The sequence below is a fragment of the Nicotiana tomentosiformis genome, chromosome 2, assembly GCF_000390325.3.
Source record: "Nicotiana tomentosiformis chromosome 2, ASM39032v3, whole genome shotgun sequence".
Lineage (NCBI taxonomy): Eukaryota > Viridiplantae > Streptophyta > Magnoliopsida > Solanales > Solanaceae > Nicotiana > Nicotiana tomentosiformis.
The window spans coordinates 118,248,349-118,358,544 of NC_090813.1; the positions used below are offsets into that span (position 1 = coordinate 118,248,349).

Consider the following 110,196-nt stretch of genomic DNA (forward strand, 5'->3'; position numbering starts at 1 on the left):
GGGGGCTACGTAGGCACGAGGTGATGAGAGTCCGTGTTTAGCTACTAATTATGCTATGTCCGGGTAGTTTAGGACTCAAATCATGAATTTCTTGTAATAATTGCATCCTTTATTTTATTAAAGTACTGGAATTATATTGGAAATTGTTAGAAGAAATAGTAAAAAACCGAAATTTCACATACTTGAATTTTAGTGCAAATTACTTGACTGTTAATGGAAATTGTATATCCTTATGTGTTAGCCTTATAAATACTTCTCATTCCGAAGGTTCATAAGAAAATGTCCCCCTTTCGTTTAGAGCGGGCCGAATGCCTCGGAAGTATAGATGCATCTATAGATCGTGCCGCACGTTCCTCGGCTGTGTACATGATACTCTGGATTGGGCCGTACGACCTCGGCAGAAATTGTGCTTAATAATAATAACTACACGATACCTTGGTATTCTATTGCAGCTTGTGAAGATAATTGATTAATTGGAAATTATTGTATTTGAAAGAACTATTTATTCCCGCTTGTTAAGAAAAATTATTGTTATTCACATAAACCATGTCTAGTTAAATATTTCCATTTTAATATTATTGACCCATAGTGAGTATCAAAGTCGACCTCTCGTCACTACTTCTTCGAGATTAGACTTGATACTTTCTGAGTACACATTGTTTACGTACTCATACTACACTTGCTGCACAGTTTTGTGCAGGTACATGTATGTCTAGTGATCTTTTGGGCACAGATGCGCATCTATCTCGGGGACTTACGGTGAGCTGCATTCCATGCTACGAATCCGTAGCTACAGAGTCTTCATCAAAGTTATTTATATACTCCTGTCTAATTTGTATTCCAGACAGATGTTGCATTTATCATATTTTTCCTAGTTGACTCTCATGCACTTGTGACACTGGGTTTTGGAGGTTCCTACTGGATGTTTGGTACGGTAGTTCACATAACCATCATTGTTTCACTCTGTAAATCCTATTTTATACTTATTAGATAATGGAAATTTTGATTTCAAAGGTAATAAAGATGGGTAATTGAATTAGTAAATTACCGTTGGCTTGCCTGACGGCGACGTTAGGCGCCATCATGATCTATAGTGGATTTTGGGTCGTGACAACATGGTATCATACTCTGAGTCAGTAGAGTTGGCCTCTTACCAATTGTGGTTCAGTGGTATGAAACTTGGGAATTGTCTAGAGGGACAAATGCACCTCCAGCGGTATGGGAAGAGTTCTCAGGGGTTTTCTTACGTCATTACTTGCCGGCAGAGATTTGTCAAGAAAGGGTAGACATGTTCTTGGCTCTTAAACAAGGGAATATGAGTGTGCGGGAGTATAGTCTCGAGTTTGATTCCTTGGCGAGGTATGCTCCCTCGATTGTGGCTGAGATGAGTTACCTAGTGCATCAGTTTGTGGTAGGACTTGGGCCGCACCTGATTAATGAGTGTTCCACGGCCGCTATGCTCGATAGTATGGATATTTCCCGCATCTAAGCTTATACTCAGAATTTGGTTGATCAGAAACGGCAGCAATACGAGGATCGTGATGAGGGTCAGTGTAAGAGGGCTAGGTCTGCTAGACAACTTGAGATTTTCGGTGCGATCCTATGCCACCATATTCTGTTGATAGTGTCCGACAATTGCAGAGGCCGCATTATGAGGGATCTATTTAATCTGAATCAGGTCAGGGCTCGATAAATTTAGGTTTTCATAATCGGAGGGATTCAGCACAGATGAGGGCGTCTCCTCTATGGCGCGGTCAATGCGGTAGAGCTCATTCTGGATAATGTCGTCATGGATCTAATGTTGGCGTGCCTATGAGCTGAGTAGTCCAGACGAGGCAGTCTCACTCACTTTGCCTCAGTTTTCAGAGATGTTCTTACGTGAGTATGTTCCTCAGAGGCTCAGGGATGCTTGGCGTGCAGAGTTTGAGTAGTTGCATCAGGGTGCTATGACTGTGTCAGAGTATGCAGTCTATTTCAGTGAGTTAGCTCACCATGCGCCAGCTCTGGTTGCTATAGTCAGAGAGAGGGTTTGTCGCTTCATTGAGAGACTTCACCCCAGTATTCGGACCAGTATGGCCAGGGAGTTGGAGATGGACATCACTTATCAGCAGGCAGTGAGCATTGCCGGGAGGGTGGAGGGCATGTTTGCCCGGGACAGATTGGAGAGAGAGGCCAATAGGTCTCGAGAGACTGGTCATTATTCAGGAGCTCGTGCACTAGCAGCACGCTATGGTAGGGGTTTTGTGAGTCGCCCTGTTCATTCAGCTCTTCCAACAGCTAGCGGTGTTCCAGCTCCTCCTAGACCTCAGGAGCCCTATTATGCACTGCCAGTATCGAGTATGCCTCCTACTCAAGGTGCTATTACCGGCCAGTCCAGTAGGCCAGGTCCGATTCAGTCTCAGCCGCCGCATCCTCCGAGAGGTTGTTTTGAGTGTGGTGACACTCGTCACCTGGTTAGATATTGCCCCAGAGCTAGGAGGGGTGCACCTCCACAGACTTATCAGCCTCCACGTGCTCCACCGGGTCCTCCGACCATTCTTTCAGCACTAGCTGCTACCCCACCTCCTCAGCCAGTTTGAGGTGGAGGTCGGGGAGGTCGGGGAGGTTGAGGTCGCCCTAGAGGGGGAGGCCAGGCCAGGTACTATGCCCTTCCAGCCCATTCAAAGGCCGTTTCTTCAGATTCAGTCATCACAGGTATCGTCCATGTCTGTCATAGGGATGCATTAGTATTATTTGACCTAGGCTCTACGTATTCATATATGTCTTCTTATTTTGCTCCACATTTGGGGATATCTCGGGATTCTTTGAGTTACCCTGTTTATGCATCTACTATTGTGGGAGATTATCTCATTGTGGATCGCGTATATCGGTCGTGTTTGATTGCTCTTAGTGGTTTTGAGACCAAAGACGATTTGTTATTACTCAGTATGGTAGATTTTGATGTTATCTTGGGCATTGACTAGTTGTCGCCTCATTATGCTATTCTTGATTGTCACGCTAAGACCGTGACGCTGGCTATGCCAGGTTTGCCGAGATTAGAGTGGAGAGGTACCTTAGAGTATACTCCCCGCAGGGTCATTTCATTTCTTAAGGCTCAACGAATGGTTGAGAAGGGGTGTGATGCGTATTTGTCCTATATGAGAGATGTCAATATTAATACCCCTATAGCCGAGTCGGTTCCAGTAGTGAGGAACTTCCCAGATGAGTTTCCAGTTGATCTTCTAGGCATGCTGCCCGATAGAGATATTGATTTTGGCATTGATTTGTTGTCGGGCACTCAGCCCATCTCTATTCCTCCATACCATATAGCTCCTCCTGAGTTGAAGGAGTAGTTGCAGGAGTTTCTTGATAAGGGTTTCATTAGGCCCAGTGTATCACCTTGGGGTGCTCCGATCTTATTTGTGAAGAAGAATGATAGTTCTATGCGTATGTGTATTGATTAACGGTAGCTGAACAAGGTTACAGTGAAGAACAAGTATCCCTTGCCTCACATTGATGATTTATTTGATCAGTTACAGGGTGCCAGGGTGTTTTCCAAGATTGACTTGCGTTCTGGCTATCATCAGTTGAAGATTCGGGAGCCGGATATCCCAAAGACTGCTTTCAGGACCAGATATGGTCACTATGAGTTTCTTGTCATGTCATTTGGGCTGACCAATGCCCCAGCAGCCTTTATGCATTTGAAGTACAGTGTATTCCGGCCTTATCTTGATTCCTTCGTCATTGTGTTTATTGACAACATCCTGGTATATTCCCGGTCTCGGGAAGATCATGAGCAACACTTGAGGACTGTGCTTCAGAATTTGAGGGAGAAGAGGTTGTATGCAAAATTTTCTAAGTGTGAATTTTGGCTTGATTCAGTGGCATTATTGGGCCACATAGTGTCTTGTGATAGGATCAAGGTAGATCCGAAGAAGGTAGAGGCAGTGTAGAGTTGGCCTAGACCGTTATCAGCTACGGATATCCGCAGTTTCCTTGGTTTGGCGGGGTATTACCGTCGCTTTATGGAGGGATTTTCATCCATTGCAACACCTATGACCAGGCTGACCCAGAAGGGTGCTCCGTTCAGGTGGACCGAGGAGTGTGAGCAGAGCTTTCAGAAGCTCAAGACAGCTTTGACTACAACCCCAATATTAGTATTGCCTACAGGTTTAGGGTCCTACACTGTCTATTGTGATGCCTCGAGGATTGGCCTTGGAGCGGTATTGATGCAGGATGGTAGGGTGATTGCCTACGCGTCTAGACAGTTGAAGGTGCATGAGAAGAATTATCCAGTTCATGATCTCGAGTTAGCAGCTATTGTTCACGCCCTGAAGATTTGGCGTCATTATTTGTACGGTGTTCCCTATGAGATTTACACTGACCACCGGAGTTTGTAGTTCTTGTCCAGGAAGAAGGACCTTAATTTACGTCAGCGGAGGTGGTTGGAGCTACTTGCTGCTCCCCTCAGCTGGAAAGCGGTGAAAGAAACCCCACTCGTCTCCACAATTCCCATAGTGTGGAGAAAACGATAACACTCCTTAAGAAAACCCAGAGCATCATCTGAAGCTAGTCTACTGAAAGTAGGTGGGTGGTACTTCTTGTACCTCTCAAGTCTGAGCTGCTCTACCTCAGAAGCAGCTACCCTATTCTCACGTTCAACCGGAGCCACTAGGGGCATAGGAATATACTCTGGGCCTGATCAACCTGGACCCTCTGCTCAGGAGTGCGGGTTGCAGGAGTCTGTGCCCCTCCCCCGGCCTGAGAAGTAGCGGGAGCTATCGGAAATAGTCCAGCCTGAGCCAGAGTGCTGAACATGCTCAAGAACTGAGCTAAAGTCTTTTGGAGGGCTGGAGTAGCAATAGGGATCTCCGATGCTGGCCCTCCAACCGGAGCTATTGGGGCTCCTCTGACGCAGCTCTCGCAGGTGCTCGGGCTGCACCGCGTGGTTGTCCTCTACCCCGACCCCGGCCTCTGGTAGCTCTGGCAGGGATCTCGGGTGCCTGATCGTCGGTCCTCCCAGTACAGGTCCTCACCATCTGTGAGAAAGAATAGAATAGAATCTTAGAATTTCTGGTGTCAATAACTCGCACGACAAGGAAATCAAGAAATATGATTGTTCTTAACAATTACATAGCCTCCCGAAGATAAGTACGGACGACTCCACATCGATCCGCGAGACTCTAATAAACCGGCTTGTGACTCGCGACTCCTATGAACCTAGTGCTCTGATACCAAATTGTCACGACCCCAAATTATCCCTCTGTAAGGTGTCGTGATGGCACCTAGTCTTTACGACTAGGTAAGCCTAATATTGCAAAAAATATAAAGAAATACAGCATTTTAAAGATAAACAACATATTATAAATAGCCAAGAGTAGTACCACTCGGCATATACAAAATAATTTTCCAAGACCCGGAATATCACTAAGTCACAAGCTGCTATAATCCATGTAGCTCTATACAAAAGTCTGAGGATAATAAAGAAAGTATCTAGGTGAGGGAGCAGAAGGGGACTCTGAAGATCTGCGGACACAAGCAGAAGTTCCTTGAAGTCTCCTAGAATCAGCAGCACGTACTAACCCCGAGGCTGATAGCTCGCACCTGGATCTGCACATGAAAACATGTGTAGGGAAGGGCATGAGTACACCACAATGGTATTCAGTAAGTGTCAAGCCTAACCTCGGTCGAGTAGTGACAAGGTCAGGTCAAGGCCCTACCGGAGTAAATATAATAAATTAAACAGTAAAAGATATAAGTGAAATTTATGGTAACATAGTTAAATAAATTCTCAAAAATTTAACAGTTAAGGGAGCCCTCGGCTCAAAACAAGGTAAACACAGTGGGAAAATCACTCGGGATACCGTCTCGTAGTTTCAAATGAATATGCAGTATAGGGGGATCTCCCGGAATACGTCTGTAGTCCCAAAGTAAATATGCAGTACAGGGGGATCTCTCGAAATACGTCCGTAGTCCCAAAATAAATATACAGTACAGGGGGATCTCCCGGAATACGTCCGTATTCCCAAAGTAAATATGCAGTATTGGGGGATCTCCCGGAATACGTCCGTAGTCCTAAAGTAAATATGCAGTACAGGGGGATCACCTGGAATACGTCTGTAGTCCCAAAGTAAATATGCAACGCAAGATGAAATGATAGGTATGACATCGAGTTATATAGTTTATACTGGACACAGATAAGGCAAATGAGGACTAAGCTAAACATGACGCACAGAATGTCAATTAGGCAGTTAAAACACGTAAACATGCTTTTCTAGTCTAAACTACATAATTAAACATATTAGTACAACTTAATAAGAGAAACAATTTATGATTTAAAAAGGTTAAACAAGATTTTTGCAATAATAGCCCGTGTACGTACTCGTCACCTCACGTACATGACGCCCAGCACCAAATAATATCAAGATATCCTAAGGGGGAGTCCACAACACAAGGTTAGGCAAGCCACTTACCTCGAACCAAGCTCAATCAATCGGTCACAATGCCTTTCCCACGAATATCCGGCTCTGAATGGCCCAAATCTAGCCAAAAGCAATTACATATCATAATACAACCATAATAGACTCAACTAATTAATGAAATCAACATTTTAACAAAAATTCTGAAATTAACGCAAAAATCGCTTATGAGGGCCCACATCTCGGAATCGGGTAAAAGTCGCAAAATTTGAACACCCATTCACTCACGAGTTTACTCTTACCAAAATTGCTCAAATCCGATACCAAAAACTTGATCAACACCCCAAAATTCGGCCTAAGAATATATTTTTTAATTTTTCACCCCAAATCTGAAATTTAACGATGAATTCAAGCATAGATTAGTGGAATATAACCATAAAGGAGTTAAGAAATGTTACCCAATCGATATCACTGAACATCCCTCAATCCCTCGTCCAAAATCCGAGCTCCCAACTTATGTTTTTGATAAAAATGGCATAACCTCCTTTTTTGGAACTTTAATACTGCCCAGACGCGTCCTTCTTCGCGAACGCGGCCACACCCTCGCGTTCGCGAAGTACAATTTACTTCGTCCCAAAAATCCTCCCTCGCGAACGTAATGCACATGTCGTGAATGTGAAGACCACTCAGCTTGACCCTTCGGGAACGCGGGATCTCCATCGCGAACGTGAAGCACGAAATCTCTCATGCCTCTAGTTCTTCTTCGCGAACGTGAGGACTCCCTCGCGAACGCGATGAAGAAAAAGCCTGCAACGGAACACCAGAAATCTGCTACTTCTCTAAGTCCAAAGATGACTCGTTGAGCATCCGAAACACACCCGAGGCCCCCAGGACCTCGACCAAACATACCAACCAATCCTAAAATACCATACGAACTTAGTCGAGCTCTCAAATCGCATCAAACAACACTAAAATCACGAATCACCCTCCAATTCAAACTTATAGAACTTGCAACTTCAAAATTCTACAACCGATGCTGAAACCTATCAAATCACGTCCGATTGACCTCAAATTTTTTCACAAGTCATAATCAACATTACGGACCTACTCCAACTTTCAGAATCGGAAAACGACCCTGATATCAAAAATTCCACTACCGGCCCAAAATTCCAAAATTTCGACTTTCGCCATTTCAAGCCTAAATGAGCTACGAACCTCCAAAACACAATCCGGACACGCTCCTAAATCCAAAATCACCAAACAGAGCTAATGGAATGGAAGGAATTCCATTTCAGAGTCGTCTTCACACAGCTTCAACTACGGTCCAAATCCTAAGGCTTAAGCTCTCATTTAGGGACTAAGAGTCCCAAAACACTCTAAAACTCAAAACCAATCATCCCGACAAGTCACAATAGCAGAAAAAGATTTGGGAAAAGAAGTTAATAGGGGATCGGGGCTATTACTCTCAAAACGACCGGCCAGGTCGTTACAGGAATACAAATCATCTTCAAATCATGTGTTGCTAAATTGTCCAAAAGTTCAACCCTTTCTTAAGTAAGTGTTGACGTAATATTAATTTACATGGACTACTATTTAATTCAGTTTATGCAACTAACAAACTTTTCAATATATCGCTTAGTGACTTCGTGAATCAATTTGGCCATGATGCTGTATATTCTACATTTGAGGCATGGTTTAAAGAGTGTGTAAGTGAATCTTACATACTTTCTCACATGTTAATATACATACTTGGTCACTTATGAATATATTTGCTCACTTGTGATTTATTTAACACTACATGTAGGTGTTAATCAATTTTTGAAAGATATATCTTGGGGACCTGCACCTACGGTTACAACTATGTCTAAGTATTTTGTGAATGGTTACAAATTTCACACCGCGAAATGCTCCAAGTATAAAAAATGCAATAACAGTGGGGGGTGTCAAAAGTGATGAAGGCAACCAGGATGAGGAAAATAATTTTTATGGTCTGATCATAGAGATTCTAGAATTATCATATTCAGGTTGGCCAAATAAGAAGATCATACTTTTTTGATGCATGTGGTTTGACCCAACACGTAGAAGAAGTACAAATATATACTCACAGTACAACATAATTGAGGTTAATAAAAAGAGGGAGTATGATCGCTATGACCTTTTTTATAATTGTAGTAAAAGTTAGGCAAGTGTATTATGCTCCATATCCATTGAGAAGGGATAACGATGATTGGTTGATTGTAATCAAAACTAAGCTTGTTGGTAAGGGTGGAAGTTGAGAATGTTCTAGATGTTGCTTACCAAAATGATACCTCAAGTGTTAACCAAATGGTGGATGATCAGTTAGAAAATGACTTGGATCATCATCAACGCATATTATAAGAAGTTGATATAGAGGAAATAACAATCATAGAAAATGAGGACAAAGAATCAGCTAATGAAAATAAAATAAGTGAAGAAGAAGAATTTTCGGACGAGGAAGGATACTTCGAAGATGACTAGCATGTTAGTTTTTTCAAGAGCTCTCAACTTATATAGATTTATATTCTCAATACTAACATTTTCTTTTATTTATGCAGATGACTAGTAGGGGTCGAGGTAGGTCTAGGAAGGATAAGAGGCCTATTGATCATGAGGATGGTGCTACACCCTCGCTTCCTTCCACTCCACACTTGCATCCCTTTATTGTTGATGGCTAGCAGGCTGATGGCCGGCAGTAATCTTCTAGGCATACATCTTTTCCACCACATCCATCTACTCATCATAATACCTATCATTCGCCCTCCCAGCAATATTCTTACCATTCTCTACCACAGGGTTATACCAAGCTTCCCCCACATGATCCTACATATAGTTATATGGGTCCATCGAGTCAGCAGTCACAGGGCCATGTGGTGATATGCCCATCATCTACTCCATTCGCTTCACCACCAGTTGGATCGCATCCATCTAGATTTCAGCCACCCAGATCACAGTAGGGGTCTAGATCGCATCCATCTTCATCAGCGATGTAATGACCCGGCCGGTCATTTTGGGAGTTATAGCCTCGTTTCCCCCCATTTCTTCTTCTTTATGTGTTATTCAGTTGTATTATGTTATACCGGGTTAGTTGGTTATCCGGAGTGGTTTTGGAGTGAAATGAGATACTTAGTCTCCTATTTAGAAGTTAAAGTTGGAAAAAGTCAATCGGATGTTGACCTATGTGTAAACGAGCTCGAATTTGAATTTTTATGGTTCCCTTAGCTCTGTTAGGTGATTTTGGACTTAGGAGTGCGTCCGGAATGTGATTTTAAGGTCCGTAGTAGAATTAGGCTTGAATTGGCAAAAGTTAGAAATTTGGTGATTTCGGTCGGCAGTGGAAAATTTGATATCAGGGTTGGAATGGATTTCCAGAAGTTGGAGTAGGTTCGTGGTGTCATTTTTGATGTGTGTGTAAAATTTGAGGTCATTCGGACGTGGTTTGGTAAGTTTAGGCGTTGTTTGTGGAATTCGGAAGATTTGAAGTTCTTAGGCTTGAATCCGAGGGTAATTTGGTGTTTTGATGTTGTTTTGAGTGATTCGAAGGTTCGACTAAGTTTGTATGTTGATTTATGACTTGTTGGTATTTTTGGTTGAGGTCCCGAGGGCCTCAGGTGTGTTTCGGATGGTCGACAGATTGGTTTATGGTGTTTGAGAGCTGTGGGTGTGAATTTTGCTGGTGTTTCCGCACCTGCGGAAGGGGAGTCATGGGTGCGAGGTCGTAGGTGCGCGTGAGAGTTCGCAGGTACGGATGGTGTTGAGGTAGGCTGGGTCCGCAGGTGCGTAGGTGAGGTCGCAGATGCAGAGTGGTAGAGCGCAGAGGCGGAGAGGAGGATTTTGGCAGGCATCGCAGAAGCGGAGCGAGATGCACAGGTGCGCTTCCGCAGGCGCACGATTTGGGCCGCAGATGCGGAACCTGGGCTCTTAAGTGAGTTCTGCACCTGCGAAGAAGGGGCCGCAGGTGCGATAGTGCTGGGCAGAAAACCTCCAGCTCGTGGTTTTGTCTTTCATCTTCAATTTTTGGACTTAAGAAACTCGAGAGAGAGGCGATTTTTCAAAGGTTTTCAAGGAGCAACGTTGGGGCAAGTGATCCTAACCCATAATGGTATATATTTCGTGAATCTATGGCTTTGTTCATCATTAATTAGTAGGATTTTGAAGTGAAAATAGGGGGTTAGGGCTTGGGATTTTGGAGAGTTTGATTTAAGGATTTGAGGGACCAAATGAGGTCGGATTTTGATGAATTTTGTATGTATGAACTCGTGAGTTAATGGGCTTTCTAGTTTTGTAAATTTTTTTGAATTTCGAGAAGTGGGCCCGGGGGCTGGGTTTGAGCCGATTTCGGGTTTTTGGTCTAAATTGGTAGTTTTTCTTGTGGAATTCATTCCTTTAGCATAAATTGATGGTATTGTACTGATTGTGAATAGATTATGAGCATTTGAAGGCCGAATCGAGGGGCAAGAGCATCGCGGAGTAGGGATTTGATCGGCTTGAGGTAAGTAACGATTGTAAATCTAGTTCTGAGGGTATGAAACCCCGAATTTTGTATCATTCTACTATTTTGAGGTGACGCACATGCTAGGTGACGGGTATGTGGGCGTGCACCATTGGGGATTGTGACTTGGTTCGTTCCGTAGCAACTGTAAAGTTGCATATTTTGTTGAAACTATATGATACTTATGAGTTTTAGAAATGAGTTTCTATAAATTGGGCTGAATGCCATGTTTGGGCCTTGTGCCAGTGCTGTTTGGACCCTTAGGGTCCTTTTCTTACTATCCTCTCACTGTTTTCGATTGAAAATCTATACTCAGTCATGGTTATACATGTTTACTGCATAACTCAATTTTTATTACTCTGTTTTGATGCATATAAATGTTGGTTTGGGATGAATACCTTGTTTAACTGAGAGCCTGAGTGGCTTAAGAGGTTTATGACTAAGTGAGGACGAGGGCCTAATTTGTGAGGATATTTATGGGATCAGGCTGCACGCCGCAGCATGTTTGATATAGGCCGAGGGCCTGATTGATTTATGCCATGATTTGGCTTGATATAGTGCTTGGGCTGAAGGAGCCCCTCCGGAGTCTGTACACACCCCCAGTGAGCGCAGGTACCTACTGAGTGCTGAGTGACTGGAAGGCATGAGTGATTATGAGGTATGCCCGAGAGGCATGAGCGATTGTGAGGTATGCCCGAGAGGCATGAGTGACTGTGAGGTTTGCCCGAGGGGCTGTATATGAATGATGTTTTGCCCGAGGGGCTGATTATGATTTCGTCATTTTGCTCACCTTTGCATTGATCCTCTGTTTGAAACTGTTAAAAAATATCTTTAAATGATTTTTATTGGAACTCGGTTTAAACTAGATGATTTGATTCAAACACTGATTTTTAAAGCATGTTGTATTTTATCGAGATTTCATGATATGAACTTTATATGATTTATTGCTTGTCACTACTGCTCAGTCTTTATTTACTGTTATTACTTACTGAGTTGGCGTACTCACGTTACTCCCTGCACCTTGTGTGCAGATCCAGGTGTAACTGGACACGGTAGCGGCTGTTAACTATTCCGGTTGCAGGTTTTCTCAGGGATAGCAAGGTAGCTGCCTGGCGATCGCAGCACAACTCATCTCCCTCTTATCTTTCTTTAGTTGTATTTAGCTATTTTCCAGACTATGTTAGTCTCGATATTGGCAGACGAATTGTAGTAGATGCTCATGACTAGTGACCCCCGATGTTGGGCTTTTCTTTTCCGCACATTTATTTTGATTTGAACTCCTTTACGAAGGTTTTTATGTTAAATAGCCTTGAAATTTTTATTTGAAATGAAAATATAGGTTTGTTTGGAAATGAGAAGGCTTTCCTAGTTCCATGATAGGCGCCATCACGACAGGGTTAGTTTGGGTCGTGACAAGCGACCCCGTCTCCCTCTCCACTGAGTTCGTCTCCTAGAATTTCTAGACTTCTCCTTCGGGATAGTAGTGCTGAGCCAGATGCCTCCCCTTCTACGCACACTTTAGATTCATCGGAGGATGATGATCCAGAGGAAGTGTGATATGATCGTTATCATATGATGATCATCAAGCCTGAGGGCGATTGGTAAGATTTATTTATTACTTCTTTGTTTTTGCTAAATTATAATAGCTAGTCTTGTTTATTTAATGTAATTTCTATGTTTTAGGTTCATACCTAGTCATCAGACTACAAAGATAAACACTGAAGTTCTTGGCTGGTTGTATGATGCACCCTATGCGGCTTGGAGTGAATTTCCACCAGAGCTCGTGGAGAAAATTTTCAACCAATTTAAGGTTTTAATACAATTCTTATCTATTTAAGCATTATATTAACAATAATTTTATTTAAAGTTACACACTTCATTTGTAGACTAAGTGTGCCTGGGAGGACCGGCATAACAGTGCCATTCTTGCAAATTTTGAAGTCAAATGTCATAAGAGACTATTTGATTCCTTCTGTTCTGCTCGGAAGAAGAGCAAGAAGCCTTGATGAGTTCTACCGCATATATGGGAGGATCTGCTGAGGCAGTGGACTACAGAGAAATTCGAGAAGATGAGTGAACAGGGAAAGAAGGTCCGAGCATCTGAGAAGGGTGGATCCTTGCACTATGTGGGTGCAAGGAGCATGGGGCCTGCGAGGAGACTATTGGTAATTCTTTAAAATATTTAATTTTATTTTTATTGAACTATATTTATATATTTAATTTAGTTAATATGTTTTATTATATTCATAGGAAACAAATATGGGAGGAAGATGATTCATGATGAATTCTTCATGGAGACTCACATCCGGAAGAAGAAGGCACCGACAGATCCAACTAGATAGGTGGAGGACCGGGCAGAGACTACATATGTAAGTTTCATAACTACTATAACTTGAAATTAATTTTTATAATATTATATAGTTAATAATTTCTATCTTCTAAATAAAAGGTCGCTACAAGACTAATGTGGAGGAATACACTCAGAGCTTACCACCGAATGAGCAAGGCGGGTGACCACCTCTTTCAGACGAAGAAGCGCAGAAGATATAGTTGGATATTGTCGGTGGTCCTAAAAAGAGGATAGCACACGACCTTCCAGAGAGATCATTTCGACGCTACAGGGCTGGATTGCAAGGTATAGGGACTTCCGCCCTGGGCGAGGCAATTGATAGGTCGACTCTCTCGTCTTTGGAGAAGAAGATCGCAAAGCTGACAGCAGAGCATGAAAAGACAAAGGCTAAAGAACAAAAGAGATATAAACAATTTGATACCCTTCAAGTTTAGCTAGAAAAGATGGACCAACAATTTAATGTCCTTCAAGGTTAGTTGGCCAATATTCTTGCTAGTGGTGCTTTCCCCATTCCCCGGTCTCGTGAGCCCTACCCAGATGTGTCTCCTTCTCTTCGTGATCTTTCGAACCATGCCGACGATGAAGGTTCTAGTAGTGGAGATGGAGACGATGTACTACAAAATATGTATTGATAAACAAAGTCTTGAACTTGTGAATATTTGTCACACCTCATTTTTTTCCCCCACAAAAGATATGTATGGATTGTTGTGGGTTAAAGAGTTTTTCCAATTAAAGTGATAAATTTGAGTATGGATTATTTTATTTACAAAGCCGCCACTTAGAATTGATTTTTTGGATGTTCCAAGTCACCTTTTATTTGAATCCCTATTCAAAGGAATATTTGATTCTTTTATTATTGGTCTGCGAAAATAAAGTCCGGGTAAGGAATTCTATTGACCGGAGAGAAGATGTAAGGCATTCCCCAAGTCTCGTGGTTCCAACACGGTCGCTTTATAGACTACAACTTGGCTTGAATTAATTTTGGATAAACTGTGATTTATTGGTTTTTATATTTTATCTATCCGCTTTTAATTATTAAAATATGAAATTATCTTTGAAACGGATCACGTGTGTGAATCCGTTTTGTTTATTATGCCAAAGTCTTGTCACGCATACGTGTACACAATTAATAGCATTTTATTATTAAGATTGTTTTGGCCAAAGTTAACACATACTTCGGTTTTATTTTTGGGCATCACAATTATGCCACGCGAACGTATACATAATCGCGATAAACTAATTAAAGGCGTGCCTAAAGCACTCTATCGGTGTTCATTATTCTTCCTATATTTTTTAGATTATTGTAAGGTCATGAATTATGGAATTAGTTGTGGAAGAAGTGTATGATTTTAGATGTTTGAATAAATAAACCATCATATACCAATAGACTACAATCCAATAATTGAAACCCAAACTTATTAGGGTCCAAATCTTTCCAACTTTAAAGCAAGTTTGAATACCATATTTTCATAAATATGATTAAGTATAAAGCATTTAAGGACTAATTTATATTATTATTTATAAAGTTTAAAGGCAAATAAATAAAATCACATGAAATAAGATTAAAATAATAAAGGAAAGAATAAACCTTTAATGCAAAATTTTCAATAAATGAGTTTCCAAGAACATGTACAGTAACTCACACGAACGTCGAATAAGCATAAGTGAAGAAGAACATCAAAGCTAGTGAACGGAGCTCCAACAGAATCCTCGACCTCGACTATTGACTTCATTTTTTGACGTGTAAAAAGGGATATTATGAAGTATTTTTGTTGGATTTTGGTTGATGAATAACTAGATTTTTCGAAAGAAGAGACGAAGAAAGAATGACACGAGCAGAAATTCCCTTAGCATAGAAGAAGAAAAATAAAATTCTCTCAATTCTCTCCTCTCTTTTTTCTTCTTCTTTCTCTTCACATTTCTCTTCTATTTATAGAAAAATATTTCGAAATTTTTTCAGATTTTATTTCATTTTTTTATTATTTTATTTTTTTTTTTAATTAAAAGAATTCCCACTTCCCATTTTACTTTTTCTTTTTTTAAATAAATTCCCCACTTTCCGTTACTTTTATTTTTTAATTTCCCCTTTTTTTACGTTTTTTATTTATTTTTCACTTATTTTACTTTTCTTTTTTTTTTATTTCCACTTATTTTACTTTTCTTTTTTTAATTTTCAGTTATTTTACTTTTCTTTTTTTAAATTTTCACTTTCTTTTACTTTTCTTTTTTAATTCCAACTTTCTTTTTCTTTTTATTTTTAAAATTTCCACATTCTTTTACTTTTATTTTTTAAATTTTCCACTTTCTTTTACTTTTTTATTAAACAATTTCCACATACTTTTACTTTTACTTTTTATTCCATACTTTTATTTTTCCTATTATTTTATTCCAATCCAAAAATTTTAAAAAATATATTTAATTTTTTCGGTTTTTTATTTTATTTTATTTTAAAATAAAGATAAAAAATAAAAATAATACTAATACTAATAGTAATAATTTGACCTTTTAAATTATTTTTAATTCTTACCCTATATAAAAAAAAATGTAACAAAGCTAAAAAATATATATATTAGATTTCTAAAAAATATTTACATAGTAGAGGTGGTAAAAATTCAAATATAGTCAAAAATTAGGTGCTCATAGTTGCCCCTCTTTGCTTGAAAACATGAAGCGTTTTCAGGCAAAGACTAGGTGAGCCATGTGACTATTTTTTTACCAAACTGTTATTGAAAAGGAAAAGAAATAAAAGATAGGGTGCAACCGAGTCCTGATTTTGGACAGCCTACATATCCCAGGTTATAGGGAAATCAGGTCACGTGTAGTTCAAGGAGAATGGTGGAATGATGAGTTGAGGAGTCGAGTGAGGTTCTGTCGAGGCTCCGGTTCACGGTCCTGCTATTATAAAAAAAAGAAACTAAACAAGCCTATCAGCTATGAGTTACAAGATTCCTATCTATGAGTCTTCTGAAACTTGATCTTGAGTCTTGACTGGTTCTTCATGCAGACTCTAATCTAAACATTAATGCTCGCTAACTATAGGTGCTAGTTCATTGTTTTATAGCTCATTCTAATCAAAACAGGACTCCAATGCTTGTGGCTCCGATCATGTCTTGAGCATTTCACATCTTTTCAACTGCTTTTGCATTTTGGATTCACCTATTTTTTCTTTTATTTTATTCTGAATTGAGACTTGTTCTTTTGGTCATCTCGAACCCTGTGCCTCGAGGTAAAACCTACTCAGATACCAAAACAAATAAACGAACGAAATTTTTCTATCCCAGTTTGCACTAGGAAAATTTCGTGAGTTATTGCAACAAAATTCTAAACTACTTCTTTATTGAAAGCAATAAAAGGTCGGGAATGGTGTACCCCGAAAAAAACAGAGACTATGGAATGGAGACCCTATGTCTAAAATGAAAGAAACTAGGGAGTAGAGATCCTATATTGGAAAAGCAACTAGGGATTGGTGTACCCTGATACTGGTAAGGAAATGTAACCAGGGGTTGGTACCCTATATTATGGAAAAAGAATGTAATCAGAGGTTGGTACCCTGTATTACTGAAAAGAATGTAATCAAGGGATGGCGTACTGTATTACTGAAAGGAAATGTAATCAGGGGATGGCACCCTGTATTACGGAAAAGAAATGCAACCAGGGGTTGGTACCCTGTATTATTGAAATGAAAATGAATCCCCTGGGCGAAAAGGTTCTACCTGGGTTAAATTGCGAAAAGTGAGCCTGGGCGAAGAGTCCTTCTACCCGGAATATGAGCTGGATCCCCCTAGGTGAAAAGTTTCTACCTGGGTTAAGCTACGTAAAATAACCTGTGTGAAGAGTACTTCTACCTGAAACTATGAGCTGGATCCCCCTAGGCGAAAAGGTTCTACCTGGGTTAAGCTACGTAAAATAACCTGAACGAATAGTACTTCTACCCGGAACTATGAGCTGGATCCCCCTAGGAAAAAAGGTTCTACCTGGGTTAAGCTACGTAAAACATCCTGGGCGAAGAGTACTTCTACCCGGAACTATGAGCTGGATCCCCCTAGGAGAAAATGTTCTACCTGAGTTAAGCTATGTAAAACAAGCCTGGACGAAGAGTACTTTTACCTGGAAATATGAGTTGGATCCCCCTAAGGGAAAAGCTTCTACTTGGGTTAAACTACGAAAAATAACCTGAGCAAAGAGTACTTCTACCCGGAACTATGAGCTAGATCCTCCTAGGCGAAAAGGTTCTACCTGGGTTAAGCTACGTAAAACAACCTGGGCGAAGAGTACTTCTACCCGGAACTATGAGCTGGATCCCTCTAGGCGAAAAGGTTCTACCTGGGTTAAGCTACGAAAAACAGCCTGGGCTAAGAGTACTTCTACCTGGAACTATGAGTTGGATCCCCCTAGGCAAAAAAGTTCTATCCAGGTTAAGCTACGAAAATCATCTTGGGCAAAGAGTACTTTTACCCGGAACTATGAGCTGGATCCCCCTAGGCGAAAAGGTTCTACCTGAGTTAAGCTATGTAAACCAACTTGAGCGAAGAGTACTTCTACCCAAAACTATGAGTTGGATCCCCTTAGGCGAAAAGGTTCTACCTGGGTTAAACTACGAAAATGAGAGATATGAGCAGTAGTGATGCATGCTAAAAATAAAGGAAAGTGAAGATTTTGAGGAAACTTACCTTTGGTGACATTCGTCCTTTAAGAATCGCCATTCTGCACTGCTTTGTTCCTACTGCAAACAAAAAACAATCATGAGTGTTCAAAGTGGTGGTCACTTTGTGGCCTTGATGCCCTTAACGAGGTCGGGTGCCTTTTCAAAGTATCTGTTCGCTTCAAACGAGAGCCATGTAATTGGTCTTACCATCCTTTCTTTGCCTTTATTTTGACACGAAGTTATACCGAAAGGGATTCAAAGAAAAATAACAATGGAATGGAGAATGAGTTTAAACAAGAGGTGTCATTTTCGAGGAACAGAAATTAAAGAAGGACTTATCTAGGAGTACATGCGGACTTCAATGAACATGACATGTCTTTTGGACTGGATGCTTGATCTGTGTTAGCAATTCATCACAACTTTTCCCTCGAAACCGAGAAACCTTGCCCAGGACTGTGTCGATGCCAATGGATGTGAAGATCCTTTTTTCGATCAGTAGTGCTTTTTGCGAGTTTTCACCAACTGACCTCCCCCATTTCTCTTCTCACCATCGCCTTATAGTGCCCTATGCAGGTTTTCACTAACAAGACTTTCTCATTTTTATTTTCTCTGCTCGCCATCGCCGTACGGTGCCCGTGAGGGTTTTCACCAATAAAATTGTCTTATTTTATTTCTCTCATTTGGTTGTATCAGATCAAAGTAACCATATCCTCCAATTCTTGAATATTCTCATTGATTGATCGGAAGGACATGAAAAGGATTTGGGTAAAAAGGATTTGGATTAAATTATAACTTTGGAACCTTTCAGGCGAAACCATCGCCGAACCAATTGTAACATCTGCCCCAGTTTCAATTTTTTTTTTTTTAGGAATGTGGATTTTTATGTTGGTGTGACTGAACCCTAGAGAGAGGCTATCTACGTATCCTTTCGAAATCAAGTCGAACGTAGTTCAAGGTACCCTTTTTTATTTTTTTTTATTTTTCTTTTTCTTCTGTTTTGTTTTCTTTTCTCTTTCTTTTTCCTCTTCTTTTTTTCATTTTTCATTTTCTTTTTGTCTTTTGTTTTTGTTTTTTTTTTCTCTTTTTTTTCCTTTTTCAATAACACTTTCAGGTTCCAAAGAGGGTGATCAAAGAAAAGTAACCGGCTCAAAAGGTTTGCAAAGGGTTGATAGTATTTGGGTAGCGAGAATGAAAGTCTTCTTCATCCCAACCGGAGAAAATAAATGCTATATAGAGGATCCAGCATAGTACATTTTGACTGCACCCGCGTTGACAGTTGTTTCAGGGACATTTCCTTCGATGCTTCCCGGTACAACACTCCCTTTTGGCAGTACTCTCGCTATAATGTATGGACCTTTCCAATTTGGAGCCAATTTTCCTTTAGTTGTTCCGATTCTTTGTTTTATTTCCTTAAACTTATCTTCATTGCATTTTGATTCCTGATTCATTATTTCGAAGTTTGATAGCATTTTAGGATCTAGGCATGAAGTTCGCAAGCATGTCATATTATTAAAATCAGCATTAACAGAACTGAAAAGAGAAAAAGGAAGGTGACAAGATTAACAAAAAAGACATTCATGTACAATGAAATATTAATTTCATTTGATTTGATTTTTTTAAAATTTTTAAAGATAGAAGGGTTTACATCAGAAAGTAAGACAATAAAAGTAAAATGTCCGTATTATACCCTGAAATAATCCAGACGCAGAAAAGATAGTAAGACTGGCTACCGAGACTCCCATCTGACAGAGAACTTTTCAGGTTTGGCGCCCATTTTCAAGTTTCTCTTCTGCCGCAGCAATGGCTACTATTGCTTTCAGTGCTGGATCAAATTCCTCATCTTCACTGATTATTCCGACTACTGGCCCATTGGTGTGAGTAGGAAGAGAATTGTTCATCATATTAGGGGCTTCTTCATCCCTAAGCACTAGTGCCTTGACCTCGATGAGGTCTTCCACTGCTCTCTTAAGAGTCCAACAATCTTCTGTATCATGTCCCACTGCTCCAGAGTGGTATTCACATCTAATATTAGCCCTGTGCGAGAGGGACTCAGGGTTTGGCCGGTTTGGGGTTACTGGTTATAGTAGACCTAGCCTGGCTAGCTCTTGGAACAAGCTCGAGTATGATTCACCAACAGGGATGAACTGATTCCTTCTAAGGAGACTCTTTTCTTTCCTTTTTTGAATTTTTTTTTTTTTTGATTTTTTTTTCCATATCTTGGTTTCTTTTTCTTTCTCTTTTTGTTATTTTTCGCTCTTTGTTTTTCTCTGTTACTTTTTTCATTCTTTTTCACTCAAATAATTTTATTTTTTTTCTGTTTATTTGTTTACTCAATTTGTTTATGGCTATGATCGAATCCGATGGGGATTGCCAACGTATCTCACATCCAGTGAGAAGCAGACACACGTAGTTCAAAAGAAGATCAAGAATAGTAAATAAACTAACTCTTTTTTTTTACTCATATACAAAACAAATCACGAAAGCTTCTAACAAATAAAATATTTTTGAATTTTGAATTTTGATTTTTCTTTTTGTAGGGAAATTTTTGAAAGGAAAACTTCTTTAAGAATAAAAAAAATATTTTTGGATTTTAATTTTTTTTTAATATATATTTTTTTATGTTTTTGTTTTTTTGTAATTTTCGAAAGAAAGAAAAAAAAAATTTGGATTTTGATTTTTTTTTTCTTGCGAATTTTTTAAAAGAAAGACTTCTAAAGAAGAAAAAAATATATATTTTTGGATTTTGATTTGGTTTTCTTTTCCGAATGAAAGACTAAAAAGAAAGAAAATATTTTGATTTTTTTTTATTTGGGATATTCTAATGAAAGATTTCTAAAGAAGGAATTAAATGAAAATAGTTTTGGATTTTTAAAAATTGGGGCCGGAACCGATGAGGTTTGCCTACGTATCTCACATCCGGTGAGAATTAGACCCGCGTAGTTCGGTCAATATTTCAAGAATGGGATGACACTTTTATTTTTGGAAAAAATTCAATCTTATTTTGTAATAATCGTTGTGGGGTAAATTTTTGACAGGGTTTTGGATTTTCAAACACCGAGATTTTTTTAAAAACCGGGTAAATTTTCTCTCTCTTATTTTCTTCCTTCTGGTTTTCTCTCAATTCTTATTTTTATGTTTTAGAAGCCGGTCAACATGCACTAACCGAATCAAACATAATATACATATAACACATAAGATGCATCAGGATGGTCTTGTAATTATCGGGTACATCTGTCCTAGACGGACCCAACCCCTGTGTTGAGTCCCCAAAGTCAAATGCATGTGATACAAACAACGTTCCTACTAGGGATCCGGCATAAGGCTATGTTATTCTAGGTTTAAAATCTTGGAGGAGTGTTTTAGACCTCGCTTACCCAAGCGGACTGCTCGAGCCGGGGTGGGGGCAACATACCGGGAGCACGAAAGTCTACCCGACCTAGTTACTGATCCAGCCTCGTTTTATTTGGTATGACCTCTAACAGAAAAGTAGGTCACGCGTACGTGTGCACCATAAATTTCAAAAAACTCAGAAAGGAGGCGTAAGAAGGCAGTTTATATAGTTCAAATAAAAAACCGGGGCGTGTCATCCAAATCATCGGTCCGGTACTAGATGTAGCCTTTCCCCCGGGCAAGATGCCGAATATTTATAACGCTCTGGTAGTTCAAGATCGAGATAGTGTTGGTCAACCAATCAATGTGGCTTGTGAGGTACAGCAATTATTAGGAAATAATCGAGTTAGGGCTGTAGCTATGAGTGCCAGTATCCACAACTCCTTTACGGGCTCCGTAGCAAGAAATGATGTATTCTGTTAAAGAGAGTCCTTCGCGTAAATTGCTTTGAATAGGTAAATCAATCATTTGTCCTTGAGGATCTGACATTAATCCTCTCATACCTACTAATTGATGTACCTGAGATGCATTTCCTCTAGCTCCCGAGAAAGACATTATATGAACTGGATTAAAAGGGTCAGTCATCCTAAAATTAGGATTCATTTCTTGTCGTAAATATTCACTTGTAGCATAACAGCCTCGGTTAATCCTGTCTTTCTTTGATAAGAATCAATACGATCTTTATAAGGCTCCTCCTCCGAATGAAATTCAATGGGATCCAGAGAGACCATGTCTTCATCCATAGGATCCCAAGTACCCGGATCGATCAAAAGTTCAATTCTATCTGAACTACTCATTTTCAAATGATATCCACATTGTTCACAAATATTCATTTTTGATTTAAAAAATTTCTTATAATTTAATCCATAACAATTTTCGCATTGAACCCACAAATGCCTGTATTTTTGAGTTACCTCGAGATCATTAGAACTTTCTCTTATAGTTAAATCACTGCCCTTCGTGCGAGTTCGTCTACTGGAACCCTCGTTTTCACTACTATTTCGACTAAAACCAGTTGTTGCTGATACCTTCTTCTCGGTTCCTTCTTCCATAACCAGAGCTCGGAGAAGGAAGAGATAAGAGGGCCCTATGGAGAATGTGGTCAGAAATCCATAATAGAGTCCGACCACAACGACCGAATTGATTATCTTCATGCATAAGGATACTAGATTACCTAGTAGAAAAGATTGAAAAATCATCACAAACCTCCCTTATTTCTTTTCTATTGCAATTTCTGGATATGAGAAAGAAAAGACAAAGAAATGAGAGAATATCGGATTCTATTTCTTTGGATCTGAGCTGAATCTTGTCTATTTCAACCCCCCTAGATTCGGATTCGACTTTTGAGCCTTTCAACAATTAACCAATTTAACCTTTCGAATATGTATTACGTATTCAAATTCGGTTGAACGAGAGGAGGAAAAAAAGAGGAGATGGAATCCAATTCTTTTAGATACTTTATCTAAGAAACTCTACCCATCTAGAACATAGATGGGGTATATCTCGCCAAACTGGATAAAGCTATTATTCAAATCTAGACTCTAAAAGAATATGTATGTTGATTCATATCAATTAATTAGAAATTAATTCGAGGGAAGAGAGACCCATACAAATTAATCATGTGCCAGGAACCAGATTTGAACTGGTGACACGAGGATTTTCAGTCCTCTGCTCTACCAACTGAGCTATCCCGGCTATTCCCAATGTAGTATCCTCATTTTATTAGAGAACTGGGGTCTATGTCAATTAAAAGGACAAAAGTAGATTAAAAATTTTATCAAAGCCGGGGAATTTCGTCGATTTTCAAAAAGATGACTTTGTAAGTTTCAGTATGAGTAATGATATTGATAGGGAATCATTCAACTAGGGATTCCTTGCTCAAAGATGTTCATTTCTATGTGTATCATATATATCACAAGACTTGTGATAAGAGAAAGCCATTTACGCTCAAATCCATTTCTAAAAGAATAGAGTGAATGAGAAAGATAAGGAATTTGGAACCGCTAAGGAAAGGGGGTCGGATAAACAGTTGGGGAGTGAAATAGTCTTTTTGGGGATAGAGGGACTTGAACCCTCACGATTTTTAAAGTCGACGGATTTTCCTCTTACTATAAATAATCGCGATAAACTAATTAAACGCGAGCCTAAAGCACTCTATCGGTGTTCATTATTCTTCCTATATTTTTTAGATTATTGTAAGGTCATGAATTATGGAATTACTTGTGGAAGAAGTATATGATTTTAGATATTTGAATAAATAAACCATCATATACCAATAGCTTACAATCCAACAATTGAAACCCAAACTTATTAGGGTCCAAATCTTCCCAACTTTAAAGCAAGTTTGAATACCATATTTCTAGAAACATGATTAAGTATAAAGCATTTAAGGACTAATTTACATTATTATTTATAAAGTTTAAAGGCAAATAAATAAAATGACATGAAATAAGATTAAAAGAATAAAGGAAAGAATAAACCTTTAATTCAAAATTTTCAATTAAATGAGTTTCCAAGAACATGTACAGTAACTCAGACGAACGTCGAACAAGCATAAGTGAAGAAGAACATCAAAGCTAGTAAACGGAGCTCCAATGGAATCCTCGACCTCGACTATTGACTTCACTTTTTGGCGTGTAAAAAGGGATGTTATGAAGTATTTTTGTTGGATTTTGGTTGATGAATAGCTAGATTTTTCGAAAGAAGAGACGAAGAAAGAATGACACGAGTAGAAATTCTCTTAGCATAGTAGAAGAAAAATAAAATTCTCTCAATTCTCTCCTCTCTCTTTTTTCTTCTTCTTTCTCTTCACATTTCTCTTCTATTAATAGAAAAAATTTCGGAATTTTTCAGATTTTGTTTTATTTTTTTATTGTTTTATTATTTTTTAATTAAAACAATTCCCACTTCCCTTTTTTTTTCCACTTTCCTTTACTTTTATTTTTTAATTTCCCACTTTTTTTACTTTTCTTTTTTTTATTTTTCACTTATTTTACTTTTCTTTTTTTCTATTTCCACTTAATTTACTTTTCTTTATTTAATTTCCACTTACTTTACTTTTCTTTTTTAATTCCAACTTTCTTTTTCTTTTTCTTTTTCTTTTCATTTTTAAAATTTCTCCATTCTTTTACTTTTATTTTTTTAATTTTTCACTTTCTTTTACTTTTTGTTAAATAATTTTCACCTACTTTTACTTTTACTTTTTTATTACATACTTTTAATTTTTTTATTATTTTATTCCCATTCAAAAATTTAAAAACAATATTTAATTTTTTCGGTTTTTATTTTATTTTATTTTATTTTAAAAGAAAGATAAAAAATAAAAATAGTACTAATACTAATAGTAATAATTTGACCTTTTAAATTATTTTTAATTCTTACCCTATATAAAAAAAATGTAACAAAGCTAAAAAAATATATATTAGATTTCTAAAAGTATTTACATAGTAGAAGGTGATAAAAATTGAAATATAGTTAAAAATTAGGTGCTCACAATATTTAGTTGGAATAGTTTTGAATGATGATTGTGTTGTTGATATTATTTTGTTATTGAACATTTGTATTGTTGTTGTTGTGGTTGGCGTTGTTGTTATTAGCATTGTTGTTGTGGTGGGCGTTGGTTAATTATTATTTTTGTTGGTTAATTGAGGTTGAATGACAGCAATATAATGTTGCCATTATAGGATGGTTATTGGATGTAATTGTCAGGTGGTGTAGCTTAAAAGCAGCCATATTCTGCCAGTTTTTACCCAGAAAACCGATCGACTTCCGACCGATTTCGGTCGAAATTCTCATATTAAAACCCAGAAATTCATAATTTTCGACCGACTTCGGTCGGTAATTTCAATGTGCAATCTGCAAAAATTTAAAATTACCGACCGAAGTTGGTCGAAAATAACCTCTCTTTTTTTAATGATTCCAAACCAATTCGGTCGGTCTGTTTAAATTTAAAAAGAAATGCAAAATTATCAAATAATTATATTTCCGACCGAAATCGATCGCTATTTTGAAAAATAATTAAAAAATAATTTACATTTTACCGACCGATTTCGGTCGGTATATTTATTTTTCCAACAAAAAATGTCAGATAAAGTGATCAAACTTTGGTTGAATTAACCGACCGACATCGATCGAAAATTGCAATCGTCTTCGGTCGTCATACCTTAGCGATCACTATTTTTTCGACGAATCGGTCAAAAATCGGTCTATTTTTTTGGATAATTTTTGGCAGTTTTCTCGTAGTGGTAAGCCTAGTTTCAATGAAAATTTAACTTCCTTATTACCTGGAAGTTGGACCCATTTCCCCATCCAGAAATCTTCATCATCCATTCGACTAAATATATACCAATAGTCATTAAATTGATATGAACTATTAAAAAATAAGTAGTGATTTTCTTAAAATATCGTCCTATTATGAATTGATATTGCACTGAAGTAGTTAGGAAGTTAGTTAGTTAGTTTGCTCTATGACATTTGTAACTTAAAGGATCTAGTATGTTAATTAGTTAAGCATTCATTAGTCATGTTAGTTAGTCCATTGATCACTTGATCACATATATATTACTGTTAATGAATAAAGCAAGCAATTATCATTTCCTAAAATCTCCCATTAGCTCATTCTCTCTGATGTTGAACCAGCTTCATAGAAGAAGCTTCGAGTTCCTCATTCCTTTTATGGATCACATATTATGTAGATTTTAGCATGGTATCAGAGCCACCGATGCTTGTCAATTACTGAGGTTGATAATCTCTATCTAGTGATCTATTTTTTTTTATTTCGATTAGTTCACAGTTTTTCTCAATTCAAATTCCTGCTCATCAATGGCGGAATCAACAATTCCTTACACTTATCCTCTATACCTTGGGCCATCAGATACTCCTAGTGTTGTTCTGATTCTTGTGAAACTTATAGGATCTAAAAATTATGTATTATGGAGCAGAACGATAAAAATTGCCCTTCTAGGAAAGAGGAAGTCAGGTTTTGTGACTGGTACTTGTACGAAGGAGTCATTTACGACTAAATTGTATGAACGGTGGAAAACTTGTAATGCCATTGTTCTATCATGGGTCATGAATACAGTTTCCACTGAACTTCTGAGTGGAATTGCATATGCATCGAATGCTCATCTTGTATGGGAAGACCTGAGGGAGAGGTTCGATAAGGTAAATCGAATGTGCATTTTTCAGTTACATAGAGCCATTGCCAATCGTTCACAAGGCACTGATTCTGTCTCAAGCCATTTCACTAAGTTGAAGAGTCTATGGAATGGGTATGATGCCTTGGTACTAATTCCAAACTCAAGGGAATATGTGGAACATCTTCAACAGCAGAGACTTCTCTAGTTTCTCAGTGGCTTGAATGACTCTTATGATCAAGTTAGGCGCCAAATTCTGTTGAAAACTAATGTACCTCCCCTAAATTAAGCATATGCCATGGTGATAGAAGATGAGTCACAACACTCTCCTGGTCTGGGCTCAGTAAATGAGAAGAGTGATGAAATGGCTATGCAAGTAGGTAGAGGCCAAGGATACAAAGACAATAAGTCTTTCCTGCAATGTGAACATTGTGGTTTAAAAGATCACACTAAGGAGAACTGTTATGAAATTGTTGGCTATCCTGAAGACTTCAAGGCAAGAAGGAAATCTGGTAATACTGGAGGTCAATATGGTCATAGTAATGGGGGTCAGTTTGGCTTTGGACGTGGCTCTCATCAACCTTTCACTACTGCCAACAATGTACTTGAAAACACAAATTCTTACTCTCAAGGATCATCATCAAGTGGTGATGCACTGGGAGGAATAACTGGGAAGGCACCATACTTCACTAGGAACAGTATAAACAAATTCTTGATTTGATGAACAAGGATACATCCTCTGATTGTCAAGTCAACATGGAAGGTATAGCTACTTATCTCATATCCAAATTTTATACAGATGAGTGGATTGTAGACTCTGATGCTTCTCATCACATAGCATCTTCCAATGATCTGTTGATAAACGACCATAAAGCTACTATGACTTGTAGAGATATGGTTCACTTATCTAATGGAAATAGAATTCCTATTACACACACTGCTTGGGCTTCTATATTTGGAAATGAGGCCATACATGATGTCATGTTTGTTCCTGAGTTCAAGTTTAACCTCCTATCAGTCTCCAAATTAACCAAGGAACTTTGTAGCTCAGTTAACTTCTATCCTGACTTTGTGTTATTTCAGGACCTTTACAGTGGCAGGGTGAAGGGAATTGGTAGAGAAACAAGTGGCTTGTACATTTTCAAAGAAATCAATGTCATAAATAAGACACAACACCAACACACATATGGCATAATTGTTGCAATTGTAAAAGAGGATTGCAGGTTATTGCATCAAAGACTTGCGCATCCATCTCTTTCAGCTATGAAGAATATTACCTTGTTAGGCAAGAATATAAATAGTGAGTCATTGAATAATTGTCCACTAGCTAAGCAAACTAGATTTATGTTTTCTAGTAGTGTGTCCATAGCCGATGCTCCTTTTACTCTTGTTCACATGGATCTTTGGGGGATTTATAAAACTCCTACTTTTGACAAGAAATATTATTTCCTAACTATCGTGGATGACTTTAGTAGATATGTCTAGATTTATCTGTTGCAGCTTAAGTCTGAAACTATAGTTGCCATCAAGAATTTTTTACTGATGGTCAGAAATCAGTTTGGTAAAATGGTAAAGATCTTGAGATCAAACAATGGCATAGAGTTTTTTAACTCTCAATGCAAAGATCTCATACAAAGTTTAGGAATACTGCATTAAAACAGTTGTGTCCATACTCCACAACAAAATATTGTTGTGAAGAGGAAGCACAGATACATTTTGGATGTGGCAAGAGCCATTAAGTTTCAGTCCAAAATGCCTATCATATACTAGGAAATGTGTGTTACAACTGTTGTGTATCTGATAAATAGATTGCCTTCTGCATCACTCCAAGGGAAGAGTCCTTATGAGACAATATATGCCAAGCTACCATCATTTGCTCATTTAAGAATCATAGGGTGCTTGTGTTATGCCACGGTTATTCTAAAAGGGGATAAATTTGGAGAAAGAGCAAAGTCAGCATTGCTCATGGGGTACTCAGAGAGACAAAAAGGATACATCTTGATAGAACTATTACAAAACAGTTCTTTGTTAGCAAAGATGTAGTGTTTAGAGAGTCAAAGTTTCCTTTTGCTCAAACTACTATTGACTCTGATTTAGATGCTCAAAATTTCCTGCAGCAACCTGATAATGGTACTCCTATATCTGAGACCAATCATGTTAATGAGGAACAAACTCAACATGTAGATGCACATGGAGTAGCCACACAAGAGGAAAATGAGAGAAACTCTACTACTGATGCATATGCTAAATATGATCCTTCACCTCAAACATCTGATCCAACATCTAAGAACATGTAGGCAGAAGGATCTCAGCTTCCTGTCAGGCTAGCCCAATTTTCTAATTTGGTAGAACCACAAACCTTAGGCAGGCTGTGAAGGATGCCAGATGGATAGAAGCTATGAAGCAAAAGATCAAAGCACTAGAAGACAAGAGAATTTGGGAAGTACCTAACTGTGATAGCCCTCTCGATACCTTATTGGAAAGCACACTGTAGGATCCAAATAGGTGTATAAAATTAAATATAAAGCCAATGGTGAGATTGAAAGGTTCGAGGCTAAACTAGTTGCAAAGGAATATAGTCAACAAGAAGGACTTGATTACCATGATACTTTTACACAAGTGTTGAAAATGGTAACAGTCAGATTAGTGATAGCCTTAGTAGTCTCCAAAGGATGAAGTTTATATAAAATGGATGTTTATAATACTTTTTTGCAAGGAGATCTATGTGAAGAAGTGTATGTAGAAATGCCTGAAGGTTAAAGAAGACATAGGAAGCAGAAAATCTGCAAACTGCTCAAGTCCTTATATAGACTCAAGCAAGCCTCAAGACAGTAGAACATCAAGTTATCTGATGCTTTAACTAGGGTAGGATTTGTGCAGAGTAACCATGATTACTTCTTGTTTACATTGAGAAAGGAAGAAGGCCTGGTTATTATCTTGGTGTATGTTGATGATTTTCATAACAGGAAGCAATGAAACACTGATAGATGAGGCAAAACATGTTTTGCATCAGAAATTCAAGCTAAAGGACCTAGGTGAACTCAAGTATTTCCTAGACATTGAAGTCTTGAGATCCAGTACAGGAGTGATTCTAAATCAAAGGAAATATGTTCTATAACTCATTTCTGATACGGAACTCAGTGGAGCCAAGACAGTTGTTACTCCTTTAGTAACAAATTTAAAACTCACCATAACACAGTTTGATGATTCAACTGGAGTTAAGGATGATGCAATTCTACGTGATGATGGTCTACACCAAAGATTGATTGGCCAGCTGATGTGTGTCATTACTACTAGACCAGATATTAGCTATGCCATCCAAACATTAAGCCAATTTATGCAGTAACCTATAAAGTCTCATTGGGAGGATGCATTGAGGGTAGCCAGGTATCTGAAAGGCTCTCCTGGCCAAGGTATATGGTTGAGGTCAGAAGTCACTATTGAAGAATTAACTTGTTGGTGTGATTCAGACTGGGCAGCCTGCCCTTACACAAGGATATATGTCACATGTTATGTGATCAAGTTTGGTGAATCTTTGATCTCATGGAAATAAAAAAAAAAACAGCAGACAATGTCTAGAAGTTCAGCAGAGGCTGAGTACAGAAGCATGGACTCAGTTGTTGTAGAGGTCACTTGGCTACTAGGATTATTCAAGGAATTGGGAGTTTCTATTAAGGTTCCTGTTACAATTCTGAGTGACAGCAAGTCTGATATGCAGATTGCAGCTAATCCTATCTTTCATGAACGCACTAAACATATCGAGATAGATTATCATTTCATTAGACACAAGATCAAGGATGGAATGGTGAGAACAATATATGTAAACACAAAAGACCAGCTGGCAGATATACTTACCAAAGGACTGAGTCAAGCACAACACATTCATCTCTTAGGCAAGCTTGGTGTGCTTAACATTCTATACCCTGCAGCTTGAGGGGGAGTATTATGAATTGATATTGCAGTAAGGTAGTTAGGAAGTTAGTTTGCTCCATGACAGTTGTAACTTAAAGGAGCTAATCTGTTAGTTAAGCCTTCATTAGTCATGTTAGTTAGTTCATTGATCACTTGATCATGTGTATATAAATACTTGTATTGTTAATGAAGAAAGCAAGCAGTTATCATTTCCTAAAATCTCCCATTAGATTCTCTCTGCTGCTGAACCAGCTTCATAGAAGAAGCTTCGAGTTCCTCATTCCTTTCATGGATCACATATTATGTAGATTTTAGCACGCCCTGCCTTGAATTTGCGACCAAGAGATTAGTGGTCAAATTTGTTATTATTGAACATTTATACTTCGCTGATATGATCATTTCAAAGCATTGAAACCCATTCCAGTTCATGTGCTGAGAACGTACGCTCATAAATGCAAATTGAATTCATTGCTTGTCCCCCCAAGTGTGAAAGAACCAATAGAGTTTGATTTTATTTCTTTTCAACTTACAATAACTACATTATGACTCGTAGTGAACTTCAGTTCGTTGAGGATTTTACCAAGATAAAGTATGTTGATCATGTCGCCTATAACGTCCAGCCTTAGTTGGGCCTTTTCTGGGAAAGAGTAGTAAATATTATGATTAGATATAGTTAACCATAATTTTGAGTAGAGTTCACACATAAGCATTTAACGCGGTGTTTAAATTTGATGCGCTGACAGAATAATAAATGTTTACACCAATCAAATTACTTATAAGGTAATTACCGAAAAATTTATATGATGATTATTAATACTAATAATTTGTAACATGATAAAATTGGTAACTAACCTGTTATCCAGATTAAATTACAATGATAATGTAAAAATCTTTACATTGTCAGTACTGTAAGAAAAATGAGTAGATAATATTGACTAAGAACAAGAATGAAAGAAGAACAACTTATCAAAAATACCGTGTCGTGGCAAGCCACTACTTTGAAAGCAATTTCGGCCCGACTGGGTGCAAATCTTTAAGACCGGTCGCTCCCCAAGGTTCCACAGCACCTCCAAATACGTGCACTCGTGGATGAAAGTTTAGAATTTGCACAAAACAGTTGCCTAGAAAGAAGAGAAGATGAAGGTATTTTCTGTGTTGGATAATTCACAAAGAAGACTGCCCTTTTATAGGCAAAGCTGTTGGACAGTTACAGATGAAGGAATTAATTTGTAGCTATTACAGAAATTAAAAATATTGTAGGAAGAAAGTAATGATTAGCAAGATGAATTCTTGGTTAAGAATTGAGTTGGTTATGATGGCTAATCCACAACCTATTTATAGGTAATTAGGGAGGTTGCATGTATGACAAGTGTGGAGACTCTTTTAACACTTATCCGAATATATTAGTCCACTTGGCTTCAATATTAATAAGTGTACCTAGTCTTCCATGCATGAAGACACATGGTAGATTTGCATAGCCACTTGTCAAAGCCCTTCAACACTTGGCTTTAAGGTTTCATGCAAGAAGTCACTTGGAAATTGATAGGACACTTGTAAAATAAAAAGACTCATGGCTATTGGTGGTAAATAAATTTTCAAAAAGAAATCTTTGACTTTGCATTATAAATAATACCAACAATCCCCCACTAATGCAAAGACAAAAATAGAACAATTCTGGGCAAAAGAAGGAACATGTACTTAAGTATCAATATCTTTCGATTTGAATTGACACGTAGTAAAATGAGGCAACAATACAAAGTGAAGTACTATTGAACTGAATGGATATTAGTTGAGAACCCCACAACACATACTATATCCTTAATTTTATGCAAACTCCGCGATACTAACAAAGTGCTTTTATGGTCATGCACATATCTTGGGTCTTATGAGTGCTCTAGAAAGACATCCCAAGTCTTTCATAAAAGGCGACCGCACCTCTACACTCACGTAGGTGATTCTATCAAGTCTATATACACATAGACTACCTTAAGGCTATGGAATTATTAAGAGCAAAATAAGCTCAACCTTATAAAGCGCTACCACACGCTATAGGGATAGGAAATGTAGTGCATATTGAGGTCTCATATGGCTTCGTTTGACCACAAACGGGTATCCACTATACTTTCTCAATCCATGGGCTTTAGCCCCATCCCCCTCGACGTTTCAAGGATAACTCTCCTTGCCAAACCCTTGGTTAAAGGATCCGCCAAATTTCTTTGGGATCTTACATATTCCAAGGAAATAACACCATATTTTAACAACTGTTTTACCGCACCATGCCTAATGCGGATATGTCTCATTTTTCCATTATACACACTATTTTTGAAAATTCCAATTGCCGCCTGTGAGTCACAATGTAGAGAAACTGGTGAAGCTTGTCTTCCCCACAAAAGCACGTCTGCCAACAAGTTTCTCAACCACTCGGCTTCTTGCCCTGCCAACTCAAGAGCAATAAATTCGGACTCCATAGTAGATCGTGCTATACAACTCTGTTTTGAAGACTTCCATGAAACAGCACCTGCACCCAAAGTAAACACATAGCCACTAGTGGAGCTAACTTCATCATTGTCAGTAACCCAGTTTGCATCACAAAATCCTTCTAAAATAGCAGAAAATTTATTAAAATGCAAACACCAATCCATAGTACCTCTAAAATACTTTAGCAAACGATGAAGAGCATTTCAGTATTCACTATTAGGGTTGTGAGTATATCTACTTAATCTACTAATATCATAAGCAATATCAGGTCGTGTATAATTCATGAGAAATATTATACTACCAATTATCTTAACATATTCAGTTTGAGAAATACTAGATTTCTTCTTTTTTAAGTGTATGCTAGGATCATAAGGAGTTCTCACAGGTGCTACATCAAAATAATTAAACCTTTTCAACATTTTCTCAATATAATGAGACTGAGACAATGAAAAACCATTAGAAGTTCTTTTGATTTTAACCCCTAAAATCACATCTGCTTCTCCAAGATCTTTCATTTCAAATTTAAAAGACAAAAAATTCTTAGTCTCATTAACGACATTCACATTAGGGCCAAAGATTAATATGTCATCCACATACAAATATTTAATAACACAATCTGATCCTATCATCTTGAAATAAACACAAGTATCAGATGCATTAACAACAAAACTATTACCCGCTAATATGCTATTAAAATTTTCGTACCATTGCTTAGGTGCCTGCTTTAGACCATACAAAGACTTTCTCAATTTGCATACTTTATTCTCCTGTCCTTAGATCACAAATCCCTCAGATTGAGGCATATAGATCTCTTCCTTTAAATCACCATTTAGGAAAGTCGTTTTAACATCCATTTGATGTATCACTAAATTATGAATAGCGGCTAAAGCAACAAGAGTTCTAATAGTCGCTATCTTAGTCACAGGAGAATAAGTGTCAAAGTAATCAATGTCTTTATTTTGGTTAAAACCCCTAATAACAAGTCTAGCCTTATATTTCCCAATTGTACCATCAGGTCTTAATTTCTTCTTAAATATCCACTTGCTACTTATGGGTTTATAACCTTTAGACAAATCAGACAAGTCCCAAGTGTGATTAGAAACTATAGAGTCTAATTCACTTTTAATGGCCTCTTTCCAAAAACTAGCATCTATTGACCTCATTGCTTCATTATAAGTCTTAGGGTTTTCTTCTATTAAATAGATAGACACTAATTCATTATTCAAAACATCAAAATCAACATTTTCAGTCAAGAAAGTAGTGATAAAGTCAGGACCAAAGCTAGCTTCAATTCTACGCCTCTTACTTCTTCTAAGTTCATTTTCATGCTCATTAGTAGTAATACTAGAAGAAGGCACAATATGAGAATTAACAGACATAGATGTACAGGCATTATTAGGCACATTATTTTTCAATAAAAAAACATGCTCAAAAAATTCTGCATCTCTAGATTCACAAATAGAACTATCATTCAAAGACATAAATCTATATGCAGCACTATTTTGAGCATAACCAATGAAAATAGCATCAAAAGTCTTGGGTCCAACAGTTACTTATTTAAAATCAGGTAGACCAACCTTAGCCAAACACCCCACACTTTCAGAATTTTCAAGTTAGGAGAAAACCCTTTCCATAACTCATACGGGGTTTTATCTAACTTCTTATGAGGAACTTTATTAAGAACATATCATGCGGATAAAATAGCTTCCCCCACATATTATCATATAAACCCGAACTCAAAAGCATAGAATTCATCATTTCCTTAAGGGTTCTATTTTCCGTTCGGCTACACCATTTTGTTGGGGAGTATAGGGAGCACTAACCTCATGAATAATATCATTTTTCTCACAAAAGGCTTTTAGAGTATTAGTACTATATTCACCACCCCTGTCAGACCTAAGCCTCTTGATTTTTCTGTCTAATTGATTTTCTACTTTTGCCTTGTATTTCAAAAACATGCTTTCAGCCTCATCTTTTGACTTAAGAAGATATACCTTAGTGTATCTATAAAAGTCATCTACAAAGGTGATGTAGTATTTCATTCCATCTTTACTAACAGTGTTCTTGAAATCTGCTAAGTCTGAATGTACTAGTTCAAGCATTTCTGTTTTTCTACTGGTTACATTCTTAAAAGGCTTTTTGGTATGTTTTGCTTCTACACAAACAGGACACTTAGAAAAATTATCAAAATTAATTGTAGGAATTAATTTCATTTTTCTAAGTCTTTTAATAGAAGCAATATTAACATGACCTAGTCTACCATGTCACAAATCAATAGACTCGTCAATATAAGCATAATTAAAAGTGCTAGCATTATTAGTAATCTCTTGAGTGATGTTCAGTACAAATAAACCCCCACTAAGCTAACCCTTCCCAATAAAGTCTCTCCCACGAGAAATAATAATTTTATCAGATTCAAAAATAAGTTTAAGACCTGCTTTGTTGAGAAGTGCACCAGAAACTAAGTTTCTACGAAGGGAGGGTACATACAGAACATTATTCAAGGCTAAGGTTTTTCCAGAAGTTAACTTAAGGAGAATTTTTCCTTTACCTATAACTCCAACCGTAGTGGAGTTACCCATATAGACACACTCGCCATTAGCAGATTCCTCAAAGTCATGAAACAACTCCTTGTTGGCGCAAAGGTGCCTTGAAGCGCCCGTGTCCACTATCCAGTCAGTTTTGTTAGTCATCATGTTTGCCTCAACAACCACAGCAGCAATGACATCACCACCCTCAGTAAGGTTAGCTTGGACTGGAGCTTTTCCTCCATTCTTTAAGCTTTGTCCTTGTCTCTGGTTGCACTGAAAAGCCTTGTGACCAATTTTACCGCAGACATAGCAAGGTCCTTTAGACTTTTGAATATGGCCCTCCGGCTTATTGAAGTAATTCTGCTTCTTCACATGTCCTTTCTTCTGGCCTTTCTTCTGTTTTCCTTTAAACTTGTCTTTTACAAAAGTACTAGAAGATTCCACAAGGTTAGCTTTAAAAGAATTAAGAGAGAGAGATTCCATCTTATCCTTAAGTCGTTCAGACTCCTCATCTTTGAGACGGTTTGCTTCCTCAGTCCTCATGTGACCGATCAGTTCTTGAAGAGTTAAGTTTTTCTTCTTGTATTTCAGTTGATTCCTATAATCACTCCAGGAAGGTGGAAACTTTTCAAGCAGAACATTAGCCTGAAGAATCTCACACATTTTCATGCCTTCGTTCAAAACATCAGCAGTCAAGTTCTCATATTCGTGAACCTGCTCCATGATTGGCTTATCATCAACCATCTGAAACTTAATCCACTTTCCAACCACATACTTTTTTTTCCCGCGTCATCTGCTCCATATTTCTTCTCCAAACTGTCGTATATGACTTTAGCAGATTTATAATTTATAAACAAATCAAAGAAAGGGTTAGTTATATGGTTAAGCAGATGCCCTCTCACTATTTTATTATCCTTTTCAAATTTCTTCTTAGTAGCATCATCAGCAACAACAGTATTAGCAGTATTAGAACATTCAGTAACAATATCAGCAGGAGGATCGTTAAACAAAAACATAATCAACTTCTAATTGTTCAAAGAAAATTAAAAGTTTCTGGGACCAATGCTTATAATTGTTTCCATATAAAGACTCAAGCTTTGAGAGATCAGGGAGTGTTTTGTTTAAAGTGGTGGCCATTAGTCAATATTATATGCGAAGTCGCTTTCAAATTGTAAGAAAAATGAGTATATAATATTGACTAAGAACAAGAATGAAAGAAGAACAACTTATCAAAAATATTGTGCCGTGGCAGGTCACTGACTTGAAAGCGATTTCGGCCCGACTGGGTGCAAATCGTTAAGGCCGGTCGCTCCCCAAGGTTCCATAGCACCTCCAAACACGTGCACTCGTGGCTGAAAGTTTAGAATTTGCACAAAATAGTTGCCCAAAAAGAAGAGAAGATGAAGGTATTTTCTGTGTTGGATAATTCACAAAGAAGACTGCCCTTTTATAGGCAAAGTTGTTGGACAGATATAGATGAAGGAATTAATCTGTAGCTGTTACAGAAATTAAAATTGTTGTAGGAAGAAAGTAATGATTAGCAAGATGAATTCTTGGTTAAGAATTGAGTTGGTTATGATGGCTAATCCACAACCTATTTATAGGTAATTAGGGAGGTTGCATGTATGACAAGTGTGGAGACTCTTTTAACACTTGTCCAAATATATTAGTCCACTTGGCTTCAATATTAACAAGTGTACCTAGTCTTCCATGCATGAAGACACATGGTAGATTTGCATAGCCACTTGTCAAAGCCCCTCAACACTTGGCTTTAAGGTTTCATGCAAGAAGCCACTTGAAAATTGATAGGACACTTGTAAAATAAATAGACTCATGGCTATATAGATTTTCAAAAAAAAATCTTTGACTACCAACAAGTACAATAACTTAAATCCTTTAGCATATCCACGTATGATACTATATATGCCATGTCCCTTGTTATATACAGGATGAACGTTTGTATTTGCTAAAGAGAAACTGGAAAAAAGAAAGTAAACATGGCTGCAGTTCCATCTCAACGTATTTCAATTCCTGAGAAAACCATTGTCAAGCCTTCTTCTCCCTCCCCTTCTTCTCTTAAGTACCACGGGCTCTCTTTTATTGACCAATCTTTGAGTCATTTATACATTCCTCTAGTCTTTTTCTACAATAACAATCAACTAGTGCAACTTGCCCATATAACTAACAGATTACAAAGTTCTCTTGCAACAACACTAGCCTCATATTACCCTGCAGCTAGTTTTTTCCATGATTGGGCTAGACACTAGAGTAACACGCAATCCAAACATAATTCCTCGTCCTAAATTCATTGGAGATTCAATCTTTCCATCACTAAATGGTTCTCTGTTTGATCCACCTTTTCAGTCCAATACTGAAAAATGTGCGCGCACATAGGAAGTTCCTTTTCTCTGGCTCCAAATTAGGCGCCCTTAGAGCAATAGTTGCAGTTGAATCGGGGGTCAAGAATCCTAGTCGTTCTGAAGTTGTGAGTGCAATTATGTTCAAATTCGTCACGAAAGCAGCATCAAGAATTAACAATAATTCTGGTACATTTAGACCGTCCATGATGTTGAATGACGTTGATATACGCCCACTGGTCGTCCCCCCTTTGCCACAAAACAGTATAGGAAATCTCTTGAGCGTTTTTTTACTCGTCGCGACTAAGGAAGATGAGATGAAAATAGCAACATTGGTTTACAACCTTAGGAAAGAACTTGAAGCAGTGTACAAGAAAGATCCTGTTAAACAAAATGCCTTGGTCATTGAAAATTTGAAATAGAGGAATGCACTAAAAATGGAAGACCACTGTTCTATTTTGAAGAATTCGACACATATTTTTGCAGTAACATGTGCAAATTTTCTGGTTATAGTATAGATTTTGGATGGGGAAAACCAGGAAGAGTATCATCACCATTTGGTCCGTGGCAGAATAGCTTGTCTTCGTGGTGTTGAAGCATTGGTAACGTTAGAAGAAAAGCAAATGTTAGCATTAGAGAATGATGAAGAATTTCTTGAGTTTGCCACTCCAGTTACAAGTTATTAGCTAACTTAGAAAAAACCCCATTTCTCTCTTTCTGATGAGAAATTAAATGCCTCCTTCCTTCCCTGTTTCCTTTAATTGTGCAGTGATATTCCACTTCCAAAAAACGTTGGTGCTTCTATGTTTACTCTTTATGTTGTTTCTTCCAACAATAATAGGTAAAAGCTAAAATTTGAACTTGTAACCTAATACTCTCTCTGTCCCAATTTATGTGACATATTTTGCTTTTCGAGATTCAAACTTCTTAATTTTGATCATGCATTTGGATATAGAATTATTTAGTTTTTCAAAATAAAATTTATATATTTAGAAACTAGGTAAAAAATACTACTACCTCCATTCCAGTTTATGTGAACCTATTTTCTTTTTGGTCCGTTCCAAAAAGAATGACCCATTTCTAAATTTGGAAACAATTTTGCATAAACTTACAATTCTACCCTTAATGAGAAGCTTTTATAACCAAAAAATACTCTAGACCCCTTTTTGAATTGTTTAGGACCACAAATTCCAAAAGTCTTCATTTTTTCTTAAACTTCATGCCCAGTCAAACAGGTTCATATAAATTAGAACGGAGGGAGTATAAATTACAATAATTAATTACTCAAAATATTTAAAAGATATGAAAATTATGGTCAAACCTACTTCCATAGCCTCTTGAACGAGGAGGGGGACAGGAACATTATACTGGATGATTTGGAACTCTTTGGGAGTCGTTGTGACTTCGGGTATTGTAGGCGGATTAGAGTTGATAAAGTGGATGGGGCTATGCATAAGATGAGCAGGAGCAAAACGACCGGGCCGGATAAAATTCCGTTGGAGTTTTGGAAGAGTGCGGGCAAGGTAGGCTTGGAGTGGCTCACTAGGTTATTTAATGTTATTTTTAGAACGAAAAAGATGTCCGGGGAGTGGAGGTGGAGTACGATAGTTCCTGTATACAATAACAAGGGTGATATCCAAAATTACAATAACTATCGGGATATCAAGCTGCTTAGCCATACTATGAAAGTCTAGGAAAGAGTGGTAGAGCTAAGGGTAAGAAGAAGTGTGTCTATTTTCGAGAACCAGTTCGGATTTATGTTGGGGCGTTCAAGTACAGAATTTATCCACCTCGTTAGGAGATTGATGGAGTAGTACAGGGAGAGGAAGAATGACTTGCATATGATGTTCATCGACTTAGAAAATACGTATGATAAAGTTCCAATGGAGGTTTTGTGGAGATGTTTGGAGGCAAGAGGTGTACCGATTGCCTACGTTAGGGTGAATAAGGACATGTATGATGGAGCAAAGACCCGAGTGAGGACGGTAGGTGGGGACTCGGATCATTTTTCGGTTATGATGGGGTTGCATCAGGAGTCGGCACTCAGCCTTTTTTTTGTTTGCCTTGGTGATGGACGTACTGACGCATCACATCCAAGGGGAGGTATCGTGGTGCATGCTATTTGCAGATGATATTATATTGATTGACGAGACGCGAGGCAGTGTGAATATGCAGTTAGAGGTATGGAGGCAGACCCTGGAGTCTAAAGGTTTTAAGTTGAGCAGGACCAAAACATAATATTTGGAGTGTAAGTTCATTGGTGAGACTCAAGGAGGGGAAGGGGAGGTGAGGCTGGACTCGCATGTCATCCCTAGGAGAGGAAGTTTTAAGTACCTTCGGTCTATTATTCAGGGGGGTGGGGAGATTGATGAAGGTCACACATCATATTGGGGTGGGATGGATGAAATGGAAACTCGCTTCCGGTGTTTTATGTGACAAGAAGGTGCCACCAAAACTTAAAGGTCAATTCTACAAAGTGGTGGTAAGACCGACGATGTTGTATGGGGATGAGTGTTGGCCAGTCAAGATCGCTCATGTCTAGAAGATGAAGGTAGCAGAGATGAGGATGTTGAGATAGATGTACGGGCACACCAGGATAGATAGGATTAGAAATGAGGTTATTCGCGAAAAGGTGGGTGCGGCCCCTATTAGGGATAAGATGGGGGAAGCACGGCTTAGGTGGTTTGGTCATGTGAGGAGGAGGAGCACAGACGCCCCAGTGAGAAGGTGCGAGAGGTTGACATTGGAGGGTCTATGGAGAGGTAGAGGTAGGCCAAAGAAGAGGTGGGGAGAGGCGATTAGGCAAAACATGGCGCAGCTTCAGTTGACCGAGGACATGACCCTTGATAGGAAGGTATTGAAGTCGAGGATTAGGGTAGTAGAGTAGGTAGTCTAGAGTGTTCATAACAGTAGTATGGGCATGCAGTCTCGCTTTCTGTTGGTAGTAAATTTTTATGATTAACCATTATTGTTTTCATTGTTGATCATCTTACTATTTTGTTGTCTTTATTCTGCTTTTATAGGGCTTTTGGTATTGTACCTTTTTGTCTATATTTTCATTAATGTGGTGCTTATACTTTCCTGAGTCGAGGGTCTATTGGAAACAGCCTCTCTATCCTCACAAGGTAGGGGTAAGGTCTGCATACACACTACCTTCCACAGACCCTACAGTGTGGGATAATACGAGGTATATTGTTGTTGTTGTTGTTGAAAATTACGGTCAAAAAATAATACGCCTCTTGAAATCTGAACACCTTCACATAAATTGAAACAGAGAAAATATACTTTTGTAGACACTTTTATCACTACACCAAACGTTTCCTTTATATTAGGGGAATTCAACAATTTATTATTGAGTTCTCCGATTGAACTAGACTTAGGAGGATTCTTTGGGGAAAGTGCACAGATATCCGATTTTGGGATCCGTATTTAAGCCATGGCCTAAGTTTATAAATATTTGTAAGCCAGCCACTTCAGACATAAATATGTGAAGTTGCAAAATCGGCGTCCAAAGTTACAAATTTTACCTAGGTTTAGCATATTGATTGTGCAATTACACTTTAGACAATTTTGTCTTCAAACGTAATGTTTGGTTTGTCAGACATATACAGTTGAAGTTTGGCTTGTCACAACCCCCCTTTCATATTTTATATAGCAAAACAAATTATAACCTAAAAATGGACAAAACCTAAATGACTCAGTATGCTGTCTTGATCCTCTTGCTTGACTCCACCAAAATACACATAACTTTTGCCAAGATTAGCTTGCAACCCTGATGCTTCAGAAAATTGGCTAAAATACTTGTGTAGAGCAGTAATAGAAGTTAAGTTTCCTTTGGCAAAGAGAAGTAGATCATCTGCAAAACTAAGGTGTATATTTCCTAGTCTTGCACACCTTCGATGAAACTGAAATGATCTGTTATCTTTCAACTCATTGAGCTTTCTTCTTAAATACTCCATAGCAATTGCAAACAAAAAAGGGAGACATTGCGTCTCCTTGTCGAAGACCCCTTGTTGCATTGAAAGGTTCACTTGGCTCTCCATTAATCAATACAGTATAGTTTACTGTTTGGACACACTCTATTACCTATGTAATAAATTGCTCTGGGAAACCTAACTCTGCAAGAACCTACCTCAGAAATGGCCATTCTACAGAGTCATACGCTTTTTGCAGATCAATTTTAATCATGCATCTGGGAGATATATTTTTCCTTGAGTAAGATTTGATAAGCTCATGAGCAAGAATAATATTATCAAATATTTTTCTGCCTGGAATAAAACCTGCATGCGCTTCACAAATGATGTCTGGTACCACATCTTGCAATCTGGAAGCTAATATTTTAGTAATCAATTTATATAGGATAGTACAACAAGCAATAAGTCTATACTCTTTTACTGAAGTTGGATTGGTAGTCTTTGGGATCAGAGTAATGACAGTACAGTTTATTGCCTTATACAGTTTTCCAGTTTTGAAGAATTCCTTTATAGCTTCCACGACTTCTGTTCTTACTATTGGTAATACTTTCTTGAAGAAGTATGCAATATATCCATCCACACCTGGTGATTTGTCGTTTCCTATTGAGGATAAGCCTTCATAGATACATGTTCAATCACCTCTACACATGGTCTTAGTCTTTGTTGATGTGAAATGGTTGGTCATTTCCTCATAGTGATCTTGTTGACTGCTGGCAATGTATGAGCAGCTGATCCCATCAAACCTTTGTAAAAGTTCACTATTTCCTCCTTGATTTCCTTTGGTTCAGATAGTTTTTTATTACTGAGAGATATAAGTTCTTTTATTTGCTTCCTTTATGTCCTCTTCGTGATCAGAGATGAAAAATATTTAGAATCGGAATCCCCTAGCTTGATCTAGTTGGCCTTGGATTTCTGCTGCAATGCACTTTCTTCAATCATAGACCATTTCTCCAGGTTTTGTATTAAATCTCTCTCTTTTTCTAGTACCTCAGTAGTACCCCTCATATATATTTGCTCTTGAGTGATCATCAGTTCTTGCCTGACATTTTCAGTTTTCTGAGTAATGAATTTAAACTCTTTATTATTCAGTCTCTTTAGTAAAGGTATGAGACTATTCAGCTTCATCCAAATGTTCTTTATCTTAACTTTGGTATAAGACTGTTGCCAGACAACCTCAACTATCTTCAGGATTTCCTCATGATTGGCCCATACATTAAAGAATTTGAAAGACATCTTGATGTTGCTGTTAGAAGAGGCCAATGTAAGTAGAATGGGAGCTCATATTCAGTTATCAGATGCCCCCATATCATCATCCATTCATGGTTTTCAAAAGCCCTGTCCAATCTACTATAAATTATGTCTGATCCTAGTTATTTATTGGACCAGGTATAGTAGTCACCTCTCCATTATAGTTCTGTTAGGAGTAGTTCATGCATGCATTCAGAGTAGTCTTTGATTTGAGCATAAGTAATTGGATTACCAAACAGCCGATCATCCTGAAATATTACTACATTAAAGTCCCCCAGCACAAGCCAAGGCTTGGTGATACCTACTGCTGCAGCTCTCAAATCATCCATAGGCCTTTCATGTGCTCAATAGCATTAAAAGCATACACTATGGTGAGAAAGCAATCAAGATCCCCTATTTTGCTTGTAACCTCACAGTGAATAATTTGAGCTTCAGCTTTTAACAGCTTAATTTTACACCACTGTGGATCCCAGACCAACCACAATCTTCCATTTGCTGCTGTTTGGTGGTTAGATAGCAGCTCCCAGTTAGGCACGATGTTTCTATTAACCTTTAAGGAATTATGCTCCTTTATTTTTATTTCTATCAGACCTGTCAATCTTATTTTTTTGCTTTTCAAGTAATTTCTCAATTCCTTCTGTTTATACCTCTTATTTATTCCTCTAACATTCTAAAATATCCAATTCATTAGATAGTTTTGGAGCTCCCTCCTCTATCTAGGGGTAGGCCTTGCACTTCACTGCATCCTCCATGTAGGACTTCAAACCCATTCTTAGTTAGAACAGAACATAGAATGGGGAAGTTTTGTAGGTTGAACTCAAGGCTTACATTCAAAGCTTTCCTTCTGCTCTTTTCTGGTCTCTTTTCCACTCTATTAGCAGGAGGATTACTTTTTTGTACGGCCTGTTGCTGACTCAGTTGTTTGGAATCTTGATCATAAGAGGATTCTGCTTGGTCACCACCTGTTGAAGTCACTTGCACAGGTCTCTTGCACCTCCATTCTTGTGTGACCACTTTAGCATTCCTCTTCCTTTTAGGTTGAGGATTCTGTTGCAGCTCCCTTTTACTCTTTTCACGACATATATGGCCTACTAGTTGACATTGCCCGCAGTATTCAGGCTTCTAATCATAGGTCACAGCTTGTTGGAATTGCATGCCTTTAGGATCAACCACTAAAACTTCATAGGGAAGTGGTCGACTAATATTCACTTCTACCAACATTCTCGCAAAGGAGATCCTTGTTTGTTTTGTGGTACACTCATCTGCAAACAAAGGAGTTCCTAAAGCACTTTCTATCTTGCTCAAGGATTTGCCACTCCAACATCTCATTGGGATATTGGGGAATTTGACCCATAGAGGGATCTCAGTGGGAAATTCCTTACTAAAATCAAAATATGTTGTCCAAGGTTTCAAAATAATAGGTCGATTACTGATGGTGTATGATCCAGCATAAAAGAAGTGTGCATATTAGTAATTGATTTGAATCAGATCACATAATATCCCTCTTCATGCAAATAGACATTTGGTGATTCTATATTCAACCAATTTTGACTAATATACCTGTTCATGGCATTATATCCAGGCGTCTCTCCTATGATGTAAGCAATTAAAGCACAACTCCATTTTTCTTCCTCTGGTTTGACTCCTTCTGCTTCTAATTGAACCACAGTTTGGCCATTTACAATTTGTGGTGGGATACAGGATAGTGTCATATCATTTGTTGCAAATCTATTTCCTTTGAATAGATTTGTCCATGCACCCACCTTCTTTGTTGTCTCTACTATTTGACCAGCTGTTTCCTTCTCTAAAATCATTGTTTCATTGATTTCCATTGCCTTTGATTCAGTAATCCTCTGAATTGCTGCATCTGTAGTGGTCTTCGGAGGTTCATTCATGGTCAGCTTATTTGATATCCTACTAGGGTTTGATGTAGATCCTACTTCCACAGATCTAATCTCTTTTGCCATTTGTACGGGGAAAGCCATTGTTGTTGCCTTAGGGGTTCTGTCACCTTGAATACGAGCTCCAACTGAGCTCCCAAAGGAAACAATGGGTACTTTCTTAGGTCTAACGCGACCTCTTCCTCATTCCCCGACCTCGCGCTCCTGCCATGGGCACAACGTATGTTTAGCTAACATGCACAGAGAGCATGAGTGAGAGTAGAGAGAGAAAATTTTGCATTGTTGCAGCATATAATGGTGTAAATTTTGTGCTTCGTCTGTTTCTTTATTAGTAGTACATGCCGTTTTTCCAACCTATGATTATTATGCTGAGACTCGAGGCTTAAATAAGAGCAATAAATTATACAGACGAGTCAATTTGAGATCACAAGAAAATTGATGCTATGAAATCATCGATCTGTATGGAACTTTTGTAGACATCCCTCGTTATTGTTTCGAACATTGGTTATTAATTAACATTTACTCTCTCATAATCCATTGTTAGACAAAGCAACAAAGACGAAAATGACAAAATAAGAAGATGCGGCATTTTTTGTCCAAGTGCCTTTTGTTTGTGAGTAAAATCTGAGATTAGATCCCTTCCTATCAAAAATTCCGTAAAAAGGGACGAGTAAAGGACAGTAGTTACAACCAATGTGCCAATTGATTAGCTTAGCTTAATTAGTTGTCCTTAACACAAGGAATGTGTTTTTTGACGATCGGGATTCCCCATCTTTAATCAGAGGTTTCAAGTTCAAAGTGCACTATCAAATGTTGAGTGCGTGCAAGTATGATACTATATTATGGCTCTTCTTGTGCGTGTGTGTATATACATGCATAGGGAAGTTGGGAATATGACACGTATTTTTGCAATAACGTTGTGCAAGTTCTCTGGTTATAGTATAGATTTTGGATGGGGAAAACCAGAAAGAGTGTGTGCACCAATGGGTCCATTCAAGAATTTCTTTTGATCAAAGTGTGGATGGTGTTGAAGCTATGGTCACTTTAGAAGAACAACATATGTTGGCATTTGAATGTGACGAAGAGTCCTTGAGTTTGCTTCTCCAATTTCAAGTTTCTAAAGGAGAGCTTGAAAAATGCAATACTTAGAATCAAATTTGCCCCTTAGAGAGCAAATTATACTTTTCATCAAATGTTTCTCCTTCCCATTTCCTCATTACCCAGCATCCAACTACAGAAGTTAAATTGTACAAAGTAAAAATCCATGGGGATGAAGTTAGTTTTATTCTTGGAGAAGTAATTCAATAAAAAAGAATTCTCAATCAAATTGATACAAACACAACAGAAAATTTCGTCTGTTAAGGATATGATGATTTTATCAAATATTTGATATGATGTCCATTCCTACACTTTTGTAGATATTCTTGTGAGCTACAGTTTAGTTTTAAGTATAAAACATATAATAAAAAAAGGAAAATTACTTTGGGCCTTTGTATATTTTTGAACCAATTATGTTCATGGCCCATACTGTCAGCCCAAAATTTGGATGTGGCCCATTAATTCCTCCACACCATTTCACCAGCAAGCTCTTACCCAAAAACCCTAAACCCTGGTTCTATATCCTTCAGCTTCAATCATCAGCCACCCCCCTATATAATATTCTCATTTCTCACTCTGTTAAAACCCTAGACAGTGTAACTTCTTAAACCCTACCTGAACCCCCCCCCCCCCCCCCCAAAAAAAACCAAAAGCCGCCATGACTGACGTCGAGCTCTCCCGCTCAGAGAAGAAGAAGAAGAAAACTAAATCACCCAAAAATGAGGATGAAACCCAAACACTCTCCACTCAAACTGACAAAAAATCTGATCTTGATGTTGATTTTCTCATCAAACCACAAAGCTACACCCCCGCTATCGACACTTCACAGTGGCCCATTCTCTTGAAAAACTACGACCGTCTCAATGTACGAACTGGTCACTACACTCCTCTCCCATCTGGGTTTTCACCACTGAAGCGTCCACTTGCTGAATACATAAGGTACGGTATTCTTAATCTTGATAAACCTGCTAACCCATCTTCACATGAAGTTGTAGCTTGGATTAAACGGATTCTCCGGGTTGAGAAAACGGGTCACAGTGGAACTCTTGATCCTAAAGTTACTGGTAATTTGATTGTTTGCATTGATAGAGCGACCCGTTTGGTTAAATCCCAACAGGGTGCTGGTAAAGAATATGTTTGTGTTGCTAGATTACATGCTGATGTTCCTGATGTTGCTAAGGTAGCTAGAGCACTTGAGGCTTTAACTGGGGCTGTGTTTCAAAGACCACCTTTGATTTCTGCTGTGAAAAGACAACTTAGGATTAGAACTATTTATGAGAGTAAGTTGCTTGAGTATGATGCTGATAGGCATTTGGTTGTGTTTTGGATATCGTGTGAGGCGGGTACTTATGTTCGGACGCTTTGTGTGCATCTTGGATTGTTGTTGGGTGTGGGTGGACATATGCAGGAGTTGAGGAGAGTGAGGTCTGGGATTTTGGGTGAGAAGAATAATATGGTGACGATGCACGATGTGATGGATGCACAATGGATGTACGATAACTATAGGGATGAGACTTACCTGAGGAGGGTAATTATGCCATTGGAGGTGGTTTTGACTAGTTATAAGAGGTTGGTGGTTAAGGATTCGGCGGTAAATGCTATTTGTTACGGTGCTAAGTTGATGATTCCCGGGCTTTTGAGGTTTGAGAATGATATTGAGGTTGGGGAGGAGGTTGTGCTGATGACTACTAAAGGAGAGGCCATCGCATTGGGGATTGCAGAAATGACCACTGCTGTTATGGCCACTTGTGATCATGGTGTGGTTGCTAAGATTAAGAGAGTGGTGATGGACAGGGATACTTATCCTAGGAAATGGGGCTTAGGGCCAAGGGCTTCGATGAAGAAGAAGTTGGTTTCTGAGGGGAAGTTGGATAAACATGGAAAGCCAAATGAGAAAACTCCAGCTGAGTGGTTGAGGAATGTTGTTTTGCCTACAGGAGGGGACGCTATGGTTGCTGGTCTCGCTGCTGCTAATGTGAAAACCGATCCTGATGCGGTGCCTGCTGATGGTGCAGTTGACGATGCTGAGAAGAAAAAGAAGAAGAAACATAAGGAAGATGAGGAGGAGGGTAACAAGAGAAAATTGGATGACTTAGATGCATCCCCTGCACCCAGTGCTTTAAAGAAACCAAAGGTAGAGATAGTCCAGGAGAAGAAAGCTGGAGATGAAGCTGTGGAGGTTGAAGTCACAAAGAAAGAAAAGAAGAAAAAGAAGAAAGAAGCTGATGAAGCTGCAACCCCTGATGTAGAGACGGCAAAAAAGGAAAAGAAAAAGAAAGAAAAAGAGAAAGATGGTGCTGCATCTTCAGATGAGGAGAAGTCTGAGAAAAAGAAGAAAAAAAAGAAGAAAGATAAAGATGCAGAGAATGGTGATGTAGCTGTTGGGAGTGATGGCGATGAAGGAAGTAAAAGCAAGAAGAAGGAGAAGAAGAAAAAGAAGAATAAGGATGCACAAGATGAGTAGAGGAGAAAGTCTTGGCCCCCTTGACCAAATCAATGCTCATATGTATGTCATATTGCATGTCATGTAGTTCAAAATTTTTGCCGTTTATTCACTTGTTTGGGCAGGAGTTTGTTGCAGCTGAGTTCCTGATCATAGACATGCGTATTAGTTTAATAGTTTAATCTTTGTCTTTTATTTGTTCAGACTTGATTACTGCAATCCACAAGGCTATTTTCAGTCTTATGTTTTGAGATGTTTTTGTTAGCTCCTTATAATCTGCTTTTGTATTATATGGCTCTGTGGATGTCAATATCTTAATGACAACTACCTTTGTTTGAAGTCTGATGTCCCAGTAAAATAACTAGTTGAGGCTGGAGGAAGTTTGCAAGGTGGTAGAAAGATTTTGGCCTCTGTTCTTGGTATGACATCTATAAGCACTCCGATCTAAGAGGGGCTAAGAAAGTGTTGAACTTTTAATCCTCATTGAATCAATGTACTTTAAATTTCAAAATGTACTTGTTTGGCACAATACTCAGTTTTTGGATTCAGATTTGAATATGTTGACAATGAAAACAGGTATTGGGTGATAGGTGCCCTCTGTATGGTCAATCTTAATCGGTAAGTCTTGGCTTATAAGCTGGTTTAAATTCTTTTCTGGAGGGGTTTGCTGTTCCATTTCTCATAAGAAATATGGTTAATCTCTCTGTTGCTGGTTGCTTTGTTCTAAATCACCTACATTGTATCCTTTTCTTTGCTTTAATTCATAATTTCAACTAAGTCTAGTAAATCTGAGAGTTATGTTGCATAAATCTTTTTTCAGCTGCGTTAGAACTGAGTTAGCTCTTTGATAGTCATTGTCATGGCCTACTGGGTTGACACAGTTGAGTTATATATGCACTTTTTTATATATTATCTGAAGGGAAAGGGTTGTTCTTGTCGTTTAAATATTGTTCTGAACCAAAGTGGTCCTTAATTAGTTTTTGAAAAAGTGAACAATTTTGGCCCATCTCAATGTTCTATGCCTTGGTCTTTCCTCAAGAAACTTATCGCGAGATTTACTTTCTTGTGGAGACAGTTGATATACCTTAAGAAAGCCATCACATGTTCTCAAGTTTTAAAGTGCTTGTATTCACCTGTCCATTTTCTTAGAATTTAAGTAAATGCACTTGTTACTTACCTAAAATGAAAGCGCATTGCTAACTTAAAGAGAAGTTTCTCAATTTCATAATGACATGAAACAGACCTTTTTTATGTTGTAAGCAAACCAAGAAACAGAAAGAAAACAACAATCCCTAATTGCTATTCCGGATGTATTCTAACATAGAAGCGAAGTATAAACAGTGAAGATTGCTTCCAGAAATTGACTGTTTTACGTTTCTAGTTACGTATTAAAATGTAAAAGTAAATGAACGTCGAACATAATTCAACCCCAAAAGTTAGTCCATTAGTGAATTCATTAAAGGTATAAGAAGACGATAACTTATTCCTTCAACCAATGTAAAATATTCTGACACATGAACGGGCTAGGAGTGTTGACAACCACATGAACCGACTTTAGGGTGCCAATTCAATTACAGGGCGACAATTGTCTTGTATCACTTTACTCAAATTTTACAAATTTAAATAGTCACAATCACAAACACATAATGTATACTTTTTATAAGGATGTACCGTTGAGCCCTTGACAAATTTAGTTTGGGGTATGAGTCGTATGACAAACCAAGACTGCGGCTTTATATAGCCGCTTATGTTGTAGCAAAAACCCAGAGTTAATGTTGAAAAGCATACTGAGTCCATTTTCCAAGTCAATCTGATCCATTCGTAGAGCTATTTACTCGATCACAAACATCTCTGAAACACCTCAAACAGAGGGGCAAATAGTCAATTTTGAAAGAACTTATCGTCAACCTCTTTTAAATATGAATCTATCTGATTCAGAAGGGAAGAACTTGCATCACCCGTGACATAACAATTTACCTCACTTCCTAGAATTTTAATCGAATCCATATCAAAGCTAGCATTGCTTATGCGGAATCAACTGCTCATTTTCAATATACGATTGGATAATCAAAAACTGCCGAAAAATTGCACACCAGGTCCAATGGATCTACCTGTACATAAGATGGCTTCTAATTGTGCAGGTTGTGTATGTTACACACTCGTCAATTAACAGTTAGTTGCACTATAGTTAACCTAGGAGTAGGAATGCTTGCCACAAGAAAAGAAGAAAAGACAAGATGATATAATAACACAGCATGTGGCAAATTGAACCAAATCCATCCTCATCACATTCATATAACTCATAACTCATTTTCCCATTCTTGTAATACAAATCACCTTTAAAGCCAATAAAGTAATCAAAGAAATCAAACAAAGTTCATATGTCATTGCATTTCAATTCCTCAGAAGTAAGCCAGTCTTTGGTAGCGGTCAAGTCAGGCAGCACAGTGGCACCAGATTTTCTCCAATTGACAGCATCAGCTGTTTTGAATCTGTCCAACAATAAAGCATGCATCCCAACACTTCGCGCGGGCAAGTAGTCTTTCCTCATGCTATCTCCAATATGAAGTACTTCCTCCGGTGCTACATTTCCTGCTCTCTTCAAGGCAATATCAAATAACCTTGGATCCGGTTTTTCAACACCTTCAAGACCGGAGAATACGCCAAAGTCCCACTCAGATCCCTGATTTTAGTGTCACGCACAAAAAAGCGGGTCACAACTACTTTGTGATGGTCAGTGTTTGTGGAAAAAGATTTAACAGCTCAGCCAAAAATGGTTAGAAGAAGATTCAATGTAGCTAAATGAAATCAGTGCTATTGTTTATCTACCTGATGCAAACCTAAAGCAGGAAGAATTACGTCCTGATACCGATACTCGGCATTGCTGACCAGCCCAACCGTAATGCCCCTCTCGCGGAGCCATCTGAGAAACGGTTTAGAATCAGGAAATATGCTATAAGGCGCAGAAGAACCAAAAGTAGCATATATGCGTCTAAATATCTTCTCAAATGTCTCCTCATCATATTCATATCCTGCCTGTCAAAAAGAGATGGTTAATGTCAGTACTAAATGAAACAACTACTAACGTTTAGAATGAAACCACAATTTTGGAATCGTCGAAGGTTAGTTACTTAGTAATTCTGCTACTGTATTTCCGAATGAATATGTAGTTTCGGAAATAAGGTAATAGAATATACTGAAAAGCTTGATAATGTCATGTACAATACCCTAACAAAGGAATCCCTGACACAAGTTTTCCACCACACAATGTTAGGAATCTTTTCAGCAAATCCAAAACATGGGTGCTTCTGTGCCATTTCTGTATATGCGAGCTTAAAACCTTCATGAACCCGCTTATAGTCAGGACATTGCTTCCCAGCAGCTTTGGCTGCCATGCAATAATAGTCACCCAGCTCTCCTTTGTAAGCAATGAGTGTGCCGGTAACATCAAGCGTGATGCAGCGTAACTTTGTTAACATAGACATTGTAAATGATTGGACAGCAAACTCTAACCCTGTGATTACTATATCTTGTACTTCAAAAGCTTCATGAACCAAAAGATATAAAGCTTAAGAGGTATTTCAGTCCTGCATTGAAATTTTCAGCAATTATGCCATATACGTCATTAATTCAGTGACAAGCATTTATCACATAAAGAATACCAGCCATTGACACTTTTTGACTATGCAATTCCCAAATATATGCCAACTACTAATAACGCATCCATTTCCGAAAGTAATCTTATTAGGACACAAGTTGACTTCAGGTAGTCCTCAAACACAATAGTAAAACCAGAACTAGAGGAATCCACAGAAGAGGGTTCACTTAACCCAAATAAACATCAAATAGGTACCAGTTGTTTCTCCAATGAATTTCATCAGCAAGTAGAGTTCTGCTATGAAGCTTTTCTCATGACCCCTATTCAAGGATTGTAATCGGAAGGGATATAATTCAAATATTCTCAAAGCTTATTATTAAGTCCATATTGTAGTGAGCGAGAAGAGCTCTTCTGAGGGGGAAATTCATTGTGAAACTGAGATCACTCATCAAATATCAAAGTATAAGGCCATGACAAGTACAATATATGAAACCTGAAACTCTTCAACACATACAAAAAAAAGGAGCCTTCTAACTGGATCAGGGGAGCGACATACCTGCCTACACAAACTCTACAACTTCAAGGAAATGATATAATAACTTGTGTAAGTTAGAAGAGAAGGACACTACTCCACACAAATTGATATGAGGAAGCCTTTTAAGAGCTGGTGCCTATAGCTCAGCGAAGTAAACCTAACAAATACTTGAAGGAGGGAGACATCCTATAAGTGTTTAAAACGACAATGAATGCCACAGCAATCCTGCATCTTTTGTTTGGTGCATAAGTTATCATCTTAATTCTGCATGTATAATGGATGCTACTTGTAACCTTGTCATAAGAGCCATCTTTAAGAGAACCAACGGAGGAAGTGACAATCTGTGAAGACATTAAATAAGATGGAGGAAAAATCTACCATATAATAGGCATTGTCTCCGTGCTAAACTTTAAACAACTTTTTAAGCTATGTTACATGGACTTTTCAATTCCCTTGGCTTACCTAGATTGAACAATTGATATACTTCTAAATACAGTAAAACTTGCTAAGTTGGGCCGGCTAGGGATACGCATACTGACATCTTACCAAATATATCCATACCTAAATCCCAGAACATAGGACTGAACACTTCCTTTTATACACCTACAAGTAAACAAGAATATCTCCTAAAAGGGCAGAAAAAATGAAATAATCAAGGACGGTTGCAACCTTATCTCAAATTCATGAGTTCACCCGGACACGGTATGAGACTATGAGCAGAAGGAAGCAATAAATCTATTGTAGGTTGATCCAAGATCCAAATGTTAACCTTATGCATAGAATCCAAGAACCTGCTAACTTCAGTATAACCGTAGTTTTCATATAAGATTATACGTTCCTCAGGAAATAAATGCCAGAAAATAAGCTTATGATTAAATAATAGCCTGACCTGAAAATCCAGCAGTCAACTTAGAAGAAGTTGTAAAAATGCTTAACAACCTAGGAAAAATTAATCCCTAAATATGTTCCTTCAGATTATAAATACCATAATAGATTAACCTCTGTTCTACCACTCTTGGTTTTTCCTAAATGCCAAGGGGCAAAATCTGATCTGATGCATTCCACAACTAATCATGCGGATAATATTTCAGACATATTATTTAAACTAACAAGCATATCAGCTCTGACAGTGATTTTAGAAGATATAAAAAACAAAGCATCTCTATTGATGTGCAAGACTACAAATAAACATCTACTCTTCATCAAAACCTATTCAACGACAGATAAATCCACAAAATGTTTGCACCTTTATCATATATAAACCTGTAAAGTTTCAGGTTATAAATCTTGCAGCTCAGTGAAAACCAAGCCAACATCTCCATACCATACGTCAATTTTACCTATAAAATTTAAGATGACTAATGAACTGCATTAATATTATTCACCAATTCCTCAATCCCAAACTACTAAGGATCAGCTGAATGTTACATCATATGATGAATAACACCATCAATTCAGCACAAAAGACAAGAAAACCTTTCGTGTCAAAAACAAACTCATCAACCAGTAGAATAATGACTATTTATAAACCACACGCAAGAGCATGAACACCTCATCATTAGGACTAAATCCTAATCCACACCAAAATTTCTGAAACATCACAAGTCCACTTAACAAAAAAAAATAATAAGATGGTCTTCATTTTCCTCTTCTTTTCTGTAACGTCTCAAAATGTAGTAACATCAAGAAAAAGTAAAAGCAAGAAACTTTTAAAGTTCAACCAATCTACCTCATAAAGACGCCTAACATTTCCAAGAAGAAATTTTTCAGCTTCAAGAACACATAACAGCTACAAAATCACAAGAAATGCAGGTTTCTGAATCAAACTATATCTTCATTTTAACAAACCCATAACTTTTTAGGCAAAAAGATCAAATTTTAAGACAAAAAATAAGACAAGATGGATTTGAAGCATACCCAGAAGCTCAAATGGATGGGAAAGAGAATGGCTTCAATAAAATTGCTAGCTTTTCCAAGTAAAGTAAGATTCTTAAAGCAGTATATGCATATTCAATTCGTGAAGTGACGAATTTAAAAGACAATTTTAGCTTCTTTCCCTGGTACAAGTTAATGCATTTTTTACTCTGCCAGTTTTATAATTACTTTTACAAACGATTTGCACCAAAGTCCTTTGGGTTTGTTCATTTTACCTTTTGGGCCTCGTAATAGTTATTTTCATGAGCTCTTTGCTTTGTCCATGATCTATCACAAATTCATCGACACAAATTTCTCAGCCCGATTAATCTGTCGATTTGTATGGAGTTACCATTTTTCGTTTATAATAAAAATAATTACATCGAACATTCTCATTATTTTTATTGAATATAGAATAAAAGTTTAAAGAAAGATGAAATTTAACTGAAAATAATTAATAAAGTAAAAGAAAATTGCTAAAAGATAAATTCGTGCAACATCACATATAAAAGATGATAATTTAATAAACTAATATTGATATTTAGGTATTTAATGATGCAATTTTTGTTGTACCAAAGATAATTAATGAAATATTTTTCAAAACTTAGTTACAAACACATAACTCAGAATTAATGGGAAAAATAGAATGAACAGTTTACAGATGAATTTGTAATTATGGAATAATTAAACTCATAAAACGTGCATTAGACTGTCAATTTATGCTTTATCTTGCTTTTACTTTGTGCTAACTAATTAAGTATTGGATTCTACAATTTCTTGAAAAGGATGTTTTAAAAGTAAGATACCAAAAGTCAAGGACACATTTGCAAATCTTCCCGATACACGAAGCAAATAAAACCGTGGTCGGGTTTTGCCACTGGATTTATACATTACCTAAGCTTTTAATAGCATCTTGTTTTCAGATATCAAAAATCATCATTCCCTAACAGACTTTCGGACGTTACTTATTTAATTTTTTCGCACAGTGATGTGTTCGAATTAACTTACTTGTACTTCAATTAATTTATCAAAATTTATTTTTCAGTTTAATCATTTAGTAGTATTTAAAAGTTAGTAATACTATTAAACTAATTTGGGTTCAGGTTAATTGAAAACATCAAAGTTCTTCGTCAAAAAATTCCACTTTCAAATCTAGTAATAAATAACTCCATGATCCCGTCACATTCTTTAGTGGTCATCAAGACGTATTATCTTTTACTAATACAAGTGTCACTTATTGTAATTAGAATTTAGATACATAAAAAGATATCACCTAACTTTTCCTTGCGCCTCTTCTCTCGAGACCTTTCCTACTTCATTAATCACTAAGGTATATTATACTTCAAACTCTCTCTCTCTCTCTTCTCTCGCTCCCCCCTCCTGCCCCCTCCCAACGGTCATAAACCAGCCCCAGCCCAACGATTTTCAGCAGCAGGTGACCTCCCCACACCGGCGACCACCCCCACCAGCTGGTAAGCACCCCTCCTCCATCGTCTCTCTCGCCTTTATCCCTCATTTATCCCCCATCTCGGTCATCCCACCCCCTTCTCCCTACCCAATGGGTTAGCCCCCTCCTCCCCCCATCTCTCTCGCCTTCCCTTCTCTCTCTTCTTTCTTCTTTCCCCTTCCTCACTCACAAGCTTGAGCAGCAGCACTGCCAACGCCCTTTTCCCTTTGCTCCTTTCCTTTCCGCTCCCTCTCTCCCTTAGTTTCCTTTTTATTTGCACTTTTTTGCTACGGCTGGGGCTTCACCAGTGGTAGCAGTGACAGCCCCTTCCCCCCCCCCCCTCCCCCTTTGTTTAGCTTCGTGGTATTTTGTGTGTATTTCAGGTTAGGGTCGGTGGCTATTGGCAGCGAGCGGGACATGTGTGTGCAAACAGTGAAGAACATCTTCAGCCCGGGCGAGTGTCAACAAAGGGTGACGGGAGTTGGACGTGAACATACTTGGTGGCCGCAACACCATCGTGTATACCAAGACAATTCCCAGGTTCTACTCGCGAGAGTTTGTACCTCCTGTTTTCTTGTTTCCCTTCTTTGTGTTAGTTAAATTGCTGCCATCTTAGTTCGTATTAGTTTACTCACCATAGTAGTATGCATGTAGTTGCAACTTGTCTTCTTCTAGTTTGGTATGTTGCCTAGTATGTGTTAGTGATTTTCCTTAGTCTGTTACATGTATAGTGGTTGTGGTCTAGGATGTTCGAGTGAGGTCATGTCCTCGGGGGGAGCGGGGGGTGAGACGGGAGGTGGGGCAAGGGTTAGGGGTGGATCGGGAGGCAAGGGAGGTAAGGGGGACAAGTGTGCCTATTGGTTGAGAATTGGGTCACGGAACGTAGGTACATTGACGGGTAAGTCTATAGAGTTGGCGAAGATCTTTCTGGAAATGAGGGTCAATTGTAATGACCCAACCAATCATTTTGACTTTTAGAATCCCGTTTTCCTAAATAAAACTCCTCGTATGTGCTTTTATAAATTATGACTTACGAGGATGGTTGGTTCGGTATTTAGAAGTGTTCGGGTTGAAATCGAAACACTTGATTCCTTAAGTTGGCCTTAAAATGCTAAGTTCGTCTTCGGTCAACATTTTGAGAAAACAACCCCGGAATAGAATTTTGATGATTCCAACAGCTCCGTATGGTGATTTTGGACTTAGGAGCGTGTTCGGAATTTTATTTGGAAGTCCGTAGTTAAATTAGGTTTGAAATGGCTAAAATAGAAATTTAAGTTTGGAAGTTTGATCGGGAGTTGACTTTTTGATATCGGGGTCGGAATCCAGTTTTGAAAACTTTCATAGCTCCGTTATGTCATTTATGACTTGCGTGCAAAATTTGAGATCAATCGAACTTGATTTGATAGGTTCTGGCGTCGTTTGTAGAAACTGAAAGTTTTAAAGTTCATTAGGCTTGAATCTATGTGTGATTCGTGTTTTTAGTGTTGTTGGATGTGATTTGAATACTCGACTAAGTTCGTATGATTTTTTTAGGACTTGTTGGTATATTTGGTTGAGGTCCCGAGGGGCTCGGGATTATTTCGAATGGTATTCGAAGTATTTTTCTTCACTTTGGCACTGTTGGTAGCTGCTGATTTCTGGTATTTTTAAACCTTTTTCGCGGTCACGTGGCATTGTTTGCGATCGCGTAAGGTTAATTGAGGGATGCTGAGTTTTGTGCTTCACGATCATGTAAAGCGGGATGCGATCGGGTAGCCCTCTATGCAATCGCGTGAAGAGGGTTGCGATCGCGTAGAGCTGGGAACTCTGTGCTTTGCGATCGCGTGGGGATATCCACGATCGCGTAGAGTTATTTTTGGGCAATAAAAACTTGTGCTTCGCGATCGCGTAAGTTGGTCCGCGATTGCGTATAAGAAATCACTGGGCAGAATGTTTAAGTTCTGAAAATGAAACGATTTAGAGCTCGGATTGAGGCGATTTTTGAGAGATTTTCGGAGAAAACATCGGGATAAGTGTTCTTAACTCAATCTTGGCTAGATTACCCGAATCCATCGCTGTTTTTAACAATTAATTGGTGATTTAAGTTGGAAAAATTTGAAAATCCTCTTGGATAGATTTGAGTATTTGAGGGTCGAATTGTTATCGGAATTTAGTCATTTTGGAATCGTTATACTCGTGGTTGAATGGGCGTTCATAGTTCGTAACTTTCGCCGGATTCCGAGACATGGGCCCCACGGGCAAGTTTTGAGTTAATTTTGGATTTTTATTGAAAAATATAGTATTTTATTATGAAATTAATTCTATAATTTGTGTTGACTATGTCAAATTAATTATGATTAGATTCGAGTCGATCAGAGTCGAAAAAATCGAGAGAAAGGCATACTACTTGGTTAAATTGGAACAAGTCGAGGTAAGTGACTTATCTAACCTTGTGTGGGGAAAATTTTCCCTAGGATTGGTATTAAAGTGATAAATTAAAATGTATTGAAAGTCGTGTACACGAGGTGATGAGGGTGTACACAGGCTAAATATAAAAGATTATGTCTTTAAATTGTGTAGATCGATGTTGCATATTAATTAAATAATTTTACCTTGTTATATTCTTCATCATTGATTTAAATGTTTATACTTTAAATTTGCTTGACCTTTTCCTGCTAATTGTTTTACCTGTTTAGTTGAAATTTGGTTTCTTTTATTCTGTGCATTATTTGAAGGCTGATTTTCTTTAAATTAAATATTATTAATATGAATTATTTGACATTTTAAATTTGGTATTGAAGCAACGTATTAAAATTTTGAAATATTATTTTGTTGAGTTATTTATTCCCGAATATTTTCTGAGATTTTCGTACTCATTGTGATGGAGCTGTGAGCTCTTTATTGTGGAAAAATATTATTGTTGAATTATTTTGGCATGAGCCGTGAGCTCTTTATTATGGAAAAATATTATTGTTGAATTATTTTGGCATGAGCCGTGAGCTCTTTATTATGGAAAAATATTGTTGTTAATTTATTTTGGCAAATTAAAATATTTGGACACTTGAGGTGCAAATTGTGATATATTATGCTATTGATACGCATGCGGTGGTATAAGGTCTAGGTATTGAAACACATGCGGTGAGATAAGGGTGGCTTGATACGCGTGGCTAGTAGGGTAAACTACTAGAAGTCATGCAGTTTGATAAGGATGGCTAAAAACGCGAGATGCTATTTCGGAAAACATATTTTCTTTAAATAAATTGTGAAGGCTCCCGCGGTGATATAAAGAAATGAGATATTGTGAATTTATTTATGATTTGGAACTACGAGGCGGTACCTCGAGAGTGCCCTTGTTGATATTGATTTATGGCCGCAGTTGCCTTTGATTATTGTTGTAATTTTTCTTAAGGTTGAAAAGAATTCTGTTTTGTTTCCGCGAGGTATTAATTGTCATTATTTGGTGTAATTAAATGGCGACATACTATTTGACTCGTTTCCATTATTATTTTATCTTATTATATTGTTAAATATTTTTACCATGCCATTATTTATTTTTCCAGTAAGGCCTGACCTGACCTCGTCACTACTCTACCAAGGTTAGGCTTGGCACTTACTGGGTACCGCTGTGGTGTACTCATACTACGCTTCTGCACATCTTTTTGTGCAGATCCAGGTACATCTTACCAGCCTAGACTTCAGTGAGTTACCTGTGTATGGAAACTTCGAGGTATATTTGCCAGCGTCCGCAGACTGCGGAGTACCCTTCTATCACTATCATGTTGCTTCTTTATTTTCTTTAAACCTTGATATATAGAAACATTGAGGATAAATTCTTAGAAGCTTGTGACTTATTTCTACCGGGTTTTAGGAGTTGTAATTATTTGATTTGTAGTTTATTTATTTCAAATATCTATTATTATTCCGCATTGATAAGCTTACCTAGTCTTAGAGACTAGGTGCCATCACAACCTCCTACGAAGGGTATTTGGGGTCGTGACATCAATATAGTGTGTGTCTAGGAGACAAAGTGGGTAGGGTCGAGGGCGAGGGACGCAGACGGGTATAAACTTTGGTACTCCGGAGTCCGGAAGGGTAAGAATGGAGTGGGTATATTGGTGGATAAGGAACTTAGAGAGTCTATGGTTGAGGTTAGACAAGTGAATAATAGATTGATGCATATTAAGTTGGTGGTTGGAGAGTGCACCCTAAACGTAGTTAGCGCTTACGCACCGCATACGGGCCTGGATGAGGAGGTTAAACGGCGCTTCTGGGAGGGGTTAGATGAGATTGTGTGCCAGGTTCCGCATGTTGAGAGGCTATTCATATAAGGGCATTTCAATGGTCATATTTGGTCGAACGTAGGTGGTTATGGCGAGGTGCATGGAGGCTTAGGTTTTGGGGAGATGAGCGGAGGAGGTACCTCACTGTTGGACTTCGCTAAGGCTTTTGGGTTGGTAATTGCGAACTCTAGCTTTCCGAAGAGGGAGGAGCATTTGGTTACTTTTCAAAATGCAGTGGCGAAGACTTAGATTTACTATCTCCTCCTCAAGAGATGTGACAGAGGGATGTGCAAGGATTTCAAGGTTATTCCGGGTGAGATTCTCGCAACACAACATAGGCTCTTGGAGATGGACGTTAGTATTATGTTAAAGAGGACGAAAAGGTCTGCCCGAGGAAGACCGAGAATCAGGTGGGGAGCCTTGACTAAGAATAAAACCCAAGAGTTGGAAAGGCGGTTGTCGACTATGGGAACATGGAGGAGTAGTGGTGAAGCTAACAGTATGTGGTCGACGACTGCAGACAGTATAAAGGAGGCTAAGAGAAAGGTGTTAGGGGTCTCGACGGACGTCTCTGGTGGGCACAAAGGAGACTGGTGATGGAATGAAATGGTCCAAGGTAAAGTGGAAGCGAAGAAGACGGCGTACATGAAGTTAGTAGGGAGCACAAGTGAGGAGGAGTGGCGAACGTGCATGGAGAGGTATAAGGTAGCTAGAAAGGAAGCTAAGCTGACGGTCACGGAGGCTAAGACTGTGGCTTATGGTCGTATGTACGAGGAACTAGGGAAAAAAGGCGGGGAGAATAAGTTATTCCGATTGGCCAAGACGAGAGAGATGAGGGCTCGGGATTTATATCAAGTGAGATGCATCAAGGACGACGATGGTAGATTATTGATGGAAGATGCCCAGATTAAGAGGAGATAGAAAACTTAGTGGGCGTTTGGACATAAGAATTGTAAAATTCCAAAACAGGGGAAACATAAATTTCAAGTGAAAATGGTATTTGAAATTTAGAGTTGTGTTTGGACATGAATATAATTTTGGGTTATTTTTGAAGTTTTGTGAGTGATTTGAGTGAAAACGTTTATGAACAAAAGCTTATTTTTAAAAAATGTGAATTTGTTTTTGAAAAAAAGGAAAAAAATTCTTATGTCTAAATGGGCTCTTACTTTCATAAACTTCTGAATAAAGAAAGGGATCGAGATATTGTGCTAGGTGAACTGGAGCATTCTGAGAGACACTGTGACTTTGGGTACAACAGTCGCATCGAGGTTGAGGAGGTCGTGGGAGCTATGCATAAGATGAGTAGGGGCAGAGCGACCGGGCTAGACAAAATTTTGATTGAATTTTGGAAATGTATGGGTAGAGTAGGTTTGGAGTGGCTGACCGGGTTATTTAATGTTATTTTTAGGGCGAAGAGGATGTCGGATGAGTGGAGATGGAGTACGGTGGTTCCGTTTTTTCAAGAACAAAGGCGATATCCAGAGTTGTAGCAATTATAGGGGTATCAAATTACTGAGTCATACCATGAAAGTTTGGGAGAGGGTGATTGAAGCGAGGGTGAGGATGACAGTGTCTACATCCGACAACCAGTTCGGGTTCATGCCAGGTCGTTCTACTACGGAAGCTATATACCTGGTTAGGAGGTTTGTGGAACAATACAGGGAGAGGAAGAAGGATCTGCACATGGTGTTTATTGCCCTTGAGAAAGCGTATGACAAGGTTCCTAGAGAAGTTCTCTGGAGATGCTTGGAGGCAAAATGTGTATTGGTTGCCTACATTAGGGCGATTAAGGACATGTATAATGGGGTTAAGACTCGAGTTAGGACTGTAGGAGGCGACTATGAGCAATTTTTTTTTGTTATGGGGTTACACAAAGGTTCTGCGCTCAGTTCGTTCTTATTTGCCCTGGTGATGGACGCGTTAACACATCATATTCAAGGGGAGGTGCCATGGTGTATGCTATTCGTTGATGGCATAGTTCTGATTGATGAGTCCCGAGCCGGTGTTAACGAGAGGTTGGAGGTTTGGAGACAGGCTCTTGAGTCTAAGGATTTCAAGTTGAGCAGGACGAAGACGGAATACTTGGAGTGTAAGTTCAGCGCTGAGCCGAGGGAAGCGGGCATGGATATGAGGCTTGAATCACAGGTCATCCCAAGTACAGGCAGTTTCAAATACCTTGGGTCTGTTATCCAGGGGGAAAGATTGACGAGGATGTCACACACCGTATTGGGGTGGGATGGATGAAGTGGAGGTTAGCATCTAGATTCCTGTGTGACAAGAGAGTGCCACCGATACTAAAAGGTAAGTTCTATAAAGCGGTGGTTAGACCGACCATGATGTATGGGGCTGAGTGTTGGCTTGTTAAGAACTCACATATCCAAAAGATGAAAGTAGCAGAAATGAGGATGTTGAGGTGAATGTGCGGGCACATGAGGATAGATAAGATTAGGAATGATGATATTCGGAGAAGGTAGGCGTGGCTCCCATTGATGACAAGATGCAGGAATCGAGGCTCAGATGGTTCGGGCATGTACATAGGAGAAGCTCAGATACTCCGGTAAGGAGGTGTGAGCGGTTGGCTGTGGAGGGCACGAGAAGAGATAGAGGGCGGCCTAAGAAGTATTGGGGAGAGGTGATCACGCAGAACATGGCTAGGCTTCAGATTTTCGAAGACATGGCCCTTGATAGGAAGATGTGGAGGTCGAGTATTAGGGTTGTAGGTTAGGAGATAGTTGAGTCTTGCCTTACTTCTTACCTTTGTGAGACTAGTGTGATAGGACTTTTGTCGAAGATTGCTAGTGGTAATGTTGTGTCTTACTACTCTTTCGTTTCTCACACTGTCGGGCCTATTTACTGGCTATCGCTTTTGCTTTTCATTTATCTTCTGGTTTTCATGTTGTTATTTTTTTCTGATTTTCATGTTGTTATTTTTTTCGATGATCTTTGTGGTGGTACTGATATTGTCTCCTTTTGTCTTTTGTCTTCTTGAGCCGAGGGTCTTTCGGAAACAACCTCTCTACTCTTCGGGGTAGAGGTAAGGTCTGCGTACGCACTACCCTCATCAGACCTCACTAGTGGAATTTTATTGGGTTGTTGTTGTATACTATAGGCACGAATTTCTAAGGTACTTTTTCTTTTTACTAATATTACTATTATCTGTCCATGTGCAGCAACATGTCAATTTTATATAGACTCATCTCATATGTAACAATAAAATAATTTGTGAGTATGCGGTCCGTCTATTTCCCTCAAGGAGGAGGGAGTTGTTTTTTCCTTTTCTTTAAAAATACTACTACTTATTAGATGCAGTTAGTCAGTGAATAATGAAAGAAGGAAAAAATAAATGATGTTAATGCTTTCAGAACATTTTGGCTTTTTCCAAGGAAAAATAGTTGGGATGAATTAGGGAAGAAAGATATAGTATGAAGTTAAGTTTCTTTTTTCTTTTAATTGGTAGTGAATTTTTACATTTTAGTGGGGCAAGATGGAAGAGTTTTTTTTTTTTTTTTTTTTTTGCTTCTATTTTTATATTAGGTGTTGGAGTAATTTTGGGCCACTTATTGATGATAATAAAGCTTGAATTTTTGGTTTAGAAATTATATTTAAATGAATTAATTTGAATTTGATTTTTCAAAATCCTTTTATTCCATTTGCTGATTATCAAACCATTTTTGATTTTCTAAAAAATTGTTGATTTACATTTAGACTGATTTTTTTAACCGTCTTGGATTTTCTATTTTGATACCAACCAGCTCAATTTTATAACTTAACATCAATAATCACCTCTAATAGACTTACTTAAGTTTCTTCTTACCACGTTTTGTCTTTGCTAGAACTATTTCAAGTTCAGCCATATTTTAATTTTATATTGGCTTCTCATATCTTACAAAACAAAAAGAACACTTTTAATTCAAGTCAGTATATGTGGATTTGGATTTTGACTGACTATTAAAATATAGATATGATTTTTGGTTTGAAACCAGACTGTACAATGTTTATCCTCTAAAACGGAAAACCTAACTCGTTGGCATCGAATTTAATTTCCTAACTAACCATGAGTTATGTTTTCTTCTTCTTCTTTTTTAGTAAAGCAAAAAGGTTTTTTTTTTGTTTTCTGTCCGGTGTTCGGTACCCACATTGGACCCGAATATATCTGAATTCGCACCGCGTATGGCCCCATTCAGGGGAAAACGCTCCCTAGCAAGTATTTTTTCATACTTAGGACTCGAACCTGAAACCTCTGGTTAAGGGAAGATCAGCCACATCCGCCGCACCACATCCTTTGGTGGTAAGCAAAAGGTTCACGTAACAAAAACTTTATTAAAATGTATGCCCAATTTATACGGTAAAAATCGGTCTCAAGAGTTATGTGATTTAGAAAGCGACATGTGTCAAGGATAACCAGTCGGTAGTGACTCAACCATGGTGATACCGGATACGAACCTGTAATCGGATAAGAAGCAATTCAAAATATGACCGTTATGAAAACGTTACGGAAGACTCCAAGATTCCTCTGGCCTTTATTAATCTTTATTACCCTTTACTACCCTTTATTATTCTTTATTATCTTCTAATTACCTTTTAGTATAACATTAATATTGCCAATTTAGGGGGCATGGTCTGTAATCAAGCACCCCATAGCTCTAGTATAAATAGAGGCTTTCATTCTATTGTAAGAGAGTAGAAGACATGATCAAGAAATACTAATAGTAAAATACTAATATTCTTCATCTCATGCTCTTAAGCTTTATACAAGCGTGTTCGAGGTTTTTCAATTATTATCGATCCCAGTGAGAATATTCTAAAGCTCATGCTTGTTTTTTCTTCAATTATCTTTATTTACGCTGTTTACACTTTGTTGTTTTACTTTATCGAATCAATTTAATTCACGTGTCTATAAACCACATTACAAATTCAACTGTATTATTTTACGGGTAAATAGTTTGGTGCCCACCGTGGGGCTTAGACAATTGTGGTGTTATTTTGATATGTTCATCCATGGGTGAAGCCACATGGTCATAAGGGTGGTCAAAAAATTACATTGTGTATGTAGGTAAAATATTATGTTTTAGAGGTATATAATACATATTGAAACAACCTTTGTCGAGAATATTTTTTCACATCTTTAAAATTTGAACACCCTTGGAGAAATTCCTAGTTTCGCCATTATGTTCATCTTTTACTAACGTACTTTAAAACTTTTCTGTTGTAAGAATAAAACAATTATGACACCCAATAATGTCAACAACTCGTTCAATATTGAAACAAACAATAACGACGAGCCCGTGGACAATATCCTTAATGGAAATCAACAGAATGGTTCAACCAATGAAACCTGTCTCAATAAGAATGAGTCAACTCCTAATTGGGTAGAAAAAAATACTCGACATAAGAGGAGTCATACCCATGATGATATGGATGATGAGTCGGTGGCTGATACCGTAAAAGTGTTGAGAGAACAACAATGGGAGATCATGAATCATCACTCAAGACAGGACCAAATAATGACTGGGCTCCAGTAAGCGCTATCGAGGGCTTCAAATATTCAAATGGTGGAGTTCGAATCTCTCTTGGCGTGCCAATAAGTCAAACGGTCCTGGAAATCGGAAACGTTGCTTCAAGAAGAAAGTTTAGATCAAAATATAACCAAGCATGTGGTGCATGCAGCGGATCTGAAAATGAAAATAACGCAAACGATTCTTTCAAAGTCAAACTCATGAGATGTATGAGAGAAATAAATTCTCTAATGGATCAGAATGTTAAAGAATTTCATGCTCGGATAAATCAGATTTCGCGGGCACCACTGGTCCTAAAGGGCCCGGACTCGAAAAATTATTTTGAATTGCCATTCAAACCTAGTGAGGCCCTGGAATTAATTCCGAAAAGATTCAAGATGCCTTATATTCTGAAGTATGACGGAACATCGGATCCACAGGAACACATTACAACTTATACTACAGCCGTGAAAGGAAATAATTTGGCTCCACATGATATTGAATTAGTCTTGTTAAAGAAATTTGGCGAAACTCTAATAAAATGATGTCACGACCTCAAATTTCCTCCATAGAATGTCGTGGCCTATCAATTATGCAGAATAACTGAATATAAATATGAAACTCAATTCTTAATAACTGAAATAAATAAGAACGGCAGCTTAAATAATCACAACTCTCAAAACCCAGTAGAAATAAATCACAAGCTTCTAAGAATTTATTTTAAGTATCTCTATACATCGTAGTCTAAAGAGAATAAGAAAAAGAACACAATAAGGATAGATGGGGACTCTGAGGTCTGTGGACGCTGGTAGATATACCTTGAAGTCTCCGCGTACGACTAGTTCACTGATGCCTGGTGTGATAGAAAGTACCTGGATCTGCATAAAAAGATGTGCACAAGCATAGTATGAGTACACCACAGCGGTACCCAGTAAGTGTCAAGCCTAACCTCGGTAGAGTAGTGACGAGGTCAAGTCAGGCCCTACTAGAATAATAAAAGATAGGGTGTAAAGTTTAACAATATAATAATGATAATGACAATGGGGATGAATCTAGTAAGTAGTATGTCACAATTTAACTACACGGAATAAGGGCAAATAACACCTCGCGGAAGGAAAACAGAAATTTACAACTTTAAAAAAAATACCAAAATAACCAAAGGCAAATGCAGCCATAAAGAAATATCAACAAGGGAACTCCCGAGATACCGCCTCGTAGTCCCAAATCATAAATAAATTCACAACATCTTATTTTCTTATATCACTACGGGAGTCTTCACATTTAATTTTAAAGAAAATATTTTTTTCCGAAATAGCATCACGCGTTTTATCCACCTTTATCACACTGCATGACTTCTAGTAGTTCCCCTACTAGCCACGCATATCAAGATACCCTTATCTCACCGCATGCGTTCCAACACCCAGACCTTATACCACCGCGTGCGTATCAATATTACAATATATCACAATTTGTACCTCAAGTGCCCAAATATTTCAACTTGTCAAAATAAATCAACAACAACAATATTTTTCACAATAAGAAGCTCACGGCTCAATCACAATGAGTATAAAAATATCACAAAATATTCGGGAATAAATAACTCAGCAAGAATAATATTTCACAAGTTTTTTAGTACGTTGCCTCAATACCAAATTTAAAATTGTCAAATACTTCATATTAATAATAATTTAATTAAGAAATTCAACTTTCAAATATTAAGCATAGAATAAAAGAAACAAAGTTTCAACTAAACAGGTAAAATAATTAGCGAAAAAAATGTGAGGCAAATTTAAAATATAAAAAAATAGATCAATGATGATGAATATAACCAGATAAAATAATTTAATTAATGTGTAACAGAGATCTACACAATTTAAAACCAGAGTTTTTCTACATTTAGCCCGTGTACGCACTCATCACCTCGTGTCCACGACTTTTCACACATCACAATTATCATATCAATACCAATCCTAAGAGAAATTTCCTCCACACAAGGTTAGACAAGTCACTTACCTCGAACCGGGTAATTTTTTACTCTGCTATGCTTTTGCCTCGTGAATTGGCCTCCGAAAGCCTCGTATCTAGTCACAATTAATTCGATTTAATCAATACAAATTATTGAGAATTAATTCCATATGAAAATACTAATTTTCCAACAAAATCTGAAATTTAACTCAAAAATCGCTCGTGGGGACGCTCATTCAACCACGATTCTAACCATACAAATTTTACCAAATTTCGATATCAACTCGACCTCCAAATCTCAAATTTTTATTTTGAAATCTCTATGCCCAAATCCTCTAATTTTACCTCAAAAACATGTAATCTATTCGGAATAATCAATGATAATCCAATATTATTGACTAACAATGATCATAAGTGACCTACCTTACATTTTCCCATGAATTATCTCTGAAATCGCCCCAAAACCGTGTTGGAAATGTCCAGAAATGATAAAAACTCAGAACCCTATTTTTGTAGCATGTCTAGTGTTTTCGCTTCTGCGGAACATTTAATCGCATCTGCGGTTCCGCATTTGCGGAACATCTACCGCTTCTGCGGTTTGCCAAGGCTCCTCTGCCTCCCGCTTCTGCAATTACACAACCGCTTCAGCAAGAAGCTGTCCGCTTTTGCGGTACAATGCACACCTGTGATCTCTCGTCCGCATCTGCGGTCACGTAGATGCGAAATTTTCCTCCGCACCTGTGGTCACTGCTCCACTTTCCCTTTTCCGCTTCTGCGCTCCCATACTCGCTTCTGCGAGCTCGCATATGCGAGCCAATTTCCGCATGTGCGATTGTATCAGTAGGCAACTATAAGTTTCAATTGTTCTAAGTCTTAATTTGATCCGTTAACCATCTGAAACTCTCCCGAGGCCCCCGGGACCTCAACCAAATATACTAACAATTCCTAAAACATCATACGAACTTAGTCAAAACCTCAAATCACATCAAACAACGCTAAAATCACAAATCACACCCCAATTCAAGCTTAACGAAACTAACGAATTCCAACTTCTACATTCGATGCTGAAACCTGTCAATTCAATTCCGTTTGACCTTAAAGTTTGCACACAAGTCATAAATGACATAACATAGCTATTCAAATTTCCAGAATCAGATCCCGACCCCGATATCAAAAAGTTAACTCCCCGGTCAAACTTCCAAACTAAAATTCCTATTTTATCCATTTTAAGCCTAATTTAGTTACGTACTTTCAAATAATTTTCCGGACACGCTCCTAGGTCAAAAATCGTCATACTGAGCTGAAGTCTAACACATGAGATGGATCGCCGTAATACTTTCAGAGCATGGAAATATGGAATACAGGATGAACTGCAGAGAGACTAGGTGGTAGTGCAAGTCTGTAAGCCACCTTTCCAACTCTCTCAAGAATCGCAAAAGGTCCGATATACCTCGGGCTCAACTTGCCCTTCTTTCTGAACCTCATAACACCCTTTATAGGCAAAACCCAGAGCAAGAATCGCTCACCAACCATGAATGCATCAAAACAAACCTTCCGATCCGTATAACTCTTCTGTCAAGATTGGGCTGTACGAAGTCGGTCCTGAATCAACTTAACATTTTCCAAAGCATCCTTAACCAGGTCTGTACCCAATAGTCTAGCCTCACCCGATTCAAACCAACTCATTGGAGACAGGCACTGCCTACCATACAAGACCTCATACGGAGCCATCTGAATGCTCGACTAGTAGTTGTTGTTGTAAGCAAACTCCGCAAGTGGAAAGAACTGATCCAAGCACCCCCAAAATTCATCACACATGCACGAAGCATATCCTCCAATATATGAATAGTGCATACGGACTGTCCGTCCATCTGAGGGTGATGTAAACTGCGTACCTCGGTCAGAGATGATAGATACTGGTACGCCATGAAGCCTGACAATCTCGCGAATGTAAACCTGAGCCAACTGCTTTGAAGGGTAAGTAGTAACCACAAGAATGAAATGAGCTGACTTGGTCAATCTATCCACAATCACCCAAACTGCATCGAACTTCCTTTGAGTCCGTGGGAGCCAACAACGAAATCCATAGTGATCCGCTCCCATTTCCATTCTGGAATCTCTAACTTCTGAAGCAATCCACCCGGTCGTTGATGCTCATACTTTACCTGCTGACAATTTAGTCACCGAGCTATATACTTCACTATGTCTTTCTTCATCCGCCTCCACCAATAGTGTTGTCTCAAGTCCTAATACATCTTTGCAGCACCCGGATGAATGGAGAACCGCGAACTGTGAGCCTCTTGGAGAATCAACTCACGCAAACCATATACAATGGGCACACAGAACCTGCCCTGCATCCGTAATATACTGTCATATCCAATAGTGACTTCCTTGGCATCACCATGCTGAATTGTGTCCTTAAGGACAAACAGATATGGGTCATCATACTAACGCTCTCTAATACGATCATAAAGAGAAGACTGAGAAATCACACAAGCCAAAACTCGGCTTGGCTCGGAAACATCCAATCTAACAAACTGATTGTCCAAGGCCTGAACATCCAAGGCTAATGGCTTCTCCGCTACCGGTAAATATGCTAAGCTGCCCAAACTCTCCGCCTTACGACTCAAGGCATCGGCCACTACATTGGCCTTCCCGAGGTGATAGAGAATGGTGATATCATAATCCTTAAGCAGCTCCAACCATCTCCGCTGCCGCAAGTTAAGATCCTTTTGTTTAAACAGATGTTGTAGACTCCGGTGATCGGTATAAACCTCACAATGGACACCGTACAAATAATGCCGCCAAATCTTCAAGGCATGAACAATAGATGCTAACTCAAGGTCGTATACCAGATAATTCTTCTCGTGTACTTTTAACTGTATGGACGCATAGGCAATCATCCTACCGTCTTACATCAACATTGCGCCGAGACCAATGCGCGACGCATCATAATACACAGTATAAGACCCTGAACCTGTAAGCAATACCAATATTAGGGTTATAGTCAAAGCTGTCTTGAGATTTTGAAAGCTCTCCTCACATTCCTCGGTCCACCTGAACGGAGCACCCTTCTGGTCCATTTGGTCATAGGTGCAGCAATAGAAGAGAAACCTTATACAAATCGGCGATAATACCCTGCCAAACCAAGCAAACTCCGAATCTCCGTAGCTAAGGATGGTTTGGACCAACTCTACACTGCCTCAATCTTCTTCGAATCTACCTTGATCCCCTCGCACGAAATTATATGACCCAAAAATCCGACTACATCAAGCCAGAATTCACACTTTGAAAATTTTGCATACAACTTTGTTTCTCTCAAAGTCTGAAGCACAGTCCTCAGGTGTTATCCATGATCCTCCCGGATCCAGGAGTACACCAGAATGTCATCAATAAACATAATGATGAAGGAGTCAAGATAGGGCTGAAATACACAGTTCATCAAGTGCATAAATATTGTTGGAGCGTTGGTCAGCCCAAATGACATTACAAGGAACTCGTAATGACCATACCGAGTCTGGAAGGCAGTCTTTGGAATATTTGATTCCCGAATCTTCAACTGATGATACCCTGACCGCAAATCAATTTTCGAGAACACTATGGCACCCTGAAACTGATCAAATAGGTCATTAATATGTGGCAATAGATACTTGTTCTTCATTGTAACCTTCTTCAACTGGCGGTAATCAATATACATTCACATAGAACCATCCTTCTTCTTCACAAATAAAGCAGGAGCACCCCAAGACGATACACTAGGCCTAACAAAACCCTTATCAAGTAGCTCCTATAACTGCTTTTTAAATTCTTTCAATTCTGTTAGGGCCATACGATATGGTGGAATAGAAATGGGCTGGGTTCCCGGTAACAAATCAATGCCAAAGTCGATATCTCTGTCAGGTGACATACCCAGAAGATCTGCTGGAAATACATCAGGAAAATCCCTTACTACAGGAACTGACTCCATAGTAGGAGTATCAACACTAACATCTCTCACCTAGACCAGATACCCATCACACCCGTTCTCAACCATTTGTTGAGTCTTAAGAAATGAAACAACCCTGCTAGGAACATAATCCAAGGTACCTCTCCACTCTAGCCACGGTAGACCTGGCATAGCCAACGTCACTGTCTTGGGGTAACAATCAAGGATAGCGTGATAGGGCGACAACCAATCCATGCCCAAAATAATATCAAAATCTACCATACTGAGCAATAATAAATCAGCTCTGGTCTCAAAACCACTGGTAACAATCAAACATGACTGATACACGCGGTCAACAATAATAGAATCACCCACGGGTGTAGATACATAAACATAATAACTCAAAAAATCATGGGATATACCCAAATACGGGGTAAAATAAGATGACATATTTGAATAAGTGGAGCCTGAATCAAATAAGACTGATGCATCCCTATGACAGACCAGAACAATACTTGTGATAACAGAATCGGATGCAACTGCCTCCGTCCTAGCAAGAAGGGCATAATATCTGGCCTGGCCTCCCTCTCTAGGGTGACCTCTACCTGTCCGACCTCCACCTCTAGCTAGTTGTGCAGGTGGAGTGGCAATTGGTGTAGTAATAATCGCCTGGGAAGCCTGAGGGCCCTGTAGAATAGGTGGGGCCTGAGAAATCTGTGGAGGTGCACCTCTCATAAGTGTGGGGCAATCCTTCATGATATGACGAGTGTCACCACACTCAAAATAATCCCTCGGAGGACGTGGCTACTGGAACTGGCTCGGGCCTGATCGGCTGGACTGACCGATGTAAGCACCATGTGCAGGAGGTACAGTAGACACTGGCGGTGCATAATATGGAACCTAAGGTATGGGAGTAACCGGAATACCGCTGAAAGCTGGAAGTGCTAAATGAATAGGACGGCTCACATAGCCTCTACCATGACGGGATGCAGCTAGGGCACGATAATTGTATATGTGCCAAAATCTCGAGGTCTCTTAGCTTCCTTCTCTTCTCTCTCCCGTATCCAAATACCCTCCAATCTCCTAGCAATTGACACCACCTGCTGGTATGCGATATCCATCTCCACCTCTCGGGCCATACTAAATATGTTACTAGGATGGATCCCCTCAATAAATCGACGAACCCGCTCTCGAGTAGTAGCAACCAAGACTGGTGCATGCCTAGCCAAATCACTGAATCGGACCGCATACTCTAACACGGTCATAGAACCCTGGCACAACTATTCAAACTCCATGCGCCATGCATCTCTGAGACTCTGAGGAACATACTCTCTCAAGAACATATCTGAAAACTGAGTCCAAGTGAGTGAAGCTGCCTCAGCCGGACTATCCAACTCGTATGCTCACCACCACTGGTAGGCCGCTCCTCTAATCTAGAATGTCGTGAAATAAATCCCGCTAGAATCCACAATACCTATAGTACGGAGGATATAGTGACATTTCTCAAGAAAACCATAAGCATTCTCTGAAGCCAAACCGTTGAAAGTGAAGGGTGGTACTTCTTGTACCTCTCGAGCCAGAGTTGCTCCGCATCCGAAACTGCTTCCCTAGACTTGGGCCGAACTGGGACAACTGGTTGCACTAGTATAACCTCTGGAGCATGGTCAACCTAGGCCCATGGCTCTGGGGTACAGGCGGCGGGAGTCTGTGCTCCTCCCCCGGCCTGAGATGTGGAAGGAGCAAGTGGAATCAACCTTGCCCGAGCTAGAGTACCAAACATGCTCAAAAATTGGGCAAGAGTCTCCTGAATTGCATGAGTAGTAACATGAGTCTTTGGCGCCTACTCTCCAACTGGAGCTACTGGTGACTCCTCTGCAGCAGATCGTGCAGGTGCTCTGGTTGCACCACGTGGTCTTCCTCAGCCTCTGGCTCGGCTTTTGCCTCGGCCCCGGCCCGACCTCTTGCGGCTCCAACAGGGGGCGCTGGTGTCTGATCATCGGATCCAGTTATGCGTGTCCTCACCATCAGTGAGAGAATAGGAAGATAATGGTTTAGAATTTCGAAGTCAACAAATGCACACGATAAGGAATGAAATAAGTGAATATTTTCTAACAGTTCCATAGCCTCCCGAAGATAAGTATAGATGTCTCCATACCGATCTGCGAGACTGTACTAAACCTGCTTGTGACTCATAGCACCTATGAACCTAGAGCTCTGATACCAACTTGTCACGACCTCAAATTCCTTTTGTATGATGTCGTGATGGCACCTAGTCTCTAAGACTAGGTAAGCCTATCAATTATGCAGAATAACTGAATCTAAATATGAAACTCAATTCTTAACAACTGAAATAAATAAGAACGACAGCTTAAATAATCACAACTCCCAAAACCCGGTAGAATTAAGTCACAAGCTTTTAAGAATTTATTTTAAGTGTCTTTATACATCAGAGTCTAAAGAGAATAAGGAAAACAACACAATAAGGATAGATGGGGACTCCAAGGTCTGCGGACACTGGCAGATATACCTTGAAGTCTTCACGTATGGCTAGTTCACTGATGCTTGGTCTGATAGGAAATATCTGGATCTGCACAAAAAAGATGTGCAGAAGCGTAGTATGAGTACACCACAACGGTACCCAATAAGTGCCAAGCCTAACCTCGGTAGAGTAGTGACGAGGTCATGTCAGGCCCTACTGGAATAATAAAAAATAGGGTATAAGGTTTAACAATATAATAATGATAATGACAATAGGGATGAATCTAGTAAGTAGTATGTCACAATTTAACTACACATGATAAGGGCAAATACACCTCGCAGAAGGAAAATAAAAATTTACAACTTTAAGAAAAACACCAAAATAACCAAAGGCAAATGCAGCCATAATGAAATATCAACAAGGGAACTCCCGAGGTACCGCCTCGTAGTCCCAAATCATAAATAAATTCACAATATCTCATTTTTTTAAATCACAGCGGGAGCCTTCACATTTAATTTTAAAGAAAATATTTTTTCCGAAATAGCATCTCGCGTTTTAACCACCCTTATCACACCGCATGACTTCTAGTAGTTTCCCTACTAGCCACACGTATCAAGCCACCCTTATTTATCTTACCGTATGGGTTTCAACACCCAGACCTTATACCACTGCATGCGTATCAATATTACAATATATTACAATTTGCACCTCAAGTGCCCAGATATTTCAACTTACCAAAATAAATCAACAACAATAATATTTTCCACAATAAGTAGCTCACGGCTCAATCACAATGAGTATAAAATCTCACAAAATATTCGGGAAGGAATAACTCAGCAAAAATAATATTTCACAATTTTTTTTAGCACGTTGCCTCAATACCATATTTAAAAATGTCAAATATTTTATATTAATAATAATTCAGTTAAGAGATTCAACTTTCAAATATTGAGCACAGAATAAAAGAAACAAAGTTTCAACTAAACAGGTAAAGCAATTAGGAGGAAAAATGTGAGACAAATTTAAAATATAAAAAAAAAATAGATCAAATGATGAATATAATCGGATAAAATAATTTAATTAATGTGTAACAGAGATCTACACAATTTAAAACCATAGTTTTTTCACATTTAGCATGTGCACACACTCATCACCTCGTGTACATGACTTTCCACACATCACAATGATCATATCAATACCAATCCTAAGAAAAAAAATTTCCACACAAGGTTAGACAAGTCAGTTACCTCGAACCGGGCAATTCTTTACTCTGTTATGACTTTGCCTCGTGAATTGTCCTCTGAAAGCCTCGTATCTAGTCACAATTAATTCGAGTTAATCAATACAAATTATTGAAAATTAATTCCATATGAATATACTAATTTTCCTACAAAATTCGAAATTTAACTCAAAAATCGCATGTGGGGACCATGTCTCGGAACCCAACAAGAGTTAAAAAATATGAATGCACTTTCAACCACGAGTCTAACCATATAAATTTTACCAAATTCTGATATCAACTCGATCTCCAAATCTCAAATTCTTATTTTGAAATCTCTAGGCCAAAATCCTCTAATTTCACCTCAAAAACATGTAATCTAGTCAGAATAATTGATGATAATCCAACATTATTGACTAACAATGATCATAAGTGACTTACCTCAAGTTTTCCCGTGAATTATCTCTGAAATCGCCCCAAAACCGTGTTGGAAATGTCCAAAAACAAAAAAAACGCGAAACCCTCTGTTTTGTAGCATGTCCAGTGTTTTCGTTTCTGCGGAACATTTAACCGCATCTGCGGTTCCGCTTTTCGGAACATCTATCGCTTTTGCGGTTTGCCAAGGCTCTTTTGCCTCCCGCTTCTACGATTACGCGACCGCTTCTGCGAGAAGCTGTCCGCTTCTGCGGTACAATGCGCACCTGCGATCTCTCGTCTGCATCTGTGGTCACGCAGATGCGGAATTTTCCTCCACACCTGTGGCCACTGCTCCACTCTCCGTTTTCCGCTTCTGTGCTCCCATGCTTGCTTCTGCGAGCTCGCACCTGCGAGCCAATTTCTGCAAGTGCGATTGTATCAGTAGGCAACAACAAGTTTCAATTGTTCTAAGTCCAAATTTGATCCGTTAACTATCCGAAACTCTCCCGGGACCCCCGGGACCTCAACCAAATACACCAACAAGTCCTAAGACATCGTACGGACTTAGTCGAAACCTCAAATCATATCAAACAATGCTAAAATTACAAATCATACCCCAATTCAAGTTTAACAAAACTAACGAATTTCAACTTCTACATTCGATGCCGAAACCTATCAATTCAATTCCGATTGACCTCAAATTTTGCACACAAGTCATAAATGACATAACAAAGCTATTAAAATTTTCAGAATCGGATTCCGAGCCCGATATCAAAAATTTAACTCCCCGATCAAACTTCCAAACTTAAATTCCTATTTTAGCCATTTCAAGCTAATTTAGCTACGTACTTTCAAATAATTTTTCGGTCACGCTCTTAAGTCCAAAATCACCATACGGAGCTATTGGAATCATCAAAACTCTATTTCAGGGTCGTTTACATATAAGTCGACATCCGATCACTATTTTAAGTTAAGCTTTAAACCTTGGAACTAAATATTCCAATTCATTCCAAAACCTCACCGGTCCCGGACCAATCACCCTGATGAGTCACATAACAATTGTAAAGCATAAGTTGAGCAGTAAATGGGGGAACATGGTTGTAATACTCAAAATGACCGGTCGGATCATTACAAAGGGGCTTTAACATGGTATTCACTTTTACCCGAATACTCAATTGATTCTTTTGAAATGCTTGCATATTCTTTCATAAAAGTTTATGCTGGAGCAAAGAAAGTTCAAGTTATGAAAGCATATATATTTAGAATTGCTCAAAAAGACTCAGAGTTGTTGGGAGAGTTCGTGATCCGATTCCAAAAGGAGAGGATGTTGTTGTCGACAGTACCAGATGAATAGCGACAAAAGCATTTACCAAGGGTTTCAATCCATTAAGTTTTGATGCCTCAAGAAAGTTGAAGGAGAGTTTGTTAGAATTTCAAGCAATAACTTGAGCAGATATTCATAACATATACAAGTCAAAGATTCACTTAGAAGATTATCATGTAATTATATCAACATCTTCTACAGCCCGAAATCAAGGTCAACCGAACTTTGATCGGAGGCATTTCAGACACCGATTTAAACCATATCGATTAGGATTATGGACTGACAGGAGGCTGGAGCGTCCCCGTAGTGAGTTGCCCAATAATAATTAGTAATGTCAATAAATGATAGGAATTGTAGCAGAAACCGCAATATTAAGTACTGAAAGCATCTGAAGGTGGCTCTAGAACAGTCTGTACAGGATACCGGAGATAGCCCAAACTGGTTCCAAAATAAATAAAAGGATTAGGGACTGCCAGATTAGCCCCGAAAAAAGAAATTTAAGGAATCAGAATCAAGAACCGACTAAACCCAATAAATGTCACTCCGACCGCAATTCTCTTGCAATGTATTTTTGCTCATTTCATATAAACTGTCGTATATGCAAAGTTATAAATACTTATGTACGTTCAAGTAATGGAATGAAGCAAAACTTGCACCTTCTAAAGCATTCTCGTATATGTCTAAATGAACAAAATTATTCTTGAAATTTGCTTATACTTAAAAACAAATAAGAATTACAAATCCGAACAATTGTGTCCGGATGAACAGAAGACGTTCTCTTCATAAGTACCACAAACATAAGGTCTCTCTCTTATAAACCCATCCAGTTAAATGGCTAAAGGTTGAATGCCTTATTTCCCGGTCATAAAGTTAACCAGATGCATTAACTTTCCAGACTTTATCAAAATTAGAGGTACAAAATTCCTGGTCATCCCCGGTCTCTAAGGCAATGAGATTATAAAATTTTTCGGGTATAACTAAAAATTCAAGAGTCAAAACTCAAAAAAAAAAATTCGGAGACAACTAAAAACCCAAGAGTCAAAACTTAGAGAAAAGTTTTTGGGTACAACTAAAAAATCCAACAGTCAAAACTCAAAGAGAAGTTTTTGGGTACATCTAAAAACCCAAGAGTCAAAACAAAAAGAAAAGTTTTTTAGTACAACTAAAAACTCAAGAGTCAAAATTCAAAGATTAAAAGTTTCGTGTGGACACTAAAAATTCGAGATCAAGTTTGTTTGTGATGGTGATACTTCTTCAGCGCCAATCACTCATCAACGAAAGAATAATAAGTGGTGGAGTTGTCATCTGAATCCCTAAGTTCTACACTATTTTTTCCTTCGCCCGATTTTTGTCCTGATTGGGGTTTTCCGGCAAGGTTTTTAATGAGGCAGTAACGAGGGTGGAAAGGATAAAATCTTTCACTTTTCGGTCAGGTCACAGTGAGTAACCGGAAAGTGGGAAAACTATTTGTATAGGGTAAAAACCGGTCTCAAGAGTTAGTTGACTTGGCAAGCGATACGTATCAAGTTTTACCAGTCGGTAGTGACTCAACCATGATGACACAGGATATGAACCTATGACCGGATAAGAAATAATTCAAAATATGACCGTTATTATAACGTTACAGAAGACTCCCAAATTCGTCCGGCCTTTATTAGTCTTTACTACCCTTTATTATTTTGTATTACCTTTTAATGGCCTTTTATTATAATATTAATATTGGTAATTAAGGAAGCATGGTTTGTAATCAAGTATCCATAGCTCTAGTATAAATAGAGGCTTTCATTCTATTGTAAAGGGAGGAGAAGGCACGGTCAAGAAATATTAATAGCAAAAGACTAATATTCTTTTTCTCATTCTCTTAAGCTTTACACAAGCGTGTTCGAGGTTTTCAATTATTATCGATCCCAGTGGGAACATTCTTTCTTATTCAATTATCTTTATTTATTTAATTTGTTTGCGCTTTGTTATTTTACTTTATCGGATCAATTTAATCCACGTGTCTATAAATTACATTACAAATTCAACTGTATCGTTTTACGGGTAAACATCCAACACAACTTGATTTTCACAATTTCAATTTGATTTATAAATATATATTTTTCAATTTCAACTGGAACGCCTGCTTAATTCCCTTAAAAATATTTTTCTCAAATTGAGCCTTTTGTCTTTTCTCTGATTATTGTTTCATTCTACTTAAAGTTAGGCCTTTTTTATTGAATGCGTGTAGAGAAAAATGAAAAGATGAAGAAATTAACATTTTCTAGTTTTATCCCAAAAAAACAAAAAAGTTTTTTCGATCAAACAGACATGTCAAGTTCAACACTCTTCATAGTTAGATTTCATTACAATTTTCACTAAGACCTGATTTACGATCCAGGACAAATTTTAAAGGAGAACGTTAAAGTTTTCTTTCTTTTCTGTTGTCTTATTTAATCTCCAAGTAAAATGAAAGCACCAAATTCATAGCCACTAAAACAATCCAAAATTTAGTTTTTAAAAGAAATTCCTTAACTAAAATAAAACTCCATGTTCTAGAATGGTACGCTAAAGCCAATGGTAATGTCCAATTTAACATATGCACTACACACTACATGTCATAATACAAGTGGCTCCTCCATCATAATTCAGAATGAAGAGAAATTGTATTAAAAAAGTTTGGCATCATTATTTGGTAATCGATATTTATTGGTCCGACTAATTTAGATTTAGTGAGCGTTTGGACACAACAATTGTAAAATTCCAAAAAAAGTAAAAAAGAATTCAATTGAAAATGGTATTTGAAAATTGGAGTTGTGTTTGGACATGAATATAATTTTGGGTTGTTTTTGAATTTTTGTAAGTGATCTGAGTGAAAATTTTGAAAAACAGCTTTTTAGAGTTTTTCAAATTTTCGAAAAATTCCAAAATTCATCTTCAAGTGAAAAGTAAAAATTTTATGGCCAAACAATGATTTCGAAAAAACGTGAAAATTTTTCGAAAAAAGTGAAAGAAATCTTATGTCCAAACTGACTCTTAGCTAGCGTTTGGCCATAGATTCCCAAATTTGTTTTGAAAAATCTGATTTTGGTGAAGTTTGGTTTGAAGATGAAAATGTGTTTGGACATGATTTTTCAAAACATATTTCACTTTTTATTTGAAAAAATATGAAACATGACTTATACCCGCAAGTTCTAAAAACTATCACAAATACCCAATAGTACCAAACAAACAAACTTGTTATCTTGTATATACAGAACCTTCATAAATACCATTTATTATCATTATCACAAATCATAGTCCTCAACATAAATAAGTTTAATGAGAGGCAAGTTAGCAGATATGGTTTAGTTGGTCGTAATAAATGTGGGCTCTTTTACAAACTATAAAAGTTTGGGGTAATATTTAAAAATTTTAAAAAATGACTGTGTCATGTTTTGGCCCAAAATCAGCAATTGAGGTGATTTTGGGATTTGAGATTTGGCATTTGGGATTTTGCCAAAATGTGGGCAAAATTTATGGCCAAACATGTGTTTGCCAAATAAATCCCAAATTTATTTTGGCAAAACTCATGGCCAAACGGGTCATTGGTTTGTGTAGGTCTCATTAAAGGGAAACAACTCTTATAAGGTTTTTATTTTATTTTTGGAGTTCGAACCAGAGATCTCTGGTAAATAGTAGAAGAATCTCAAATATCCCCCATATTCATTGTGATAAATTAAATAGGAAATATGAGTTAATCAAGGGGGTACTAAAAAATTTTGAAATAGGATTTAGGAATTGAGATGAATTAGAGAACCCCTTCAAACTTTACTTTATAGACTAGCGATCAACATTTGCCGACAACTATTATTAGAATGGAGAAGGTCCAAATATATAAATATATTTTCGAAAATAGTTTAAAACTATCCCTTGTTATACTATTGGGTTATAAATATTTTTGCAGTCATACTTTGGGTTCAAATATACCCCTCATTTAAACGGAGGGACACGTGTCATCGTCTTATTGGTCAATTCTAAATATCTCCTAATTAATTAAAAATACCCATTATCCATACCCGAAAAATAATTTTATAAAGCAATTTTTTTTGTAAAAACTAGAAAAAACTGATTTTATTTTATTTATTTATTTACTAAAAATTGAAAAAAAAAACATTTTTTTTTCATTTTTTACAAAAAAAACTCTGCTTGAAAAAAAATTAAAAAATATTTTTTAAAACAATATTTTTGTAAAATCTGGATAACAAAACTGAAAAATAATTTTCTAAAGTAATTAAAAACTGAAAAAACTGAAATTTTTTAAACTAAAAACTGGAAAAAAAAGAAGAAAATATTTGTTTTTTTCTTTTTTTACAAAAAAATTACTTTAGAAAATTGATTTTCAGTTTTGTTTTTAGTTTTTACAAAAAACATTGTTTTAGAAATTATTTTTCAGTTTTTTAAAAGCAATATTTTTCTAAAAACTGAAAACAAATATTTTCGATTTTTTCAGTTTTTGGTAAAAAAAGAAAATCAATTTTTTCCCGTTTTTAATTGCTTTAGAAAATTATTTTTCAGTTTTTGCAAAAATATTATTTTAGAAAGTTTATTTCAGTTTTTTTTAAAGCAGTTTTTTTGCAAAACCTGGAAAAGAAAATATTTTCGTTTTTTTCAGTTTATAGTAAAAAAAAAATCATTTTTTTTCAGTTTTTGTACAAAAAAAAATTGCTTTATAAAATTATTTTTCGGGTATGGATAATGGGTATTTTTAATTAATTATGAGATATTTAGAATTGGCTAATAAGACGATGACACGTGTCCCTCCGTTTAAATGAGGGGTATATTTGAATCCAAAGTATGACTGCAGTGGTATAAATAATCCAATAGTATAACGAGGGTATTCTTAAACTATTTTCAAAAGTACATGGGTATATTTGGACCTTCTCCGTTATTAAAATCACTAAAATTCGTATCATGACATTGGAGTTTTCATAACAGTGCATTTCCATCATATGTTAGTTGGTGCTTCAAACCATAAAAATAGTATTATCACTTTTAGCCCACACCAGAAACTATTTACATTCGAAAGTCGAAAAAGTATATAAAATTTATATGAAAAAGGTCCTCTACTATTAGAAATTGTTTAAAATTATCCTCCTTATACTATTGGTTCTGAAAAGCCCTTACCGTCTTACTATTGAGACACATATATCCCTAACTTGACGGATTGGACACGTGGCACTCATCCAAGGCTGTTAGTCCATCTAATTTTAAATTAGACGTGACCCGCCTGATTACCAGTTGCCTGACCCACGCTATTGTACCCTTCAATTAAAGAAAGACCATCTGTCTCTCTCTCTCTCTCTCTCTCTCTCTCTCTCTATATATATATATATATATATATATATATATATATATATATATATATATATATATATATATATATATATATATATATATATATATATATTCTAGACATTAACTTCGTAATCCTATTAGTTTTAGGACATAATACTACACGTTATGAATCCTACATGATTACCTTTAGGAATCCTATTAGTACATTTATTTTTGGTAATAAATATTAGCCTTGTAATCTTACTACTTTTAGGATGTACTTCTTAAAAATTTTCTATTACTATTTTAATTTGAAAATATATTATTGTCCAAATCCATTTAAAAACAGGAGAGCATATATTATTATAAAATACGAATATAATATTGATAGACCAAAATAACTCTAAAATATTAAACAGAAGAACTCGTAGGGAAAGGACATAGCTGTAATAATTTATTTTTTTGGACTATAATAACTTCTATGTTAATTCTTTTAATATTTAAGATTTTAAAATTAATACAATCTTATCTATTGAATTATTATTAAAAATATATAGGAAGATTTAATAAAATCAATTTCATAAGAATCCTCCATATTGGTAGTACATTACCACTCTATAATATTCAATACCAAAACAAAATAAACGGACTACATAAAGCATTGGAATTGAGAAAAAAATTCACACAATAATATATTATTATATTATATTTGAACTGCTTTTCTGCTCAAATAATATTTTTTTATTATTAATTTTTCGTGTAATATAGAAAATAAAGAACAACTATTTTTTTACGAATATAAATGTGTGAGAAAAGAAAGAAAAAGGTTGGTAAGAGCCAATACCACTACTGATTCTTCAAATATAAAGATCTAAAATTGGAATGTCATCTATCTTTTTACTCTTTAAAAATAAAATTTATAGTGGATAAAATTATAATAATGGTTAAATATTCAAACATGAGATGAACTAATTTTAAAAATCTAAATCAACAGAAAATAAATTATATTTTATGTTAAAACCAAATAATCAAATCTTTCAATTATATTTAGCAAGAGAATCCAATTATTATTTTTTAAATTCATCATATGAGTAAAATTATTTTTCAAGTTAAAAAAAAATCTTAGGGTACATAAATTTATTCCATAAATAGAGTGTTAGAGATTTTAAAAAATAGATCACAAAGTAAAAAAGATTATTATAATATTAAGAAGGCCATACAAGTATTTGAGAAAGAACAATTAAAGCTAAATCCTGAACAAGAATAAGCTTTCAAGACTATATTATAAAAAATCGACTCTGGTATATCAGGATTATCCTTTGTAGATGCCTCCAGCGGAATCGAAATAGTATTCATATGTCATGCATTACTTGCAAATGTCAGATCAAGAGGCATGATATTGTTAGCAATAAGAACAAGTGGCGTATCAACAACGATTTTATTATGAGGTCGTACAACTCACTTTAGATTTGATATACCTCTTCAAATAACTGAAATAACCACCACATATATATCAAATCAGAGCAATAGTGCTAAATTTATAAGGAAATCAAAAGTGATAATATGGGATGAAGCGCTTTTGGCTAAGTGTCAAACGATCGAAACAATCGCCTAAAGTTTTAGAGATATATAGGATATCGATGAACTGTTTGGTGGAAAAGTAATAGTTTGGGAGGTGATTTTTGTCAAGTACGATTAGAAATTTCAAAATTGACCAAAGCAGAAATTGTAAAAGCTAGCTTGCCAAAATTATACTTATGACCTCAAATGAAAAATATTCAAATGACAAGAAATATAAAAGTAAGAACAGATCCAACATTCAGTGACTTCTTACTTTGTGTCGGACACGAAGAAGAGCATCCAATAAAAGATGATTTGGTTCTTCTATAACACTTGGTTATCAATCCCAATGGTAATAGTAGTGCATTTAATAAGGAAAATATGTATATTCATCATTAGATTAAAACGCAATTTGTGCAAATTACATAATATAAATTAAAGAGCTATTTTAGCTAGCAGAGATGAATATGTTGATCAACCAAATAAAAGGTTGATTGCTAAGTTTTATCGTAAAAACAAAATATTTTTCAATTTTAACTCGGCAGAAGATGATATCAACAATAATTACTAAAAAGAATACTTAAATACCTTAATACCAAAAGACTTTCTATTGTACATATTTGTTGGCAAGTTCATTATTTCCTACGTATGTTATTATCACTATATATATAATAGACTAAGTTAAAATTGATCTTCCATTGCATATAGGTTGATTTTGAAGAAAAATATATATGTCATGCTACTAAAAATTTAGATCCGCTGGATAGCTTATGTAATAGTGCACATATGGTATATAAAAGTTTTGACAATAACGTCATACATGCAGAACTTATGATACGAGTCAATATGCTTCTAAGTATGTGTTTATCCCGAATTCAACTTTCGTATTCCGAAATTAAAGACTATCCTTTTAAATTTATGTGAAAGTAATTTTCAGTATGTTTATATTTTGTAGTTATAATAAATAAAGGACAAGGACAAACATTCTAAATATTGAACTATATTTACCATAATATTTTCTTACACGAATAACTATGTGTTGCACTTCAACAAAGATATCAATATTGACAACAAGAGTTATGGTTATGGCACATTAACCAAAGCATTAGAAGGAAACATATACAAAATAACTCCGTCTATAAAAAAGTATTCGGTAAGATATCATCGTATTAGATACCTTTAAACTACAAAATATAATTATCTACTTAATATGACTAAAATTGATCATTTATGTAAGTTCTAATGATATCATTTCATTTTGAATTTACGTATTATGCTAATGTAGCAATATTTTTCGGCATTTAGATGATTGTTGTAGTATCATATATAAAATTTCTCTCATTAATCAAATTTATTATTCATTTATATAAATAAATATTTAAACCATCATGTATCATTATTAATGTGCAACACACGTTTATAGATACTAGTAGTATAAAATACTCCCACCCCACCCCACCCTATCGTCCCCTTCTTCTCCCCACCCCACCCCCTCATACTCTTGACTTCTTTCCCGCTCCCAGGGGCGAAGCTATGTTGGCCCAAGGATGGTCAACTGACTACCATTCGCCGAAAAATTATACTACGTATAAGGTAAAATATTACTTGTTATTGATTAAAAATAGACTTTGAACACTCTTGCATAGCCCACTGACAATTTGAACACCCTTATTGAATTTCCTATGTCCGCTCCTCCTAAAACCCACTTTCTAAATTTTCTTCACTGCCACACCTTCTTCCCCATTTCTTTCTATTTCTCCATCAATTACTTTTTAAGGAGAAACTTTTCGGAGAGAGTTTACAAGTGAAAGGGAAAACCTCCATTGTTAATGAAGCTTGGAGTGTGTAGACCATGATTGTCATATGTTGGAATCTCTATTTTGAGTTTGTGATTGTTTATTGACGAAATTCTTTGCTATTAAAAAAAGATGGAGGCGTTAGATGGAAAGGGGGAGAGGGTAAAATTTTATGGGTCAGATACCGGGTAATCGGGCGGGTCACGATTAATTTTAGACCGGATAGACCAACATCCTTCTTGGATGAATGCCACGTGTTAGTCCGCCAAGTTAGGGGTATATATGTTTCAATAGTAAGACGGCAGTGGCTTTTTTTTAGCCAATAGTATAACGGAGGTTAATTTTAAATAATTTCTAATAGTAAAAGTGTATTTCGGGACCTTTTTTGAAATTTATATAATTTTTATATATAACATATAAAATGTATATATATACAAAAAATATATATATTTACGATTATTATTTTGAAAGCGACTATGTCATTTTTCAAAACAAAAAAGCCAGTTTATCTTATTTCAACGGTTTACAAGATCAGAGTTAATATCAGGAAAGTAAAGAGAAGAGAGAAACTTGGTGGGCTATAGTCCAAGACAAGTATAGAATAAGGAGTGCTTCGGCTAAGCCCAACCAAAATTATCAGATATGGGCTTTGACTCATGTTTGACTTGGAGCTGTTGCTTCTTCTTCAGTGGCAGACCCAAAAAACCCCACCTCCTTAAACCCTTGAAAAAACCCACGAAATTTTTTGAAAAAAGAATCAAAGATTTACCAAATTGATAGCAAAGCTTGTTAAGGGATTCGAATTTGTACCTTTGTAGTGATCAGTAAGTAGAAAATAATAAAAGACAAAAATCTGTTAAGTACTTTATTCAGTCATGCATGCCTCCCAGATGTTTGATGAAATTCCACTGAAAATATTTCAAGATTTTGCTCCTATCACACATACATCTGCATGTAGCTTATTACATGGTTTTTGTTTTGAAATGTTAATGCAGAAATGGTGGCTGATGATAAAGCTGAGTTAGGGAGTTTGCTTGAAATTCTACCCCCTGTTGAGTTCTGCTGTATATATGGTTCCAAACTCCATCCCAACAATAAAGATGAGGTTTTTTTTTACTTCTTCTTTCTCTGATATCAAAGATATGATTTTCTTCTTTAAAGTGTTAGCCTGATAATGAATGCATCTTTAGTCACTCCACTTATGGTTTTGTTTGATCAAGAAGTTCTGTAACATGCTGCAATAGTACATTACTAACAACTTAATTGCTAGACATCTATGATAGATTACATTATTGGAGTAGCTGATCCTAAGCAATGGCATTCTGAGGTAAATTGCTCAATTTTAAGCAATTCTCGGCCATCTTTGTTGTCAAAATCTAACGTCTTTCTACTATGCAGAATCTAAAATTAAACAAGGATCACTACGCTTCATGGCTCGTTCACCTTGGTGGAGCAAGAATGGTGCTATATTCTTTCTTGAATTTACTTTAATTTCTCTCATTCTTTCACAACTTCATATACATATTTTTTGTACTAAAGAACAATTCACGATGCACTCAACCAGATAACTGATATTGCAAATGACATTGGTGTTGGCGTACACTTCAACCCATTTGTGTCTTGCAACAACAAGGTATTGGCCATTTAATGAAGATGCACTTTTTGTTAACACATTCGAAATTCCACATTGAGTAATTTTTACAGATGTTCAAGTACGGAGTTGTTCGAATGCATGACTTGATTCAAGACATATTGGGATGGGAGAGGTTCTATCTCAGCGGTCGTCTGCAGAAACCCGTATGGCTTGTTCTAAAGTGCTATTTAAATAACATATTTGATGGACTTCAATTTCAGTATTAGTTACATTGATGTAAGAACGGGATGAATTAACTTAAGTTGGTCAGAATTTTTGTAATCCTCTTGTGCCTCTTAATCATTATTGTAGTACTGGCAAGTCAAGTGAATCTTATTTATTGTTGTAACTGAATTTGATAAAAATGATGGTATTAGGTTAGGTCTTTATCGATGATTGTAACTCCCCTGACCCGCTATAAATACTTGTAACTTAAAGTAGCAAGGAATCATCGTTTAGGAAATGTCTGCTTATTCTTAGTATAACAAAAGTTAGAAAACTTGGTAATATGTCTTTATTCCTATTTGTGGCGGTTAAATAAACTTAAGTTGATCAAGGTAATATCCATGAGTTCTTGTGGGTTATCTTAGCCTTACGATCTCAACTTCAAGTTGCCTACAGACCAAAAGAATAAAAAATTATCATAATGTATTTGTGTTATAACCCTATGTGGAACTTCATCCAAAAAAAATTATAATCCTATTTAGAATCGATGCTAAATTAGTGGACACCCAGGTATGTGCTAAAAGTATCGGTGTTATCAAAGGCGAAAAGCGCAAAAAAGCTCTAAGGTCTATTGGGGCTTTAAGCGCAAATCACAAATTAAGCGTGGGCTTTAATAAGAAAGGCGTAAATGGAGAAAAACTACAAATATTTATGTATCGTCCAAGACTAATATCTATAAGCATGAATACCAAATATATGGAGAAGGAAATTGAAGAAAGTTTACGATAAAAGTGAAATATATCAATTGTTTAGTGTCGTCTCTTCAAGATGACGCTCATTGGCAAGTAAAAGTATGTCTTAGAGCCTTGATAAAAATAGTGAAGCTCCCACTAAGTGAGCGAAGCACTCAACATGTTTTGAGCCTCGCTTCAGGGCTTAAGTGTGCTTTAAGCGGGCATTTGATAACACTGAAAAGTATATCATGATATGACCGGTTCTGTACTTGAAACTTAAATATCTCAGCATGCATTTTCATACAAAACAAATTGGCATGTGCTTTTGATTTTTGATGGCACACCACTGTTAGCTTTTAATCTCTGTCTCTGTCTCTCTTGTGTTGACCTGAAGATTTAAAAACCCATTCAGTCAGAAGTGAAAAGTTCTGACAAGTTCAGTGAGTGTGGTTAACGTGTTATACTCTCAGAGATACACCCAACATGAGCTATTCACTCAGACATTTCTGATGAGTGTCAAAAAGAAGAATTTCTGTTGAAAATATTCGATTGAGATGCTTTGTTTTCTTCTGTGTATGTCTGCTCAAAGATTTTAGACTTGAACAAACTTGTCATCTGACCGCCAAGGCTCTATATAGCATCATAGTTTGCAACTCATTGCAGAACCTACACCCCCTACCCTGCCTGGTTTTTGTTTCCTCCTTAATCATAATGGCTTGGGGCTTAGTACCTATTCTTTAACTTTTATCAGGCATTTCTATGCATTCTAGTTGGGCAGTCATGGCTTAACTACTGTGCGTCCTGAATAGTGTCTTAAGTCTACTGTGGATTGAAAATATAGGAAGGCTTTGTCTGATTTCTTTGTATTATATTCTGTGATGCATTCAACAGATATCCTTCAACCTACCTTGTTTCATACTCAACCATAACATTCTTTGCTTCTAGTGGTGAGCCTAATGACTGTCTTTTAGTCATAACTTATGTTATGACACACCACTGTTAGCTTTTGATGGCACACCACTGTTAGCGTTTAGTCTCTGTCTCTGTCTCTCTTGTGTTGACCTGAAGATGAAAAACCCATTTAGTCAGAAGTGAAAAGTTCAGTGAGTGTGGTTAACTTGTTATACTCTCAGAGATACAGCCAACATGAGCTATTCACTCGGACATTTCTTATGAGTGTCAAAAAGAAGAATTTCTGTTGAAAATATTCGATTGAGATGCTTTGTTTTCTTCGCTCAAAAATTTTAGACTTGAACAAACTTGACATTTGACCGCCAAAGCTCTATATAGCATCGTAGTTTGCAACTCATTGCAGAACCTACATCCCCTACCCTGTCTGGTTTTTGTTTCCTCCTTAATCATAGTGGCTTGGGGCTTAGTACCTATTGTTTAACTTTTATCAGGCATTTTTATGCATTCTAGTTGGGCAGTCATGGCTTAACTAATGTGCGTCCTGAATAGAGAGTCTTAATTCTACTGTGGATTGAAAATATAGGAAGGCTTTGTCTGATTTCTTTGAATTATATTCTGTGATGCATTCAACAGATATCCTTCAACCTACCTTAGTTTCATACTCAACCATAACATTCTTTGCTTTTAGTGGTGAGCCTAGTGACTGTCTTTCAGTCATAATTTATGTTTACTTCTAACTCAGGTGAACATTCTTGTGGATAACTTGGATGTAGAAAATGTGAACACTGTGAACCTAAAAGCTGCAACTTCTGCCGCTCTTCTCCTTTTGCCATCAAAATTTACAGAGGTTCGTCTCTTTATTCATTTCTTGTCAATTAGTACAGGCACATAACACATGCCACTTGGAATTTGGTGTTTATGCAGGAAGATTTATATGCCAAAATCTGTAGCCTCTCATATATGGGTGACTTGCGTATGCTTTTTGCAGAGGATAAAAATAAGGTAGAGTTGAGACTTGAGTGGAGCCTAAGTTTTAGATTTTTGTGGCCCTAACTGTACCACATGAAAGCATCACTTTACGTGTAAGTTCTAGATGTAAATGGGTAGTTTCTCAATTTTATAGTTGATATTACTTCCAGCAGATCAACAAAATCAATTAATTTATATTGAAAATGTGTATGGTATCTTATCTACAGGGTACCCGGTTTGGACTAGAATTCCAATCCCAACTTTTAGCATAGTATAACATAGTGCATATGCTATTTTCATGCCGCTCTAAGTGATTGAACTGATTCTTCCATTCTTTGGACATGAATTTCTTCGCTGCATATTGATCCAGGTCAACAAAATTATACAAGGACAATATCATTTATTTGAGAAAATGTATAAGTCATCTCTGGAAGAATATGCGGCTAAGAACTTGTTGCGATTTTCATCAGCTGGTGATAAGCAAGTACACATATTTCAGGTCTCTCTCCTTCTAAAGCTTTATCTCTTGTTGCTTCCTTGTCATGGTTAATTCTGCTGAATGATGCTGATAAATCTTTTGTAATCTATATGTGTCTTAATATGTGCACTTATCAATATCTGCGATAAAACACGTTTCTACTGAAGCATAAAAAATCAGTATTGTGTCAATGGATAATCAAGAATATACAGCATGAGTCATGCTGACAGGATCCCTATATTGTTGCCCATTATTTTCCATTTTAATACTAATTTTCTGGCCTTGAATGGTAACTTCTGTGGTCAAAGATGTTAGTCTTTCTATTCTACTCGTTTTTCAAATAGCTGCAAAGTCATTTGCTTGCATGACTTGTCAATTAGAGCTTTGGACGTCACTAGTTTCCTTGCATGAAAATTAGTTTGTACTTTTACATGATTGTAACTTGTGCACTTTTCTGGTTGTAGAGTCATTCTCGATCCTTGAGTGTTTTCTTGACTTTTTCATATTGCTTTTAGAATACATCTGTATGAGATTCTTTTACTACATTAGCGCGTTTTTCTTTCTGATGGATCTGAGGAGACTGATTTTGGTTACACCTCTGTCGAGAATATTTGAATTGGAAAATCAAGATCAAATCAATCTCAAAGATTGACATGTTTTAGTGTATCGAAATCAGGATTGTGGCTTATGTGCTGCTTCCACCTTAGTTTCTTCTCTTCCTCCATCAATCAGAAGTGAGATGGGCATGAAACTTGGAGAAAAGAGGATTCTCGATGACTCTGGTACGTACTTCAAATGCAAAAAAGAGTGGATTTCTGGAAAGGAAATAATCTTAAAATATTGCCTGTTCTTTCAGATTTATTTCTCGTTAGTAGTTCCTGTTGAATTGCATCTACTGCCACATTAGTGAAGGAACACTTTTGTTTAGTTACTTTCCATTTGTAACTCTCACGCGTGGATCCTTTTCTTGGGTCAAGTACGCAAAAATATTTTTTGTTAATGGGTGATGGTGAGACTCTAGATATCTCTGTCTATCCTAATAGCATGTTGAATCGTGTGTTTGTCTAATCTAAAAGTTTGAACTTCTAAAAAAAGATACTTCTATGTAATTATTTTAGTTCTTATTATAAGCTTTTATAATGTTCCCTCCTCAGCTAAAGTAGATCATTTCATTTATGCCATATTGTCTTGTAGGTAGAGTTAGGCAACACGTAGTGATTGGTTCAAAAGAACAGGCTGCTGAGTGCATGAAGAGGCTTGTTAGACGTAAGGTTATGGTTTCTAGTACGAGGCAGGCAGTTGCAGGTTTATTGACTGCTGGTGCTGTTCATGGAGTCAGATATGTTGCAAACAAGATGCGGAAGGCTTGGAAATCTTGGGGGTAATGTGTTAACCTTGCATCTTGTTTTTGGATGAGATCACTGCATGTTAACTGCTTCAGACATGGGGATATATCCACAATTTGTTACAACGGTTGCCAGGCGCCTCAACCATAGTGTTCAGTAGCATGGATAGATTTTGCCAACTCTCCAGCTGCTTTTCAAAACCATCGAATGGAATAATAGAGAGGGAATAGAACCAAACAACCTATTGAAAATGCATTCACTTGTTGTATCTTCTCTTTTACCATTTTAGTGTTGGGAAGAGTTCTCCAGGAAAGGTCAGGCTGTTCTATGATTTAGAACATCCTAATGTACCAATTAAAGAAGGAATTGTTATTGTTACTGTTTGCGCGCGCGCGCGTTCTTTTTTCCTTCTTTTCGCAGCACTCATAGAAGTAGTCTCCTAAATTGCGTGGACTGATCCTAACAATCGAAAGAGAAAAAAAAAAAGTTGCTTGGACTGATCCTCATGCTTCCTTAGCTACGCTTACATCTCCAACCTATTCATTTTTAAGTATGGTTTTCTTCTATTTCTCTCTTATATTTTCCTTTGAATTTCCTTTCAATCATGATTTTCCAGTTAACTTAAATTTTCAAATGGCAGCAAGTTGAGCAGGTGGTGGTATCATTCAGATTTTATCGATGTCCCCAAAGTTAATATGAATTGCTAAAAAAGCTATCCATCAAAATCTTCAATCTATTTTCCCCTTAAGTTATTCAAAGTTTTGCACATCACAGTGACTAACAAAATTTTTTTTTTTTTTTTTTTTTTTGAAGTATCAAAGTGTGGCTTATTAATTACAGATTAAGATCAGTTACTAAGTTAGGACAAAGATATGGACGCTTCTCAAAAGATTAAGCAAGTAGGATGCTACTCTTGAAGACAACTAAATATGCAGTCAAGAAAAATACAATAATACAGTATCCGATGAAACCGAGCCAAAAGGTCAATTTATTAATCGTTTAAACTCCCTCTATGTCATCTTACTTATTAATTTCCATTCCAGCTGTACCCTACTGAGTCAAGAAGTAAATAATGAAGATTAATAGTTTTTTTGGCCAAGCTTCTAAAATTTGCTTATTTTGAGAAGTGTTTTTTTCAAAAGTGTTTTTAAAAAAGTATTTTTGGCGAGAATCGGTATGTGTTTGGCTAAATAATTTGAAAAACACTTTTGAGCACTAACTAGTATTTGGCCAAACTTTTGAAAACTGCTTCTTAGTATATTTTTCTCAAAAGTACTTCTCAAAAAAGTGCTTTTTGAAGAGAAGCTATATTTTTCTGCTTCTGTTTCTCATCAAAAATACTTTTTTTTTCTTCTTATAAAAGCTTGGCCAAACACCTCAATTTTTGGCCTAAAACACTTTTGGCAAAAAAAAAAGAGCACTTTTGGCCCCAAAAAAAACTTGGCCCAACAGGCTATAACAGTAGTAAAACCTCATAAGGAGGAAGTAGATGTCAATCCAATAATGTTAGCGAAATCCTGGAGTACTGCAAGTGATATAGGACAAAATATCCAGCCTGTTACTCTTTCTAGCTGCAGGCTGATGAATTGATAGATTGGCCTTCTCTCTTTTTACATAAGACGTATTTCACGTTAGGCCAAGGGAGCTTAAAATGAATGTGGATGTTTTTCAAGGAAGATACAAACTATTTCACTCAACTAGTACCTATCTATACACTAGGGATGTCAATAGTTCGGTTCGACCGGTTATTTTATAAAATTTATACCGTATCAATTTTTCAGTTATTCTATTATGTATAATCAAAATTAGACTTTTCGAAACCGTCCCAATTATGTCGGTTGCTCGGTTAGATTAGTTTTTGATATTTTTTTTAATGTCATGTAAAAGTCACTAGTAGAAGTATATGTACTTTCATTAGTTTTATAGAACTAAGCAAAATTCTTGACATTTTTACTGTTTAAGGGGTGATAAATTAAAAAAAATCTGAAAGATGGCCAGAATAGATCCGTCAATTATTCTACATCAGCGTCAAAAAAACTAAGCAAATACAAAAAAAATATAAATCACACGAGTGGAAAGATATTAAACAAATTGGGACTCAAGAATAAAATCTATAGAAGATTAAATATTCAAAAAGATAATACTAAATCATACGAAATAAAACATATTCAATATATTGTAGTTTGCTACTCATAATCGCTAGAATACTTTGTATCTTGCTAGTGAATATGCTGGAAATAATTTAATTTCAATAGGAATAGCATAATAGTTTTGAGAACTAGGATTTTGAGTTTAATTACTTGTGGCTTGTAACTGTTTTTATAATTTCAACGGCCAAGAAAAAATTTAATGCTTTGTTATTTTTATACTTAATACAAAAAAATATTTTTCACATGTAAATTTATTCGATACGATTATAGATTTATATAAAAACCTACGATTTTATTAAAATAAACCTAAAAATCAGTACGGTACGGTTGAGTCGGTTTAGTCAGATTTTTTAAATATCCATTGACACCCCCTACATACATCACATCCCCAATTTTCCATTGGCTCCATCTTTATCATTGACAGGACCATATGGCATAAAACAAAAAATAACGAATTTAGCAGAACTTCTTGGTTAGACAGCAGCCACTAGGTTCCATTGTCAACCTTATCAATAACAATAATTAAAGATATGGGACTCCATCCATCAAGAAAATGAACCTATAAACAGCAGTTTGATGGATATCCTCCCATATGAGCTAGTAATTAGTAACATTCTATAGCAGTTTAACGAGTTCTAAAGGAATACAACAGTACTGGACTCTGTTGGTGAAATGGAAGACGAGATTCAAACAAGAAGTTACTGGAGATGGACCAAACAAGACTTTTTTCCAGAAGACTCTTTCCAGAATTGGAGCACATACCGATCAGCACTATCACAAACATTTTCCAGATTCAAGGACCGAGTTGCAAGCCGTTCTGAGGATGCTGATGAGATTGGGGAGATAAGGAAACAAAGTGAGAATGAGATGAAACGTTGCCTTAGTTGGTAGGACCTCACCTGGTTTGGCTTTGGCTCGGTTATTGGAGCAGGCATCTTTGTACTCACTGGCCAAGAAGCTCACAAGCATGCCGGACCAGCTATAATATTATCCTATGTGGCTTCTGGCATTTCAGCGATGCTCTCTGTATTCTGCTATACAGAATTTGCGGTAGAAATTCCTGTAGCAGGAGGGTCATTTGCGTACATCAGAGTAGAACTAGGAGATTTTGCGGCCTTTATCACAGCAGGAAACATAATTCTTGGATCCATTGCTGGAGGTGCAGCAGTAGCAAGAGCCTGGACTTCTTACTTTACAACACTCCTGAACCTTCATCCAAACTCTTTACGCATACATACAAACCTCGCAGACGGGTTCAACTTATTAGATCCAATAGCTGTTGCAGTTCTAGTAATTACATCAATAATTGCAATAAGCAGCACTAGAAGAACTTCATATTTCAACTGGATAGCATCCGCAGTAAATATGATGGTGATTTTATTTGTCATAGTTGCTGGATTTGCTCATGCCAATAGCTCAAACTTGACACCCTTTATGCCACATGGTGCCAAAGGTATTTTTGTTGCAGCAGCAATTGTGTATTTTGCATATGGGGGTTTTGACAACATTGCAACCATGGCAGAGGAAACAAAAAATCCATCAAAAGACATACCACTAGGATTGCTAGGGTCAATGTCAATTATCACCGTGATATATTGCTTGATGGCACTTTCACTGAGTATGATGCAGAAGTATACTGATATAGACCCTAATGCCGCTTACTCTGTTGCATTTCAAAGCGTGGGAATGAAATGGGCAAAATATCTGGTAGCCCTTGGAGCTCTTAAGGGAATGACCACTGTCCTTTTGGTAGGAGCGATTGGGCACGCACGCTACACCACTCACATCGCACGAGTTCACATGATTCCACCATGGTTTGCACTTGTTCACCCAAAGACAGGAACTCCCATAAATGCAACTCTATTGATCAGACTTGCAAGTGCCTGTATAGCCTTCTTTTCAAGTTTGGATGTCTTGACAAGTTTGTTATCCGTAAGCAGCCTTCTTATATCGATGATGATGGCTGTTGCTCTGCTTGTGAGGAGATATTATGTCAGAGGTATCACCCCCCGAACGAATTTTTTGAAGCTAACCTTTTTTTTACAGGTCATAATTCTATCTTCCATAGGGACTTCTGCTTACTGGGGACTGAACCCTAATGGTTGGCTTGGCTACACAATAACTGTTCCCCTTTGGTTCCTGGCAACTTTGGCAATATCAGTTCTTTTGCCACAGGAAAGAACACCAAAAGTTTGGGGAGTCCCACTGGTTCCATGGTTCCCATCCCTCTCAATTGCAATAAACTTGTTTCTCATGGGATCATTAGGAGCTCAGGCATTTATAAGGTTTGGCATATGTACGGCTGTAATGCTGATGTATTATATTCTTTTTGGCCTCCATGCAACTTATGACATGGCTCGTCAACCAAAGAAGGTAATGTCGTCAAAGATCTCGGAAGAAGACGTGGAAAAAGCCAGATCATAAGTTTTTTTACACCTACCAAGAAATTTGGACTTGAGTCCCCATCGCACTTATTCCTGAAATCATAAGATTTATGTTAGATGAAGTCATTTGCTGTAGAAATAGCAACACACAATTCTACCATTATGAATAATGAGAACTGTCAACTACAGCTCATGTTAGAGGTACATTCTCAAGAATCTCAACTACAGTCAAGTCCATAATAGAGAAAAAGTATAGATGCTACGTTACAGGAGGGAAAACATGTAAAGTAAGAAGATAAACATCAGCAGATAGGAAAAACATTCTAAATCAAGATTAAAGATAGGTTAAAAAATTGAAAACTTACTTCAAGGAGCTAGTAGTGTTTGTATCATTTTCATATTTTCTTGAACTTTTCTAAAACCCGAGCAATGCTTCTCAGAAGCTTCGGTACCAACTTCCATGCCACATATCCGAGTGCCACTTGACAAAATATGTCCCCCAAAAGTTACAATTTCTGCATAATGATCATTCATAAAAGCACCAAAATAAGTTGGATCCATATCATCCCAATGAAAATCATGTAGCTTCATGTCCATAAAAAAAGAGTGTATTTGATGGATAAATGAACCTAGAAAATGGTAACAAGCTTAAGAATTCAAAAACTGAGAAACATCTGAATTTTGAAAACTTTCAAATGAATATTACTAGACTAAAACAGTAATATCACTCGCTGCAACCACCGAAATTTTGTCATCTTCTACTGTTTTTTCATGCTTCAACCTCTTGCGCATCATGAAAGCATCATGTGATGACCCTGTGGAGTTCTCACTACCATTGTCAACTTGAGTTTCAAGCTTCTCATATGCAACCACCACTCACAATATCTCTTTCACCCACCATTGTGATCCCAAGTTAGTTGCGAAAAATAATAATTCTAATAGCTGTACCACAAGAAAATTAAATCAACATATGAAAGATGCACCAGCAGATACGTTAGTTCCTTTACCAATCAAAAGAACGGCAGATATTAGTATGTACAGTCACCTACTAACTTAAACAACTCAAAAAATCAGAAAAATTGCAAATCTGGCTTCTAAGGTTTGGGGGGGGGGGGGGGGGGGGCTACTATTACATGAACAAAGAAATAAACAACTAGTAAATGCAAATCACACAGAAGCGCAGTATATATGAAGAGAAATTTACTTCACGTGAGTACAGAGAGCACTTTTAGCTTGAGATGGAATGGTTGAGAGAGCAATGCCAGAGGAAATCGCGCAGAAGAGAGACTTGCAGGACGGTAGTACAATATTATAAATTCAACTAATTAATACCTAGTAGCTTCAGCTCAGTAGTAGTCACACTGTAACAACTATTCTTTGTTTGACGACTTCTATCTGATTGTCTTTTGTCCTTAAGATAAATGAAGTCTAGGTTATACAGAACGTAGAGACTTTCTATCTAATTGTTCTTTTGTAGCACCATTTCTAGAGGAACTTTGAGCATTTTAAAATTAATAAAATGCTGGTTTTAACATCAAAACTCTTCGTCTCTCTTGCAATTCCAAATAAGAACTTGTCTACAATAAGCACCATCCTCTATATAAAATGAATGCTTTCAGAAAAGCACACACATTTTTTTATCGGTAGAAAGCGCACACACTCAAATATCCTTTTTTAATGTCTTAAAGCAGCGTACTTCTGCTATCATTATCGGTTATGTACAAATATTACAGCTTATTTTAAGTCCAAAAAAAAAAAGTTGTTCCAAGAAAAGAAACTGCATTGATTTTTTATGCTGAATTCTTTTCCTGAAAAACTCTAAAGATTTGGCACCAGCATGTACACTGGAAATTGATAACCCCGGCTATTGCCACTGTCTCTTACCACAGGGAATATCATATCAAGAAGAAATAAGCAAACAAAAATTTGAACTTATTTTCATAAGCCATATACAGCAACTTTGTTAGCATTTTAAAGCCAGGTCATAAATTTCTTTACACCTACCAAGGAATCTTGGACTTGAGTCCCCATTGCACCTGCAATCATAAGATTTATGTTAGATGAAGTCATTTGCTGAAGAAATAGCACCAGACAAAATCGTACCATTATGAATAATGAAAACTGTCAACTACAGCTCATTTTAGAGAAAAACATTTCAAGAATTTCAATTACAGTCAAGTCCACAAATAGAGAAAAAGGGATAGATGCTACAGGAGGGAAACCATGTAAGGTAAGGAGATAAACGTCAGCACATAGGAAGCACATTCTAAATCAAGAGTAAAGATAGGTTTAAAGATTGAAAACTCACTTCAAGGAACTAGTAGTGCCAGTATCGTTTTCATATTTTCGTGAAACTTTCTAAAACACAAGCTATGCTTCTCAGGATACCAACTTTCATGCCACATATCCGAGTGCCACTTGACAAAATATGGCCCCCCGCCCCTCCAAAAGTCACAATTTCTGCATAATAATCATTCATAATAAATAAGTTAGATCCATATCATTCCAATGAAAATCATGTAGCTTCACATCCATAAAAAAGTATATTTGATGGATAAATGAACCTAGAAAATGGAAACAAGCATAAGAATTCAAAAACTCAGAAACATCGGAATTTTGAAAACTTTCAAATGAATATTACCAGACTAAAACAGTAATCTCACTGGCTGCAACCACCAAAATTTTGTCATCTTCTACTGCTTTTTCATGCTTCAACCTCTTGCACGGCATGAAAGCATCATGTGATGACCCTGTGGATTTTGTTACTACCATTTTCTACTTGAGTTGCAAGCTTCTCATATGCAACCACCGCGCTCACAATCTCTCTTTCATCCACCATTGTGATCTCAAGTTAGCTGCAAAAAATAATAACTCTAATAGCTCTACCACAAGAAAATTAAATTAACATATGCACGACCATCAGATACATTTAGTTCCTTTACCAATCAAAAGAACGACAGATATTAGTATGTACATTCCCCTAATAACTTAAACGACTCAAATAATCAGAAAAAATTGCAAATCTGGCTTCCAAAGTAACAAAGAAATAAACCACTAGTAAATGCAAATCACACTGAAGCACAGCATATAGGAAGATAAATTTACTTCACATGAGCACAGAAAGCATTTTTACTTTGAAGTGGAACGGTTGAGAGAAAAGTTCAGAGGAAAACATGCAGAAGAAAGACTTGCCGCCCCGGTAATACTGTTTTATGGATCCACAAATTAGTACCTAGTAGCTTCAGCTCAGTGGTAGTCACTCTGTAACGACTATATTTGTTTTGTGATTTCGTTCCTATTATCTTTTTTTTTCTTAAGATAAATGTTTTGATGATGTATAGGGATGAAGCCCAGGTTATACAAAACGTAGAGATTTTCTATCTAATTGTTCTTTTGTAGCACAATTTCTAGAGGAACTTTGATAATTTTAAAATTATTAACAAGCTGGTTTTAACATCAAAACTGTTCGTCTCTCTTCTACTTCCAAATAAGAACTTATCTACAATTAGCACCAATCTCTATATAAAAGGAATGCTTTCAGAGAAAGCACATACATTTCTGTTATCGGTAGAAAGCATACACTCTCATATCCATTTTTTTAAATATCTAAGTAAGGCTCTTCTGCTATTATTATCAGTTACGTGCAAATATCTACAGCTTATTTTAGGTCCAAAATAAAGTTGTTCCAAGAAACAACCACATAAATTTTTCATGCTGACATCTTTCCAGAAAAGCTCCAAAGATTTGGCAACAGCATGTACACTGGAAAATGAAAACCCCTGCTATTGCCACTGTCTCTTACCACAGGGAATATTATATCAAGAAGAAATAAGCAAACAAAAATTTGAACTTCTTTTTATGAAGGTAAACAAAAATTTGAACTTATTTCATAAGCCATACACAACTTTGTTAGCATTTTTAAACTCTCATAATTTAACATTACATTAAACTTGAAAATAACTTCTACGAATCTGAATTAGGATTTAAACAACTATCTGGATACAAATTGAAACAAAGAGTAAGTAAGAGGTAAGTAAGAAATGTGAACAACTATAAAAAGAATAACCTAAAATGAACTCTTTTTAGACCCACCAAAACCATTTCTAAATGATCATGCATGACCAGATGTATAAAAGTATCATCAATAATCAAAACTGACGTGTAACAAATTTGTAGATTACAACTTTTAGATTTCAAGTATAGCATATGGTAAGAAACTGAAGAACAAAATATTCAATGATATTTTTGCTTTCTTTTAGTATCCTAACAACTTATCTGTACCTAGATTATCATAATTGCAAGGTTTCTGTATCATTTAATAGCTTTGTCGAAATAATCGATAAAATATGTCATTTTCAGTTACTTACATGTTCAACAGACATGCATTTAAACAAACAGAATGTCAAATTATGGATGCAAGTGTCTGTTTGGAAATAAGCAGTTATCCTCATTGTATAATTTCTAGATGCCACATATCAGGCACAATGACCCAAATTCTGAAATACACAGAATGGATCTTCTGAAGAATCGCACGTCTGTGTCCTCTTTTGTCCCCTAGGAGCAATGTGCCCATGGGAAACAAAGTTTCAGGATATTGCATTTTTGCAACCAAAAAAGAAAATTTTAATCTAACCTCTAATATCATAGGAAAAGATCACTCCAACACTTGTTAATAGCTCCTTGAACCTTCTTTGGTTTGCAGAGTTCTCGAATAATCAGTTCCCAAGTAGAGGACTTGGGATAAAGAAATTTTTGAAGCATCACTTCTATAATTCTTGAAGCTCCTACAATTCTCTGTCGCCTGTACAGTTTCAGCACCAGCTTATCCAGGAAGTCTTCCACGTCTCGGGATACATTTTCTTTTTCATTTAAAGTTTTCAAGAAAATATTACATGTAACTGCGTCGGGATCACAACCTTGATCCAACATAGTATTCAAAAGATCAATTGCTAGAGAAACTCTATCCACCTTGCATAAAGCATTAAGAATTATGTTATATGCTATTACATCAGGCTGAGAATCAGATCCTCTACATAGCATCTCATTGAAAAGTCTCAATCCCTGATCCACAGACCCAGCATTGCAAAGGCCGTGAATCATTGAACTATAAGCCACGGCATCAGGGACCAATCCTTTTCCTAACATTTGCTTCCACATCATCATAGCCTCTTTGAGCTTCCCGTCTTGACACAATCCGTGGATGAGTACACTGTAGCATATTTCATTACATGTGATACCACTGGTCGCCATTTCTTTCCATACAAATATAGCCTTGTTGCTGTCACCGGTTTTAAAGTACCCTTTCATCAGAGAGCAGTAAGTGTAAGCATTAGGAATGCAATCCATTTTAATCATCTCAGAAAGGATCTCCTTAGCTTCGTCAGGTCTGCCTTCTTGACACAAGCCATCTATAAAAGCAGAATAAACAACTGTATTAGGCTTCACTCCCTTTTCTATCATTTCCGTCCATATTTTTAGCGCCTCTTCAGGTTTTCCCTCTTTAAACAACCCACTAACTAGCGCTGAGTAGACATATTCATTTGGCAGATGCCCTTTCTCTTGCATTGCCAACAAGATCTGCAGGCTGTCACCTGCTCTTCCTTGCTTAACGAATCCATTGATAATAGTTCCATAGGTTACATCAGTCGGGACATACTTATTTGACACCATTCTATCCAATAAACTAACAGCTTTCTCCAACTTACCTTTGAGGCACAAACCATGTATAAGTGTGTTATAAGTCACTTCATTGGGAACACACCCTTTAAGAAACATGTTATCCAAAAGCTTTGCGGCTCGAGCTAAGTCACCTTTCTTGCAAAGCCCATTAATCAACACATTAAATGTTACTGGAACAGGAAAACATCCCTCTATCTGCATTTCATCCAAAAGAATAACCGCCTCATCAATCCGGTCATCCTTGCACAAGCCATCCATCAAAGTGCAATACGTATAAACATCCGGCTCACATTTCCAAGAAGGCATTTCTCTGAACAACTCCAGAGCTCTATCGACCATCCGAAGCTTACACATAGTCTTAATAACTAAATTAAAAGAAAGCCCATTCGGCATAATATTACTATTATTTACAACACGAGCATAAAAATCTAATGCACGGCGATATAAACCTGCCTGAACTATCACATTAAGAACAGAATTAAACGACTTCACGGTTCGTTTACATTGAAACTCATCCACCATTCTATCAAACAATTCGACAGCTTTTTCAGGAAAACGGGCTTTTCCATAAGCTCTAAACACTAAGATAAAACTTTTCTCAATAAAGACTCTTTTTTCGCTCTTCATTCTATCAAAAACCATCTCCAAAGACCTGAAGTCCCCAGAATTAGCATATTTCTCGACAAGGGAATAGAATGTAGAATCACCCAATTTAAAAGAACCTAACTTTGGGGCCTCTTTGAATAACTTATCTGAAATTGGTACTTCCATCTCAGTTTCACAAGAACCCAACTTGGGTGTAGGTGCAACTTTAAATGAACTATCAAAAGGGGGCAAATTTATTTCAGTTTCACAAGAACCCAGCTTGGGTTTTGAGGAAACATTAGATGATTTATCAAAAGGGGGAATTTTTATGTCAGTTTCAGGAGAACCCAACTTGGGATTTGCGGCAACTTTAAAAGAACTATCAGAAGGGGCAGCTTCTATTTCATGGTCAGTATGAGAAGGGTTGGAAAGAGCTGAAAAGAAGTGGTAAATGGTGAAGTTAGAGAAAGACTTACATGGGATTAGGTTTGAGCTGATGAACTGTTTGGTAGTGAAAGTGTTAAAGGGCATGCCTTTTTTATAAGGATGCAAAAGGGCATGCCTTTGTCAACTCAGATTCTCATGAAGTGGAGAGAAAAAAGACTTCTGGAAATGATCATTTGGGGTTTAAATTCAAGAATCTTAGGCTAAGGTTCAAGAAAATGAAGGTCTCTGCACCTAGAGAGGCTGACGAGGAAGAAGAAAACACGAGAGGGGCAAGCGTGGGTAGGGCAGAAAACCGGGGTGGGGGTGGGGGTGGGGTTTGAATTTTGAAGTGAACTCGGCCTAAAACCCCTTTGCGGTTGGCTCTTTTAATTTTCTTTTCATCATTCTAGCGAGAGAAATTCGTTTTCAAAAAAAAAAAAAACAAACGTGTTTGTTTGTCTAAAAGTAAAAAAAAAACTTGTTTTTCAATTTTTTGAGCTTCGAAATATTGTCCTGTGCTTCAAATTAAAAGCCTGTGTTTAAACTTGTAAGAAATTAACAAAAAAGTTAAATTGTTTAGTATCTGTTGAAAAGACATGTATGGTCACATGTAAATATTTTTTGAATCTTTATAATACAACATTTTTTTAATAGTCTCTCTGAGTCCATTTTCAAAACACTTTGGTACGAGGAATAAGATAGGATAAGATGTGAAATTAAATTTATATCGTGTTTGGTTGAGGGTATAAATTTATATCAGAATATTCCATCTTATCCCGTCTTATCCCATCAAACTTGCGATTATTTTATCCTACTTCCCATATAGTATAAATTAGTCTTGGGATTATAATCCCGGGATAATTTAGTCCGTGCACCAAACGACCCCTAAGTATTATTTAGGCAAAGATACTTTTAGCTCGCACCGAAATTATTTATATTTGGTAGCCATAAAAGTGTATAAAATTTGTATATTTTTGGTATAGAATATATAGAAATACATATATATACATAAATAATATATATATATATATATATATATATATATATATATATATATATATATTGCTATTATTTTGAGAGCGGATGCACAATGTCATTTTCCTGTATTAATTTTAATGACAAAAAAGATGGAGTCAATTATTCAAATGGTCTCTCAATTATTCAAAATGGCCTAGCAAAGTCATGTTCTTTGTTTGTAACAGAAAAATCGCTTAACTATTTTTATAGCACTCAGGAGGTCACTTAACCAGATTTTTCAAACTTTTTGTGGTCAAATACCTATTTTATCCTCTAAATTTTAATTTTTATCTTTTCTAATATTATGATTTTTTCTCTTTTTACTCTATATTATAGACTTACCTATAAAATAAATAAATAAATCTTATTTATAAAGTTAACAAAAAAGGAAAAAAATAATTCTATGCATATATAGAAAAAAAACAGAAATATAGTTTGTAGGAGAATATTCTTTAGGATTAATGTTGCGTCATTTGAACATATAATTGAATGATCACATTCAAATAAGATGACACCCTTCCTAATTTGTTTTGTTTATTTTTTTGTCCTCTTCAACCTTGGAAATTGATGATTGTTATGAAATAAAAACTGTAAAGTAAAGACAAGTATAGAGAGAAACTGATATATTATTCAAACTTCAAATTTATGCACATAATGAACTGAAAACTCCTCTATTTATAGAAGAAAGGAAGCAGATGCGAGGCTTTTCACGAAGCAGCTGCAAGACTTTTCTTTAGCTGCTTGTAAGCTGTCTGCATGAGCTGCTTGTAAGCTGTCTGCATGAGCTACTTGCAACCTGCCTGTTTAATAAGAAGCTGTTGCAAATCATTTCATTGAGCTGCTTGCAACCTGCCTGCATCAGCTGCTTGTAGATAAATTTCAACAGAGTACTAAATGGATAATCTTCTTCAGGAAGATTATCTATAGCGGAGTAATAAATGAACATCCACAATATAATTATTTTCATATCAATGATAGCTTAAAAACCTTATAAGGAAAACCCTGTGGGAAAAAACCTTAGTAAGGAAAAAAGAGTATATCGCGTATTTTACTCCCCCTGATGAAAACCTTGTTTCAAATATTTGAGTCTCCGCATTTCAATCTTGTATACCATCTTCTCAAAAGTTGAAGTTGGCAAAGATTTAGTGAATAAATCTGCCGGATTGTCACTTGAACGGATTTGCTGCACATCAATGTCACCATTTTTCTGAAGATCGTGTGTGTAGAATAATTTTGGTGAAATGTGCTTCGTTCTATCTCCTTTTATAAATCCTCCCTTCAATTGGGCTATGCATGCAGCATTGTCTTCGTATAAAATTGTGGATCTTTTATCACACTCCAAACCATATTTTTCTTGAATAAAATGAATCACTAATCTCAACCATACGCATTCCCTATTTGCTTCATGAATAGCTATTATCTCAGCATGATTTGAAAAAGTAGCAACAATTGACTGCTTTGTGGAGCGCCATGATATGACAGTACCTCCACATGTAAACACGTACCCGGTTTGAGATCGAGCTTTATGGGGATCAGATAAATAACTTGCATATGCATAACCAATAAGATCTGTACTACCTTTGTTAGCATAAAATAAACCCATATCAAGAGTTTCTTTTAAATATCGCAAAATATACTTAATCCCATTCCAATGTCTCCGAGTAGGAGAAGAGCTATATCTTTCTAGTAAATTAACAGAAAATGCTATGTTAGGCATTGTAGCATTAGCAAGATACATAAGCGCACCAATTGCACTGAGATAGGGTGTTTCAGGACCAAGGAGTTCTTCATCCTCTTCTGGAGGTCGGAACGGGTCCTTATTCACTTCAAGTGATCGAACAATAATTAGTGTACTCAATGGGTGCGCTTTGTCTATGTAAAAGCATTTTAAGACCCTTTCTGTCTAGGCAGATTGATGCATAAAGATCCCGTTTGCTAAATGTTCAATTTGCAATCCAAGATAAAGTTTTGTTTTTCCAAGATCTTTCATCTCAAATTCTTTCTTAAGGTATTCAATTGCCTTTTGGAGCTCTTCTGGAGTTCCAACAAGATTTATGTCATCAACATAAACAGTAAGTATAACAAATTTTGATGTCATTTTCTTTATAAAAATACATGGACAAAGAACATCATTTATGTAACCCTCTTTCAGTAAATATTCACTAAGGCGATTATACCACATGCGCCCAGATTGCTTTAAACCATACAAAGATCTTTGTAATCTGATTGAATACATTTCCCGAGATTTCGAATATGCTTCAAGCATTTTAAATCCTTCAGGGATTTTCATGTAAATCTCATTACCAAGTGACCCGTACAGATAAGTTGTAACCACATCCATCATATGTATTTCAAGTCTTTCACGTAAGGCTAAACTGATGAGATATCGAAATGTTAGGGCATCCATAACTGGTGAATATATTTCTTCATAATCGACTCCAGGTCGTTGTGAGAATCCTTGTGCGACAAGGCAAGCCTTGTATCTTTCAACTTTATTTTGGTCATTCCTTTTTTCGCACAAAAACTCATTTATGACCAACTGGTTTTACACCAGCATGTGTTTGGACTACTGGTCCAAAGATCTCTCTTTTAGCAAGTGCGTTCAATTCTGATTGAATTGCCCATTGCCATTTTGGCCAATCAGATCTTTGTTGACATTCTTCGATAGATCGGGGTTCACAATCCTCACTATCTTGCATAATGTTAAGTGCAACATTATATGCAAAAATATTATCCACCACTATTTCAGATCGATTTAAATTAATCACATCACCAGTAGAACTTATTAAAAGTTCCTCACTCACTTGAGTCTCGGGTTCATTGATTTCTTCAGGAATCTCAGAACTAATCAGATCTTGGGTCTCTTCAGGAGATCCCTTCATAATATCATTTTGATCATTTGTCGATTTTCTTTTTCTAGGATTTCGATCCTTAGAACCCAAAGGCCTACCACGCTTCAGGCGTGCTTTAGGTTTACTAGTTCTTATGCTAGTAGATGGTCATGTTGGGACATCAATTCGTATAGGCACATTCTCTGTAGGGATATGTGACTTAGTTATCCTTTTCAAATTAGTAAACGCGTCTGGCATTTGATTTGCTATATTTTGTAAATGGATGATCTTCTGGACCTCCTGATTACATATAGGGGTACATGGATCAAAATGAGATAATGATGAAACTTTTCACACAATTTCTCTTTTGATTTCCTTTTTCTCTCCCCTAATTGTGGGAAATTTATTTTATCAAATCGACAATCTGCAAATCGAGCAGTAAATAAATCTCCCGTCAATGGTTTAAGATAGCGAATAATAGAGGGTGATTCAAACCCAATATATATTCCTAACCTTCTTTGGGGGCCCATCTTACTGCGCTGTGATGGTGCTACTTGCACATATACAGCACATCCAAAAATTTGTAGATGGGCAATATTTGGTTCATGACCAAAAACTAATTGTGACGGAAAATATTTATTATAATGTGTTGGTCTGAGACGGATAAGTGATGTTGCATGCAAGATAGCATGGCCCCAAACAGTTGTGGGCAATTTTATTTTCATAGGTAGTGGTCTTGCTATCAATTGCAGTCGTTTAATAAATGATTTTGCAAGGCCATTTTGAGTATGAACATAAGTTACAGGATGTTCAACTTTTATTCCAACTGATAGATAGTAATTATCAAAAGCTTGAGATGAGAATTATCTAGCATTATCAAGGCGAATAGCCTTTATAGGATAATTTGAGAATTGTGCCCTTAATCGAATTATTTGGGCTAATAACTTTGCAAACGCCAGGTTGCAAGATGATAGTAGGCAAACATGAGATCATCTTGAAGATACATCTATTAGGACCATAAAATATCTAAACACCCCACTTGGTGGGTGAATAGGTTCACATATATCCCCATGTATACGTTCTAAAAAGGTAGGGGACTCAATGCCAACCTTCATTGGTGATGGTCTAGTGATCATTTTGCCTTGATAACAAGTATCACAAGAAAATTCATCATTTGTAAGAATCTTCAGATTCTTTAATGGATGCCCACTCAAATTTTCAGTAATTCGTCTTATCATTATTGATCCAGGATGGCCCAAACGGCCATGCCAAAGTACAAAAGTATTTGAATCAGTAAACTTCTGGTTTACGATAGAGTGTGCTTCAACTGTACTAATCTTTGAATAGTATAAGCCAGAAGATAAAGTTAGTAACTTTTCTACAATGCATTTCTGGCCAGAAATATTATTTGTAATACAAAGATATTCCACGTTCATTTCATCTATTGTCTCAACATGATACCCATTTCGGCGGATATCTACAAAACTCAACAAGTTTCTTCGGGACTTGGAGGAGAATAATGCATTGTCTATAATAAGTTTTGTTCCCTTAGACAGAAATACAATAGCTCTTCTGGAGCCTTCAATCAAACTTATATTACCAGAAATTGAAAAACATTTGCTTTTTCCTTATGCAAATAAGAAAAATATTTCTGATCCTTGAATATGGCATGAGTTGTTCCACTATCAATTACACAAATATCTTCATGATTGGTCTTTGATCCAAACATAATTTGAGAATTATCCATATTCTTCAAAATGACATAAACAAAATAAATATGATAGTAAACATTATTATCAAAGCATAACTTTTATTTATGTACAACAATTACATAACCATACTATCTACTACAAACAATAAAAATTAAAATATTTACATTTCTACAGATTCACTACCGATCACATGACTTATTTCTCCTTCTAGGAGTGCAAAATAATCAGCTACATCCAAATGCATGAAGTCTAAATTATCTTCAGAAATAAAATTTGCTTCAGCATTTTTCTCTGTCTTCTTCAGGGAGGCTTGATACAGCTCAACCAGGTGCTTTGGCGTACGACATGTACGTGACCAGTGCCTTTTTCCTCTACATCTATAACATGTATTTTCTGGCTTTGCTTCTTACACCGCTTCATGCTTTTGTTCCTTTCTTTTCCACTGCTGGTGGTAAGGAGGGTTCTTTGGTGCATTATTATTACCACGATTAGAGTTTCCTCCCCGACCACGGCCATGACCGCGACTGGGGCCACGTCCTCTTCCACGCTTAGCTTGGCAGAAGTTCGTCTCATTCACTTCAGGGAATGGACAAGAACCAATATGTCGGCTTTCATGGTTTTTCATTAATAGCCCATTATGTTGCTCGGCTACAAGAAGATGTGAGATAAGTTCAGAATACTTTTTAAATCCCATCTCTCGATATTGCTGCTGCAGGAGCATATTCAAGGCATGAAAAGTGGTGAAAGTTTTTTCCAACATATCATGATCAGTAATATTATCCCCACATAGTTTCAATTGGGAAATAATTCTGAACATAGCAGAATTATACTCACTGATAGATTTAAAATCTTGTAGCCTTAGATGAGTCCAATCATAACGTGCATGTGGAAGAACGACCATCTTCAGGTGGTCATATCTATCTTTCAAATTATTCCACAGTATGACTGGATCTTTAACAGTAAGATATTCCATTTTCAGGCCCTCATCAAGGTGATGGCGTAGGAATATCATTGCTTTGGCACGGTCTTGGTTTGATGCCTGATTTTTATCTTTGATGGTGTCTGCCAGACCCATCGCATTAAGATGAATTTCGGCATCAAGCACCCAAGACATGTAGCTTTTGCCCGATATATCCAGGGATACAAACTTAAGTTTAGAAAGATTTGACATTATTTAGAAAAAGAAAGTTCGTACCTCTGATACTTTCAAAGTATTTTCTCGAGATGGCAGAGTCTCGTGCTGATAACGTGTTATGAAATAAAAACTGTAAAGTAAAGACAAGTATAGAGAGAAACTGATATATTATTCAAACTTCAAATTTATGTACATAATGAACTGAAAACTCCTTTATTTATAGAAGAAAGGAAGCAGTTGCGAGGCTTTTCACGAAGCAGCTGCAAGGCTTTTCTTTAGCTGCTTGCAACCTGCCTGTTTAATAAGAAGCTGCTGTAAATCATTTCATTGAGCTGCTTGCAACCTGCATGCATCGGCTGCTTGTAGATAAACTTCAACAGAGTATTATCTATAGCGGAGTAATAAATAAACATCCACAATATAATTATTTTCATAACAATGA

The 110,196-nt window shown here is 37.1% G+C and overlaps 7 protein-coding genes, 1 long non-coding RNA gene and 1 other non-coding gene across 15 annotated transcripts; 6 read left to right on the forward strand and 3 right to left on the reverse strand.

Annotated features, from left to right (window-relative positions):
- Window positions 1-22,915: 22,915 nt before the first annotated feature.
- TRNAF-GAA (transfer RNA phenylalanine (anticodon GAA)) lies at window positions 22,916-22,988 on the reverse strand. Its single transcript has one exon. It is a non-coding gene; the product is annotated as a tRNA-Phe (tRNA).
- A 2,917-nt stretch (window positions 22,989-25,905) lies between these two features.
- Window positions 25,906-27,889, forward strand: LOC117277845 (uncharacterized). The gene is made up of 3 exons (XR_011413529.1): window positions 25,906-26,446; window positions 26,627-27,191; window positions 27,512-27,889. It is a non-coding gene; the product is annotated as an uncharacterized lncRNA (long non-coding RNA).
- A 9,795-nt stretch (window positions 27,890-37,684) lies between these two features.
- LOC104100671 (acyltransferase Pun1-like) lies at window positions 37,685-38,392 on the forward strand. Its single transcript, XM_009607951.2, has 2 exons — window positions 37,685-38,107; window positions 38,225-38,392. The coding sequence occupies exons 1-2, from the start codon at window positions 37,685-37,687 to the stop codon at window positions 38,390-38,392; spliced, it is 591 nt and encodes a 196-aa protein (XP_009606246.2).
- Window positions 38,393-46,460: 8,068 nt separating this feature from the next.
- On the forward strand, window positions 46,461-48,709 carry LOC104100667 (H/ACA ribonucleoprotein complex subunit 4). Its single transcript, XM_070196013.1, has one exon. The coding sequence runs from the start codon at window positions 46,586-46,588 to the stop codon at window positions 48,389-48,391; it is 1,806 nt and encodes a 601-aa protein (XP_070052114.1). The 5' UTR covers window positions 46,461-46,585; the 3' UTR covers window positions 48,392-48,709.
- Window positions 48,710-50,628: 1,919 nt separating this feature from the next.
- Window positions 50,629-54,581, reverse strand: LOC104100668 (uncharacterized). Of its 4 annotated transcripts, XM_009607947.4 has the most exons (5): window positions 54,421-54,581; window positions 54,233-54,292; window positions 51,598-51,957; window positions 51,200-51,406; window positions 50,629-51,053 (listed from the first exon to the last, which is right to left on the reverse strand). In XM_009607947.4, exons 3-5 carry the CDS (start codon window positions 51,853-51,855, stop codon window positions 50,748-50,750), a joined length of 771 nt encoding a protein of 256 aa, XP_009606242.1. In that variant the 5' UTR covers window positions 51,856-51,957; window positions 54,233-54,292; window positions 54,421-54,581; the 3' UTR covers window positions 50,629-50,747. The 4 variants fall into 4 exon arrangements, with proteins under 4 accessions (XP_009606242.1, XP_009606239.1, XP_070052115.1 ...); XM_009607944.4 differs by lacking the exon at window positions 54,233-54,292; XM_070196014.1 differs by lacking the exon at window positions 54,233-54,292 and having other exon boundaries at window positions 51,598-51,938; window positions 54,401-54,581.
- Window positions 54,582-60,729: 6,148 nt separating this feature from the next.
- On the forward strand, window positions 60,730-61,044 carry LOC138905481 (uncharacterized). The gene has a single exon (XM_070194004.1). The coding sequence runs from the start codon at window positions 60,730-60,732 to the stop codon at window positions 61,042-61,044; it is 315 nt and encodes a 104-aa protein (XP_070050105.1).
- Window positions 61,045-86,166: 25,122 nt separating this feature from the next.
- Window positions 86,167-92,242, forward strand: LOC104109635 (uncharacterized). Of its 2 annotated transcripts, XM_009618988.4 has the most exons (11): window positions 86,167-86,422; window positions 86,594-86,703; window positions 86,869-86,925; window positions 86,997-87,059; window positions 87,163-87,231; window positions 87,303-87,395; window positions 89,785-89,889; window positions 89,967-90,044; window positions 90,382-90,510; window positions 91,166-91,271; window positions 91,684-92,242. In XM_009618988.4, the coding sequence occupies exons 2-11, from the start codon at window positions 86,596-86,598 to the stop codon at window positions 91,872-91,874; spliced, it is 999 nt and encodes a 332-aa protein (XP_009617283.1). In that variant the 5' UTR covers window positions 86,167-86,422; window positions 86,594-86,595; the 3' UTR covers window positions 91,875-92,242. The 2 variants fall into 2 exon arrangements, with proteins under 2 accessions (XP_009617283.1, XP_018630925.1); XM_018775409.3 differs by lacking the exon at window positions 86,167-86,422 and having other exon boundaries at window positions 86,642-86,703; window positions 86,822-86,925.
- A 2,119-nt stretch (window positions 92,243-94,361) lies between these two features.
- LOC104109634 (pentatricopeptide repeat-containing protein At4g20090) lies at window positions 94,362-103,398 on the reverse strand. 3 transcript variants are annotated; one of them, XM_009618987.4, is made up of 6 exons: window positions 101,003-103,398; window positions 99,011-99,224; window positions 98,678-98,829; window positions 98,374-98,405; window positions 96,735-96,884; window positions 94,362-96,462 (listed from the first exon to the last, which is right to left on the reverse strand). In XM_009618987.4, the coding sequence occupies exon 1, from the start codon at window positions 103,162-103,164 to the stop codon at window positions 101,011-101,013; it is 2,154 nt and encodes a 717-aa protein (XP_009617282.1). In that variant the 5' UTR covers window positions 103,165-103,398; the 3' UTR covers window positions 94,362-96,462; window positions 96,735-96,884; window positions 98,374-98,405; window positions 98,678-98,829; window positions 99,011-99,224; window positions 101,003-101,010. The 3 variants fall into 3 exon arrangements, with proteins under 3 accessions (XP_009617282.1, XP_070052117.1, XP_018630924.1); XM_070196016.1 differs by having other exon boundaries at window positions 96,735-98,405; XM_018775408.3 differs by lacking the exons at window positions 98,374-98,405; window positions 98,678-98,829; window positions 99,011-99,224.
- Window positions 95,003-96,573, forward strand: LOC104109633 (cationic amino acid transporter 5). The gene has a single exon (XM_009618986.4). It carries the CDS (start codon window positions 95,003-95,005, stop codon window positions 96,407-96,409), a length of 1,407 nt encoding a protein of 468 aa, XP_009617281.2. The 3' UTR covers window positions 96,410-96,573.
- Window positions 103,399-110,196: the final 6,798 nt, after the last annotated feature.

Coding starts and splice junctions, on each gene's coding strand:
- LOC104109634 (XM_018775408.3), bottom strand. CDS start 103,164: ATGCCCTTTAACACTTTCACTACCAAACAGTTCATCAGCTCAAACCTA.
- LOC104100668 (XM_009607944.4), bottom strand. CDS start 51,855: ATGTCTATGTTAACAAAGTTACGCTGCATCACGCTTGATGTTACCGGC. Junction 51,407..51,597: donor TCAGGGATTCCTTTGTTAGG/GTATTGTACATG, acceptor TCTTTTTGACAG/GCAGGATATGAATATGATGA. Junction 51,054..51,199: donor CTGCTTTAGGTTTGCATCAG/GTAGATAAACAA, acceptor CACTAAAATCAG/GGATCTGAGTGGGACTTTGG.
- LOC104109635 (XM_009618988.4), top strand. CDS start 86,596: ATGGTGGCTGATGATAAAGCTGAGTTAGGGAGTTTGCTTGAAATTCTA. Junction 86,926..86,996: donor CTAAGCAATGGCATTCTGAG/GTAAATTGCTCA, acceptor TCTACTATGCAG/AATCTAAAATTAAACAAGGA. Junction 90,511..91,165: donor AGCAAGTACACATATTTCAG/GTCTCTCTCCTT, acceptor TATCGAAATCAG/GATTGTGGCTTATGTGCTGC.
- LOC138905481 (XM_070194004.1), top strand. CDS start 60,730: ATGGTCCAAGGTAAAGTGGAAGCGAAGAAGACGGCGTACATGAAGTTA.
- LOC104100667 (XM_070196013.1), top strand. CDS start 46,586: ATGACTGACGTCGAGCTCTCCCGCTCAGAGAAGAAGAAGAAGAAAACT.
- LOC104100671 (XM_009607951.2), top strand. CDS start 37,685: ATGGTTCTCTGTTTGATCCACCTTTTCAGTCCAATACTGAAAAATGTG. Junction 38,108..38,224: donor CTGTTAAACAAAATGCCTTG/GTCATTGAAAAT, acceptor GTTATAGTATAG/ATTTTGGATGGGGAAAACCA.
- LOC104109633 (XM_009618986.4), top strand. CDS start 95,003: ATGCTCTCTGTATTCTGCTATACAGAATTTGCGGTAGAAATTCCTGTA.